The sequence below is a fragment of the Pelobates fuscus genome, chromosome 7, assembly GCF_036172605.1.
Source record: "Pelobates fuscus isolate aPelFus1 chromosome 7, aPelFus1.pri, whole genome shotgun sequence".
Taxonomy (NCBI): domain Eukaryota; kingdom Metazoa; phylum Chordata; class Amphibia; order Anura; family Pelobatidae; genus Pelobates; species Pelobates fuscus.
In genome coordinates, this window is record NC_086323.1 from 88083113 (window position 1) to 88227291 (window position 144179).

Below are 144179 nucleotides of genomic sequence, written 5' to 3' on the forward strand. Positions count from 1 at the left end.
AGATATAAGCATGCACATAGCAATAATGATAATTTCTTTTTTAAATGTCACTGCTTCTCTGAACAGGACTAGACTAGAATGGAGGTGCAAATTTGCAAACACAGAGCTGGGCAGGTAGATCTGTAAATCTCCCCACCGACCTGTGCAGCTGCTGGATGTCCCAGCAGAGCCGGTGCTATAATTCTATCACTAGCTTTGCTGTCATGGACCACAAAAAGGTGACAAATTGCAAACAAAATCCGTGTACATAGCGTTAAAAATTGTGTATACAAGATTCTGGAGTCTGGGTGCAAACCTGGGGATTGTGTATACATGAGTCCCATAGTGAGGATGTTTCACAAAGTTACAGCCATACTAAAAATGCTTTTATTTGTACTCCCAACGGTTTACAATTTTCATAAGAAAAGTGGCAATGCCAGCTAATTGCTGCTGTTTAGTAACAATAAAAAAGTAAATATAGCACTAGGTGGATGAGACAATAATATTTCACCACATATATATCGTGTATAAACCCACACTGGTAGGAGCAGTTGGTGAAAGGTTTAGGATGGCTGTTTGTCATATGTTTACTCTTGTTTTAACATTTCAAGGATTTTTAGCAAGTACGTGTTCTATGGTAAAACTAATTAATGGAAGCTACCAGAATGTTGTTATAGCAATTCATCCTGAAATCCCTGAGAATGATATAATTGTTGAAGAAATCAAGGTAAGCTAAATATTTGTAATTTTATGAAATATTAATATAAAGAAATAACTTTAATTGTAATTCATATATTTCTGATTTTCATCATACTGTTTTGAAAAATACGCTTGTCAATTAATTACATTTTAAAAGAAATTGTGAAATTGGGTAATTTTTAAAGGAATACAAGTGGGTAATTGTATGTAATAAAGCAGGGGAATCTTGGGCTAAAGCAATCATCCTCAAACCTTTTTTAAATAAACTGCAATTTCTTTTTAAAATAACGTTGTTATTGACCTAGAATGCACAATTTCATTCTCAAGGTTATTCACTAAAGTGTGAATTATTGGGAGTTCAAAGTGAATTTCAAATTTTAGGCCAACATAATCAAACTGAAAGCAATTTTCCAATTTAGCTATTGTGGCCTAAAAATCGGAATTCACTTTAAATTAATTACATATCACTGTAGGAATGAATAACCCTGAATGTATTAGTGAATAACATTGATAGATTATGATGGTACACAAAATGTAGTCAACACAGGATTTTATTCAGTAGGGCAGTGCTACGCAACCCTCGGCACTCTGGATCATGTAGACTACATCTCCCATAATGCTCTTACAGCCATAATGCTGGCAAAGCATCAGATGAGTTGTAGTCCACAACATGTGGAGTGAGGAACATTGCCTATTGCTGTACCAGGAAATTATAGTGCATTGAATACTGAATTGCAATATATAGATCCAAAGAGATGAGTTAGAAAATGTTTTTTTTTCTAATTAATACGTTTTTCTTGTGTACCCCACTAGCATTCACAATCCCCATATCATAATTGGCATAAGGAAGAATGGGGGTTAGCAGCATGAATATGTGACCAAATATATTTGATAACTGTGTCATGTGACAGGCTCAACATGACCCTAAGTCATTAATGATCTACTTGTACAAAAATGTATTTTAGTCTGTTTCTTCGAATAAAATTTATTATAATCCATACTTGAATGAATCAATAATTTTTGATATTTAAGGAATAATATTGCACAGGTAAATCCTGCATGATAAATTAGTCCAGTTGTGGTTTGAAAGAAATTGGCTTCGGACAAACCGTCCAAAAATGTATTTGCACAAGTCAAATGAATGATATCTCTATTACACAGGGAATCCAAGTTGTGGGAATATAAGGGGTTACAAACTGGTACAAGATATACACATGCACATAGCAATGATGATAAAAAAAAATGCTAAATATCACTGCTTCTCTGAACAGGGATAGACAAAAAAAAAATAAAAAAATTCTAACAGTTGGGGACTTGCGAGTCCCAACTATGTTTTACCTGAGAGTTTAAAAAAAAAAAAAAAATACAAGAAAAGTAAATTAAGTCTATCTAGAAGCATACTACTATATACACTATAGTAGTTGCTACCAACCAAGTCCTTAAGGTACTGGACATTCCTCAGTTCTATTCAGTAGGGATACTAACCAAAACTGGACTAATGATGTGCATTGAGGACTGCTTTGGCAACTACTGCACTTTCAGCAGCAAAATGAATATGTTAGCAGTGATAGAAATCAGCCCAGGTTTATGCATGGTTCAAAACTAATATGTTATTTTTTTCATTTGTTTTCTTTTGGTGAAGCACTTAATGACGGAAGCCAGTGGTTACTTATTTAATGCCACAAATAAAAGGCTTTTCATGAAGAGTGTGAATATATTGATTCCCCGAACTTGGTCATCCAAAAGTACCTACTTGAAACGAAACAGAGAAACATATGACAAGGTAGGGTTTATAAATATTTCATAGTTGCATATAAAAGCTTCTGTCCCAACATCTCCCACACTGCACTGGTGCCTGTATGGTTCAATAATTATATTACTGTATACCAACTTATGTCATATGTGAACAATATTAAAGGGACTCTTCAGTGCCAGGAAAACATATCCGTTTTCTTGGCACTGCAGTATCCTGCAGTTCCCCTCTCCGTCCCACCCCCCATCTCATGTTGCTGAAGGGGTTAAAACCCCTTCAGTGACTTACCTGAATCCAGCGCCGATGTCTCTCGGCGCTGGGTCAGGCTCTGCCCACGCTTCTCCCCCGCCGACGTCAGCCAGCGGGAGAGACCTAATGCGCAGGCGTGGCAATGGCCGCTCATACGCCTTAGACCTCCCCGTGGGAAAGCATTATTCAATGCTTTCCTATGGGGATTCTGGCGATGCTGGAGGTCCTCAAGCATAGCGTGAGGACGTCCAGCGTTGTTTAATACACTTTTCGTGTTCCAAGAAGACGGAAGTCCCTCTAGTGGCTGTCTGATAGACAGCCACTAGAGGACTTAACCCTGCAAGCTAATTATTGCAGTTTATAGAAACTGCAATAATTACACTTGCAGGGTTAAGGGTGGTGGGACTTGGCACCCAGACCACTCCACTGGGCAGAAGTGGTCTGGGTGCCTGAAGTGTCCCTTTAATTATCTGGGCACATTTCAAGGTAAGTATTCAGGATGCAATAGCAGACTGTAATCCCACTCTATAATGCATGGCTTTACGTAGGCAGCTGTACTTACTGTTTGTAGTTATTATTTTCATTATTAAGTATTATTTAAAGCAATGCTTGAAATATCTATGCACTATATAAATCACTAGATAGAACGATAGATAGACAGGCAGAGAGTAGCTATGGTTTGCCATTACTTTATCGATCTTACCAATTAGGTTACCAATTAGAACGTGTAAAAAATAAATAAATAAAAAGCCCCCTAAATGGAGAATATACAAACGTGGGTGGTCAGTACGAGTGGTTACCATCCACTCTGGGCATGAACCCTACTACTAATGTGTGAAAAAAAAATTAGAGAAAATCTCTCTTGAGAAATCTCTCTTAGGTATAAAAGGATAATTGCTTCAAAAATTAAGCTTACAACATATAACCATAAACGTCTATGGTTATATGTTGTAAGTTTAATTTTTCAACCATTTTTTTTTACCAATTAGGAAGCCAAATGTAAAAGGCGCACATTCTAAAGTTGACGCTATAGAAAAAAAAAACAGCTGTACAGTATAAAAAGTGCACAGTGTGCTCACATTGTATATGCCTGATTGGTCTAAGTGACATGCATTTTTTTCAGCTCAAGTCTCAAGTCTAAATTACATTTACAAGATTTTTTATTTCTCTGGGATTTACAGGGAGTTTACAGTTGTTTAGCTGACTTTTATTTTCACTTATATGCTTAATGTGGAAACCTTTCACCTTGAAATATAACTCACTTATTGATATTTAAATAATATTACTAAATGATTCAGTGGTTATTCATTTTTTTTTTAAAATAGATTTCATTACAGATTTTCACTCACATTCAAGTTACTAATGAGATAATTATAGTTCCCACAGTGCAATTTTTCTTCTATTTGTTATTTTATTTTATTTATGCTCACAGTTTCAGAATCATGAAATGCAGTTTGCTATGCATGACGATTTAAATTAATTAAACTATCTTAAACTTTATGAATACATTGAAACAAAAAGCAAAATTACACTTAATTTATGTTCCCTGTTGTTTTCTCCCCATGCCTTTTTTTATTTAAAGGCATGTACTAAGTATCATAAAATACACAGCTTCTTGTAGTTAGGTAAATATGTAAATGATATAAAATGTACCAACACATCAAGTCCCTAGGGTTATATATATATAAAATTGTAGTATTTGATTTTGCAGAGAAATACGCAGCATAGTTCTGGTGACAATTTATGTATCTTCCTTAAATTTTCTGAAGCTCTGCAAAATCAAATACTACGATTATTGCCTCATTCACAATGTCCAGATTCATCTGACTTTAGACATATCCTCCACACAGCCTGTATTTCTCTGATTATTCAAGAACTAAATTCTTTGTGGGCTATAGTTATATACTATAGTATTTCAGTTTAACAAGTAATCTCCTGGCTTACATCATAGCAGGAGTGTCCTTGTGACTTATCAATTAAGAGAGGATTTTTTGTAGAAATGTTTTCAATTTTTCTAGGTCTTGAGGTCTTGTGTTTGACCTTGTCAACCATTTGTTTGTTTTTCTTTTCTATTTTTGTGGTACCTTAGCATCTTTTTTTACCAGTTATGTTGGATTATAGCAATAATGTAGCTATACATATTTGGTCATCATACCTGATCATCAATAGTTATTATTACAAATGTACGTAACGGCATTGGTAATACGTATTACGGTAAAATTCTAATATAAGTATTTCAATGCTCAGTGGCGGCTCTAGACTTGGTGAGGCCTTAGGCGAAACTCATACATGAGGCCCCCAATAACACCATTATTGGAAAAAAATTGCAGTTGACTTGTGTGTATATAAGAAGCTGTAGATATATTGAAGGGAGAGCTTGCAGCACTGGATATAGAGAACTAGTCTTTGTATACATCGTTGCATTGTCTACCAGTGTGTGTCTGGCAGTGAGTATCTTTGTACATGTATGTATGTTTCTCTGAGCATGTGTATGTTTGTGTACTGCCTGTGGCCTTTGGCATTAAGTTCATGGCGAAGCTGTGTTTTATGACAGTGTGTAGAATGATTACCTTCAGGGGGTGACAGGGTGAGTAAAGGAGTAACTGTGGCAGGGTGAGTGTAAAAGAGCAGGAGGGTGCCAGAGTGCGGAGAGTGGTGCCTGTTTGTTTAGAGGTAAAGATAGAGTGTATGGAGGTAGGTGACAGTGTGTGCGGAGAGAGGTGACAGACTGTGTGGGGAAAATGACATAGTGTAGGGAGGTGGCATAGTGTGAGGGGTAACAGAGTAAGAAGGGGGTGACATTAGTGTGAGAGGGTTACATTCGTGTAAGGGGTGTGACAGAGTAAGAGGGGGTGACATTAGTGTAAGGGGGTGACATTAGTGTGCGAGGGTTACATTAGTGTAAGGGGTGTGACAGAGTAAGAGGGGGGTGACATTAGTGTGAGAGGGTTACATTCGTGTAAGGGGTGTGACAGAGTAAGAGGGAAGAGACAGAGAGGGGTGACAGAGTGAGAGGGGGTGACAGAGTGAGAGGGGGTGACAGCATGAGAGGGAGAGTGACAGCATGAGAGGGGGGATGACAGAGTAAGAGGGGGCGACAGAGTAAGAGGGGGCGACAGGGTGAGAAGGGGGAGACCTAATGTGTGAGGGGGGAAACCTAGTGTGAGGGGAAAACCTAGTGTGAAGGGTGGAGACCTAGTGTAAGGGGGGGGGGACCTAGTGTGAGGGGGGGAGACCTAGTGTAAGGGGGGGAAGACCTAGTGTAAGGGGGGGAGACCTAGTGTGAGAGGGAGGGTGACATAGTGTGAGAGAGAGGGTGACATAGTGTGAGAGGGAGGGTGACAGGGTGAGAGGGAGGGTGACAGGTTGAGAGGGGGTGACAGGGTGAGAGGGGGTGACAGGGTGAGAGGGGGTGACAGAGTGAGAGAGGGTGACAGAGTGAGGTGGGGTAACAGTGTGAGGTGGGGTGACAGTGTGAGGTGGGGTGACAGTGTGAGGTGGGGAGACAGTGTGTGGGGAGTGACAGGGTAAGGTGACAGAGTAAAAGGGGTGACATAGTGTGGGGGGGTCACAGGGTGGGTGACAGAGTAAGAGGTGGGGTGACAGGGTGAGAGGGGGTGACAGGTGAGGTGGCAGGGTGAGAGGGGGTGACAGGTGAGGTGGCAGGGTGAGAGGGGGTGACAGGTTGGGTGGCAGGGTGACAGGGTCAGATGTGGTGTGAGAGGAGAGGCAGGGTGAGGGGGGTGACAGGTGGGGTGGCAGGGTGAGAGGGGGTGACAGTATTAGGGGGTGACAGGTGGGGTGGCAGGGTGACAGGTGGGGTGGCAGGGTGACAGGTGGGGTGGCAAGGTGAGAGGGGGTGACAGGTGGGGTGGCAGGGTGAGATGGGGGTGACAGGTGGGGTGGCAGTGTGAGAGAGGGGTGACAGGGTGAAGTGGCAGGGTGAGGGGGGTGACGGTGAAGTGGCAGGGTGAGGGGGTGACAGGTGGGGTGGCAGGGTGAGGGGGCGACAGGTGGGGTGGCAGGGTGAGATGGTGGTGACAAGTGGGGTGGCAGGGTGAGGGGGGGGTGACAGATGGGGTGTCAGGGTGAGAGGGGGTGACAGGTGGGGTGGCAGGGTGAGAGGGGGTGACAGGTGGGGTGGCAGCTTGAGAGGGGGTGACAGGTGGGGTGGCAGGGTGAGGGGGGTTGACAGGGTGAGATAGAGTGAGGAGGGGGTGACAGGGTGAAGTGGCAGGGAGAGGGGGAGTAACCGGGTGAAGGGGGGTGACAGGGTGAGGAGGGGGTGACAGGGTGAAGTGGCAGGGTGAGGGGGTGACAGGGTGAAGGGGGTGACAGGGTGAGATAGGGTGAGGGGGTGACAGGGTGAAGTGGCATGGTGAGGGGGGTGACAGGGTAAAGTGGCAGTGTGAGGGGGAGTGACAGGGTGAAGTGGCAGGGTGAGGGGGGGTGACAGGGTGAAGGGGGGACAGGGTGAGGTAGGGTGAGGAGGGGGTGACAGGGTGAAGTAGGGTGAGGAGGGGGTGACAGGGTGAAGTGGCAGGGTGAGGGGGGTGACAGGGTGAAGAGGCATGGTGAGGGGGTGACAGGGTGAGATAGGGTGAGGAGGGGGTGACAGGGTGAAGTGGCATGGTGAGGGGGTGACAGGGTGGAGTGGCAGTGTGAGGGGGGTGACAGGGTGAAGTGGCAGTGTGAGGGGGGGTGACAGGGTGAAGTGGCAGGGTGAGGGGGGGTGACAAGGTGAGGGGGGGTGACAGGGTGAGGGGGGTGACAGGGTGAAGGGGGTGACAGGGTGAAGAGGGTGACAGGGTGAAGGGGTGACAGGGTGAGGGGGTGACAGGGTGAGGGGGTGACAGGGTGAGGGGGTGACAGGGTGAGATAGGGTGATATAGGGTGAGGGGGTGACAGGGTGAGGGGGTGACAGGGTGAGATAGGGTGAAGGGGTGACAGGGTGAAGGGGTGACAGGGTGAGATAGGGTGAGGGGGTGACAGGCTGAGATGGGGTGAGGGGGTGACAGGGTGAAGTGGCAGGGGGTGACAGGGTGAGATGGGGTGACTGGGTGAGATAGGGTGAGAAGGTGAGGGGGTGACAGGGTGAGATTGGGTGAAGGGGGTGACAGGCTGAGATGGGGTGAGGGGGTGACAGGGTGAAGTGGCAGGGGGTGACAGGGTGAGATGGGGTGACTGGGTGAGATAGGGTGAGAAGGTGAGGGGTTGACAGGGTGAGATAGAGTGAGGAGGGGTGACAGGGTGAAGTGGCAGGGAGAGGGGGAGTAACTGGGTGAAGGAGGGTGACAGGGTGAGGAGGGGGTGACAGGGTGAAGTGGCAGGGTGAGGGGGGTGACAGGGTGAAGGGGGTGACAGGATGAGATAGGGTGAGGGGGTGACAGGGTGAAGTGGCATGGTGAGGGGGGTGACAGGGTGAAGTGGCAGTGTGAGGGGGAGTGACAGGGTGAAGTGGCAGGGTGAGGGGGGGTGACAGGGTGAAGGGGGGGACAGGGTGAGGTAGGGTGAGGAGGGGGTGACAGGGTGAAGTAGGGTGAGGAGGGGGTGACAGGGTGAAGTGGCAGTGTGAGGGGGGGTGACAGGGTGAAGTGGCAGGGTGAGGGGGGTGACAAGGTGAGGGGGGGTGACAGGGTGAGGGGGGTGACAGGGTGAAGGGGGTGACAGGGTGAAGAGGGTGACAGGGTGAAGGGGTGACAGGGTGAAGGGGTGACAGGGTGAGGGGGTGACAGGGTGAGGGGGTGACAGGGTGAGATAGGGTGATATAGGGTGAGGGGGTGACAGGGTGAGGGGGTGACAGGGTGAGATAGGGTGAAGGGGTGACAGGGTGAAGGGGTGACAGGGTGAGATAGGGTGAGGGGGTGACAGGCTGAGATGGGGTGAGGGGGTGACAGGGTGAAGTGGCAGGGGGTGACAGGGTGAGATGGGGTGACTGGGTGAGATAGGGTGAGAAGGTGAGGGGGTGACAGGGTGAGATAGGGTGAAGGGGGTGACAGGCTGAGATGGGGTGAGGGGGTGACAGGGTGAAGTGGCAGGGGGTGACAGGGTGAGATGGGGTGACTGGGTGAGATAGGGTGAGAAGGTGAGGGGTTGACAGGGTGAGATAGAGTGAGGAGGGGTGACAGGGTGAAGTGGCAGGGAGAGGGGGAGTAACCGGGTGAAGGAGGGTGACAGGGTGAGGAGGGGGTGACAGGGTGAAGTGGCAGGGTGAGGGGGGTGACAGGGTGAAGGGGGTGACAGGATGAGATAGGGTGAGGGGGTGACAGGGTGAAGTGGCATGGTGAGGGGGGTGACAGGGTGAAGTGGCAGTGTGAGGGGGAGTGACAGGGTGAAGTGGCAGGGTGAGGGGGGGTGACAGGGTGAAGGGGGGACAGGGTGAGGTAGGGTGAGGAGGGGGTGACAGGGTGAAGTAGGGTGAGGAGGGGGTGACAGGGTGGAGTGGCAGGGTGAGGGGGGTGACAGGGTGAAGAGGCATGGTGAGGGGGTGACAGGGTGAGATAGGGTGAGGAGGGGGTGACAGGGTGAAGTGGCATGGTGAGGGGGTGACAGGGTGGAGTGGCAGTGTGAGGGGGGGTGACAGGGTGAAGTGGCAGTGTGAGGGGGGGTGACAGGGTGAAGTGGCAGGGTGAGGGGGGGTGACAGGGTGAGGGGGGTGACAGGGTGAGGGGGGTGACAGGGTGAAGGGGGTGACAGGGTGAAGAGGGTGACAGGGTGAAGGGGTGACAGGGTGAAGGGGTGACAGGGTGAGGGGGTGACAGGGTGAGGGGGTGACAGGGTGAGATAGGGTGATATAGGGTGAGGGGGTGACAGGGTGAGGGGGTGACAGGGTGAGATAGGGTGAAGGGGTGACAGGGTGAAGGGGTGACAGGGTGAGATAGGGTGAGGGTGTGACAGGCTGAGATGGGGTGAGGGGGTGACAGGGTGAAGTGGCAGGGGGTGACAGGGTGAGATGGGGTGACTGGGTGAGATAGGGTGAGAAGGTGAGGGGGTGACAGGGTGAGATAGGGTGAAGGGGGTGACGGTGAGATAGGGTGAAGGGGTGACAGGGTGGGATAGGGTGAAGGGGGTGACTGGGTGAGATAGGGTGATATAGGGTGAGGGGATAACAGGGTGAGGGGGTGACAGGGTGAGATAGGGTGAAGGAGTGACAGGGTGAGATGGTGACAGGGTGAGATAGGGTGAGGGGGTGACAGGGTGAGATGGGGTGAGGGGGTGACAGGGTGAAGTGTCAGGGGGTGACAGGGTGAGATGGGGTGACTGGGTGAGATAGGGTAAAGGGGGTGACAGGATGAGATAGGGTGAAGGGGGTGACAGGGTGAGATTGGGTGAAGGGGTGACAGGGTGAAGGGGGTGACTGGGTGAGATAGGGTGAAGGGGTGATAGGGTGAGAGGGTGAGGGGGTGACAGGGTGAGATAGGGTGAGGGGGTGACAGGGTGAGGGGGTGACTGGGTGAGATAGGGTGAAGGGGGTGACTGGGTGAGGGGGTGACAGGGTGAGATAGGGTGAGGGGGTGACAGGGTGAAGTGGCAGGGGGTGACAGGGTGAGATAGGGTGAAGGGGGTGACTGGGTGAGATAGGGTGAGGGGGTGACAGGGTGAGATAGGGTGAGGGGGTGACAGGGTGAGATAGGGTGAAGTGACAGGGGGTGACAGGGTGAAGTGGCAGGGGTGAGGGGGTGACAGGGTGAGATAGGGTGAGGAGGTGACAGGGTGAGATAGGGTGAAGTGACAGGGGGTGACAGGGTGAAGTGACAGGGGGTGACAGGTGGGGTGGCAGGGTGAGGGGGGGGTCAAAATGTACCTTTCTCCCTGGTAGTCCAGTGGGGTCAATCTGTCCCTGGTGGTCCAGTGTCCTGGATGGCTCCCTGGTGGTCCAGTGGACTTTCCGGTCTGCAGCTCCGCCGGATGCAGAGCTGCAGACCACAGGGGGAATGTCTCGCGATCTCCATTCAGAGCGTTGCCGTGGTAACCCGCGGCAACGCTCTGATTGGCTGGAGATCGCGAGACCTGAGTCTGCAGCTCATACCCGGCGGAGCTGCAGACTGAGGCAGACTCTCTCCACGGGCGGACTGACAGGAGGGGCCTCGCACCCGGCGGCACAAAGGGCAAGCCGCCGGCCCCCTCCTGTGTCGGGTCCTCGGTCATAGACCGAGAACCCGACATGTCAGTCTGCCCTCAGGCGATTTAGGCGGCCGCGAGGCCCCTGACTGCGCAGGGCCTTAGGCGGTCGCCTAAATCGCCTAATTAGAGAGCCGCCTCTATCAATGCTGTAACCCTCAATTTCTTCATTAAATTTTACCAGGACAATGACATTATCAGTGAAAGTGCAGGTTTTGTGGGGAAATGCAAAAAACAAATATATATGCTAACTTTGGCCAGTGTTTGTGACTAAGTGGCAACTAAAAATACTGTACATACCCCATTTTTAATACCTTTGGTTGTCTACTTTTGCAAATGGTATGCTTCAGATGTTGTTAACTTACATTCCTGGGCTGCCATATGGTCTCAAAGGAAAGAGAGGCCTGCAATCAAATCTGGTAAAAATGGGGAAACCATATATTGACCATATTATTTTCCAAAAACCATAAAACCTCTACATGGGGGGTACTGTTGTATTCGGAAGAAATCAGAGAACACAAATATGAGTGTTTCAAAAAAGTAAAACCTATCATGTTGATGATATCACCAGTAAATATATACAGTTAATATATACTGCGGAATTAGTTGTCGCTATATAAATAACAATAATAATAATAATAATAATAATAATAATGTTTAAAGTGCAGTAACTTTGGCAAGCATTTGTGACTAAGTGGCTATTACAAAAGACTGGACATACCCCATTTTTCAGTACCCTGGGTTACCTACTTTTTCAAATGGTGTGCCATGATGGGGTTCATTTTCATTTCTGGGTTGCCATACCATCTCAAAGGCAACATAGTCAACCTGACAAATTTCAATTTGCAAAAACAGATTTTGAATGTCTATTTTTACAAATGGTATGCCATGATTGGGGTAATTCTCGTCCCTGGGCTGCCATACGATCTCAAAGGCAACATAACCAATCTGGCAAATTTCAATGTGTAAAAACTGAAATAGGCAAGCCTTATATTTGATCCTGTTATTTTCCAAAACACCATAAAACCTGGACATGGGGTTAATGTTGCACTTGTAAAACATTGCTGAACACAAATGTGTGTGTTTTAGAACAGTAAAACATATAATGTTGATGATATCATTGGTGAAAGGGCAGTTTTATTGTGAAAAAATATATGAGAGTTAACTTTGGCCAGGGGTTGTGACTAAGTGGCTACTAAAAAAGACTGGGCATACCCCATTTTGAATACCCTGAATTGTCTATTTTCCAAATTGTGTGCCATGATGGGGTTAGTTTTCATTCCTGGGCTGTCATATTGTCTCAAAGGCAACATAGACCCTGCAAACCAATCTGGCAAACTGAAATGGACAAGCCCTATATTGACCCTGTAACTTTCCAAAACACTACAAAAACTGAACATGGGAGATACTGTTGTACTTGTTAGACATTGTTGAACACAAATATGAGTATATAGAGCAGTAAAATGTATAATGCTAATGAAGTCATCTGTGAAAGAGCGGTTTTATTTTTAAAAATGCAAAAAACAAATATGAACGATAACTTTAGCCAGGAATTGTGACTAAGTGGCTTCTAAAAAAAAGACTAGACATACCCCATTTTGAATACCTTGGGTTATCTACTTTTATAAATTGTATGTCATGATGGGGGTAATGTTCACTCCTGGGCTGCCATACGGTCTCAAATGCAATACAACCAATTTGTCAAATTTCAATGTGTAAAAGTAGTAAGAGAAAAGTCCTATAATTGAGCTTGTAAGTTTTCAAAACCCCGTAACACCTGTACATGCATTTCTTACCTCCTGCTCTGTTCACAGCTTGCTAGAACCCGCAGGAGCCTCCTGAATGTATTTAAAGTTCAATTTACAGAGCAACAGATAAAAACATTTAAAGTAAAATACATCTGATTTAAAATTAAGCCATTTTTATGCAGTCCGTGTCAGTCACAGCCGGGGGAGGTGTGGCCAGGAAACAAAAGTGATTTTACGCCTAAATAGCAGATAATTGAGCAGTGAGATTGCAGAGGCATGATCTATACACCAAAATGACTTCATTAAGCTGAAGTTTTTCTGATGACTATAGTGTCCTTTTAATTCAACTACAATCAATTTTACACTAATACATATATAATCAATTTTACACTAATATATATATTTTAGCCCACACTGTGTATATATATATATATATATATATATATATATATATATATACACATTTTATTAATGAACCAATTCCAATGATATTACATACAATGAATGCTTAATGGAGATTTGTTTGACTAGTTACGAATGATGATATTTTTTTAAATGAGCTCTATTTGCCATCTCACAAAGTTGGGCTCTTTTGATTGCAAATTCTACTCTGAATTATTGCCCAGCCTGCTTCATATATACTGCATGAATAATAGAATGGGCAGTTAAGACTCTCCATCTGTCTCAATAGCTGAAAAAACTAAACCATCTTCCAACCAGTTAATCGGCATTATCTCCACATTATCGTAAATCGGCATTATCTCCACAATGGCATATAAGGATTGGATTGGAAACAGAGCTGGCAGCTAGTGGCGGTTCTGATTCAATTTAGATATATGACAGAAACATTGAGCCACATTAAACTAGTTTAGGCCAGGTTATCCCCTTGTTCTCCGACCTCTTAAAAAAAATGGAAATAATTTATAACTGCTGTTGCTCCCTCTTTTTTAAATGCCTTTCATTGTAGTGGTTTTGCCCTGCCTAACTGAGTCTTGCGGTGCCTGCTAAACTAATAGTGTGTTACACTGAAGCTACAAGCTAGATGTATAGTAAAGCTTTGTTCTTATCAGGGTGGGGGACAGGGGGGTGTCAGTGGATGGTCAATTGCCCACTGAAATGACTTCTGCTCAGATTTTTAGAAAATAAAATTGATAGCAAAAGAAAAAATATAACAATCAATCATTATCTTACTTATTTTTATAATTTGGGAAATAGGAATCTAATTTTGGCAAGTGAAAATTGGCATTGCATAAATGGCTGTTATTAACTAGTCATTAGGCCAGGAAATCCTGTAGTAATTTTAGCATAATTTTTACTTCTGTTTTGGCTACCCTAATTGCACTCACAATTTTTTTTACTGCCGAATTTGACCAAGCAAAACTGCAGCATGTATGAAATTATGTCAACCCCCTCTCCCCCCCCAAAAAAAATCAAAAAATCTGCTGACGGGATTCAGGAGAACAGGTATTTTCCCCTTGCACAAGTCTATATAATAGACACATTAAATAGTTTCAGTAATTGGTAAAAGGTGGAAATATTGTGGTAATGGATGACTCCTCTAAAAGAGATGATTTTGCTGAGATTAGTACCGTCTTTCCCCGAAAATAAGACCGGGTCTTATATTAATTTTTCCCCTGAAAAACGCACTAAGGCTTAATTTCAGGGGATGTCTTATTTTGGGGAAAACGGTAGCAAGCATATGCTAGAAATAAAACAAACAAAAAAACACACTAAGTCATCAGTGAATACTATTCTACCAATCTACTTCCCTAATACATCCCTTAATTTTTTCCCTAAAAAATGCACCAGTGCTTATTTTCAGGGGATATCTTATTTTGGTAGAAAATGGTAGCAAGCATATGCTAGAAAACGAGTCTACATTTGGGGGAATTCCCCCGAACATAGACCAGTTCAGTAGGGCATAAAATCCTGCAAATCTATATTTGAGGAAGCTTCTCTGAAACATAGATTAGTTTATTTGTTAATGGAATCCAGCGAATCTATATTCAGGGAAAATTCCACAAACATAGATTAACAAACTAGTTACTAGGGCTTATTTTTGGGGTAAGGCTTATTTTACGAACATCCCCCCAAATGAGCTAGGGCTCATTTTCGGAGGATGTCTTATTTTTGGGGAAACAGGGTATATATATTTAGACCAACACCTTACTCATTCTTGAAAGCTGTTTTCACAGGTGTTAGAAGAGATTAAATCATCTTACTAAAAGGTGGAAAAACCTGGAGTGGCAATTTCTAATATGAATTTTCCTAGTGACAAAAGTGGCTTGTGGGTCCAAAATTAGAAATACCACACATGAGTTAAAATATATTTTTAGATAACATCGTATCACATCTTGTTTGTTTTAGTAAAATATTAACAATATAAAAGTGGAAATTCCCAAAAATCCCCACAGTAAGAGAGGCCTTTTTAGAATTGGAGGAGATATGATTTTGAAAGTAAGTAGAACCTTTGATGTGAGGTATCATGAATATGTTTGGTATGTGATCTTGCTGGATATGAAGGAAAATAGACTACAAACAGATTCTCCTGAGACATAGCACTTGCTGGTGCTATATAAATAATAAAATAATAAATAATAATAAATCTAAACAAATGTTATAAATATACAATGGCAAAGCAAGCACTTCTATTACACACCTTCCCTCCTTTCTTTAAACTTAGAAGAGTTTGCCATCAAACAAAACAGCAATAAATAAAATGACTTAAAGGTTAGTCATCATTTTTGATCTGATGAAAGATCAAAAATGAAGACTAACCTTTAGGTCATTTTATTTATTGCTGTTTTGTTTGATGGCAAACTCTTCTAAATTTAAAGAAATGAGGGAAGGTGTGTAACATGTTTTTTATCTGTCCTTGTAGAAATAACACAGTAAAGGAGTTTAAGCATGCGTGGGATAGGCATAAGGCCATCCTAACTATAAGATAAGGCCAGAGACTAATGAAAGTATTTAGAAAATTGGGCAGACTAGATGGGCCGAATGGTTCTTATCTGCCGTCACATTCTATGTTTCTATGTTTCTATGTTTCTGATAGAAGTGCTTTCTTTACACTTGTATATTTATAGCATTTGTTTAGAATTATTATTATTTATTATGTTATTATTTATATAGCACCAGCAAGTTCCGCAGCACTGTACAATGGGTGGACTAATAGACACGTAATTGTAATCAGACAAGTTGGATGCACAAGAACAGAGGGGTTGAGGGCCCTGCTCAATGAACTTACATGCCAGAGAGAGTGGGGTCCAGTGACACAAAGGGTGAGAGTAGGGGTATCAAAATAAATTGGTAGAAAAGTATTCACTGAGGGCTTAGTAGGTTATTTTTGACAGTTGCAGGAGAGGAGTTGGGTTTTGGGTGTGAAAATCTGCTAACAGTTTAATTGATAGCAAAAAATGGTTCGCAAGAGTATTCTGAGAACGGACAGCAGCTGAAATAGCCTGCCCTTCAGTGGGTCCCCGCTCAGAACTCAAGCTGGTTTTAACTCAGCTTGTGCCATTACAGAGAGAACATCTCTGAAGCATATCAGACTGGTCCCACCCATACGGGCAGTCCAGATACGAAATGCCAGCAAGTTCTCTCTGCACGAGAGATACAGCAACCCCAGACGATTGTTTCAGCCTTGTTAGGCATCATCAGTGAGGCATAGCTGATATCTCTCTAGGCACCGTGAGCAAGGGGTCCACGTCTGAATTACCCTTTAAACTTATGGAGAGCAAAAAATATTCTGAGAACGGACAGCAGCTGAAATAGCCTGCCCTTTGGTGGGGCCCCGCTCAGAACTCAAGCTGGTTTTAGCTCATCTTGTGCCATTACATTTCGGATCTGGACTGCCTGTATGGGTGGGACCAGTCTGATATGCTTCAGAGATGTTCTCTCTGTAATGGCACAAGATGAGCTAAAACCAGCTTGAGTTCTAAGCGGGGACCCACCGAAGGGCAGGCTATTTCAGCTGCTGTCCATCCTCAGTGTACTCTTACGACTTGTTTTTTGCTCTCCACAATTTGAAAGGGTAATCCAGACGTGGACCCCTTGCTCACGGTGCCTAGAGAGATATCAGCTATGCCTCACTGATGATGCCTAACAAGGTTGAAACAATCGTCCGGGGTTGCTGTATCTCTCGTGCAGAGGGAACTTGCTGGCATTTCGGATCTGGACTGCCTGTATGGGTGGGACCAGTCTGATATGCTTCAGAGATGTTCTCTCTGTAATGGCACAAGATGAGCTAAAACCAGCTTGAGTTCTGAGCGGGGACCCACCGAAGGGCAGGCTATTTCAGCTGCTGTCCGTCCTCAGTGTACTCTTGCGACTTGTTTTTTGCTCTACAGTTTAATTGATACGCTTTTCTGAAATAGTGTGTTTTCAATGATTTTTGAAGGAATAGAGACTGGATGAAAGTCTAACAGAGAAGGAAAGGGAGTTCCACAGAATAGGTGCAACCCTGGAGTAGTCTTGAAGGCGAGCATCAGAGGTGGGAGTATGGACAGAGGATAGACATCGGTCTTTGGTAGAGCACAGGGGCCTAGACGGTGGTCATACTTGTGCTTGTGTATTAGGGAGGTTAGAGCAGCATTATATAGAGACTTGTAAACAAGCACCAGAATCTTAAATGTAGCCCTATATCTTACTGGAAGCTGACAGAGAGGTGAGGCGTGCGAGGTGCAGGCGGACAGGAAGATGAGCCTCACTGCCGGATTTATATTAGATTGCAACGGTGCAAGCTGGAAACATGTAAGACCTCTGAGAAGGGGATTGCAGTAGTCAAGGTGAGAGAAAACAATGGCATGGACCAGCATCTTAGCCGCTTCCGGCGTTAAAAAGGGGAGGATGCGCGCATGTTTTTTGAGGTGGCAGGATTTGGCGATCGACTGGACATGAAGGGTGAAGGAGAAGTCGGAGTCAAAGAGAACACCTAAGCAGCGAATCTGTGAAGTAGAGGTGATGGTAGTGCCATTGATTTAGAGACAGACAGACACAGGAGTAGCAATACTTGAGGGAGGAAAGACAAGAAGTTCTGTTTTGGACAGGTTGAGTTTTAGGAAGTGAGCATCCATCCAGTTGGAAATCGCAGAGAGGCAGTCAGAGACATGTGTCAAGATGGGCGGCAAGAGATCAAGAGAGGATAAGTAGATTTGCGTGTCATCTGCTTATAAATGATAGTTGAAGCCACAGGAGTTAATGAGTTTACCAAGGGAGGTAGTATAATAGAGAACAGTAGGGGAACAAGGACAGAACCTTGGGAAATGCCAAGAGAGGGGCGTTGGGGAGAAGAGGATGAGCCAGAGAATGAAATACACTGAAAGAGCGCTAAGAGGTAGGAGGAGCACCAGGCGAGAGCAGTATCCCATAGACCTAGATTACGGAGAAGAAGCTGTTGATGATCAACAGTGTCAAAGGCAGCAGAAAATTAAATTATTGGACACTTTGGTTACATCCGTTTCGACAGAGTGATGAGCATGGAATCCAGACTGAAGCGGATCAAGAAAAGAGTTAGATTCAGAGGAAATCTGTCAATCTCGCATATACAATTCTCTCAAAGATCTTAGAGGCAAATGGCAGTAGCGAGATAGGGTGGTAGTTGGTTGAGGAGTTATGGCAAAGGTTTTTTTTTCAGAATCGGGGTTACAGTTGCATGTTTGAAGCCTGAAGGAAATATGCCAGAGGAGAGGGAGAGATTGAAAATTTTAGTGAGAGGGAGAGCAAGAGAAGGAGACAGAGTGTGGATGAGATATGAGGGAATAGGATCGAGGGAACAGGTGGTGGGGTGGGAGGACCGGAGCACAGCAGAAACCTCTTCTGCTGTGGTGGGTGCAAAGAGCAAAACAGTGGAGGGAGTGGGGTTGGGGGAAACATTGGTGGGAGAGAGTGAGAGATTAGAGATCTCTTCCCTGATTGTAGAAATCGTCTTAGTGAGTTGCAACATTTGTGGAGGACAAGGTCGTAGGAGGAGGGGGAGCAACAGGTAAAAGAAGAGCATTAAAAATTTGAAAAAGGCATGTGGTCAAGGCAGTCAGTAGAGGTTTTCGTTGAGATTATCGAGTTGACGATGCTTAAATTTGGGTATGCAGTATGCCAATGTCAAAGGTCAGCAGATGGTGGTCAGACAAAGGAATTGGAACATTGGAGAGATTAAAGGTGGTATTGGTGAAGAGGAGATCAAGAGTGTTTCCTGCTGTTTGATTTGATGAAATAGATCACTGTGTGAGGCCAAAGGAGGGGTTACAGAGAGCAGACAGGAGGCATCAGTGAAGTTTGGGATGTTAAAGTCCCCAAGTATAAGGGAAAGAGTTATTAGGAGAGGAAGTGGGTAACCATGAAAAAAAGTGTTTGATGAATAGTGTAGGATAACCGGGGGTGGCGATAAATGATGGCAATTCTTAAGGAGTGGGCTTAAATAAGCAGACAGTGTAAACTTCAAAGGAAGTGAATGATAGGGCAGGGAGGAAAGGTTGAAAGGTTCATTGAGGGGATAGGAGGATACCTACACTGCCTCATTTACAGTTTAGTCTGGGAGTGTGGAAGAATTGTAGTCCACTGAAACATAAAGAAGCAGAAGTAGGAAGTAGTGGTATCAGGGGGGGGGGGGGTGGGGGACGACAGCCCGGTCGCAGTGAGTGCTAGAAGCGTGAGTGAATTAGAGATTTAAAGAAAAATATTTAAAAACTTAGTAAGATCTAAAGTGAACTACAGCAAAATAAAAAAATCAGAGCATGGGTCACTTTCAAAATTAGGAGGGGGACCTAAATAGCATTTCAGATTGAAAGATTAATAAATGTAAAACCATTTATATAGTGCCAACAGAGTCTGTAGCATTTTACAATATATACAGTTTTTACATTATAAGAAATACCTATTTGATTCTTGTAAAAAGGAATAATATTGCATCTCTGCTTGCCAATAGGTCATCTAGACCTGACTGAAATATGGTAGGTTAATAAAGGTGGAAACTGACTGTATAGAGTCAACATGCGAACACTCTTTAGGAGTGAATATTTGCAAGGGTCTTTAAACTCATTGTCATAATTATAATCTAATTAGCATAATAATAATAATAATAATAATAATAATCTTGATTCATTTTAATGCTTTAATTTTCAAATTTCTGTTTGTTCTAAATTTTTGAAAAATGCTGTTCATGTTCAACATTTGAATGGTGGTGGTTACAAAGTTACAAAGTACCAATTTATGGATTTATCTGCTAAGCTGCTGATATATCAAAATTAAGAAAAGCCCTTCTCAGAATTTTGCTTTTTCAGCTACTTAGTAGATAGTTCCATAATTTCCTATCGTAATGGGATTGCAACAAGTAAGGGTATGCCTCCCTTGGTAAACTCATTAGCTCCTTTGGCTTCCAATATCATTTCTATGCAGATGACACACAAATCTACCTGTCCTCTCCTGATCTCTCCCCGTCTCTCTTGACTAGTGTCTCTGACTGCCTCTCTGCTGTTTCTAACTGGATGGCTGCCCACTTCCTTAAACTAAACTTGACCAAAACTGAAATTCTGGTCTTTCCTCCCTCAAGTGTTGTAACTCCTGTGTCTGTCTCCCTCCAAGTCAATGGTGCTACCATCAGCTCCACCATGCAGGCTCGCTGCCTAGGTGTTCTCTTTGACTCCGACCTCTCCTTCAAGCCTCATGTTCAATATATCGCCAAATCCTGTCATTTCCATCTCAAAAACATTGCGCGCATCCGCCCCTACTTAACGCCAGATGCGGCTAAGGTGTTGGTCCATTCCACTGTCCTTTCTCGCCTTGACTACTGTAATCCGCTTCTCAGTGCTCTTACGTGCTCCCAACTTGCGCCATTACAGTCCATAATGAATGCGGCAGCGAGGCTCATCTTCCTGTCCGCCCGCACCTCCCATGCCTCACCCTTCTGTCAGTCCCTACATTGGCTTCCTATAAAATATAGAGCTCAATTTAAAATTCTGGTTCTTGCTTTTAAATCTCTACATAATGCTGCTCCCACCTATCTATCCTCCCTTATACACAAGTATGTCCCGTCTAGGCCCTTACGATCTGCTAAAGACTTACGTCTATCTTCTGTCCGTACTCCCACCTCTGATGCTCGACTTCAAGATTTCTCGAGGGCTGCACCATTCCTGTGGAACTCGCTTCCCTCCTCCGTTAGATGCTCACCCAGTCTCCACTCCTTCAAAATATTGTTAAAAACGCACTTCTTCATAAAAGCGTATCAATTAAACTGTTAATAGCTCCCAACTGATTCCTCTTCTGCAACTGTCACTAGTCTAATACTATCCTTATCTTTTTGTGTCATTTTACACCACTCCTTCTAGCATGTAAGCTCATTGAGCAGGGCCCTCAACCCCTCTGTTCCTGTGTGTCCAACTTGTCTGGTTACAACTACATGTCTGTTCGTCCACCCATTGTAAAGCGCTGCAGAATTTGAAGGCGCTCTATAAATATCATAATAATAATTTGCTAAACAACTGAAAGAGCAAAATTCATAAAAGGGTCTTTCTTAACTTTACTATGTCAGTTGTTTAGTGTGTAACTTCCTAATTTGCTATCCTTAACAAAACAAATGGATCCAAACTTATTTGTTTGATTTGTTAAGGATCCATAATGTTTATTTTTTTTGTCTATTCAAAAATGTGGACACTTCTGAATTACTGAATTTGTCTGAATTTGTTCAAAATGTAATTCAGAAGCAAACTAATTGTACATGTGTATTATGTTTCAATGCAGTTGGTGAAGTAATTCGTCTCAATTCTAACTTGTGCTCTACCTTTCTAATTTTGGGTTCAACAGGCTGATGTTATTATTGCAAAGCCTTTACCAAAATTTGGAGATGATCCCTATACTTTACAGTACAGAGGCTGTGGACAACAAGGAGAATATATCCACTTAACACCAAACTTCTTGCTGGAGGACAAACTGGTTTCCATTTATGGACCTCGTGGTAAAGACATATCTTTTCATTTACATTTTGATTGTATTTCCTCATTCCAATTGAATTTACAAAATGATTCATATGAAATTATTAGCACAAATGTTCTTGATGCTCTAAAATTATAAGGGTACTTCAGGCAACCACACGACTTAAAAAGAGAACACTTAATCTTATGTATCTTAATTTAGATGGTTTGGTGTAAATCTGGCAAATTTAAAAATGTCTGCTTCTGAGAAATAGTAGCATTTATTTTTGTAAGATAACATTCCTCTAGTGACTGCCCAGGTGACAGCCACCAGAGATATTTCTTTCTAAATCAGCTATACCTACAGCTCGGCTATTTTAGTCGTATTTTTGCAATCCAGTCTTCAGTTTAACACCACAGATTTTCTTTTTCCAATTGATGCCATTTTATATTACTTGTCCAAACACTAATAGCATCACATTGATTCCAGGAAATTATTCCATGTGTACATTATGTCTCACGTGTTCCCAAATTCACTAAATCTCTCTTTAACCCCTTAAGGACCAAACTTCTGGAGTAAAAGGGAATTATGACATGTCACACGTCATGTGTCCTTAAAGGGTTAAAAAAAAGGAAGAGAAACCAGTAATTGACTGGGAGACAGTAGGGTAAATATACATTAAAGTCCCTCTAATTATGTATCTACTAAAAAGCACATGTAACAGTTTAGGTATATGCTTTTCAGGGGATACTTTATAGCTCACAAGTTTTTAATTTAGAGTAAATAAATACCCTCACGCTTACCTACCTTTATATCTGGATTATATCAGGTGACCAATTTGAGGATCTCTGGCTCCCTTTCATTCACTTATACGTAACATAATTTCTGTCTAGTGAAATTTAACACAAAACGATCTAATGGATTTTAATGGGAGACATTCAACCTCTTTGGTTTATAAAGCATGAGACTAAAGTAAAATTATATTTTTGCCCCTAATATTTCTTAACCACTACACCCTATCTTAGAAAGTTTTTCAGTTTAAAAACGTAACTACAATTTAAAAAAAACCAAACATGCTATTAGATATTAGAACATAACAGCTCTAGAGTGTAAGCTTATTTGAGGAGGGTCCTCGTCAACCTATTGCTCATGTAACATTATGTAAATGTCTAATTTATTGTTAAATGTCTCCCTTTTAAGATATAATAAAGAACTGCAGAATAGGTTAGCCTTATATAAAGGACAACAATAATAATAATGATAATAATATTAATTGCATCAAGTTTTTTTTATGTATTTTGTAAATATTAAGCAAAACATTATGCAAGCTGTTTTTTCCAGATTATCTATTTTGTTCTGGGTCATTCACTAAAATGAGATTTCAAAGTGAATTTACACGGAATTTCAAATTTAAGGTCAAAATAGCTGAACTGGAAATCTTTTCTAAGTCATACGTGCTTTTATTCCAGCTATTCTGGCCTTAAATTTGAAATTCACTCTGAATTTATTTTGAATTCTAACTTTAGTAAATAACCCTATATGAGTCGAAATCATGTCATGCTTTGTTTTTATCAAGTAAAATATTCTTTATATGTGGACATCAATCTATACTAGTGTTCTACATAGATACATAGTTATTCACTAAGGTAAGAAGTGAATTTCAAATTTAGGACGAAATACTCAAATTACACAAATTGTCCATGTCCTTTCTGATTTCAGTTTGGCTATTTTGGCCTTAAATTTTATATTCATTTTGAAATCATTTCGAATTTACAAGCACTTGTCATTTTAGTGAATAACTTTGATATTTGTAAAGATCATGCATTATTGTAGACATGGATTTATAGAAAGCTGACAATAAGTGCACAAGTATTGCCATCTGATTTTTATTACCATTATATATGACACCCAATATGTATGATTCACTGGTAATTCTTTATTTCTTTAAAATAGGGAAAGTATTTATCCATGAATGGGCCCACCTTCGTTGGGGAGTCTTTGATGAGTACAATATTGATATCCCTTACTATATTTCTAGAGAGCTTAAAGTGGAAGCAACAAGGTAATTATATTGATTATAGCCTTTACTTATTCAGCAACAATGAATATGAATTGTATTATATTATAAAAGAGTATCTCAAATACCAGCCATTTCTGCACAATGTGGTCCGTGACCACAAACCCAGAATATAGAGGTAGGTCTGAATGGGGATACATTGAGGATAAGGGAGACATCTGGAAGCATGGGAATACATTGTGTAGCTGTGTGTAAATGTGTATGGGTATATGTATATGTGTAGATGTATATGGGATTGTGTAGTTGTGTGTGTATCGGTGTATATATGTATTAGAGTGTATAGCTCTGTGTGTATTGGAGTGTTTAGTTTTATGTGCATATGTATGTGCGTGGCCAGAGGTCTCCAGGTATGTTTAACTTTGAGAACCCCTGTCAGAAAGGCATATTTGCCTAACTATTTTAATGTTATTTAAATACAGTTAAAATGTTTAATGGCTCTGGTATTGTATGGCCGAAATGACATTTTGGTGTAAGTTATCACGTGCGCGTTTATAATAGCATATGTTGATTGAACAGAAAAGTATTTGTTTATTCCAGGAAGTCATGGCAAATTCCAGAGGCTGTCAGAATTCCAGACATTTGAACATGCCAGTAGTTGTGTATAATGTAACTGTTTAGTTCCCTTCACATCTGACATGCAGATTGTATTAGAGAAGTTTGGACCTTAATTAGCTTTATCCTGAAGTAACAATAGATTTTAAAGGAGTAATAATAGTTTAATTTGGTATAATCTTACTGCAATAAATTATTAATTCCATGTTAACCACTCTTAAGTTTTTCCCCTTTTCTACATTTAATAACACAGCTTTTACACCTCACAGTCATAGAAAGAGGACGAGAAACAAAAACAATGAGGAAACAAATATCAAGGCACAATCTATTCTGATGCAAAGTGCTAAATAAGGTCCAGTCACCATGGAAACCAAATGAATGTATTTGTATGTTAGCACTTTGCACCCAAAATAGCATCTGTTTTGGCTTGATAAATCACTTTTAATATTCACTGTTTAACTATCCCTGCAAAGTTAGCCCTAAAACTTTTCACTACCAAAATTGTGTATACATGTTTTTATTTTCATATATTTTGCAGTATAATATCTAGTGCATAAGGCCTCACTCACCCTCACGTATTCTCTAGGAGTGATACCCAGCCTGTACAAAATTGAATGTGTCTACCAGAGGTCACTAGTCACTGATACAATTAATGTAAAGTTATGAATATATTTACTGTATGTTGGCATGATGCTCAATTGCAAAAATAATCTTACATGCTGTTGCAATTTTTAGTTAGCTGTACTGCTAGTAATGTCTTTAGGATCCTTACAAATACATATGTGCAAGTGTTTTGAACATTTTATCACACCTACTGTGAGAAAAATACAATTTTTGTTTTTATAACTAACATTTCAGACCCTGAGTAAAATATATTGCAAGATAAAAGGACACTACATACTGTCTGAAGCAGGCCTGTCCAACCTGCGGCCCCCCAGATGTTGCTGAACTACAACTCCCATGATTCTTTCAATTAAACAGACAGCCAGGGAATCATGGGAGTTGTAGTTCAGCAACATCTGGGTGGCCGCAGGTTGGACAGCCCTGGTCTAAAGCTTTTCATTCCCCAAATATTTTTATTAAGCATATACGAATAAATGAAAAATGTGTAACTTTGTCTGCAAAGCAATCGATACGCAAACTTTCTGTTGTGGTATATTTATATGCTAGCTATGCATCTTTTGCTTCAAATAAATACTATGCTAATATTTTTTCAATCAAAATAAGTGCTTGGAATTGAAGGAGTGAACCACTCTAGTGGTAACAGATCAGTCGTAGACTCATTTACGTAGGCCCTCTTCAGTTATTTCTTTTAAAACTAATTTATCTGTGGCAGTACTAATTATATGTAATTTATTAGCTCTTGTGTACTTGTATTCTAAATTTGTAACTTGTTGAAAATGTTGTTGCTATTTAATTGAAAAATTAATGAATTTGTTAATTAATTTTCTATTGGAGTAAACAGAAAGCTTGCCATTAATAAATGCACACTTTATTATTGCTTTTTTAACAACCATAGCATCTATTTATTACAATAGCTGATTGTTAAATTTGGTGAAGTCAATAAAGAAAATACGTCTTAATGACATCAATGGGAGAGACCAAATATAAAGTAAAGTAGTGGAAACAAATTCAGGTGAAGTAGTAATATGACACGCACTATTGTTATTACAGGTGTTCTCTTGCTCTGAATGGTACCAGCAGAGTTAAGCAGTGTACAAATGAATCTTGCACAACAAGAGCTTGTAAAATTGATGGCAGAACTGGTCTTTACGAAGAGGAATGCTTGTTTTTCCCAGAGTATAAACAACTTGTTAAAGAATCCATCATGTATATTCAGGCCATACCCTCTGTAAGTATCGCATCTTTTCATATGCAAAGCAGCAGGTTGAATCTCTAAGGTCATCAACAAATATGGAACACTTGTAGGAATTCATGATATAATGAATAATTTTGGCATGCTGGCTGTACATGCATTACGTAGTTACATAGTTACATAGTTGAAAGACCACTTTTAAAGAATCACCTAATAAAAAGTACTCTTCAGAATACATTTATCCCCTGTGTGGAAGTAAGCAACTACAATAATGAAAAGTCACAATAATAACTGCATCAGGATGACAATAATGTGTGGAAAATAGCCCTTAAAAATCAAAAAGGTTCCTTGGGGACTACTGTTTTACATTATTCTATAATTAGGGCACAGTAAGTGCAATGAAATGTTAAAGTGAGATTTATATTAGTGAATATAATCTCTATAGCTATACTTTATGTGTGCTGGAGTGTGGATTAATGTTATAGTGCGAGTAGGCTTGTAGGCGCACTCTGACACTAAGTAAAAAACAGGAATCTGCTAGTCTCACTGAGACCATTAGTTTATGTAATGCCCCAATATTTGCTAAAAATGTTCTTGTTAGTTGCTATCTGATAAAACAGAAGTTCACTGACATGGTACACAATAGGTACTAGGGCTAGAAAGACTGAAAACCTGCATTGTACTCTATTTGCTAGGAGTTGGTGCATTTTCCTAGTTGGAAAAATGCATAGGTTCAAATGGTCATATAGAATTCTTTATTAATTAAATCCCTTTACTCTTCTTCAAGTATTGTGTTTGTGTAGCATCCCTCTGTTCATATTGTTTTTTATTTTTCTTAACTTAATGCCTACTGTCTGCTTATTCATCTGGTGGTAATTTAGCCAATCTAGGTCAAAATATACAGGTAGTTTTGTCTTCTCCAATTGAGTGAGAGTAAATATCATCCAGCTTAAAGTCACAAATCTGCTGAAATTATTCTGAATTTATTTTTTTTAGATAACCTTCTACAGGAAAAAAAAAAGTAAATAAAGTGAGTTCATTTATATTTTTTAATGGATTATAGTTATGTATCTCATGGATTTGTTTATCCTTATTTTCAGGTTTCTGAATTTTGTAATGACAGCAATCATAACATAGAAGCGCCAACACTACAAAACCGAATGTGTAATTTACGTAGCACTTGGGACGTCATTATGAGTTCCCCTGATATGATTTTCAACCCTCCAAATGATTTCATGATTACACCTCCTGACCCTACATTTTCACTACTGCAATACAGAGACAGAGTTATTAACCTGTTACTCGATGTGTCTGGAAGTATGAAAAACGTAAGTTTAAGTGGCTAACCTATTGATATTGATGAAGTTTGATATGCAAACACTTGATAGCTTCATTAGTGATTTCTTTATAATTAAGGTTTTAATTTGTTGTAACTGGAATCAGGAAAAGTACAGCATAATCTAAACGTTCTCACTGAACAAAGAGAGAAAGAATAAAATGAGGATTAATGTATTTAAAACTTTTATCATACAAATGTATAAGAGAAAATTTACTAATCCATTGGAGCTGAAATTAGTTGCTATTGGTGCAATACACCAAAGTGGTGCCTAGGGGTCTCCTTCCTATAAGCATTTCAATGGATAACTAATTAGTTCAACAAAGAATCCCATTTTTGCCTCATTCCATTTTAAACATGGATTCCTTTGAGCCTGTGTTTGCTGTATACAACAGCTTTGAAACACAACTTAGGACAAGATGCAAAGCCAGTGAACCACTCATGGACAGCTGTTTCATTGTTAATTAACTAATTAGCATATGCCCACCGAGAACCCTTTGCGGTAGTAACATCACTGCAAATTTGTGATTTCTGTGGGAAAAGCAAGTCTTATGGCTTGACTGGTGTGCAGATTTTTGTTTAACATTGTATTAACTATCCACAGACTTCAGGTGGAAGGGGTTTTCAATCACAATTTTTCCCCACCATAACTTTTTTGGTTTTATATATATATATATATAATTTACTTAGACCCAGATACTTGTCAGGCAGTCCCCCAAATACTGAAATATTTTAGTAATTAAAACAAATTAGTTAGAAAAAAAATGTATATATATATATATATATATATATATATATATATATACATTTTTTTTCTAACTAATTTGTTTTAATTACTAAAATATTTCAGTATTTGGGGGACTGCCTGACAAGCCAGACATTCCCTGTGCAGGCAGTACTATAGCCTGCAAAAGATGCCAAGTGTTCTCACTATTACATTGCCCTGAAGGGCCAGGCTGGTTGCAGGGGGACTGCATTAGTTGTCAGGCAGTCGCCCCAATCTGTACCACCACTGAAGGTGATTATATTTGGCCAGGAAGACGTATCATGGCGATCTAATGGCGTTAAATCCCACATTGTGCAGAATGGCACAGTGTGCCCTAACAGCATTAAGGGGTTATTCATGATGATAACAAAGTCTCCATTACTGACATTTCAGTAAAGAACAGTTCAAACACTATGTAAAACAAAGGTTGTAATGGCTGTTAACAATAAAGACCTTGTGATATTATGGGAAAAGTCTAGAAAACCCTGCTTATTTGCCAGCCATATAGCGCAAAGTAACTGGTGATCCAATGGTACAAAAAGGGTAAATAATGCCACATTATGTAAAATACATTAGCTTCTAACCAAACTTCTGCATTCTGATTGGTGAAACATTTCCAAGTCAACTTTTTTTTTATATGTATATTACCATTATAGCCAAATTCTCATATCATGTGTGTAACGGATCGACGGGCACCCCGACGTTGAAGGATGCTCCTAGCAATTCCTAAGGGCTCCAAGCACTCTAGCAGACACCACAACCACTGAACCGGAGAAGCATACGAATGCTCTCAAACATATGAATGCTGTAAACCACTGAACAGGAAAAGCATACAATCAGCTTACACTCCTGGCAATCAGCATACAATCCAATTCCCCCAATGACGAGACGACACTTCGTTTTGAGGGTCAAGCAGAACAGACAGAGCTGTGGGTTTATTGTCCTTATATACACATTCTTACACATTAGTACCACCCACAGGGTTTTGGAAAACAACCGATGAACACGTACAATACACTCAGATGCTCCCACACAAAAGCATCCCCTCTGCCTGTGATACAATTACCTTACACAATGGGTAATGTAATTATCACAGGCAGAGAAATACAGTTTTTCCACATTATTCATAACTTTACAAGTATGCATCACATTTACATACATTTACATTTTCAGAATCAGCATACTCCAAATACGAACATATGTCAAAATCATCCAAATTGGTCCATTGGTTCAAAAGATAGATTGAAGTCCTTTGTGACCAAATGAAGCATGTATTTTTTGCCCAAAACCAGTTCCACAGAGTATTCTATCCTAGAGATAATTGAGAAGTAATCCAATTATCTCCATGGACAGAGGCAAAACTCCATTAAGCACATGGCAGTAAATAGACAGTAAAATACAATAACATACACAAGGTGACATTTATTACATAAAATACAGACATGCAACATATCCCCAGATAGCTTAGGTCTGAGCGCACATTATTACTGAATGGCGCTGAGACAACACACACATACAGTTTAATTTCCATGGAGCCAAAGTCTTTTATTACACGAATAGGCTCCATGGCATAGCTATCTGGGTTAAATGAGTTAATTCAGTAAATCCGAGAATCTACCGAACGCCAGGGCAGAAATACATGAATAGACCTTTCTGCATAGGAAAATAAAGTATTTAAATGCCGGTCCATAGTCAAAAGGCAGCAGACAGGCAACCAGGCTCCTCCAGTGCACAGTGGCGAGGTTGGTTCCGCCACAATGTGATCTACAGCAGAGTCACATACATTTAATGTGTCATAAAGGTGAGTATAACTAGTCTATCCTAATTCTCCTTGACCTGTCAGGGGCTTTTGACACTGTTGATCATCAACAGCTTCTTCTCATCCTTAGCAATATCGGTCTACAAGATATTGCTCTCTCCTGGTGCTCCTCCTACCTCTCCCAGCACTCTATCAGTGTTTCTTTCTCTGGCTCTTCTTCTTCTCCCCAACTCCTCTCTGTTGGTGTCCCTCAAGGTTCAGTCCTTGGTCCCCTACTGTTCTCCATCTATACTGCCTCCCTTGGTAAACTCATTAGCTACTTTGGCTTCCAATATCATTTCTATGCAGATGACACGCAAATCTACCTGTCCTCTCCTGATCTCTCCCCGTCCCTCTTGACTAGTGTCTAACTGCCTCTCTGCTGTTTCTAACTGGATGGCTGCCCACTTCCTTAAACTAAACTTGACCAAAACTGAAATTCTGGTCTTTCCTCCCTCAAGTGTTGTTACTCCTGTGTCTGTCTCCCTCCAAGTCAATGGTGCTACCATCAGCTCCACCACGCAGGCTCGTTGCCTAGGTGTTCTCTTTGACTCTGACCTCTCCTTCAAGCCTCATGTTCACTCTATCGTCAAATCCTGTCATTTCCATCTCAAAAACATTGCGCGCATCCGCCCCTACTTAACGCCAGATGCAACTAAGGTGTTGGTCCATTCCACTGTACTTTCTTGCCTTGACTACTGTAATCCGCTTCTTAGTGGTCTTACGTGCTCCCAACTTGCGCCGTTACAGTCCATAATGAATGCGGCGGCGAGGCTCATCTTCCTGTCCGCCCGCATCTCCCATGCCTCACCCTTCTGTCAGTCCCTACATTGGCTTCCTATAAAATATAGAGCTCAATTTAAAATTCTGGTTCTTGCTTTCAAATGTCTACATAATACTGCTCCCACCTATCTATCCTCCCTTATACACAAGTATGTCCCGTCTAGGCCCTTACGATCTGCTGAAGACTTACGTCTATCTTCTGTCCGTACTCCCACATCTGATGCTCGCCTTCAAGACTTCTCGAGGGCTGCACCGTTCCTGTGGAACTCGCTTCCCTCCTCCGTTAGATGCTCACCCAGTCTCCACTCCTTAAAAAAATCATTAAAAACCCACTTCTTCATAAAAGCGTATCAATTAAACTCTTAATAGCTCCCAACTGATTCCTCTTCTGCAACTGTCACTAGTCTACTACTATTCTTACCTTTTGTGTCATTTTACCCCACTCCCTCTAGCATGTACGATCATTGAGCAGGGCCCTCAACCCCTCTGTTCCTGTGAGTCCAACTTGTCTGGTTACAACTACATGTCTGTTGTCCACCCATTGTAAAGCGCTGCAGAATTTGATGGCGCTCTATAAATAATATAATAATAATAATATAATAATAATAATATAAAAGAATGAGAATGTCAATAATCACAAATATGCTGTACATAATTGAGTCGGTCAACCCTATGAATAGAACTATTATGGGTAAGTAGCTAGGCAGTGTCTGGTAAATTTTGAAGACTGGCTACACAGTAGTGAAGATCAAAAATGCTATTTGATGTGTGGATAATTGGTGGGCGGATTAATATTTGATAGCCCTAAGCTACCAATCTACATATAAAGACAACAAACAAAGGAAAGAGAAATATTGTAAAAAAAATATTTACAATATATACAAAAGTAACAAAATATATAAAGATACCCAACAGGATCATTTAAATTAATCACTGAATTAAAGCTGTGTAGTTAAATTCCACCTTGAGGTCAAATGGGGCCAATGTTTTAAACGCATAGATGTATCTGGCTCCTCTTTGGAGAAGCTTTCTGTTATGGTCCCCTTTTTGTGGTGAGAAATATTTGCCCTTGAGAGCCTGAAAAGTCAGATAAGAATGATCCCCATTGTGTAATGTGTGTACATGGCGTGAAATGGAGGTATCTAGAGAGGTTCTTGTTTAGCTAATATGTTGCCGGATACTACGAAATTGCTGACATATTTTGCCGATATACTGTATGCCACAATAACAAGTGACAATATAAACAATAAAAGTGGTGGAGGAGTTTATAAATCAATTTATATAATGAATCTTATCACTTGTCACACTTTTCACTTGTTTTGTTGGAGTAATGAATAGGCATGATATACATCTACTGCATTTCTACACTCCAATTTAGGTTTAAGACAGTTTTATTTTGGAGTGATTGTTTGCAAATAACTATGAACTAAGGCATTAACCCCTTAAGGACAGAGCTTCAGAAGCTTGACTTACGCTTAATGACACAAGCAATTTTTGCATTTTCTTGCTGTTTGCGTTCAACTGCAATTTGCATCTCTCTCATTTATTGCACCGACACATATTATATACTGTTTTTTAAAGGACAGAAAGGGCTTTAATTTGATATAACATATAAATATATAAATGCTTACTTATTATAAAAAAAATACAGAAAAATGCAAAAAAAATGAAAAATATTGTTTTTTTTTACAGTTTTTGCAATCATAATGTGTGCATAATTAGTGCAGGTTAAGGAAAGTAATTAAAAATAAATTCATTTATTTGTTCTGATTTACAGAATATATAATGTGTCTGGGATTTTCAGTTTTTTTTGGTAGTTACAGGTCACAAAGCACAAGGAGTAAAATAAAATTTTAATATGGAGCGATTTTAGAATTTGGTATGTTTGTCTTGTAAGCCTAATAGCCATAAAATAAAACAAAATTGCCACACAAAAGTATATATTTATATAAAGTAGACATCACAGGCTATTTACCTAAGGTTGTTTTGACACTTTCTACGTAGCCATTTTACCGACAACCTCTGCTAAATATTGGAGTAAAATTGTGTTTTTGGGGGGTTTTCGCACACAAACGTATAACAAAGAACTTCTCATGTGTATTTTGTAAAGTTGTTGTGTGCTATTCCTGTACAAAGTTTTATTATGTGTTCAGTTACTTCTGCTGAGTACAACGGTACCCCCATTGTATGTCTTTGGCACTATTTTGTGAAGCTACAGTGCCATATAGGAGACCTGTCCTTTTCAGTATTCACAGTAGAATTTTGAGAGACGGATATAATGAGCCTATGCTTCCATTTGGGGTATTATAACAGTTTGACTGTTCAAAAACCCCCACAAAGGCCTACCATTTGTAAAAGTAGACACTCCAGGGTATCTCATAAGGTGCATATTGTGCCTTAACATGCCCCCATTTTTTTACCATTACATGCCAAAGTATGTGGTAAAAAAATAATTGTGTGCATTTTTTACATACGGATTGCATTTTTGCTGGGCATTTTGTATATTTCATATGTGCCACTAAGTTCAAACCCCCCAAATTATGCTCAGCTAAGTCTTCTGAGTAAAAGGACACCCCCATTGTATGTCTATGGCACTATTTCGTGAAGCTACAGTGCCATACAGGAGACCTGTCCTTTTCAGTATTCACAGTAGAATTTTGAGAGACGGATTTAATGAGCCTATGCTTCCATTTGGGGTATTATAACAGTTTGACTGTTCAAAAACCCCCACAAAGGCCTACCATTTGTAAAAGTAGACACTCCAGGGTATCTCATAAGGTGCATATTGTGCCTTAACATGCCCCCATTTTTTTACCATTACATGCCAAAGTATGTGGTAAAAAATAATTTTGTGCATTTTTTACATACGGATTGCATTTTTGCTGGGCATTTTGTATATTTCATATGTGCCACTAAGTTCAAACCCCCCAAATTATGCTCAGCTAAGTCTTCTGAGTAAAAGGACACCCCCATTGTATGTCTATGGCACTATTTCGTGAAGCTACAGTGCCATACAGGAGACCTGTCCTTTTCAGTATTCACAGTTGAATTTTGAGAGACGGATTTAATGAGCCTATGCTTCCATTTGGGGTATTATAACAGTTTGACTGTTCAAAAAAAAAACCACAAAGGCCTACCATTTGTAAAAGTAGACACTCCAGGGTATATCATAAGGTGCATATTGTGCCTTAGCATGCCCCCATTTATTCACCAATATATGCCAAAGTATGTGGTAAAAAATAATTTTGTGCATTTTTTGACATACGGATTGCATTTTTGCTGGGCATTTTGTATATTTCATATGTGCCACTAAGTTCAAAACCTTCAAATTATGCTCAGCTAAGTCTTCTGAGTAAAAAGACATCCCCAATGAATGTCTTTGGCACTATTTTGTGAAGCTACAGTGGCATATTGGAGACCAAGCCATATCAGTTTTTACAGAACTTTGAATTTTGACGCTGGACCTATGTGCAATTTCCAAGCATCTTCGTAAGTTTTAAATTCAAACTACCCCACAAAGGCCTACCATTTCTTAAAGTAGACACCCCAGGGTATTTCAAAAGGCATATTTTGAACCTTAGCGTGGGATATTTTTTCCGCTAGCTTGTACCAGGTGTAGTGGTAATAAGCGTTTTTTCTGCCTTTTTGACACACAAAGTGAGTTTGCACAGTATATTTTGCAAACCTTATGTGTACCACCACTCTATAATACTTTATATGTTGCTCAGCTATGTCGGCTGAGTACAAAAATACCCCCGTATGTACCTTTGCCAGGTATATGTGGACATCGGAGGGGCACATTTGGGACACAGCCATTCAATTTTTTTTCAAACTTTGCATTTTTACGCTGTGCCCATGTCCCATTTTAGAGTATTTTACCAGGCTATATAATCCAAATACTCCATAAAGCCATACCATTTCTTAAAGAAGACATCCCAGGGTATTTCAAAAGGCATATTTTGAAAATTAGTGTGGGATAATTTTTCCGCTAGCTTGTACCAGGTGTAGTGGTAATAAGCGTTTTTTCTGCCTTTTTGACACACAAAGTGAGTTTGCACAGTATATTTTGCAAACCTTATGTGTACCACCACTCTATAATACTTTATATGTTGCTCAGCTATGTCGGCTGAGTACAAAAATACCCCCGTATGTACCTTTGCCAGGTATATGTGGACATCGGAGGGGCACATTTGGGACACAGCCATTCCATTTTTTTCAAACTTTAAATTTTTACGCTGTGCCCATGTCCCATTTTAGAGTATTTTACCAGGCTATATAATCCAAATACCCCATAAAGCCATACCATTTCTTAAAGAAGACATCCCAGGGTATTTCAAAAGGCATATTTTGAACCTTAGCGTGGGATCATTTTTCCGCTAGCTTGTACCAGGTGTAGTGGTAATGAGCGTTATTAAATGTATTTTTTTACTTTTTAAAACTTTTTTTACTTTTTAAAACTATTTTTTAAACTTTTGTTTTGCTTATTCATTTTTTTAAAGTTTCCTAAACTTTCGTAAAACTTTTTTTTACAGATTTAACATTTTTCTAAGCTTTTTCTTTTACCGTTAACCCCTAACTAGCAGTAAGCAGCACTAACAGTAAATTCCCCATTTTCCCATAACTCCCACCCACCCCAGCTAGCAAAATATTTAATTATACAATATTTAAATTAGTTAATTAAATTAATTTAACCCCTGAGGGTTAAAAAATAAATAAAAGTTAATCGTCAGGGGTTAAAAAAAAATTAGATCACAGTATAATACTGTGATCTGTATTTTTATCACTGTAGGCAGTGATAGACTGGCAGGCAAGGGGTTAATTTTTATTTGGACTGGGTAAAGGGTTTATTTTTTTTTTATTTTTTACTTAAACGTTATTAAAACTTTTTTTTTACTTAATTTTTTTAACTTTTTAAAGCTTATTTTAAAACTTTTTTTAACGTTAACCCCTAGTTAGCCTAACACTAAATCCCCCAATTCCCCACTAACTTCCACCCTCCCCAGCTAGCTAAATTTATAATTTTAAAATATTTAAATTAATTAATAAAATAAATTTAACCCCTGAGGGTTAAAAAAAAAAAGAATTAACCCTCAGGGGTTAAAAAAAAAATCAGATCATATTAAAATGTAATCCCTGCCAATTGATCACTGTAGTCAGTGATCAATTGGCAGGGAAGGGGTTAATTTTTTATTAATATGGGTAAAGGGGGGGTGGGATTTTAATTTAACTTTTTTTTTTAACACCAGGGGGCAGGATCACTGCAGATCCGTCTCCCTGCACTTCACACTGAACCCGGAAGTGCAGGGAGGCGGAGGTGAGTATAGAGAGCACATGTGCCCGCTCTGGCATGCTGTCAGAGCGGGCACATGTACTCTGACAGCCCGATCCGGTGCTCCCGGTCTGCCTCTAATGCAGAGGCAGACCGGAGCACCATTAACCCCACGATCGCCGCGATTGCGGCGATCTGGGGTTAATTTTACCGCGTGACGGACGAGGTCCGTCACCCGTCGTTAAGGGCATCCCCAGGATGACGGACCTCGTCCGTCACCCGTCGTGAAGGGGTTAAGGGGAATCTGAGCCTTTCACATCTTTAATTTCATTACATCTCTGGCTTTGTTAGGCTCCATTGCTGTGGAATGATTACATGTTCTAGGATCTATCTACCAGCAAAAGGGGCGGGTATTTAAAAGCCTAATTGAGTCGTTGATTTTTGACACTTCTGAGGAACCTAGCGTGAATGAACAGCTATTGCAACATTTTGTTTTACATGATGTTCAAACTTATGTTTTCTCAAATGTTGATAATGGAGACTTTGTTACCATCATGATTATATCTTGGAAGGTTTTTTGTCTCTGTTTTTTTTTTTCAATTGCCTCAGAGGTCTCTACTAAAAGTTTAACAACTAAGTCATTACAGAAAATACTAAATGGAACTGTGACCCATGGGGACTAATTTTAGGAAATAAAAGTTAAACTGGTATCTTATTATAAGAAACACTTAATGGAGCTGTGACCCCTAGGGACCAATTTGGGATAGGACATTAAGAGTGTCCATTGAACTGCTCATAGGACAAAGACCCCTAGGGACGACTTTGTGCTATCACACTTATAGTAAGTCATTTCAGTTCCTACGATTACTTTGTGCTATCACACTTTTAGTAAACCATTTCAGTTCCTATGATTTAGTAACCCCTGCAGATAATTTACAGGAACTAGGTGATTTAAACTAGGAATATATGTGGCAATCCATTATGCTCACCTAATATTGTCCCAGAGTGATATGAGGCATATTTTTACCCCTTTTTACCTTCGTATCACCAGTGACTTTGTGCTGTACAGCTGGCAAAAATGCAGGGATATCTAGACCTTTCCAATACTATCCCAGGATCTTAATAGGGTATAGCCATTACAACACTTTGTTTTACATGGTGTTTGAACTCATCTTAACTCATCTTTACAAAGTAATGGAGACTTTGTTATCATCATGATTAAATTTTAGAAGGTGTATTGTCCCTTCTTGTTTTTGTACTTGACTCAGAAGTCTCTATCAATATTTAACTACTAACTTATTATAGAAAATACATAATGGAACTGTGACACCTAGGGACCAATTTGGGCTAATACAAGTTCAACTGGTGTCTTATTGTAGGATGCATTTAATGGAAACGTGACCCCCTAGGGACCAATTTAGGGTAATATACATATTGATATCCATTGAAATGCTCATAGGAGTGACCCCTAGGGACCAATTTGGTATTACACCTATAGCATAGTATTTAAATTCCTATAAATTATTGATCCCTGAAGATTAATTGAGGGCACTATGGAAGGGGATTTAAGCTAGGCATACATGTTAAAATCTATTTTGCTAAGCTAACATTGTGCAAGAGTGATATGAGACATGTTTTCATCCTACATGACAATGTAGGATTATGGATTAAGAATTTTTTTTTAAAAAAAGTTTCTCTTATACATTTGTATAGTAGATGGAATAAAAGTTGTGTTTTAAGGACATTAATACACATTTTTTTCTTTCTATTTTGGTTAAGTCATATTGAAGGTTGAAAACCCCTGAGTTATGTGGACTGCTCTTTTTCACTTTTAGGATTCTTTCTTGTTAAACTTTCTCACTGAAATGAAACAAATGCTCTTAATTCTTAGCAACACTATAGTATTGCTCTAATGTTAGGAAATTCACTAAACCATATATTGTAGATCATTTATACGTAATTGCATTTGTTTTGGAAAAATACCGTCATTACAAAAATTCTTCAACCCTTGGCCAAAGATTTGAAATTCTCTGGTAAGTTGAAAATGTATTTGTGCTTGATCTTTTAAGCCCACATTTAAAACGGTAATTGATGTCAAATGAATAAAGCTGGAATACACTAATTGACTACTGTGTTTGTTTTTATAATTCCAAGAACATAGTCTAATGGTGTGTGCATACAAATATTTAAGGTAAATTAACAAAACATTTTTATTATTACAAAACATTATTACATTTTGTATTTGTTTCAGAATGACAAGATACTTCGACTGTATAAAGCAGTATATTTAGTCCTTACTCAGATTAAAATAGGTTCTTTTATTGGAATTATTGAGTTCTCTGATACAGCAACTGTTATTTCACAACCAGTTCAAATAAAAAATGAATCTGACCGTGAGAACCTAAAATCACTTCTTCCAAAGACAGCAACATACAAAACATCAAGCCTTTGCCCAGGAATCTTATCAGCAATTGAGGTATGCAACTTATTTTTTTTGTTAATATGTTATATGAAGTATGTAAGCATGTATACAGTGGTGATGGCTACTTCCTCAGGTGATGGATTGCACACATATAATCAAAATAGTATGTAAAATAAATAAATAAATATATATATATATATATATATATATATTGGAAAAATAAAGTGGGCTCAATTTATGTATGTATATAATTATGTTTAACCCCTTAAGGACACATGACATGTGTGACATGTCATGATTTCCTTTTATTCCAGAAGTTTGGTCCTTAAGTGGTTAAAGATGTAAGCCTACTTTCAATGTTTACCCACATGTGATTGTCTTATCAATACCCAAGAACATTAACTTCTCAAACTATATATGGGTCTTCCATTAACTGCAAGTCAGATCAACTTTACCACCAGCAAACCAGGCCCTGGGGAGATAGCGCAGCTAAGCGGACAAGGGCACATGTAGGAGTGTGGGGATAGATGCATGGGATTGGTTAGGAAGAGTCTGTGGGTGTGATTATGTTCTGTGTAAGACAGTGTGGGGGAGGTCTTACCTCAGTGCCACTTGGGATTCGGGCCAGCAAACAGCTTCCCTCCCGCCCACCCTATACTATATTTTGTCGCAGCTAGCCGGGGGTATGTCCTTGACAATTGAGTTTGAGGTTACGTTTAAGTAGATGGAATGAGATGAACACGTTTTTTAAGGTCTCAAACCTCCCCTGCTCTAAAGGTTTAACTTTAGGTTGCCTGAGGTCTCGTGCCCATCGAGCGTGGATAAGGTCGGCTGATGGCAGGCATTGGAAGGATTTTTTATGACGAGGGGGGAGGTGAGAGGGAGTGGTGATTAGGAACCACTCCATGTTTTTATTGGCAAGGACGGTTGGGTCACTGTATAACACTATGGGTGTAGTTATATATGTATATATGTTAATTTATGCTTATTTATGTCTAATGTTTTGGTTACAGAAAAGAAGAGATTTAATAAATAAAGTTATGGATGTGTTATGCAGTAATTTAGTTGTGATAATAAATGCTGTGGCCTGTTTCATCCATACTAAGTGGTCTGTCGTTATTGGGGGGTTTAATGGGGTTAGATTTTGTTCTAGGCTGCATCGCGATTCCCCACTACGTACATACAAGGATTGAGTCCCCTACTTACAACCCACAACAGTCCCCAACTCACACTACCATGTATGATCAGACCCTGGTCATGGCGCTTGAACCCCAACCTCATACACAACATGCAGATCCGAGAATCGATTTACCAAACTATGTCCAAATATTTTCGCTTAAACATGGATTCATTAGACTCCAAATGCTCACTGTGGTGAGCTCATAAAGCCGTCCTAAGAGGATCCATGATCAAATTAGGGACAATACACAAAAAAAAAAAACAGGTAGCCCATCTAGAAAACACATTGATGACTCTCAGATCCCTCGAGGACAAACTTAAACTTGACCCCACACCGGAATTGAACACGTAAATATCAAAATGTCAAACAGACATAAAAGAATACATTGTGCAAGCCTCGATCAAGGCGTTACAATGGACGAAACAACTTTATTTTTTACTTTAAATCTAACAAGGCCGACACGTTATTAGCACGCAGACTGAAACAAAGAATGGCCCAGAAACAGACAAAATAATGACTCTGGACAGATCACTGACGGAAGACCCAGACCGAATTGCTGAAGTATTTAAAAAATACTTCACGGACCTCTATGACCATGACCCAACATGCAACAAAACCCATCCACAAACAAAACCCTCATAGACCACTGCTTAAAGGACCACTCTAGGCACCCAGACCACTTCAGCTTAATGAAGTGGTCTGGGTGCCAGGTCCTTCTAGGGTTAACCAATTTTTTCACAAACATAGCAGTTTCAGAGAAACTGCTATGTTTGTGAATGGGTTAAGCCTTCCCCCTAATCCTCTAGTGGCTGTCTCATTGAAAGCCGCTAGAGGCGCTTGCGTGATTCTCACTGTGAAAATCACAGTGAGAGCACGCAAGCGTCCATAGGAAAGAATTATGAATGCTTTCCTATGTGACCGGCTGAATGCGCGCGCAGCTCTTGCCGCGCGTGCGCATTCAGCCGACGGGGAGGAGAAGAGGAGGATCGGAGGAGGAGAGCTCTCCGCCCACCGCTGGAAAAAGGTAAGTTTTAACCCCTTACCCCTTTCCAGAGCCGGGCGGGAGGGGGTCCCTGAGGGTGGGGGCACCCTCAGGGCACTCTAGTGCCAGGAAAACGAGTATGCTTTCCTGGCACTAGAGTGGTCCTTTAAGCCAAATATCACTTCCCTCTCTGTCTAGGGAAGCAGCACAGACACTAATAGACCAAATCACACCAGAAGAAGTAGCAAGGACATTAAAGACTCTTAAGCCAAACAAAAGTCCTGGAACGGATGGATTCACAGGACTTTACTACAAAACATTCACCCCAACACTGATCCCACACCTATGCAATCTCTTTAACGCCATCCTATCACCTTCCACTCATCCAGCCCCACCTTTACAATACAGAACGGCACATGGAAGGGATGCCCTCTCTCCCCATTCAAATTGCCCTATCCTTAGAACCACGCCTACAATCCCTTAGACGCAATGCCCATATCAAAGAACTCGAGGTCCGCGGGGAGGAATATAAAACCGCAGCGAATTACTGATTACTATAACAGATCCTCAACAATGCCAGCCACCGCTACTTTCCGCGTTAAAAACATATGCTGTAGTCTCCAGCTACAAACTAAACATCGACAAACCGGAAGCCTTGCCGATACACATCGCATGACCCACCCTAGAAGCCTTCGTACACTTCGAAGACAATAACCTCACTTGCTTATACCACTTTTATACCAACCTGCTAATAATACCATTCACAGATCTTCCATAACCTACACCTTTCCGGAGGTTCAACTTTTTCTGACATATACAGATCAGCAGCTTTCTTGAACAACCCACGAACAAACAAGCAGGTACAACAGCCCTGAAACCCTTTGAAAAACTATGCATGAAAGCACAAGTCCAAAAATTACAGTTTTCTGTACTATACACACATATCCTTCAAACCTTCAAGGAGGAACCCTCACATATGTGTCGACTTGGGAGAGTGACCTAGGCCATATGTGTTAATCATAAAGAGCAAGCCTATAAAACATTAATGAGATGGTACCTCACCCCACTTAAACTAAAACAGATGGGCAGGTCAGATACGGACCTATGCTGGAAGGGATGCGGGCACAAGGGTACCTACCTCCACTTGTAGTGGGAGTGTGCCCCAATCACCCAACTATGGCAACAGGTTACATCCATGGTATCCAGGATCCTACACTCGGACGTTCCATTAAACCTATGGACATGAATCCTCTCAAAACCACATACTAACACGCCCATAGCATAAAACAAAATGATTGCCAGAATAGCACTAGCAACAAGATGGGCCATTGCAGAAAAATGGGGAAGCCCGGATACCCCTACCATAGACATGGTAGGACACAAAATTACAGACCCCATCAAAATGAATTAAATGTCCGCAATAATACATGACACAACCAAACACTTCCATAAAATATGGTTTTATAATATTCCCATCTCTAAGTTAACACACAAGACATGAACTCAATAAGTAACACTTATCTGCCACCACTTGACATCCAAACTACAGTCTAGACAACAAGAATAACACCCCTGTACACACCTCCCTACCCACTCTCCCCCGCCCCTGTAATTCCCCCTTTTGTTCTTTCTTCTTTCTCTCTTCTGTCTTACCTACCGTCCTATCTATTATACAAGGACTCACTGCCATTATTACGCTATATGACCAGCATGCAGGCCAAGGAACATGGCACTCACGCAAGACACCTGCTCAGCAATACACCAAACAAGACCAGGCCAAAACTTACTAGATAAAATTACAGATCACCACTACGGAGGCCCCTTAACAGAGCCTCTACCTATTCACACCATGGGGACCCCTCCACACCCCACCCCCTAACTGCCCCCCTCTACGCTCACAAACCACTTCCAGCACAGATCCTGAAGCCTAGAGGGCTCCCCAATTCTCTACCAGTTCCAAGTTTGCTTCTTTTCACGTCTTCCCTTTTAACCCCCTAAATTGGCAGACCAACATGATGAACACAGTGCAGCCTAGCACAGAGTCTGGTGTAATAAGCACACAAGAGTATGCTAACCCTGCAAGACAAAACTGTGATGATTGCCTCTGTAACATGCTAAATAACTCCCACTGTTAAATGTATGTTCAACCAATGTTTTGAGAAGAAGTTATATTTTGCTTGACAATCTCAATTCTGTAAACACTGAAACTTACAAATAAAGACTTATAACATTTTTAAAAAAAAATACTTCCTCTGTGTTAAAGAAACTTCCAAACACTATAGTGGTAAAATACCTGTTTAGGTATCAAGCCCCTATTGCCTTTCTGTGAAAAGGTGATTTTACTCACCCTTTTCTCCCACACCACCCCCCATCTCGTTCCGCCTCCACGGCTGAGATCATAGCATTTGAAAGCATAGGAAAGCATTGGAAGGCTATGGTGCACGCGTTGCAAAATGCTATGCTGTGCCAATCACCACCTCCTCATAGAGATGCATTAAATCAATGCATCTCTATGAGCAACATACTGCGTTCCATGCAGACTATGGAGACGCTGAATGCCAGTGCTGCACACAGTGCAGCATTGACACAGGAAGCACCTCTGAAAATGCAGTACTTATATTAAAGAGCCTGCAGAGACAGGCTATAGGCACCAGCACAACTACATTAAGCTGTAGTTGTTCTGGTGACTATAGTGTTCCTTTAACTAGGGATCTCAAACAGAGGAGCAAGCTCCTTACATGTCAGTTGCTGTCTGTCCTGACTGTTTCATGAAAAAAAGGTAAAGTGGCACTATGTAAATAGCATACACGGTATTGCCAAATTAAATAAAATGAATAAATGTTATTTTATTCTAATTTTGTATTTCTACTAATATGATATCTTATATTTATGCCACTAGGATAAAGGTCAATACCACAGGAAGCTGAACACGCAGCAACCCCATTTCAAATATCAAGAACTGGGGTGGCTGCAGGGCCGGACTGGCCCACCGGGATACCGGGAAATTTCCCGGTGGGCCGTCGGCACCTGGGGCCGGGGTGACCTGCGGCCGCAGGGAGAAGTTGAATGGCGGCCGCAGGGGAAGCTCTTCTGGCGGCCGCTGGGGGAGCACGCTGTTCTGTCTCTGCTCCCCCCCTCCCTCGCGCGCAGCTTAATGAGACCGGGGCCGGAATATGACGTCATATTCCGGCCCCGGTCTCTTTCTAGCACGTGAGGGAGGGGGGGAGCAGAGACAGAACAGCCTGCTCCCCCAGCGGCCGCTAGAAGAGCTTCCTCTGTGGCCGCCATTCAACTTCTCCCTGTGGCCGCCATTCAACTTCTCCCTGCGGATGCCAGCACACATATCTGTCTGCCCACCCACAGGAACCAAAAAGTATGTATGTCAGTGGGAGTGTTTGAGTGTGTGTCATGCTGTGTGTGTCTGTCTGTGTCATGCTGTGTGCATGTGTGTCTGTGTCATGGGGTGTGTGTGTGTGTCTGTCTGTGTCATGGTCTGTCTGTCTGTCATGCTGTATGTCTGTCTGTGTCATGGCGTGTGTGTGTGTGTGTGTCTGTCTGTGTCATGGTGTGTGTGTGTCTGTCTGTGTCATGGTGTGTGTGTGTGTCTGTGTCGTGTGTCTGTGTCACGGTGTGTCTGTATCATGGCGTGTGTGTGTGTCTGTCTGTGTCATGGTGTGTGTGTATGTCTGTCTGTGTCATGGTGTGTGTGTCTGTCTGTGTCATGGTGTGTGTGTCTGTGTCATGTGTGTGTGTCTGTGTCACGGTGTGTCTGTATCATGGTGTGTGTGTGTCTGTCTGTGTCACGGTGTGTGTGTCTGTCTGTCTGTGTCATGGTGTGTGTGTGTGTCTGTCTGTCTGTCATGGTGTGTGTGTGTATGTGTCTGTCTGTGTCATGGTGTGTGTGTGTGTATGTCTGTCTGTGTCATGGTGTGTGTGTGTGTCTGTCTGTGTCATGGTGTGTGTGTCTGTGTCATGGTGTGTCTGTCATGGTGTGTGTATGTCTGTCTGTCATGGTGTGTGTGTGTGTGTCAGTCGTGGTGTCTGTGTGTGTTTTTAAAAATAGTGTTTTACTCACTCTTTTTTTTCAATGTCGTGTTGGTCTCTGCCTCTATGACTGAGATCATCAAGCTTGATGATCTCAGCAGATCCGCACTGACACAGGAAGCGCCTCTAGTGACCATCTGAGTGTCTGTCACTAGAGGTGTCACTATTAAGCAATGTAAACACTGCCTTTTCTCTGAAAAGCCAGTGTTTACATTCAAAAGCCTGCAGGGACAGGCTATAGATACCAGAACCACTACATTAAGCTGTGTGTGTGCGCGCGCCTGCTAGTGAGTGAGCTTGCTTGCATGTGTGTGTGTGCCTGCTAGTGAGTGAGCTTGTGTTTTTATGGCAATGAGCTTATGTATATTAGTGAAATTGTTTGTCTATGAGGCTGTGTATCAATGAGCTTGTGTGTGTCAGTGAGATTGTCTGTGTCTGCATGTGAGTATGCTTACTGTATAATTAAATGTTTTACTCTGAAAGGACCAATATTTTATATTAGAAAAAGCAATATATATATATATATATATATATACAGAAAAGGAGACCCTTGAAACAAGGGGATCCTGAGAAGCAACTTTGGACACGGAAAAGGCACTTGAATGCCCGGTAACAGGAAAGAGAGAGAGAGTAATAGGAGAGTGAGCAGGTGAGAGATAATGAATCATAACCTGTACCCCCAACTTGCTTGATATATCATACTAGTACAAAATAATAGTAAAACTAGATAAATAGCCCCGCACGAGGGCTATAGAGGAGTAACAAACAAGAGAACCCCCAAAAATATCTCTCCAATAGCTGCCTAGTATAATATGTGGATACAACCACCTTTACTAAGGCAAACACACTAAATACCTGCTACCGTTGGCAAACCAAAAAGGCACCTAATAAAAAACTATAAAGTGCTACCTAAAAGTGTGAGACAAACATAGGAAAAATAAAGTAAAGGAAACGCTCGACGCGCGTTTCAGCGTGTATGCACGCCGTCGTCAGGAGCTAGTCAAACACTGTGTGCTCCCAGGCTTCTTAAATATCTGACATATCATGACCAGATGGCTTGCAGCTGATCGAGGCAAATTGAAGGTGTCATTCTGTCCCGCCTCCTATACCGCATCATAGCCGAGTAGTGCCTATGCATTGGTGGAAATGTGGGTCAATCATAAGGTGATCCCACAGCGGATCCGCCTATCCTCATTGCTGCACACACTCGGCGGCGGTCATAGGTTCAACAGCATGTCCGTCAAATGTGGGCGGACAAGGGGGAGGGGATGCAGTAACTAACAATCCAATCGCCATGAATCCTTCACTGCTGGGCTGTCCAGCTAAGTGGGAGTGTGAAGCTCCGTCAAAAAGGCGGGGCTTCATGTCAATCACTCAAATCCGGTAAAAGAGGATTATTCACTAAACTAGCACATCGCACATACACCAATTATGGTGCTTAGCGAGGGCTGATAGATAAATAAACAAACCACTATGAGTGCCCACGATGGAAGATCAGATTACGACATCTAACCCAAGCTTAAAGGTGAAATGAATGCTGCAAGACCAACTTTAAAGCTCCACTATCTTAGAAGGTTATGCTAATGCATAACATGGGTTAATACCTCAAAACCATATGCTGCAAAGAGCTACAAAGAAAGACAGAGAGAGGGGCCATTAGTTAAACTGCGTTAAATGACAGTCCCTCAATTAAAGGGATAGTACTATTAAGTCAGATAAAGAGCTAGTGATTACACACAATGTTGTTCCAAAGAACAAATGACAAAAAACAAAAAAACTTTATTATTTACATATATACACCATTGCGCAGTCAGCAATTTAAGGATTTAAAAATAGTTCTAAGAGGGTGACTAGCCTATTAACCGTGGATGTTATAGTACCCTTTAAACTATAAAAATGGAGTGAATGAGAACCCCTCATTGAGTCCTTTAGGGGAGAGTGTTTTTAATTTGTAAATCCAATAGGACTCCCTTTGTCTCAATTTGCGGTCCCAGTCACCTTTACGTTGGGGCTGGGGTATAAGTTCTATGCCCATAAAACGTAATCTGCTGGATGAATTAGCATGATATATCTTCAAATGTCTGGAGATAGGGGTTTCCAGTCTCCTTCTGACAGAGTTCACATGTTCCCTGATGCGGAATTTAAAGGGGCGGAAGGTCTTCCCCACATATTTAATTCCACATGAACACGTCAGAAGGTAGATGACCCCCTCCGTACGACAGTTGAAGAAAGATTGTACATGATGGACATCGTGATTGGAACTATCTGAAAACATCTTAGTGTCTTTGGGTATAAATTGGCAGGCACTACAGTGTCCGCAACCATACGTGCCTTTAGGAAGATATGGTTTGGCTAAATTGCCAATTGGTCCAAAATGGCTAGGTACCAATAAATCCCTAAGGTTTTTCCCCCTCCGAGCTGTAACTGACGGAAAGGGGGAGATCACTGATTTTAGTTGTTCGTCTGCCGTCAGGATTGGCCAATATCTGCCAAGGATCGACAGCATGGTATGCCAACCTGCATCAAAGGTTCCGATGCAACGGATTTGGTGACTAATAATTGGATTGTTGTCTTTAAGAAGGTCACTTCTTTCGGACTTTAAAGCCCTTGAGTAAGCCCTTTTTAATACCCTGTTGGGGTACCCTTTATCTTTGAATGATTTTCTTAAGTTGGCTGCTTTGATTTTAAAATCATCCACCGTAGAACAGTTCCTGCGTAAACGCAGGTACTGTCCAGTCGGTATGCCAGCCTTTGAAGGGTAGGGATGCTGACTCTGCCAGTTCAAAAAACTGTTTGTGGCAGTCTTTTTTCGGAACAGGGTAGTGGATATGTATTCATCCTGCAGGGACAATGTAATGTCCAAAAAATTTAAATGTTTACCCCCAATTTCACTAGTAAAATGTAGGTTTAAGTCATTATCGTTGAGCAGTTGTACGAACTTGTTAAAGTCTTCTGTAGACCCCAGCCACACTACCAGCACGTCGTCAATGTAGCGTTTCCAACAATATACCAGAGTCATATATTGGGTCAGACGAGCATCTATTGACAGACTATGCTCCCAGGTGCCCAGGTATAAATTGGCATAAGATGGAGCACAAGATGTGCCCATTGCTGTGCCAACGATTTGGTGGTAGATGGTCCCATTAAACAAAAATATGTTTTTGGTAAGTACAAAATTCAAAATAGCGCATACAAAATCGATATATTCTTGAGCAAATTTGGACTGTTGTTGTAAAATAAGTCTTAAGTTCTTAATACCCAAGTTATGTGGGATGGAGCTGTAGAGAGCCTCCACGTCCAGACTGCATAGTATTGCATCTTTGGGTACTACGAGACTCTCCACAGTTTGGAGCATCTGTTTAGTGTCCCTTACGTACGAAGGAAGTGCTAAAACAAAAGGACTCATTACTTTATCAAGATAGATACTCATATTTTGAGTTAAGTTTCCTGTACCAGAGACTATTGGTCGTCCCGTAGGGTTTGTCATGGATTTATGGATTTTTGGCAAACTATAAAAAGTTGATATCGTAGGGTGCCTAGTAAACATAAAATCAAGCTCATCTTTAGTGATAAGTTTATTGTCAAATGCCAGGGACAAAAGGCCCTTCACCTCAAGGATATATTCCCCCGTGGGGTCCGTCTGTAAAGTGCGATAAGTTTTAGTATCGCTCAATAGTCGGTTAACCATAGTTATATAATAAGGGCGGTCCATTATTACAATGTTACCGCCCTTATCCGAGGGTTTAATGATAATATGCGGATTATCACGAAGGGATTTAAGGGCATTCATTTCGGCGTATGTTAGATTACCGTTTGTTTTAAAGTCCAAATCGTTAGGGTTAATACATTCAATGTCCCTGCATACCATTTCCAGAAAAACCTCTATACTTTTATAATCCTTAAAATGGGGAGTAAAAGTGCTCCTGGGTTTCAAACCAGTCTGAGGTACGTCATGCTGTCCCCCTTCCTCATTGCATTGCAACAAATCGACCAGGGTGTCTAGGCATTCCAAGTCTTTCACCGTTAGCCCTAAATTCTGTGCCTTATACTCTTTCCTAGTGGTGTGATATTTAAATAAGGCTAATTTACGGGCAAACAAATTCAAATCTTTAGTCCAAATAAATTTGTTGAACGAAGGGGTAGGTACAAACGTGAGGCCTTTCTGTAAGACAAAAAGTTCTATTGCTGTTAAAGGGATAGAGGACAAATTGACTACTTTAAGATCATCGGAAGCTAGTTTCGATACTTCCGTTGGCCCCTGCCCCTTTGAGATTGTCTGATGTTTGGACCTTTGAATTCCTCGGCCTGTCTTAGGCCTAAAAAATCCACACCTTTGCGTAATATACTTTTTGGGAACTGGGTTTGTGATGTCTGGCTAGAGGAAGTGGACGGGTCTGACTCATTATCAGTTGATTCATATTCTGAGGTACTAAATCTGTCAGAATCCGTTCTTATTCTTTTATTGAAATGACGGTATATTCTACCGGTATCGAAATCATTAGTATCTCTTAAAAATTTCTGATGTTTCTTGGTCTTAATTTGATATGAGAACTTATCAAGATTATTTTTTAATTTGACTTCCAGGCCTTGGAACAGAGGATCCGTATTAAAATTCTGGATTGCCTCTATCTCAGTGTCTAGTTCCTTTTGTATTTTATCAAGTTGTAAGTTCTCATATTTACAAATGATAGTCATAAATGTAGTCGAGCATTTAGACGCTGCCTCCTCCCATTCTTTGTTAAAACCATCGATCTCTATATTCCTAGAGGGTGGCACAAGAACTCTTAGGCCCCTCGGAATAATATTTTTAGAAATATATGTGTTTAGTGTCGAAATTTCCCAGCTGGTCTTAATTTGTTTCTTAAAGGTCCTAGTTAATTTGTTGAAACTAGTATGAATATTAGGAGCAAAGGGGGATGACAGGGAAGTGCTATTAGAAAAGACCACGTCTGCATCAGTGCACCATTGATGTGCATCAGGTTTGTTGGACAGAAAGCCTGCCATATAAAGAGATTGTAAATAGTGCTACTGGTAATGATAATACAATTATAGAGTAATAATGGGTACGAAAGGAATGTAGGCTAAATGGTGAAATAACACCTAAATAAAATATACGAGGAAACGGATAATGAATAGGGTAGATCCAATAATTCACATAACTAAGTGCAAACCATTGAAAAAAACCCCATGCATTGCCTACCTCAAAGCTGCAAAGTAGGGGGTAACCCAGAGAAAATACACAGAAAAGGAGACCCTTGAAACAAGGGGATCCTGAGAAGCAACTTTGGACACGGAAAAGGCACTTGAATGCCCGGTAACAGGAAAGAGAGAGAGAGTAATAGGAGAGTGAGCAGGTGAGAGATAATGAATCATAACCTGTACCCCCAACTTGCTTGATATATCATACTAGTACAAAATAATAGTAAAACTAGATAAATAGCCCCGCACGAGGGCTATAGAGGAGTAACAAACAAGAGAACCCCCAAAAATATCTCTCCAATAGCTGCCTAGTATAATATGTGGATACAACCACCTTTACTAAGGCAAACACACTAAATACCTGCTACCGTTGGCAAACCAAAAAGGCACCTAATAAAAAACTATAAAGTGCTACCTAAAAGTGTGAGACAAACATAGGAAAAATAAAGTAAAGGAAACGCTCGACGCGCGTTTCAGCGTGTATGCACGCCGTCGTCAGGAGCTAGTCAAACACTGTGTGCTCCCAGGCTTCTTAAATATCTGACATATCATGACCAGATGGCTTGCAGCTGATCGAGGCAAATTGAAGGTGTCATTCTGTCCCGCCTCCTATACCGCATCATAGCCGAGTAGTGCCTATGCATTGGTGGAAATGTGGGTCAATCATAAGGTGATCCCACAGCGGATCCGCCTATCCTCATTGCTGCACACACTCGGCGGCGGTCATAGGTTCAACAGCATGTCCGTCAAATGTGGGCGGACAAGGGGGAGGGGATGCAGTAACTAACAATCCAATCGCCATGAATCCTTCACTGCTGGGCTGTCCAGCTAAGTGGGAGTGTGAAGCTCCGTCAAAAAGGCGGGGCTTCATGTCAATCACTCAAATCCGGTAAAAGAGGATTATTCACTAAACTAGCACATCGCACATACACCAATTATGGTGCTTAGCGAGGGCTGATAGATAAATAAACAAACCACTTATGAGTGCCCACGATGGAAGATCAGATTACGACATCTAACCCAAGCTTAAAGGTGAAATGAATGCTGCAAGACCAACTTTAAAGCTCCACTATCTTAGAAGGTTATGCTAATGCATAACATGGGTTAATACCTCAAAACCATATGCTGCAAAGAGCTACAAAGAAAGACAGAGAGAGGGGCCATTAGTTAAACTGCGTTAAATGACAGTCCCTCAATTAAAGGGATAGTACTATTAAGTCAGATAAAGAGCTAGTGATTACACACAATGTTGTTCCAAAGAACAAATGACAAAAAACAAAAAAACTTTATTATTTACATATATACACCATTGCGCAGTCAGCAATTTAAGGATTTAAAAATAGTTCTAAGAGGGTGACTAGCCTATTAACCGTGGATGTTATAGTACCCTTTAAACTATAAAAATGGAGTGAATGAGAACCCCTCATTGAGTCCTTTAGGGGAGAGTGTTTTTAATTTGTAAATCCAATAGGACTCCCTTTGTCTCAATTTGCGGTCCCAGTCACCTTTACGTTGGGGCTGGGGTATAAGTTCTATGCCCATAAAACGTAATCTGCTGGATGAATTAGCATGATATATCTTCAAATGTCTGGAGATAGGGGTTTCCAGTCTCCTTCTGACAGAGTTCACATGTTCCCTGATGCGGAATTTAAAGGGGTGGAAGGTCTTCCCCACATATTTAATTCCACATGAACACGTCAGAAGGTAGATGACCCCCTCCGTACGACAGTTGAAGAAAGATTGTACATGATGGACATCGTGATTGGAACTGTCTGAAAACATCTTAGTGTCTTTGGGTATAAATTGGCAGGCACTACAGTGTCCGCAACCATACGTGCCTTTAGGAAGATATGGTTTGGCTAAATTGCCAATTGGTCCAAAATGGCTAGGTACCAATAAATCCCTAAGGTTTTTCCCCCTCCGAGCTGTAACTGACGGAAAGGGGGAGATCACTGATTTTAGTTGTTCGTCTGCCGTCAGGATTGGCCAATATCTGCCAAGGATCGACAGCATGGTATGCCAACCTGCATCAAAGGTTCCGATGCAACGGATTTGGTGACTAATAATTGGATTGTTGTCTTTAAGAAGGTCACTTCTTTCGGACTTTAAAGCCCTTGAGTAAGCCCTTTTTAATACCCTGTTGGGGTACCCTTTATCTTTGAATGATTTTCTTAAGTTGGCTGCTTTGATTTTAAAATCATCCACCGTAGAACAGTTCCTGCGTAAACGCAGGTACTGTCCAGTCGGTATGCCAGCCTTTGAAGGGTAGGGATGATGACTCTGCCAGTTCAAAAAACTGTTTGTGGCAGTCTTTTTACGGAACAGGGTAGTGGATATGTATTCATCCTGCAGGGACAATGTAATGTCCAAAAAATTTAAATGTTTACCCCCAATTTCACTAGTAAAATGTAGATTTAAGTCATTATCGTTGAGCAGTTGTACGATTAAAATTAAAAAATAATCTTGATAAGTTCTCATATCAAATTAAGACCAAGAAACATCAGAAATTTTTAAGAGATACTAATGATTTCGATACCGGTAGAATATACCGTCATTTCAATAAAAGAATAAGAACGGATTCTGACAGATTTAGTACCTCAGAATATGAATCAACTGATAATGAGTCAGACCCGTCCACTTCCTCTAGCCAGACATCACAAACCCAGTTCCCAAAAAGTATATTACGCAAAGGTGTGGATTTTTTAGGCCTAAGACAGGCCGAGGAATTCAAAGGTCCAAACACCAGACAATCTCAAAGGGGCAGGGGCCAACGGAAGTATCGAAACTAGCTTCCGATGATCTTAAAGTAGTCAATTTGTCCTCTATCCCTTTAACAGCAATAGAACTTTTTGTCTTACAGAAAGGCCTCACGTTTGTACCTACCCCTTCGTTCAACAAATTTATTTGGACTAAAGATTTGAATTTGTTTGCCCGTAAATTAGCCTTATTTAAATATCACACCACTAGGAAAGAGTATAAGGCACAGAATTTAGGGCTAACGGTGAAAGACTTGGAATGCCTAGACACCCTGGTCGATTTGTTGCAATGCAATGAGGAAGGGGGACAGCATGACGTACCTCAGACTGGTTTGAAACCCAGGAGCACTTTTACTCCCCATTTTAAGGATTATAAAAGTATAGAGGTTTTTCTGGAAATGGTATGCAGGGACATTGAATGTATTAACCCTAACGATTTGGACTTTAAAACAAACGGTAATCTAACATACGCCGAAATGAATGCCCTTAAATCCCTTCGTGATAATCCGCATATTATCATTAAACCCTCGGATAAGGGCGGTAACATTGTAATAATGGACCGCCCTTATTATATAACTATGGTTAACCGACTATTGAGCGATACTAAAACTTATCGCACTTTACAGACGGACCCCACGGGGGAATATATCCTTGAGGTGAAGGGCCTTTTGTCCCTGGCATTTGACAATAAACTTATCACTAAAGATGAGCTTGATTTTATGTTTACTAGGCACCCTACGATATCAACTTTTTATAGTTTGCCAAAAATCCATAAATCCATGACAAACCCTACGGGACGACCAATAGTCTCTGGTACAGGAAACTTAACTCAAAATATGAGTATCTATCTTGATAAAGTAATGAGTCCTTTTGTTTTAGCACTTCCTTCGTACGTAAGGGACACTAAACAGATGCTCCAAACTGTGGAGAGTCTCGTAGTACCCAAAGATGCAATACTATGCAGTCTGGACGTGGAGGCTCTCTACAGCTCCATCCCACATAACTTGGGTATTAAGAACTTAAGACTTATTTTACAACAACAGTCCAAATTTGCTCAAGAATATATCGATTTTGTATGCGCTATTTTGAATTTTGTACTTACCAAAAACATATTTTTGTTTAATGGGACCATCTACCACCAAATCGTTGGCACAGCAATGGGCACATCTTGTATAATTTATACCTGGGCACCTGGGAGCATAGTCTGTCAATAGATGCTCGTCTGACCCAATATATGACTCTGGTATATTGTTGGAAACGCTACATTGACGACGTGCTGGTAGTGTGGCTGGGGTCTACAGAAGACTTTAACAAGTTCGTACAACTGCTCAACGATAATGACTTAAATCTACATTTTACTAGTGAAATTGGGGGTAAACATTTAAATTTTTTGGACATTACATTGTCCCTGCAGGATGAATACATATCCACTACCCTGTTCCGTAAAAAGACTGCCACAAACAGTTTTTTGAACTGGCAGAGTCATCATCCCTACCCTTCAAAGGCTGGCATACCGACTGGACAGTTCCTGCGTTTACGCAGGAACTGTTCTACGGTGGATGATTTTAAAATCAAAGCAGCCAACTTAAGAAAATCATTCAAAGATAAAGGGTACCCCAACAGGGTATTAAAAAGGGCTTACTCAAGGGCTTTAAAGTCCGAAAGAAGTGACCTTCTTAAAGACAACAATCCAATTATTAGTCACCAAATCCGTTGCATCGGAACCTTTGATGCAGGTTGGCATACCATGCTGTCGATCCTTGGCAGATATTGGCCAATCCTGACGGCAGACGAACAACTAAAATCAGTGATCTCCCCCTTTCCGTCAGTTACAGCTCGGAGGGGGAAAAACCTTAGGGATTTATTGGTACCTAGCCATTTTGGACCAATTGGCAATTTAGCCAAACCATATCTTCCTAAAGGCACGTATGGTTGCGGACACTGTAGTGCCTGCCAATTTATACCCAAAGACACTAAGATGTTTTCAGATAGTTCCAATCACGATGTCCATCATGTACAATCTTTCTTCAACTGTCGTACGGAGGGGGTCATCTACCTTCTGACGTGTTCATGTGGAATTAAATATGTGGGGAAGACCTTCCGTCCCTTTAAATTCCGCATCAGGGAACATGTGAACTCTGTCAGAAGGAGACTGGAAACCCCTATCTCCAGACATTTGAAGATATATCATGCTAATTCATCCAGCAGATTACGTTTTATGGGCATAGAACTTATACCCCAGCCCCAACGTAAAGGTGACTGGGACCGCAAATTGAGACAAAGGGAGTCCTATTGGATTTACAAATTAAAAACACTCTCCCCTAAAGGACTCAATGAGGGGTTCTCATTCACTCCATTTTTATAGTTTAAAGGGTACTATAACATCCACGGTTAATAGGCTAGTCACCCTCTTAGAACTATTTTTAAATCCTTAAATTGCTGACTGCGCAATGGTGTATATATGTAAATAATAAAGTTTTTTTGTTTTTTGTCATTTGTTCTTTGGAACAACATTGTGTGTAATCACTAGCTCTTTATCTGACTTAATAGTACTATCCCTTTAATTGAGGGACTGTCATTTAACGCAGTTTAACTAATGGCCCCTCTCTCTGTCTTTCTTTGTAGCTCTTTGCAGCATATGGTTTTGAGGTATTAACCCATGTTATGCATTAGCATAACCTTCTAAGATAGTGGAGCTTTAAAGTTGGTCTTGCAGCATTCATTTCACCTTTAAGCTTGGGTTAGATGTCGTAATCTGATCTTCCATCGTGGGCACTCATAAGTGGTTTGTTTATTTATCTATCAGCCCTCGCTAAGCACCATAATTGGTGTATGTGCGATGTGCTAGTTTAGTGAATAATCCTCTTTTACCGGATTTGAGTGATTGACATGAAGCCCCGCCTTTTTGACGGAGCTTCACACTCCCACTTAGCTGGACAGCCCAGCAGTGAAGGATTCATGGCGATTGGATTGTTAGTTACTGCATCCCCTCCCCCTTGTCCGCCCACATTTGACGGACATGCTGTTGAACCTATGACCGCCGCCGAGTGTGTGCAGCAATGAGGATAGGCGGATCCGCTGTGGGATCACCTTATGATTGACCCACATTTCCACCAATGCATAGGCACTACTCGGCTATGATGCGGTATAGGAGGCGGGCAGAATGACACCTTCAATTTGCCTCGATCAGCTGCAAGCCATCTGGTCATGATATGTCAGATATTTAAGAAGCCTGGGAGCACACAGTGTTTGACTAGCTCCTGACGACGGCGTGCATACACGCTGAAACGCGCGTCGAGCGTTTCCTTTACTTTATTTTTCCTATGTTTGTCTCACACTTTTAGGTAGCACTTTATAGTTTTTTATTAGGTGCCTTTTTGGTTTGCCAACGGTAGCAGGTATTTAGTGTGTTTGCCTTAGTAAAGGTGGTTGTATCCACATATTATACTAGGCAGCTATTGGAGAGATATTTTTGGGGGTTCTCTTGTTTGTTACTCCTCTATAGCCCTCGTGCGGGGCTATTTATCTAGTTTTACTATTATTTTGTACTAGTATGATATATCAAGCAAGTTGGGGGTACAGGTTATGATTCATTATCTCTCACCTGCTCACTCTCCTATTACTCTCTCTCTCTTTCCTGTTACCGGGCATTCAAGTGCCTTTTCCGTGTCCAAAGTTGCTTCTCAGGATCCCCTTGTTTCAAGGGTCTCCTTTTCTGTGTATTTTCTCTGGGTTACCCCCTACTTTGCAGCTTTGAGGTAGGCAATGCATGGGGTTTTTTTCAATGGTTTGCACTTAGTTATGTGAATTATTGGATCTACCCTATTCATTATCCGTTTCCTCGTATATTTTATTTAGGTGTTATTTCACCATTTAGCCTACATTCCTTTCGTACCCATTATTACTCTATAATTGTATTATCATTACCAGTAGCACTATTTACAATCTCTTTATATGGCAGGCTTTCTGTCCAACAAACCTGATGCACATCAATGGTGCACTGATGCAGACGTGGTCTTTTCTAATAGCACTTCCCTGTCATCCCCCTTTGCTCCTAATATTCATACTAGTTTCAACAAATTAACTAGGACCTTTAAGAAACAAATTAAGACCAGCTGGGAAATTTCGACACTAAACACATATATTTCTAAAAATATTATTCCGAGGGGCCTAAGAGTTCTTGTGCCACCCTCTAGGAATATAGAGATCGATGGTTTTAACAAAGAATGGGAGGAGGCAGCGTCTAAATGCTCGACTACATTTATGACTATCATTTGTAAATATGAGAACTTACAACTTGATAAAATACAAAAGGAACTAGACACTGAGATAGAGGCAATCCAGAATTTTAATACGGATCCTCTGTTCCAAGGCCTGGAAGTCAAATTAAAAAATAATCTTGATAAGTTCTCATATCAAATTAAGACCAAGAAACATCAGAAATTTTTAAGAGATACTAATGATTTCGATACCGGTAGAATATACCGTCATTTCAATAAAAGAATAAGAACGGATTCTGACAGATTTAGTACCTCAGAATATGAATCAACTGATAATGAGTCAGACCCGTCCACTTCCTCTAGCCAGACATCACAAACCCAGTTCCCAAAAAGTATATTACGCAAAGGTGTGGATTTTTTAGGCCTAAGACAGGCCGAGGAATTCAAAGGTCCAAACACCAGACAATCTCAAAGGGGCAGGGGCCAACGGAAGTATCGAAACTAGCTTCCGATGATCTTAAAGTAGTCAATTTGTCCTCTATCCCTTTAACAGCAATAGAACTTTTTGTCTTACAGAAAGGCCTCACGTTTGTACCTACCCCTTCGTTCAACAAATTTATTTGGACTAAAGATTTGAATTTGTTTGCCCGTAAATTAGCCTTATTTAAATATCACACCACTAGGAAAGAGTATAAGGCACAGAATTTAGGGCTAACGGTGAAAGACTTGGAATGCCTAGACACCCTGGTCGATTTGTTGCAATGCAATGAGGAAGGGGGACAGCATGACGTACCTCAGACTGGTTTGAAACCCAGGAGCACTTTTACTCCCCATTTTAAGGATTATAAAAGTATAGAGGTTTTTCTGGAAATGGTATGCAGGGACATTGAATGTATTAACCCTAACGATTTGGACTTTAAAACAAACGGTAATCTAACATACGCCGAAATGAATGCCCTTAAATCCCTTCGTGATAATCCGCATATTATCATTAAACCCTCGGATAAGGGCGGTAACATTGTAATAATGGACCGCCCTTATTATATAACTATGGTTAACCGACTATTGAGCGATACTAAAACTTATCGCACTTTACAGACGGACCCCACGGGGGAATATTTCCTTGAGGTGAAGGGCCTTTTGTCCCTGGCATTTGACAATAAACTTATCACTAAAGATGAGCTTGATTTTATGTTTACTAGGCACCCTACGATATCAACTTTTTATAGTTTGCCAAAAATCCATAAATCCATGACAAACCCTACGGGACGACCAATAGTCTCTGGTACAGGAAACTTAACTCAAAATATGAGTATCTATCTTGATAAAGTAATGAGTCCTTTTGTTTTAGCACTTCCTTCGTACGTAAGGGACACTAAACAGATGCTCCAAACTGTGGAGAGTCTCGTAGTACCCAAAGATGCAATACTATGCAGTCTGGACGTGGAGGCTCTCTACAGCTCCATCCCACATAACTTGGGTATTAAGAACGTAAGACTTATTTTACAACAACAGTCCAAATTTGCTCAAGAATATATCGATTTTGTATGCGCTATTTTGAATTTTGTACTTACCAAAAACATATTTTTGTTTAATGGGACCATCTACCACCAAATCGTTGGCACAGCAATGGGCACATCTTGTGCTCCATCTTATGCCAATTTATACCTGGGCACCTGGGAGCATAGCCTGTCAATAGATGCTCGTCTGACCCAATATATGACTCTGGTATATTGTTGGAAACGCTACATTGACGACGTGCTGGTAGTGTGGCTGGGGTCTACAGAAGACTTTAACAAGTTCGTACAACTGCTCAACGATAATGACTTAAATCTACATTTTACTAGTGAAATTGGGGGTAAACATTTAAATTTTTTGGACATTACATTGTCCCTGCAGGATGAATACATATCCACTACCGTGTTCCGTAAAAAGACTGCCACAAACAGTTTTTTGAACTGGCAGAGTCATCATCCCTACCCTTCAAAGGCTGGCATACCGACTGGACAGTACCTGCGTTTACGCAGGAACTGTTCTACGGTGGATGATTTTAAAATCAAAGCAGCCAACTTAAGAAAATCATTCAAAGATAAAGGGTACCCCAACAGGGTATTAAAAAGGGCTTACTCAAGGGCTTTAAAGTCCGAAAGAAGTGACCTTCTTAAAGACAACAATCCAATTATTAGTCACCAAATCCGTTGCATCGGAACCTTTGATGCAGGTTGGCATACCATGCTGTCGATCCTTGGCAGATATTGGCCAATCCTGACGGCAGACGAACAACTAAAATCAGTGATCTCCCCCTTTCCGTCAGTTACAGCTCGGAGGGGGAAAAACCTTAGGGATTTATTGGTACCTAGCCATTTTGGACCAATTGGCAATTTAGCCAAACCATATCTTCCTAAAGGCACGTATGGTTGCGGACACTGTAGTGCCTGCCAATTTATACCCAAAGACACTAAGATGTTTTCAGATAGTTCCAATCACGATGTCCATCATGTACAATCTTTCTTCAACTGTCGTACGGAGGGGGTCATCTACCTTCTGACGTGTTCATGTGGAATTAAATATGTGGGGAAGACCTTCCGCCCCTTTAAATTCCGCATCAGGGAACATGTGAACTCTGTCAGAAGGAGACTGGAAACCCCTATCTCCAGACATTTGAAGATATATCATGCTAATTCATCCAGCAGATTACGTTTTATGGGCATAGAACTTATACCCCAGCCCCAACGTAAAGGTGACTGGGACCGCAAATTGAGACAAAGGGAGTCCTATTGGATTTACAAATTAAAAACACTCTCCCCTAAAGGACTCAATGAGGGGTTCTCATTCACTCCATTTTTATAGTTTAAAGGGTACTATAACATCCACGGTTAATAGGCTAGTCACCCTCTTAGAACTATTTTTAAATCCTTAAATTGCTGACTGCGCAATGGTGTATATATGTAAATAATAAAGTTTTTTTGTTTTTTGTCATTTGTTCTTTGGAACAACATTGTGTGTAATCACTAGCTCTTTATCTGACTTAATAGTACTATCCCTTTAATTGAGGGACTGTCATTTAACGCAGTTTAACTAATGGCCCCTCTCTCTGTCTTTCTTTGTAGCTCTTTGCAGCATATGGTTTTGAGGTATTAACCCATGTTATGCATTAGCATAACCTTCTAAGATAGTGGAGCTTTAAAGTTGGTCTTGCAGCATTCATTTCACCTTTAAGCTTGGGTTAGATGTCGTAATCTGATCTTCCATCGTGGGCACTCATAAGTGGTTTGTTTATTTATCTATCAGCCCTCGCTAAGCACCATAATTGGTGTATGTGCGATGTGCTAGTTTAGTGAATAATCCTCTTTTACCGGATTTGAGTGATTGACATGAAGCCCCGCCTTTTTGACGGAGCTTCACACTCCCACTTAGCTGGACAGCCCAGCAGTGAAGGATTCATGGCGATTGGATTGTTAGTTACTGCATCCCCTCCCCCTTGTCCGCCCACATTTGACGGACATGCTGTTGAACCTATGACCGCCGCCGAGTGTGTGCAGCAATGAGGATAGGCGGATCCGCTGTGGGATCACCTTATGATTGACCCACATTTCCACCAATGCATAGGCACTACTCGGCTATGATGCGGTATAGGAGGCGGGACAGAATGACACCTTCAATTTGCCTCGATCAGCTGCAAGCCATCTGGTCATGATATGTCAGATATTTAAGAAGCCTGGGAGCACACAGTGTTTGACTAGCTCCTGACGACGGCGTGCATACACGCTGAAACGCGCGTCGAGCGTTTCCTTTACTTTATTTTTCCTATGTTTGTCTCACACTTTTAGGTAGCACTTTATAGTTTTTTATTAGGTGCCTTTTTGGTTTGCCAACGGTAGCAGGTATTTAGTGTGTTTGCCTTAGTAAAGGTGGTTGTATCCACATATTATACTAGGCAGCTATTGGAGAGATATTTTTGGGGGTTCTCTTGTTTGTTACTCCTCTATAGCCCTCGTGCGGGGCTATTTATCTAGTTTTACTATTATTTTGTACTAGTATGATATATCAAGCAAGTTGGGGGTACAGGTTATGATTCATTATCTCTCACCTGCTCACTCTCCTATTACTCTCTCTCTCTTTCCTGTTACCGGGCATTCAAGTGCCTTTTCCGTGTCCAAAGTTGCTTCTCAGGATCCCCTTGTTTCAAGGGTCTCCTTTTCTGTGTATTTTCTCTGGGTTACCCCCTACTTTGCAGCTTTGAGGTAGGCAATGCATGGGGTTTTTTTCAATGGTTTGCACTTAGTTATGTGAATTATTGGATCTACCCTATTCATTATCCGTTTCCTCGTATATATATATATATATATATATATATATATATATATATAAAACGAAAGAAAGATAGCACTCCCAGGGCTTGTAAATACAGTAAAACTTAACTTTTAATTAATCAGCAAAAGGTCGACGTTTCAGTCTGTTAACCACGTTTTTTGCATTTTGCTGGACAAGCACCGGGCATTCATATTTGGATTGTGGAGTGCAGGATTATTTCTTCTCGTTATATATATATATATATATATATATATATATATATACAGGGAGTGCAGAATTATTAGGCAAGTTGTATTTTTGAGGATTAATTTTATTATTGAACAACAACCATGTTCTCAATGAACCCAAAAAACTCATTAATATCAAAGCTGAATATTTTTGGAAGTAGTTTTTAGTTTGTTTTTAGTTATAGCTATTTTAGGGGGATATCTGTGTGTGCAGGTGACTATTACTGTGCATAATTATTAGGCAACTTAACAAAAAACAAATATATACCCATTTCAATTATTTATTTTTACCAGTGAAACCAATATAACATCTCAACATTCACAAATATACATTTCTTACATTCAAAAACATAACAAAAACAAATCAGTGACCAATATAGCCACCTTTCTTTGCAAGGACACTCAAAAGCCTGCCATCCATGGATTCTGTCAGTGTTTTGATCTGTTCACCATCAACATTGCATGCAGCAGCAACCACAGCCTCCCAGACACTGTTCAGAGAGGTGTACTGTTTTCCCTCCTTGTAAATCTCACATTTGATGATGGACCACGGGTTCTCAATGGGGTTCAGATCAGGTGAACAAGGAGGCCATGTCATTAGATTTTCTTCTTTTATACCCTTTCTTGACAGCCACGCTGTGGAGTACTTGGACGCGTGTGATGGAGCATTGTCCTGCATGAAAATCATGTTTTTCTTGAAGGATGCAGACTTCTTCCTGTACCACTGCTTGAAGAAGGTGTCTTCCAGAAACTGGGAGTTGAGCTTGACTCCATCCTCAACCCGAAAAGGCCCCACAAGCTCATCTTTAATGATACCAGCCCAAACCAGTACTCCACCTCCACCTTGCTGGCGTCTGAGTCGGACTGGAGCTCTCTGCCCTTTACCAATCCATCCATCTGGCCCATCAAGACTCACTCTCATTTCATCAGTCCATAAAACCTTAGAAAAATCAGTCTTGAGATATTTCTTGGCCCAGTCTTGACGTTTCAGCTTGTGTGTCTTGTTCAGTGGTGGTCGTCTTTCAGCCTTTCTTACCTTGGCCATGTCTCTGAGTATTGCACACCTTGTGCTTTCGGGCACTCCAGTGATGTTGCAGCTCTGAAATATGGCCAAACTGGTGGCAAGTGGCATCTTGGCAGCTGCACGCTTGACTTTTCTCAGTTCATGGGCAGTTATTTTGCGCCTTGGTTTCTCCACACGCTTCTTGCGACCCTGTTGACTATTTTGAATGAAACGCTTGATTGTTCGATGATCACGCTTCAGAAGCTTTGCAATTTTAAGAGTGCTGCATCCCTCTGCAAGATATCTCACTATTTTTGACTTTCTGAGCCTGTCAAGTCCTTCTTTTGACCCATTTTGCCAAAGGAAAGGAAGTTGCCTAATAATTATGCACACCTGATATAGGGTGTTGATGTCATTAGACCACACCCCTTCTCATTACAGAGATGCACATCACCTAATATGCTTAATTGGTAGTAGGCTTTCGAGCCTATACAGCTTGGAGTAAGACAACATGCATAAAGATGATGATGTGGTCAAAATACTCATTTGCCTAATAATTCTGCACACAGTGTATATATATTACTCAATCATCTGGGGTGGCAAGACATAGCCTTGCTATATTACATGCGACAATATATGGTGCAATGACTTATGGGGCTGGCATAGATTTTTTTTTTCCAGGGCTGCTTTGTATCCCCAGTCCGGGGATACAGTCCGGGGATAGTATGCAACTGCATACTTTTAACGTTTAGATAGTCCTGAAGAGCAATATTTGCATAAACTTTCTTTTATGTTTAAGCACTAGCTATGCAACCCATGTTTCAAATTAATATCTTAATGAAAATAACTTGGTAGTGATCAGGTTAAAGGGAATCACTTTTTTTTATTAACGTGCGTGGCATGATATTTTAGTTGCTATGGTAAGTGTTAAAATATTTAATTTTACAGAAATGTATGTGTATTTAAAATGTTATGTAAAACAACCTACCAGGGGCATGGAGTATGGAAAGGTTTTATTTTATTTAAGGACTCTACTGTTGCCTGAAGTCAGCAGGAAATAATATATTAAGATTCAGAGACATATATTGTTTGGGGATAGGGATTATTGTTTTTAATACAGTGGGAATGTACTTATAATGTTATAGGATTTTAAAAGGAGATATACTTTTCCTTATGTTAAATAAAACCTACGTATTTAGACCTGGGTTTCCATTTCCAAACCCCCAAAAATTACCTTCGATAAACACTGGAAATAAAGGAAGATTCCCTTGGTCTTAACAGACCCTGATAGAACTCCTTGCTTACCCCCAAGCCAATTGTGATAGGTTCTGGACTTTGCCAGCTGCCCAGCACTAACCACAGTGTAATTAGCTGGGAATGCATGCATGATTTCAGTATTACAAGGCACTCTCCCTATAATACTGAAAATAGCCAGTAGATGGTGGTCACAGATCACTGTCTAGTGTTTTAACTAGGAAAAACATATCAGCTTTTATCAGTACTGAAATTACCAAAGGGTATCCTTAGGGGAAGCATATGGGTTAGTTGTAGGGTTAGGTAAAGGTGTAGCGGTACTTACCCTCTCCAGGGGCCGGCCGCGGTCCTCTCTTCTCGCCGCGCGCGGCTCGTGCAGGAGCAGTGGCTCATCCGACGACGAGATCAGGAAGGCGGGCAGTGACCGCGAGATGCGGTCACATGTCCCGCCTGACACTAAGTGCGCGCCACGTGTCTCGGGCGTGCTCTTAAAGGGACAGTGGGAGCCGAAATTTAAAACAGTCTCCCATTGGCCCCTGTCATGCCACATTACCCATACACTCACCTTTTGGGGGCGTGGATATGACAGGGACCAATCAAAGTGAACTCTAGGGTATTTATACTCACCTGTTTCCTTAGTACCTTGCCCTATCGTGGTTTCTGTTCAGTTCCCTTTAGTGCTTGTATCGTTCAGTTGCTTTTTTGGTGCTTGACCTTGGCTTTGTTCCTGACTCCGCTTTCTCTTTATCCTTGCTTGTATCTCCACCGGTTTGCTCTCCTGTGTACCAGTCCTTGGCTTGTTCTACTTTACACTGTCTCTCAGTTCCCTTGACCTCGGCTTGTTTTGGACTCTGTCTTTTCTTGTACTCGTCTAAGTCTGGCCATTCTAAGGTCCGGTAAGACGTTCTTGTTTTCTTGCCTCTAGACTATCTGGACTATTCCTGCGTGTTGGGGTATATTACCGTGACAAAAGGTTAATGCTGTTTTAGGGTTAGGGATAATGCAGAGTTGAGGTTAGGGGTAAGGTTAGGGTAGCTAACTAGTTACCATTAGTGTAAACATAGGGTTTGGGGTAGGGTTGGTATTGGTTGGGTAGGGTTGGTATATCTTGTGATATCAACAAAAAAATTAATTAAGATCCTAAACATATCAGGTGTTTAACAATTAGGAATGATATGTGAATCTATTTTGAGCTTTTTTTATGTAGATGCACTGAATTTTAAAAAATTATTTTAAGCAAAAATGTAAAAAATAATTGCATTTGTTTGCCATTATCTTATTATACCATTCATTTTAACATTTTCTTCACACAATGTTTTTCTAGGTAAAGCTTTAGTATATTAAAGAAAGCCCTTTCCGTCCTTTAAAACATAAATAAAATACATAACATGTATGTGGGTACTTAAAGGAACACTATAGGATCAGGAACACAAACATGTATTCCTGACCCTATAGTGTTAAACCCAACATGTAGGTGGCTTGCCCCCTTAAAAGGAATGAAAACTCACCTTGTTTTCAGCACCGCGCGGCATCCACCTCCTTGATGACATCATCAGAATTGCCAATTTTAAGCCAATCAAATGCTTTCCTCCAGGGAAAGAATTGGATTGGCCTTAAATCGGCAAGGAGTAGGGAATGGGGTGGGACCAAATGCTGTTTTGCCCAATCAGCACTTCTTCATAGAAATGCATTCCTCTATGAGGAAAATTCAGCGTCCCCATGCAGAGCGTGGAGATGCTGAACGGCAGTGCTGATTATTGTGCAGCACTGCCCCAGGAAGCATCTCCAGGAGTGGCCACTTGGAGGTGTCCCTAGGGGCAATGTAAACACTGCCTTTTCTCTGAAAAGGCGGTGTTTGCATGAAAATGACAAATGATTATAGGCAATGATTATATTCACCAGAACAACTACATTACGCTGTAGTTGTTCTGGTGACTATAGTGTCCTTTTAAATAGAAACCCTTGAATTATGGTCAAACAAGCACGCAGCACAAATTCTAAGTTCTGTTTTGTTCAGAACTTCAGTTATCACCTCTGTCCTTAAAGACTTTCTCTACCTAATAAAATCACTTTTTTTTTTACATCTTCAAGAGTATTGAATAGAAATGATAATACATTATATTCATCATAATACACATTTATAGGTCAAAGTATCTACATGTGATGTCATTATAAAATGCACTTTCTTACACATTCAGATGAACAAAAGAGATAATGACTCTTCGAATGGTACAGAAATAGTTCTGGTAACCGATGGTGAAGATCCTTTTATTAACTGCTTTGATGAAATAAATGCAAGTGGAGTCACAATTCATACCATTGCCCTGGGATCAGAGGCAGAGGAAACACTTGAAAAAATAGCAGATATGACTGGTGAGTTTTCTAAAAAAAAATGCAGTATGGAACTAAGATTTTTTTTTCTTTTGTCTCTCTTCTCTTTATGGCCTACTCCTTCCTAACGTCTACATCTTGTACCTTACCTTATTTATGTCCTACTCTCATTCCTTCTCTACATTATTCAATCTCTCTCTCTATCTTTTTCTCTAAACTCCTTGCCCACTCTTAACAACTATTTTACATTAAGCTATATATGATCCATCCGACCAAGCTTTTGACTTCTCTCTTAACATGGCTACGTTAAATGTAGTCTTTTTTAACGCATGGCTATCCTTCTCCTTTCAATAACTGTGATATTACACCTGTTTTCTTTGCTATTTTGCATATTTAGTTTCTTAAGGGCTTGAACAAATAGTTTGTGGAATACTTTCCCTTTCTTTTCCACACTAAAGTGTACAGTGAGATGTATTATATATACATATATATATATATATATATATATATATATATATATATATATATATATATATATATAAAGAGAGAGAGAGAGAGAGAGAGAGAGGGCTGCATTCACCTGAACATGCATAAATGGGGTGCTGTTGGGGCCATTTAGTACAATACACATGATTCAGTGCACTCACTCATCCACTCCAGCAACTATAAAGCTCACATATTTTATTAGTTCAATTTTTTTTTTAAATAAATCACCTAATCTAGGCAAAAATAATGGGCGTTTAGTTACCGTATATGATCATACATTGCATAAGCCTGCCACAACTTCAATGTACTCCATCTTTGGCAGGTCCTTCAATACAAACCGCTTTTATGAGATTAACCCACTTACATGGGGGAAACATTCCATCTGGGGCAGTATAAGGTTAAATATAGCCCAGGAATGAGGCATCCTTCCCTGTCACAGTGCTTGGGACATGGTCTTGGTATACTGCTGCACTGGTGTCATGCTCACACTGTTTGCATTTGTTATACTCAGTGCTGGATTAAGAGCCCATTAGGCCTGGTGCTGACAATTATGATAGGCCTAATTATTGACGGAAAACACTAAAACAGGTCTACCTTAAAAGCGTCATGTATCTGGTGGAGGTGGTGCTGGAGGGAAATTCACAGGATATTGCTGTATGAAAACACATACTCTATGCTAATCTCCTGCTTTCATCTTTCAAGTAAATCCATACCCTCTAACAGCAATGTCCGATGAAGCAGGATTTCAGTGGGCAGGGTAAAAGGGTAGGCAACTGATGTGAATCACTTAACCAGAACTGGACAAACATGCACAAAAGGGGACGTGTCTGCACAAAGAATTAGATGTTCAGCCTGGCGTGAATGCTCATCAGACTGTCTGCCAATCATGCAGGATGACCAACCAAGGGCATACTGTGCAGACAGCACCCTGAGCTTGGCATAAATGCATCTAATGATGCGCTAGCTCTACGCTTTCTATTGACTGTCCCCTACAATTCACTTGTACACTCTTTTCCTTATCTTCTTACTAGCAGGCAGAAGCTCCTCTGGAACAAAGAAAAGGTGTATGTAGTGAGTGTAGAAGAAAGGGAACATGCCACACCAAGAGCATTTACACAGTGCGCAAAGTCATCCTTACTTTAACTAATTTCATTGTCAGCCAGTCCGAACCAGTTTTGTTCACCTACATCCCTCTTAAGTAAACAAATTAAATAAATAATAATAAATTATATATATATATATATATATATATATATATATATTTATTTATTTTTTTACATCAATGGGCCTATTCCTTAGGCATGGGCCTGGAGCTGCATGTTAATCTGGCCTGGTTAAACTGTTTCCTACATATTCAGTCTGGAACCTATTTTATTCAATAAACTACCGTATATACTCGAGTATAAGCCGAGTTTTTCAGCACATTTTTTGTGCTGAAAAACCCCAACTCGGCTTATACTCGAGTCAGAGTCTGTATTATGGCAATTTGCATTGCCATAATACAGACTGGGGGGCTGTGGGGGCTGTCAGAGCGGTACTTACCTGTCCTGCAGCTCCTGTCAGCTCTCTTCTCCTCCGCGCCGTCCGTTCAGCACCTCGGTCAGCTCCCACTGCAAATCTCGCAAGAGCCACGGCTCTCGCGAGACTTACACTGTGAGCTGACAGGGGAGCTGACCGGACAGCGTGGAGGAGAAGGGAGCTGACAGGAGCTGCAGGACAGGTAAGTAAGAGCTCTGCCAGCACCCCTCTCCCCCCCACTGAACTACCAATGTCACTGGACCACCAGGGAAGGAGCCCCCCTCCCTGCCATGTATCAAGCAGGGAGGGGGAACGAAAAATACATAAATAATAATAAAATAACAATAAAAAAAATAATAATATTAAAAACAAAAATTTAAAATAATAATTAATAAAATTAATAATACAACAATAATCAAAATGCCCACCCCCACCAACACATACACAAACACACACTGCATCACACACACACACACTGCATTCATATACACACACTGCATTCATACACACACACACTGCATTCATACACACACACTGCATTCATACACACACACTGCACTCACACACACACTGAACTCACACACACACTGCACTCACACACACACTGCACTCATACACACACACACTGCATTCATACACACACTGCACTCATACACACTGCATTCATACACACACACTGCATTCATACACACACACTGCATTCATATACACACACTGCATTTATACACACACACTGCACTCACACACACTGCACTCACACACACTGCACTCACACACACTGCATTCATACACGCACTGCATTCATACACACTGCATTCATACACACACACACACTGCATTCATACACACACACACACACTGCATTCATACACACACACACACTGCATTCATACACACACACTGCATTCACACACACACACTGCATTCACACACACACTGCATTCACACACACACACTGCATTCACACACACACTGCATTCATACACACACACTGCACTCATACACACACTGCACTCATACACACACACTGCATTCATACACACTGCACTCACACACACACTGCATTCATACACACTGCACTCATACACACACTGCATTCATACACACTGCACTCATACACACACACACTGCATTCATACACACAACATGCACACTGCACTCATACACACTGCACTCATACACACACACACACTGCATTCATACACACTGCACTCATACACACACACACTGCATTCATACACACAACATGCACACACACACTGCATTCATACATACAACATGCACACACACACACACACTGCATTCATACACACAACATGCACACACACTGCACTCACACACACTGCACTCATACACACAGACACTGCACTCATTATATACACACACTGTAAATAAATATTCAATTAATGTAATTTTTTTTAGGATCTAATTTTATTTAGAAATGTACCAGTAGCTGCTGCATTTCCCACCCTAGTCTTATACTCGAGTCAATAAGTTTTCCCAGTTTTTTGGGGTAAAATTAGGGGCCTCGGCTTATATTCGGGTTGGCTTATACTCGAATATATACGGTTTATGGAGTACAAAAATATTAAAGCTATTATTAAAAATATTCAATGAAGTCTATAATGTTATACCTGAAGTACTTTACATAAATTTAATTTTAATGCATCTTAAAATGCATCTTCTGCCCACTTTTATTTTTAAGGCATATACTTTATTCATGATTTAATTTCTGGGTCAGGACTACACTGTTTCACTCCTCAATTTCAACTAGAATACTTCTCCATGCATCTTAATTTTTTTTTTCTCAAAAGGAGGAAAGATATACTGAAGCCAATAGAAAATATAATGAAATTTTTGTCAAACCTCCAGGAGGAACAGATGAGAAAGAAGCAATTACCCTTTCATATACAATATTCTGTAGACACTATAAGAGCCTGAACATTTTTAATATACATTATAAAAAAAAAAAGATCTACAGACATAAAAGCCAAACATACATAGAACAGTACTGCATACACCGCTGGTTTATTGTGTTTTATATTGCACTCACAAGAATGTAGAGGGTAGATGGTGTAGCTCCAAATATCCAAAAGGATCTTATTGTCGGCAATTTCCACATTTTACCTTTCGAAATTCTTCATGTGGAAAAATATAAAAATAAAAACAGAACATTGTGTGCTCCTTTAAAAATATTACAAATTTGTTAAATTAATGCACTTACAGGATATAAAATCAGTAAAGCATATCACCATTACTGGTATAACATGTCAATCCCATAGTTACTCCACACCATATATAATCTTCAGGGATGGAATAAGATAATATAATAACAAAAGGTGAAACCCTATGCATTTTGTTCCTTTTGCACATACTTCAACAGGGAAAAATCACTAAAAAAACTTGTACAATTAATAAAATAATAAATACAATAAATGCCCTCCTGACCAGAATCCTTTTAAAGTGCTTTTTTCACTCTGATCCAAACATCTGTTCACCATGGTCTCATTCACTGCTCAAATTGCATTCCAAGCCTCAGTTTCATGATGGCCAGTCAATCAGAAAAGGTGTCCTTAACTTCATTTTCAACCACACAGGAGCTAACATATCTCTCATTATGGATTGTGTTCTATCATATTCTCATATACCAATATAGAGATAAAGATGCATAGTAAATTCTTATAAAGTAATACGATGCCTGATAAACAGGATCTTTTATAGTGTGTCCACAGAATCTTAGGTAGGGGATAACCCTTGAATATTTAATAAATGTAGAGACTGGGGGTGGACCCGAGCCCAAAAGAGCTCAGGGGCACCAAGAAAGATTCTATGAGTCTACTCTTTGTTGTCTGAAAATAAAAAACACCTTTATTATAGGGTACAAATTCCCCAAAAGAAGTAAAGGAAACTTATTGTAGCGGAGAGCCGATCTTGCACAGCTATTCTCCACTAGAGATTCCAGTGAGGTTCAGGAACAAGGTGATGTTAAGTCCATAGGCAAGGTTTCCAGCAGGTAAAGTAATACAGCAGTATCCCCATCGCAATCCCAATAACTGGACGACACACAGTTTCAGGAGTAGACTGACAAGCTTTATTCCACAGTTCCTTATAAAGCCCTCTCCCATGCAAGGGAGGAGGTTCTATCACTTAAGACATTATCCAATCTCTAAGTAGTAACCTCCCACAGATCTCCTCCCCTCCTCTAGCATCATAATCCCCTTATTGTGTACACAGTTTCCCCCGAGTTTTGGATGTACCCTAAATACTTGGGGTACATCCACAAATCCAACATCCCCAGATAGCTCTATTCTGGGGGACCAACATACTTAAAAATTAGCCCATTCGGATGAATGGTTCGTGAGATATGGGGTTCCAAAGATTTGACCGACCGCATGGGTAAAGTATCCGAAAACAGTTCCATGCATTTTGGCCCTGCGGTCGGTCACAAACAAGGGAATGAAAACAGGCGAATTGCCTGTGTTATAGAGCCTGGAGAGGGTTTGAATGAATTCCCTTGTTTATGGGGCTCTTTCTACCGAACGGCGGGTCATTCGGTAGTTTCCATACGAATTTCTGGAAGTATGGAGGTCTCAGCGGTGTTTGCCTAGTCAAGTGTCCGATTTTAGTTCCAGACGCTCGACGGCAAAACACCGCTGTTCGGTAGTTTAAGATGGCCGCCGCCACGTGTTTGTTTCCCGAATGGCGGCCACCCAGAGGACAAAGACCACACTGCACTGATTGCCAATTACCTGTTTGCAACATTGTTGCAAACGGTAATTGGAGGCACACTCATTCCTGGGTGGTCTGGTTGTTCGGTAGTTTCATTCCCTTGTTTTATTTGAATGATTCTACCGAACAACTAGAGGAATACAATTCTTTACATACATTTAACTGTCATTATACCCGGATACCATGCTTTCTATACATGTACATACACATTAAACCAGCCATATGACCAAATACACTTATTCTCATACATGTCGTGGGACAGCCCGGTACCAATCCGCTACACTGCTCCCCCTTGCCCACAAGCCGGCATACACAGTCTGATCCAACACGGATCGGCTTGGGGATGTCCGGGGGCTCACGGATCATTTCTCTAAGTCAGTTTGTCTTGACAACCCGTCAGCATTTCCATTCTGCTTACCCGGCCGGTACTGGATATTAAAGTCAAAAGGCTGTAGCGCCAAACTCCAGCGCAGCAGCCTGGCGTTGTCTCCAGCCACCCGGTTCAGCCAGACTAACGGGTTGTGATCCGTGAGCAAGGAAAAGGGCTGTCCATATAAATAGGGTTGTAGCTTCTTTAGGGCCCACACCACAGCCAGGCATTCCTTTTCGATGGCGGCGTAGCTTACTTCTCGAGGTAACAGTTTGCGACTGATGTAAGCCACTGGATGTTCCCCGCCATCGGCCCCGACTTGACTCAGTACTGCCCCCAATCCAAACATAGAAGCGTCTGTGTGAACAAGAAAACGTTTAGTTGGATTGGGAGCTGCCAAGACAGGGGCATTTATCAGTGCATTTTTCAATTGTTGGAATGCCTGCTCACACTCCGGGGTCCAGTTTACTTGGCGGGGAAGGTTCTTACGGGTCAGGTCAGTGAGGGGTTTGGCCAGGGCGCTATAATTGGGAACAAACTTCCGGTAATACCCTGCTGTCCCTAGAAACGCTAAAACCTGGGTCTTAGTCCTAGGGGTGGGCCACTGGGCTACAGCCTCTACTTTGGCGGGTTCGGGTTTTTGTTTACCGCACCCTACTCTATGTCCCAGGTATTGTACCTCAGCCATGCCGATACTACACTTGGCCGGCTTCAAGGTCAGACCTGCTTCCCTTATCCTATCTAGTACAGCTCCGATGTGAGCTAAGTGTTCCTGCCACGTATTGCTAAAAATAGCAATATCGTCCAGGTAGGCACATGTATAGTCCTGGAATCCATCTAGGAGTCGATCCACCATCCTTTGGAAGGTGGCTGGGGCGTTTTTCATCCCAAATGGCATGACCTTAAACTGGTACAAGCCAAATGGGGTGACAAAGGCCGACTTCGGGATGGCGTCTGGGGCCAGGGGGATTTGCCAATACCCTTTACACAAGTCAATAGTGGTGAGGTATTGGCCCCTGGCCATTCTGTCCAGTAACTCGTCTATCCGGGGCATCGGATAGGCGTCAGATACAGTCTTCTCGTTCAATCTCCTATAGTCCACGCAGAAGCGGGTCGTACCGTCTCGCTTTGGTACGAGGACTACAGGAGATGCCCAAGGACTGTCTGAGGGTTCAATCACCCCCAGTTGGAGCATTTCGTCGATCTCCTTACGCATGTTTGCCCGTACCGCTTCTGGAATGCGGTATGGCGTCTGGCGCATGGGTAGTTGCCCTGGGGTCTCGACCCGGTGAATTGCCAGAGGCGTGTATCCAGGTACATTAGAGAACGTATCGCGTTTCTCTTCCAATAGTTGCTGTACCTCGATCCGCTCCTGTGGGCTCAGCCGATCTCCCAGCGTAACCTCCCCTAAATCTCCGGACAGCTGCCCATCCCCCAGCAAATCGGGGAGGGGTAAGCTGTCAAACTCTTCCGTGTTAGGGGCACAGATGGCGGTTACCTCCTCAGTACGCTCGTGGTAGGGCTTCAGCATGTTCACATGGAGCATGCGTCGCCCCCCAGTCCCTGTGCAGGGGCCGATAATATAGGTGGTATCGCATCTTTGCTCCACCACCTTATATGGGCCCTGCCAGGCGGCCTGTAACTTATCATGTCGGACAGGTTTTAAAATTAGTACCTTCTGCCCGACCTGAAAGCTACGGTCCCTGGCTCCCCGATCATACCATGTACGCTGGCGGGTCTGGGCCTCCTGAAGGTTTTCCCGTACCGTCTTGGTCAACGCTTCTAGGCGGTCCCGAAAGGCCAACACATATGGTAGGATGGGAGTGCCATCTGTGCTCCGGTCTCCCTCCCAATGCTCTCTAATAAGATCCAATGGGCCTCGGACCCTCCTTCCAAACAATAATTCAAACGGGGAGAACCCTGTGGATTCCTGCGGCACCTCCCGGTATGCAAATAGGAGGTGCGGCAGGAATCGTTCCCAGTCCTTGTGGGTCTCTGCGAAGGTTCGGAGCATCTGCTTCAAGGTACCATTGAATCGTTCGCAGAGCCCGTTCGTCTGGGGGTGGTAAGGGGCGCTGATAATAGGCTTAATGCCACAGATCCTCCAGAGGTGTTGGGTGAATTCTGCGGTAAACTGGGTACCCTGATCCGAGATAATCTCCCTGGGTAATCCCATCCGGGAGAATATCCGCATGAGGGCATCCGCGACCGTCTCAGCGTGGATGTTGGTCAGAGCCACTGCTTCTGGATACCTGGTGGCATAATCTACGACCGTTAAAATATACCGTTTTCCTGACGGGCTAACTTTATTGAGGGGGCCTATCAGATCCACCGCTATTCGGCTAAAAGGTTCCTCTATTATGGGTAAGGGGTGAAGTTTAGCCTTCCTGCGATCCCCCCTTTTTCCCACTCTCTGGCAGGTATCGCAAGTCGTGCAATATCTGCGTACTTCCTGGCTAATCCCTGGCCAGAAGAAACTCTGGGTTAGTCTGTACCTGGTGCGACTAACCCCTAGATGTCCGGATAGCGGAATATCATGCGCTATCCGGAGTAATTCAGCCCGGTACCGCTGTGGTACCACTAATTGTCTCCTCGCTATCGGGTCTAACCCCGTAATCTGTTTGGTTGTTTCCCTGTATAAAAGTTGTTTATCCCAGATAAACTTCTCTCCCTCCGCCCCGGGGGAACCCGTGCCAACCTTGTCCCTATACACCTGAAGCGTGGGGTCTGTTGCGACTTCAGCTACAAATTCATTAGGTGGAGCCCAGGGGACACATTCTAGAGGGGGGGTAGGGTTGCTTACCTGGACCTCCGGCAGTGTGTTGTGGTCCTGGGTGCGGGCCTGTTGTCGGGTGACTACAGGGTTGACCTCTCCTGTGGTGGGTGACTGGGGCTCAAAAGCAGAAGTGAGCCTCCCCAGATCGTTCCCCAATAAAACCTCCGCCGGTAAATGTGGCATCAACCCCACCTCCACTTCCCCTGCCCCCGCTCCCCAATGTAAATGTACCCTTGCTGTAGGTAGCCGGTACACTGCTCCCCCAGCTACCCGGACGGCAACAGTTTTGTTCAGTTTTGCCTGATCTGAAATCAGGTGGCTCTGTACCAAAGTGATGGTGGCTCCCGAATCTCGTAATCCCCGGACTGCTGTACCATTCAGATATACCGTCTGTCGATGGTGCCGTAGATTATCCACATTGGCCTGGACCGGATCTGCCTCGTGCAGTACCTCCCATTGTTCCACAGTAGTAATGGGGACTGCGGAACCATATGGGGTGGTGACTAGGTCCTGGTAGTGGTGGGCTGCGGCCGCCCTGGGTGGAGGTGGGCCTGGACGAATCCAGGTGGAACGGTCCCGTAGCTGTGGGCATTCCCTTTTATAATGTCCCCACTTCTGGCAGTGATGACAGGGGCCAGCGGTGGGTTGTCGGAACCGGGGCTGTGCAGCGGGTGGTGGAGGTGGTGGTAGCGGTCTCGGTGGAGCTGGGGTGTAGTTGTTTCCCCAGAATGTTTTAAAGGTTGCTTTTGGAGCTGCAGGTTTTTGTGACCTGCGTGCATCCAGGTAGTCATCCGCTTTCCTAGCCGCCTCGGTAAGGGAAGTAGGGTTTCTGTCCCTTACCCATTCCTGGACCTCATTGGTTACTCCCTCATAGAACTGCTCCATCAGCAACATTTGTATTACATCCTCCATAGAACGTGCCTTGCTAGCTTGCACCCACCCGAGCGCTGCCCCCTGTAATCGGCATGCCCACTCTGCGTGCGAGTCCTTCTCTGTTTTCTTTAGATCCCGGAACCTCCGCCGGTATGCCTCGGGTGTTATAGCATACCTGGCGAGTATAATTTCTTTCACTTTACTGTAATTCCTTATTTCGTCATTAGGTACAGTCCGATATGCCTCTGCTGCCCTCCCGGTTAACCTTCCGGCCAAAATAGGTACCCAGTCCTCTGCGTTAATTTTATGCAGTGCACACAGTCTTTCAAAGTCTTGCAGGAAAGCGTCTATATCTTCCTCTGCCTCCACATATGTTTTAAAAGCCTGGTATGGTATTTTAGGCTTACCTTCCTGTGGCACATTAATTGCAGAGCTTTGTTCTGGTGCCTGTGTCCTTAGGATGAATTCTTGTACCTCGGCCATTGTCCTGGTAACAATTTCTGTTGGGGGGTTTTCCCCATAAAAGGATAGCCTGAACTGAACCTGCCTCTGGAATTCCGATCCTTGTGGTGTTCCTCCCGGCTCCCTCTGTGCCGGAACTGAATCGCCCTCCATTCTGTACTCTGCCATGAGTTCTGTAACAAGTACTGCTTTCTTCTTATTGCTGGCTTGTATACCCCTTGCCTCTAGGAGGTCCTTTAGCGTGGAGCGTTTTAGCGCAGAAAAATCAATCTCCATCCGTACTCCATTTACGCTTGTTCCTCTGTGAGTTTGGATCCCAGCGCTGCCAACCAATGTAGCGGAGAGCCGATCTTGCACAGCTATTCTCCACTAGAGATTCCAGTGAGGTTCAGGAACAAGGTGATGTTAAGTCCATAGGCAAGGTTTCCAGCAGGTAAAGTAATACAGCAGTATCCCCATCGCAATCCCAATAACTGGACGACACACAGTTTCAGGAGTAGACTGACAAGCTTTATTCCACAGTTCCTTATAAAGCCCTCTCCCATGCAAGGGAGGAGGTTCTATCACTTAAGACATTATCCAATCTCTAAGTAGTAACCTCCCACAGATCTCCTCCCCTCCTCTAGCATCATAATCCCCTTATTGTGTACACAGTTTCCCCCGAGTTTTGGATGTACCCTAAATACTTGGGGTACATCCACAAATCCAACATCCCCAGATAGCTCTATTCTGGGGGACCAACATACTTAAAAATTAGCCCATTCGGATGAATGGTTCGTGAGATATGGGGTTCCAAAGATTTGACCGACCGCATGGGTAAAGTATCCGAAAACAGTTCCATGCATTTTGGCCCTGCGGTCGGTCACAAACAAGGGAATGAAAACAGGCGAATTGCCTGTGTTATAGAGCCTGGAGAGGGTTTGAATGAATTCCCTTGTTTATGGGGCTCTTTCTACCGAACGGCGGGTCATTCGGTAGTTTCCATACGAATTTCTGGAAGTATGGAGGTCTCAGCGGTGTTTGCCTAGTCAAGTGTCCGATTTTAGTTCCAGACGCTCGACGGCAAAACACCGCTGTTCGGTAGTTTAAGATGGCCGCCGCCACGTGTTTGTTTCCCGAATGGCGGCCACCCAGAGGACAAAGACCACACTGCACTGATTGCCAATTACCTGTTTGCAACATTGTTGCAAACGGTAATTGGAGGCACACTCATTCCTGGGTGGTCTGGTTGTTCGGTAGTTTCATTCCCTTGTTTTATTTGAATGATTCTACCGAACAACTAGAGGAATACAATTCTTTACATACATTTAACTGTCATTATACCCGGATACCATGCTTTCTATACATGTACATACACATTAAACCAGCCATATGACCAAATACACTTATTCTCATACATGTCGTGGGACAGCCCGGTACCAATCCGCTACACTTATAAATAATGCTAACACATCTAATAAATTAGTGGGAGGTGGTAATATGTACATCAGAGAAAGGAGTGAGCAATTGAATCTTACACTGTCCACTGCTTGAAACCGTATAGTCAGGGGTTTCTTTTAAGTGTAAATGTGGTTAGTGTAGAAGATAGGTAATAATCACGGCTTTAGCGGTCTATAAGGCCTTTGGAAGAGATAAGAACAAAATAGTATCCCTTATGAGTAGACCTGTTAACTTAGTCGCTAGTAGGATTGATACAGATAGACATTGAAGCCTTAGACAGAGTATCAATTATATCCAAAACTAGCAAGTCTTGTGTTATAGATTGCTATTGCTTTTAAATACTGAGCTTCACCACAGTGCCTGAGATGAGCTTGTCTATGTAAGGGGTTAAATGCCCAAAATGGCTTAGTATATTGTTTTCCAGAAAAATATTGGAGATGCTATTGCTTCTATTGAGGAGCCACTAAGTTTCACTCTAGTATCTAAAAAAAGCTATCCATATAAGGAGCTAAATGCCCCCAAGTGGTTAGTATATCGCTTATATAGATCCTTTATATAGATAAGCGATATATATATATAAGCGATATACTAACCACTTGGGGGCATTTAGCTCCTTATATGGATAGCTTTTTTTAGATACTAGAGTGGAACTTAGTGGCTTTTCAATAGAAGCAATAGCATGAATATCAGTTTTCTTAAGCTTTGCTACAGAATCACTTGGAGAGATCACAAGTTCTAAAGCTCTGCAGAATAAAAGATCATTATTTCTGAATGAGCTCTCTAAGATCTATATAAGCGATATATTAACCACTTGGGGGCATTTAGCTCCTTATATGGATAGCTTTTTTTAGATACTAGAGTGAAACTTAGTGGCTCCTCAATAGAAGCAATAGCATCTCCATTATTTTTCTGGAAAACAATATACTAAGCCATTTTGGGCATTTAACCCCTTACATAGACAAGCTCATCTCAGGCACTGTGGTGAAGCTCAGTATTTAAAAGCAATAGCAATCTATAACACAAGACTTGCTAGTTTTGGATATAATTGATACTCTGTCTAAGGCTTCAATGTCTATCTGTATCAATCCTACTAGCGACTAAGTTAACAGGTCTACTCATAAGGGATACTATTTTGTTCTTATCTCTTCCAAAGGCCTTATAGACCGCTAAAGCCGTGATTATTACCTATCTTCTACACTAACCACATTTACACTTAAAAGAAACCCCTGACTATACGGTTTCAAGCAGTGGACAGTGTAAGATTCAATTGCTCACTCCTTTCTCTGATGTACATATTACCACCTCCCACTAATTTATTAGATGTGTTAGCATTATTTATAAGTTTCCTTTACTTCTTTTGGGGAATTTGTACCCTATAATAAAGGTGTTTTTTATTTTCAGTCCACAAAGAGTAGACTCATAGAATCTTTCTTGGTGCCCCTGAGCTCTTTTGGGCTCGGGTCCACCCCCAGTCTCTGCATAGTAAATTCCACAACAAAACCAAAGCAAAGAAGTACACCTAACTGATTTAGCTAGAATCATAGAATCTTAAGTCTAAGATAGCCTTATGCCTATCCCACCCATGTTTAAACTCTCTCACTGTGTTAACCTCTACCACTTCAGCTGGAAGGCTATTCCATGCATCCACTACCCTCTCAGTAAAGTAATACTTCCTGATATTTTTAAACATTTGCCCCTCTAATTTAAGATTATGTCCTCTTGTAGTGGTAGTTTTTCTTCTTTTAGCTAGTTATATAAGGTAGATATAGGTGATCTGCTATATATCAGGGTCATTTGGGTCTATTTCTTAACTTGGGATATCTTTATTTCTGTCTTTTTATATAAGAATATGATGGAACTTAATCTACAATGATAAAGTTGTCACTTCTTGCAGGGCCGCCATCAGGGCATGACAACCATAACAGTTGTCATGGGCCCGGCGGCCCTGGGGGGCCCGGCGGCCCGGGCCCCACATGTGGGGCCCATCGGGTGGCTCACACACGTAGGGCCACCCGATGAGCCCCCTCCTTGAGGGGCCCGGTCAGCGCTATGGCCGTTGTATAGCGCGACCGGGCCCCTTTAAAAAAAAAAAAAAAGCAGCCGCAAGTGCTGCTGGGAGGAAGTGCTCACTTCCTCCCAGCTCACTCCGCGCGGGAGGAGCGCGCCCGCCCGCCCAGCCGTAAAGAGGGAGAGCCCGGCAATGAAGAGGGAGCAGCGCCGACTCCCATCATCCCCAGCCGCCCTCCTGCAAAGAAAAGGTAAGAGGAGGGTGGCTGGAAAATGAGCTGTGTGTGTGCATGTATGTATGTATGTATGTATGTATGTCTGTCTGTATGCATGTATGTGTATGTCTGTCTGTATGTATGCATGTATGTGTATGTATGTGTGTGTGTCTGTATGTATGTATGTCTGTGTGTCTGTATGCATGTATGTGTGTGTATGTCTGTCTATCTGTGTGTCTGTATGCATGTTTGTGTATGTCTGTCTGTCTGTATGCATGTCTGTGTCTGTATGCATGTATGTGTGTGTCTGTATGCATGTCTGTGTGTCTGTATGCATGTCTGTGTGTCTGTATGCATGTATGTGTATGTATGTATGTGTGTCTGTATGCATGTCTGTGTATGTATGTCTGTCTGAATGTATGTCTGTCTGTCTGTATGTGTATGTCTCTATGCATGTATGTCTATGTATGTATGTATGTCTGTCTGGATGCATGCATGTCTGTCTGTATGTCTATGTCTGTGTGTCTGGATGCATGTATGTGTATGTATGTATGTCTGCATGTCTGTATGCATGTATGTCTATGTATGTATGTCTGTCTGTATGCATGTATGTCTGTGTGTCTGGATGCATGTATGTGTATGTATGTCTGTCTGTGTATGTATGTCTGTCTGTCTGCATGCATGTATGTCTGTCCGTATGTCTATGTGTGTATGTATGTATGTCTGTGTGTATGTCTATGTATGTATGTCTGTCTGTATGTATGTATGTCTGGATGCATGTCTGTGTGTATGTCTATGTCTGTCTGACTGCATGCATGCATGTCTACGTATGTATGTCTGTCTATGTATGTTTGTGTATGTCTGTATGCATACATGTATGTCTGTATGCATGTATGTCTGTATGTATGTCTATGTATGTGTATATGTATGTCTGTATGTCATTATATATGTATATATGTATGTCTGTATGTCAGTATGAATGTATGTCTGCATATTATTATGAACGTAGGTCTGTGTGTATGTGTGTATGGATGTCTGTATGCATGTATGTCTGTCAGTATGTCTGTATATATGCATGTATGTCAGTCTGTATGTCTGTATGCCATTATGAATGTATGTGTGTATGGATGTCAGTGTCTGTATGTATGAATGTGTGTGTGTGTGTGTGTATGTATGTATGTATGTCGGTGTCTGTATGTATGTGTGTCTGTCTGTCACTATGTATGCCTGTGTGTATGTGTTAGTATGTATGCCTGTATGCGTGTATGTCTGTTTCAGTATGTGTGTCTGTTAGTATGTATCAGTGTGTGCGTTTGTGTCTGTGTGTGGACCCAGTGAGCGGTATTTGGAGGCGGGCCCCATGGGACCCAGACCCTGAGCTGAGTTAGGGGCCCCAAAATTTCTGGTGGCGGCCCTGACTTCTTGTGTGGGATAATGCACAAAGCTGATGATGCCTTTCAAGTTTGTGTGGCCGGCATGAAACTGAGCTTGTAATGCGAATGGAGCTGTGAACAGGGATCAGGGACATTTTGATTGGATAATAGGCCAACTTAAGAGCAAAAAAGAATGCTGGTCCAAAGGAGGGTTATTGTATTAATTTGTATTTTGTTGTAGGTGTTTTATTGGTGATTCCCCCCCCCCCCCCCCCCCTCCAGACAAGGTCTGAGCATAATGGATTAAATGAATACGGTTTTACCCATTTAAAAAAAATATATATATATTATTTTATTGCACTCCGTCCTTGAAAATTTGGCAGGATGTAGAGAACCATGGATATAACCTGTAAATGTTTTCATTTTTTAATGTTGCAATATTTTTTTAAATGTGCACACTATGTCCTATTTTACTTTTTATATTTATGCACATGAGGAATTTTCAAAAGGAAAATGTGGAAATTGCTGAGATAATATGCTTGTTTGGGAGATACACCCTCTACTGTGTACATTTTTGTGAGTGCAATATAAAACATAATAAACGAGCGGCGTCTGCAATACTGCTAGTTCTATGTTTGTTTTACTTTATGTCTGCAGATAATTTGCTTTTTGGCATTCTGCACATTTGTGTGTAAAAAAAAAAAATGTAAATTTTCCTTCCAATGTCTTCTTGTTATAATTTCCCTCTGTCTACAGAAAAAAAAACCACTATCATTTGTAAAATCTCTTGAGAAAGATGTTTGTTTGCATGATGGCACATTTTCCCTTTCTTTGCATTAAGAAGGACTGTTTTTCTCAAAATGTATTAGTATTTAGCTGTCACAGTAACCATTCTGGCAATTCTCTGTAAGTGCAAGATTATGGGCCAATCATTTATTTATTCATATTTAAAAACAGACACATTAGGCATTATGACCACTTTATTTCACTGAAGTGCCAACAGTACCTACTGTCCCCTGGCGAGGCCCCTTCATTCAGTGGTAAGTAATTTTGAATGGTTTCACATTGAATGAGGATCCATGGCACCTGCAGTCATACTGAACTGGAGGTATGGCAAAAACTTAGCCATATAATTTCATACCAACAATGAGTGCTTGTGATTGGTCAATTTGGTAAGCTGGTACTCCAGAACTCCTATCAAAGCTCAGGCTAACATGTAAGTTTAAGACTTAACTAACGGATGCTAGGAGACTCCAAGCACTAAAACTACTTCAATGACATGAAGTGGTTATAGTGCCTAGAGTGTCTCTTTTTTCACTTGCTTACTAATTATTGTTCATTAAATCAAAACCATATTTTATTTCATAAACAATTTTTTTTTTTTTGCAGGCGGAAGTCGTTATTTTGCATCAGATAAATTAGAATCTAATGATTTAATAGATGCTTATTATGAAATATGCAATAGAAATGAAGATGGTCTACAACATACAGTTCAGGTAAAGTATGACACATTACATTTGTCGTAAAAAGGGAATTATTTTCTTTTTTAATTACAAGTTGTATCACACCTGATCAAAATAGTAAACCATCTCTAGGAACTTTAGTTCTGTTTTTATTTTTAGAAATATTCAATATTGTATCCTTTTAGCCACTATATTAAAAGCACTAACAGGTGAAGTAAATAGCATCCAACTTATGAAATTTAAAAACTGCCTGTATACTCGCTGCCTAATATATCTTACCCCTTGACAGGTACCATTGTTACAATGGTACCTGTCAAGGGGTGGGATATATTAGGCTCAAGTATACAGGCAGTTTTTGAATTTAATAAGTTGGAATCAGCAAAAATTGGGAAGTAAAAAAAATCTGAGTGACTTTGACAAGAAAAATGGTGATGGCTAAACAGCTGGGTCAGAGCATCTTCAAAATAGCAAGTCTTATGGGGTGGTTTGTGGTATGCAGTGGTTAGAATCTAACAAAAGTGGTGCAAGGAACGACAACCAGTGAACAGACATTAGGGTCATGGTCACCCACAGCTCATTGATGCATGTGGGGAGCAAAAGCTAATCTGTCATTCCAGTCACACAGAAGAGTTACTATAGCTCGAATTGCAGAAAAACACAATGCTGTCCATGATAGAAAGGTATCAGAACACACAATGCATTGCTGTTTGCTGTGTATTTGGCTGTGTAGGTGCAGAACAGTCAGAGTGCCCATAATGACCACCGTCCCCCTCCAAAAGCAACTTCAATGGAGACGTGAGCATTAGAAGTGAACCATGGAGCAATGGAAGAAGGTTGCTTGGTCTGATAAATTATGTTTTTCACCGTCTTGGGGAGTCTATGCCTCGATACATCAGTGCTGTTTTGGCAGCATGGGGGGAACCTACACAATATTAGGCAGGTGGTTTTAACGTTGTGATTAAACAGTGTAGCTGCTTACAGAATAATGTCATACCATGTGTGGATGCCTTAAACAAATACCTATCTGATCACAAATCTGTCTTTATTTAAATTCTTTATTCAACAGCTTGAAAGTGCCAGTGCAATTATTCAGCCTCAAGAGTGTTTGAGTGGCACTGTATTCATCGATAACACAATTGGAAATTCTACTCTCTTTTTTGTTATTTGGCAAATTTCAGTTCCAACTATCAGTTTGAAAGATCCATACAAAAAAATATACACTGAGACAGAATTCATCAATGATGCATCATCAAATTCATCCAGGCTTGAAATTCCTGGAACAGCAGAGGTAATATATACTGTAATCCTTTAAAAGAAAAAAAACTATTTATTTTGTAAGAATAAGTAAAAAAACGTTCAAGAATATGTAGAAGTCGTAATGTTACACAAAGGGTATTGTTGCTAGAAGCATAGTACAATAAAAAAACACAAAACACAGCTGTTTGCTCTAACATTCCTTATTCAGTGACTGGTGCTAGAGAGTAGATGCGATTGCAAATTAAAACACTCCCAATCCCAATGACTACTAAATTCAAGAATATATCACACGCATGCATTTACCTGTGCTGATGTAAAAGAAGCTTGTTTAACAGGACAGTGCACCCTTATCATGAAAGTGGACGAAAGAAGGAACCATACCGCATTTATAAAAAAACAAACAAACAACCTTTAATTTAGTAATTGTCTCCAAATTTTTATTATTTTTAAATAAGGACAGTTTATCTTGATTAATTGCATATATATTTTAGTTTATATTTTACTTTGATGCTCTTTTATTTCATATTAAGATGATGCAAGAACAAAGTTTGCATAATTATTTATTAGAGAATCAGAAAAGGTTCTTATATTTCCTGGTTTTGAATATAATACACAAGATCCAGCACACTCACTCATCCACCAAACAGCAACTTCAAAGCTCACAGATTTTATTAGTTTAAAAAAAAAAAAAAAAAAAACCACTTAATTTAGGCAAAAATAATGGGGGATTATTTGATGATCATACATTGCATAAGCCTGCCACAACGTCAATGTACCCCATTTTTGGCAGGACCTACTCCAACAACCTAATGTCGGCTCTTATGAGATTAACCCACTTTCTTGGGGAACAAAAATTCCATCTGGGGCTCTCTGCAGTACAAGGCTAAATAGGGCCCTCCGATGAGGCACCTGTGACGGAAGGGTGGAAAACCAAGGAGTTGACCTAGCCTTCCAAATATATATATATGAAAACAGGGGTCTGCACTCACCTGAACATACATAAATGGGGTGCAGCTGGGGCCAATACATACAATACACAAGATCCAGTGCACTCAGCAACTTCAAAGCTCACAGATTGTGAGCTGCAGAGAGCCCCGGATGGAATTTTTTCCCCCAGTAAGAGGGTTAATTTCATAAGGGCAGACATTAGGTGGTTAGAGTAGGACCTCCCAAAAATGGGGTATATTGACATTGTGGCAGGCTTATGCAATGTTTGCCTAGATTAGGTGTTTTTAAAAATAATAATAAAATCTGTGAGCTTTGAAGTTGCTGTTTAGTGGGTGAGAGAATGGGCTGGATCTTGTGTATTGTTTGAATTGGCCTCAGCAGCACCCCATTTATGCATGTTCAGGTGAGTGCAGCCCCCTGTTTTCACAGGTTTTAAATATGAAATAATATTCTATTTTTTTTTTCTCAAGAGAGGATTATGGCAGTACGACATTTGCAATAATAACAGTTCAAGTCAAGCATTTGGTGTAATTGTGACATCCACGGCAACAGATGAAAATGTCCCCCCGTTGGCTGTAAATGTCCACATGAGTAAGGATATATATGTGTATCCTGAACCAATAATTGCCTATGCAACAGTGAAGCTGGGGCTTTTACCTCTAACAGGATTAAATGTTACAGTGATTATGGAGGGAGAATATGGAACTTCGGAGAGCCTACAACTTTTGGATAATGGAGCAGGTAATGGAAGCAATATTTTGGAATTGGTTAATAAGACATTGAGACAAATAGCCTACAGATTCTTCCTTTGCTGAACTATTTCCTTGAATTTATTTATTTTTATCAATGTATTAACTATAACAAAATAAGAATATTAACTTTTAGTCTGTACACTAACACTATTTTATATAATAAGCGTTAAAACATATAAAAGGCATTTTAGATGATCATGTAACATATATTCTTGATTTGGAGTGAAGGTACACACAGTGGTTTAAATAAATTATGACAAATCTTAATTAACAATTACACATTAAATAATGACAAAAAATAAGACTAATGTTGCATATAATCAAGACAGAATATCATTCAGATATTTAACACAAAATGATATAATAGAGATAACAAACAGTTACCAGTGCATAATCATTTTTACTTAGCTTTGTTGTTTCAACAGCCCAGTCTGAGATATCAGGCACAATAATAGGCATTTGGACTCTACATAGTCAATGACACCTCCAGATGAGCAGCACAGTGCCTGCACAGCCCAGAGAACAGCCTCATCTTCATCTTAAATAAGGAGAGGGTTGGGCTCTGTACATTCAGGGGAAGGTCTCTGGTAACCAATCAAAAGTCTTAGTAGAAAATGACCTTTCCTGGAGGTGGTTGCAACTTCCTTATTATTATGTGACATGCTACAGAAGCACATGGCAATACCGTCCTAGATGTTGCCATTTTTAATTTCTTGGCAGAAAAATAAAAGCGCCTGGTGGTAAACCAAAATATTGCATGAATTGATTCCAAAATATGTTAAGGTCTTTTGCAGGTAAAGGGTGTGTCTCAGCCCTCACCAGTTTTGCATTATGACTAGCAATAAAACATATAGCATCCAAAGTTACTTGAATACAATCACTTTACATCGTACTCCTGCAGTATTATTGCCACTAATGAATTAGGGCCAAATAAATCTGCAGAAAAATAAAATGTTAAAGGTTATAGTTACATATATAATAAAACATTTCAGAAAGAGAAAAAAATCCTGTAGATTGGCATTCCTTGAGCTTTATATGAAGTGCTTAGCTATATTACCTTACAAGCTTGGATGCATTTTTGCATAAACAAAATGCTCAAGGATATAATTAATATACAGTGGGACCTCGGTTTACGAATTTAATGCGTTCTCCGGGATGTTTCTTATTGCAAAACATTTGTTAACCGAAACGCGGTTTCCCATAGGAATGCATTGAAAACCAATTAATCCATTCTGGAGGTCAGAAAAAAGTCAAAATGAGCTGGCATGGAAACCAACCCACAATGCAGAAGACACAATAAAAGGCAAGCAAATGACGAAGCTCAGCTCCCTCCCTACCTTTCCACAGCTTGACAAATGCACCAAAAAGTCCCAAAACAACTGAAAACAATATCCAGAATGGCTCCAAAACTCGATGCAAAAGCCGCTCCAACACCTCCACACTCGACGCCACGTGTTACCCACAGGCTCCAGCATGCAGGGGGCTGTGCTATAAACCTCCCACGTGCAATGCATCCTGGGGAAACTTGCTTAGTATTGCGAAAAAAAATTGTAAACCGAGGCATTATTTTCAATCGATTTTCATTTGTAAACCGAAAATTATGTTAACTGAGGCGTTTGTAAACCGAGGTCCCACTGTATATGTAAGCAGGTTGTTGATCCAAGGAGAAATCTGAGTGCCCTTTTTGTGGCATAGTTGGAAATGGCTACAATTTATTGTTTTTTTTTGCCTTCTTTTGGATCAACAGCATAAAATAATGGGCTTCACAGTTCAACTTTTTAGTATTTGATTTTAGTTTTAGTATTTGTTTTAACCTAGACAACTATGTAACTATGTAATCAACTTAATATAGAAGAGTTGAGGAAAATATAGTATTTCAATATTATGATTTTAAATGTTCAGAAAAAGAACATCTTACAGAGACATCTATGAAAATGTTATGCAGTAAAGTGCATCTACAGATCCTAATGGTCTTGGTGAATTAAGTTTTCAGATGCCAAACAGTTCTTAAAAACATAACTTGGAGAGTTGTTTACATTTTAAAACTTTAGTTTTTTTACAATTATTCTTTCTGTTAAATTTTTCAGATCATTTATACAGGCGATAGATTACATGATGATAAACCTAGGGTCAATCTGTGAGATGGTCTTTATGCCACTAGTATTGGAACTGTATGTAATTCACTAATAGAGTCAGGGCCGGCGCCACCTGTAAGGCGACCTAGGCAGCCGCCTAGGGCGCAACTTACTAGGGGGCGCCGGATCCCTGTCCCCGCTGCGCCTCCTCATGCTGCGCCGCCTGAGCGCTTTAGCAAGCCCCAGGCGGCGCAGCACTGCTGCATGGAGGGCGGCCGGGTTTATGACCGGCAGGAGGGAAGCGCAGAGCGCTCCCTCCTGCCGGTCTCTCCATGTAGCTCCCTCCTGCCGGTCTCTCAGTGAGCATTTCCTGTCATTCCGCCGGCGGCCGGGTACAGGAAACAAAGGTTCCTGTCCCGCGTTCCGCGCCGCCCGGCCACGCTACATGGGCAGGAGGGGAGGGTAAGGACCACTAAAGGGGGGGGGGGGGAGGGGGTTTAAGGACCACTAAGGGAGGAGGGGGGGTATAAGGACCACTAAGGGAGGAGGGGGGGGGTTGAAGGACCACTAAGGGAGGAGGGGGGGGGGTATAAGGACCACTAAAGGAGGAGGGGGGTATAAGGACCACTAAGGTGGGGGGGAGGGGGTTAAGGACCACTAAAGGAGGAGGGGGGGTATAAGGACCACTAAGGGAGGAGGAGGGGAGGGTATAAGGACCACTAAGGGAGGAGGAGGGGGGGTATAAGGACCACTAAGGGAGGGGGGGTATAAGGACCACTAGGGGAGGGGGGGTATAAGGACCACTAGGGGAGGGGGGGTATAAGGACCACTAGGGGAGGGATGGGGGGTATAAGGACCACTAGGGGAGGGAGGGGGGGATAAGGACCACTAGGGGAGGGATGGGGGGGATAAGGACCACTATGGGAGGGGGGGGATAAGGAGCACTATGGGAGGGGGGGATAAGGAGCACTATGGGAGGGAGGGGGGATAAGGACCACTAGGGGAGGGGGGATAAGGACCACTAGGGGAGGGGGGATAAGGACCACTAGGGGAGGGGGGATAAGGACCACTAGGGGAGGGGGGATAAGGACCACTAGGGGAGGGAGGGAGGGGGGATAAGGACCACTATGGGAGGTTGGGGGGGATAAGGACCACTAGGGGAGGGGGGGATAAGGACCACTAAGGGGTGGAAGGACCACCAAAGGGGGGTAAGGAGGGAGGACTACTAAGGAGAGGGGAGGAGGGTGATTACCACTAAGGGGGTGGGGGGAGTAGGGGAAGGTTTACTAAGGGGTTTGGGAGAGGGAGGACCACTAAGGGGTTTGGGAGAGGGAGGACCACTAAGGGGGAGGGGGGAGTGAGAAGACCACCAAGGGGGACTGCAGAGGGACAGGGGGCCAAGGGAGAGCACTAAGTGACAGAAGGGGAGAACACGGAGGGACAGAAGGGAAGGGGAAATCAATAATTGAGGGGAGAGCACTATGATTTTTTTTAAAAAAGAAAGCTGTTCCCATCTCAGTCCCTATCCTACCCCACAAACCCTCTCTTTTACACTACACACATACACAATGCACCCCCCCCACATACACACACAGAAACATACAATGCATTCCTACTCACACACAGACACACCCGAAACACACAATTCATCCCTTACGTTCTCTTACATAATTAATGCACCCCTTACAGACACACACTGCATTCAATTACATACACAGAAACAAACCTTGCACCCCTTACACACACACACACACACACACAGAAACATACAATGCATTCCTTACACGCAAACACACACTACATCCCCTATAAACACACTACATCCCTTACACAAATTGCATACATAAAACATCCCCAACTCATGGATGGGCCATGTAGGTGGATTTATGGGTGGGCATTGTAGGCGTATGCCCCCTGGGGGCCCAGACCTTGAGCTGTGTAAGGGGCCCTAAAAAATGGAGCTGCTTCCTGTTCGTTAATTGTTGTGAGCACTGTTAAAAACAGTCTCCAGAGAGCCTCTTCTACACCAGACCTGTGGAGCCAGACTGAGCCCATCATCAGCCTCTTGTCCTCATCTGGTGGTAAGTAGGCAATCCAATACATTATTAGTGGCACTAATCTCTAATTTACCTCACATTAAATGGATACTATAGTCACCAGAAGCACTACAGCATAATGTAGTGGTTCTGGTGTATATAGCCTGTGCCTGTAGGCTTTTTAATGTAAACACACTGTCTTTTCAGATAAGACACTTTGTGAAGACTGGCGTTGGCCCATATGGCAGAGCATATGGGCGGGGCATTGTGATGTCACATGGTGGGCTGGACATATGGGGGGGCGGCAAATTTTTTTTTGCCTAAGGCGGCAAAAATCCTTGCAGAGTCAATCTTTAAATTGCATTAGATACAAATTCTTATTCAAAAATTAACACTCCCAATGTAGATGCATCTGTGGATAGATTAGGCAAAACATCAACTGTACCTATAGACAGCATTACTACGGTCAGAAACCCCATGAATAAAACATTAATAGCCTTGGATGCAGGCTTGCTTCCTCATTCACTCATACTATTGTTTCTAGAGCAATAAAGGTCTAGGCGAAGTATTTGGAAGAAGTCATCCTGAATGGAGTGCATAGAGAATCATTATTCAAGCAGCTAAATACTTTGCCACAGACTTTGTTTCCAAAGGTTTGCTAGTCTTTCTCCATAGGAATTGTGCTCACTGTCTCATCCAGGTGTGCCCTATGCGTACACTCTTGGGGTGCAGACTATGCCACCAAGTAATGTCTATGTTCTCTTACCTTTCAAGGGGACTTATTGTTTGGCAAACCTCTCGATGAGGCAATTCAGAAGGGTGGAGAAGACTAAAAAAGCCTTCCTCCCACTCTAGAGGAAGTTCAGGAGTACATGGGCTTCATGGAGAGACAGAAGACCTAGAAATATTCACCTCTTTTGAGAAATCAGATCTTGTAGACCTGAAACACAATACAAGAGGTCAACAAACTGAAAATATGGACAGTTGTCGAATAGCAAGGTGAATAAGAATGAAAGAACTGAAACTAGTTAAAAGAAATTCTAAAGCAACACAGGCCCGGTGAAAAAAGTAGTAGCAAAACTATACACTTATATTTATATCAGGGCCAAGAACATCCAAGACCAGTGGGCATTAGACATTATTAAACAAGAATTGAATTTGCACTCAATCCTCCTAAAGTCCTCTTTTTAGAATCCAGAATTTAAAAAACATGACAGGGACACTATAGTCACCAAAACAACTTTAGCTTAATAAAGCAGTTTTGGTGCACAGATCATCCCCCTGCAATCTTACTGCTCAATTGTTGGTCATATAGGGCTAAATCACTTTGATTTTGCAGTCCTAGGCACAGCTCCCTGCATGTGACTTACCCAGCTTTCCTAAACACTTCCTATCAATTGTCATCTAATTCTTACACTTCCTTTATTTTATATAATGTTTAATTTAAATTTTATCTTATGCTCATGCCTCCTCTATGTAATTAAAGTTCACTTTACAGAGCCGGAGATAAAAACTTTTAAAGTAAGTTACCATATATACTCGAGTATAAGCCGACCCGAATATAAGCCGAGGCCCCTAATTTTACCCCAAAAAACTGGGAAAACTCATTGACTCGAGTATAAGACTAGGGTGGGAAATGCAGCAGCTACTGGTAAATTTCTAAATGAAATTAGATCCTAAAAAAAATATATTAATTGAATATTTATTTTGCAGTGTGTGTGTATGAGTGCAGCGTGTGTGTATGAGTGCAGCGTGTGTGTATGAGTGCAGCGTGTGCGTGTGAATGCAGTGTGTGTATGAGTGCAGTGTGTGCGTATGAGTGCAGTGTGTGTGTATGAGTGCAGTGTGTGTATATGAGTGCAGTGTGTGTATATGAGTGCAGTGTGTGTATGAGTGCAGTGTGTGTATGAGTGCAGTGTGTGTATGAGTGCAGTGTGCGTGTATGAGTGCAGTATGTGTGTATGAGTGCATTATGTGTGTGTGTGTGTGTGTGTGTTGCAGAGCCTTGGTCGGGGATGGGCAATTTTCTTTTATTTTTAATTATTTTAATATTTTTTATATTTTTTTTATTATTATTATATATTTTTTTTCGTCCCCCCTCCCTGCTTGATACATGGCAGGGAGGGGGGCTCTCCTTTCCTGGTGGTCCAGCATTGGCAGTTCAGTGGGGGGGAGAGGGGGGCTTTCAGAGATGTTACTTACCTCTCCTGCAGCTCCTGTCAGCTCTCTCCTCCTCCGCGCCGTCCGGTCAGCTCTTCTGTCAGCTCACACTGTAAATCTCGCGAGAGCCGCGGCTCTCGCGAGACTTACACTGGGAGCTGACCGAGGTGCTGAACGGACGGCGCGGAGGAGGAGAGAGCTGACAGGAGCCGCAGGAGAGGTAAGTAACATCTCTGCAGCCCCAGTCTGTATTATGGCAATGCAAATTGCCATAATACAGACTATTGACTCGAGTATAAGCCGAGTTGGGGTTTTTCAGCACAAAAAATGTGCTGAAAAACTCGGCTTATACTCGAGTATATACGGTACATTCGATTGAAAATTAAGCAATTTTTGTTCATGCAGGCTGTGTCAGTCACAGTCAAGGGAGGTGGCTAGGACTACAAAAACAGAATAAAAAATAATGTAACCCTTAAAGGGCAGAGAATTGAGCAGTGAAATGGAAGAGGTGTGATCTATACACAAAAACTGCTTTATTAAACTATAGTGTCCTTTTTGGTGACTATAGTGTTCTTTAAGGGATCCGCCATGATATAATGCATGGAGAAGTTGTGGAAGAAACATCTGGGTGTCGACTCAAGTGCAGGCTAAATTTAGATATAGAATTGATTGCAGACTTCAAGGCTCTGATTCACTTTGGGAAATGGATACAACCTTAATGTATTAGCATTCATATAGACAAAAGTACAGTACATAAAATCATCAGGGAGCAACAAAAATACTCCTTCTTCATAAGTTTAACGCTTTGATGAATTGGGCAAAGAATAACATAAAAGTCTAGAAAGTCTAGAAGCAGTATACTTACCCAGCAAACAAAATATTGTGGCAATAGTTATCTCAGCCAGTCTCAGGAGTACCCAGGGGAATTGAAGATGAATCACAAGTAGAGTCATCCTGAAATTTACCGTATGGCCACCAACAAACATACTCAAGCAATCCAGTTCTTTTCTTGCCTGTTTAAGCCAAAAGTGTGTAGGCAAGAGATGCCCTGACACAAATATGGAATCTCAATGTAGGATATGTTTTTCCTTACATCAATATGTTTCCTTGTGTCTTGAAGGAAATCTGAAAGAACTACCCTCAAATAATTGCAATCATTCCATTTTGACCAAGGAGCCATTGTTTCCCCTTCTAAAGCACTTTTTGCTAGATCAACCTTGGGAACTTCTATTGGTCCAAAACTTAATATCTCAGGGAGTAATTTTCAATCTAAGCATCACGGCACTGAGATTGACTGCATGGAAACTAAACAGCAAACATTGAGAAAGGAATTGAGTGTCAGTAGTAGCAGACACTCTTTTCACATATTGAAAAGCATCCATTTCGTCTGCTTATCATGGAATCTGGTTGTCCTTCAAAGTATAGTTTAGAAACAGAGGATCTTCCTTTATGAAGTCAAATCATCTCCAGATATTAAAATGAGAGAAATATCAATGTATCCTTCCTGGTAAAATATTTGAGAAATAAATAAATAAAATATTTGAATTTCAGCAATGTGTTTGGATAAAGGACTCCCTTTAAAGGGACTCTCCAGTGCCAGGAAAACAATCTGTTTTCCTGGCACTGCAGGTCCTCTCTCCCTCCCACCTCCCAATCCCCGGTTGCTGAAGGGGTGAAAACCCATTCAGTCACTTACCTGAGACCCCTGCCGATGTCCCTCGGTGGTGATTGTGGGTCGCCGCCACTCCTCCTCTTCATTATGTCAGCCGGTGGGCGAGACTGATCCCACCCGCCATGCCGCGCATGCGTATTAGAGCTCTCCATAGGAAAGCATTGAAAATGCTTTTCAATGCTTTCCTATGGGAAATTGAGCGACGCTGGAGGTCCTCACACAGCGTGAAGATGTCCAGCGACTCTCTAGCACAGAAAATCTGTGCTATAATCCAGGAAGTGCCCTCTAGTGGCTGTCTAGTAGACAGTAGTAAACAGCCACTAGAGGTGGAGTTAACCCTGCAAGGTAATTATTGCAGTTTATAAAAAACTGCAATAATTACACTTGCAGGGTTAAGGGTAGTGGCAGTTGGCACCCAGACCACTCCAATGGGCAGAAGTGGTTTGGTTGCCTGGAGTGTCCCTTCAAGTTCTTTATAAGTACAAGCATCAGACATTTCAGCTCTAACTCACACTAGATGATTAATTGATCCAGCAAAAGATTTTTTTTTTTAATGTTTCTCACTTCTTTTAAAGATGTTTTAGTCATACCTATTCATCTTCCTTTCCTGGAAGACAGAAAAAAGTGCTAGCATACAAAGCTCATATGAACCCATTTTAACCCATTGAATATCTCCTCCTTTCTGAACATATTTTATAAAAATGTGAAAGAATACTAAATGCTTTGAATGAGCAGCCAACTAGAGGGACACATAGCATATATGTACATTTTGTAGAATAACGATTGTAAAGGAGGGTGATTGAGAGCAGGTACATTGCAATATACACTTTAGATAGCATTTAAATATTTAATCTAGTTCCAGAAGCAGATGTTAATTACTTCTAGCTTTCAAATCCAGATGTACCTTTCACCTGTTTTTCAATTTTTTTTGTCTGGTTCTACTGCACTACGTGAGGAATATGCTCAATTCTTCTGCTTCCACCCTCGACGTTCTCCATCACACTTCCACTTAACAATGAATTTTCATTAAAAATGTTATGATATTGAATGTGTGGGGTTATACTTGTTATTTATTTCTGTTTTTAATACAATTTTTAACTTAGTTGCTTTCATTTTTTACACGGGTGGGGCGTGCATTTATGTTTTACAGCATTTACAGAATCCTTTATTGGCAATATTTCTCAATCCACATTTGCCACAAAGATGCATATTATAGTTCAGTAAATCCAATAATTTTATAACATGACAAGAGGCTTCATATTTGCTTAAGTCTCTCTTTACTAGAACTCCACAGCAGTAAAAAACACAGAGAGTTAAACAACCAATCAGAAAATAGTAAGGAGACCATATAACTCCCTTCCCAGCATTCCATTTCCTCTTTCTTTACTGCTCCGCATCAGTAACAGGTCAGAGTACCACTGCCTCCTGCTTTTTAGTTGGTGGCTTTGAGTTTATTATTGGATATTATACTTACTTCATGTACTTTTATTGTGGGTTTATGTACTTGATGTGGTTTATGTATTTTATGTATTTTACTGTTCTGTCCATTTAAGATCTGGGGACTCCCTTTCATTCTGGTGTTATATCCCTCTGGGGATCTCTATCCCCGTTTCTCTCACTGTCCCCTTTCTTCCCCCCTTTGGTGTCACACTTTTTTCCCTGCTCGGGGGTTTCTGGAGGCTGGCCCGTTCTGCCTCCTCCGATCCCCCCGAGCACCGGGACCGCGGAGTACGTCTCCAGCGGTCCGTGAGGTTTTTTCCCCTCAGCTCCTGTCGCGGGGCGCTCGTTTCTGAGCGCTCTCCCGCCGACCGGAACTTTCACCACGTGGCCGCACCTCGCGGCCGCCCCGATCCGCGGACCGCGTGTGTCCGCCGGGCGGAGAAGGGAGCTCTTGCTGGGCAGTTCGAAAGAGGCTGAGGGCTGAATGCCCGAGACCTACCTTGCCATACAAGGTCGCTGTAACACCCGAATTTGATCCGATGGTCTCCACCTACTTGACCCGGACTGGTCGCGACCCCAAGAAAGGGGTCGAGCGCAACCTCCGCCTCGCACAGGATAAAGTGCTGGACGTGCTCGGACCGCTGTCGCGGATCCTGGCCATGGCGGATGAGGCCGTCACTCAGGGCTCACCCCTGGACGCTACTGCCATCAGGGATTGGGCATTGCGCTCTGTTTGCCTGCTGGGCAACTCCAACTCGGCCCTGTGCACGGAACGGAGAAGAGCAGTCCTCATGCGCATGGACGGCAAATTGTCGGAGCTGGGTTCCAAGGAGTTGGGCCCGTTGGCCAAGGGCCTTTTATTTGGCGAACCCTTCATCAAGGAGCTCCAGAGGCATGTTAACCTCTACACCACCCTGAATAAGGCGCAGACTTCGATAAAGAGGGTGTTTCGTTCCCACTCTACACGTGTTTTTGGCAGGGCTGGTAGGCAGCGGGGTCGTGCCTCCAGCCGCTTCTGGCCTTCGGGCCAACGAGGATCCCGCTCTCCATCCTTCTTCCCCAGCTACCGCCCGGGGTCCTTCGCCTCCTGGAGGTCGGACCGCGGCAGAGGTAACCGCGCCCGTGGTCGGGGCAGAATGCCATCAGGTGAGACACATGACACCACATGTTTACCACAGGTATTTGCATGCCGGCCGTTTAAGTTTTTGTCTCGACAGGTGGAAAGACATCTCCTCGGACGCATGGATCCTCCAAACGGTCCGGGGTTACGTCATAGACTTCCATTCCCCTCCTGTTCAGGAATCCCTCCCCCGGATGCCGGTATCGTCGAGGGAATCAAAGGCCTTGGTGGACGCCGAGATACGAACCCTCTTCGACAAAGGGGCGGTTCAGTGGGCTCCGGACGACGGCGGTTTCTTCAGCTCGATTTTTCTGGTCAAGAAGAAGTCTGGAGAATTCCGACCGGTTATAAACCTGAGGAGTCTCAACGCCTTCGTTTCTTACCACCACTTCAAGATGGAAGGCATCCATCTACTACGGGACCTCTTGCATCAAGGAGATTGGTTCACTCGCCTGGATCTGAAGGACGCATACCTGTCCGTTCCGGTGGCGACGGAGCATCGTCGTTTTCTACGTTTCGTTTGGGAAGGAAGGCCTTGCCAGTTCACCTGCCTTCCCTTCGGCCTCAGCTCGGCTCCGTGGTGTTTCACCAAGCTGCTGAAACCGGTGACCGCATGCCTACGTTCCAGGGGCATTCGTTGCCTGATATACCTGGACGACTTGCTTCTCTTCTGCGAGGACGCCTCCAGGCTGAAATCTCAGACGGCCTTCACGGTCTCCTTGTTCGAATCCCTGGGATTTGTGGTCAACCGGGAGAAGTCAGCCCTGTCACCAACGCAGGTGGTTCAGTTTCTGGGTTTCGAGATCGATGCGGTTCAGTGCATCCTACGACTTCCCCAGACGAAGATCACGGCCATTCGGAAAGAGATTCGAAGGATTCTACGCCAGGTCACGATTCCTCTCAGGGTTCTGGCGCGAATAGTGGGTCTCCTGTCCGCCTCTATCCAAGCCATCTACCCGGGCCCCCTTCACTACAGGGCCATGCAGCGCCTGAAGGCGCGCTTCCTACGCCGGACGCCCTCTTACGACCAGCGAATATCCCTCACTCAGGAAGTCAAGACCGAGCTCCGGTGGTGGCTGTTACACATGTCGGCCTGGAACGGCAAGGCGATTTTCGGGCTGACCCCAGACTTTGTCCTAGAATCGGACGCGAGCTTGTGGGGCTGGGGTGCGACCTGTGCGACTGCCTCCACAGGAGGCCCCTGGTCGAACACGGAGGCAGGATACCACATCAACTGCCTGGAGATGATAGCGGGGTCGTTTGCTATACGCAGCCTTGCGGGCCACCTGTCGGATTGCTGCATCCTCCTGAGGATGGACAATATCTCGGCGGTGCAGTATATCAACCGCCTGGGGGGGGCACGTTCTCAAGCCCTGACGGAAGTCACGAAGGAGATATACAACTTTTGCCTTCAGCGCAATATCACCCTCCAGGCGGAGTATCTTCCAGGAGTATCGAACCTGACGGCAGACTGGTTCTCCAGACACTGGAGAGATGCCAGCGACTGGCGACTGCATCGGCAAGTCTTCCTCGAGGTGGCGCGACGGAGGGGCCCTTTCACGGTGGACCTGTTCGCATCCAGAACGAACTTCCAGGTCCCGAGGTACTTCAGCTGGCTCCCGGACCCGACGTGCACGGCGGTGGACGCCTTCCTTCAAGACTGGCCGTCACTGGGAGCCTATGCTTTTCCGCCCTTCACTATGATACCCAGGGTACTACTTCAGCTACGACGTCAACGAGTGTCGTTAGTATTGCTGGCACCTCTGTGGCAGGGCCAGGCCTGGTTCCCGGAACTGTTGGAGCTGTCTTGTCAACATCCGCTCCTTCTCCCGGCACTGCCGACACTCCTGTCAGACACTCAAGGCAATCATCACCCCCTCGTTCTGGAGGGCCATCTCCGTTTGGTGGCTTGGACTCTTTCCGGGGCTCCTGGAGGGTCGAGGACCTATCGGAATCGGCTAGGGACCTCCTATGGGACTCGTGGGCCCCGGGCACGAGAAGATGTTATTTATCCGCCTGGAACGTTTGGTGTCGCTGGTGCGTGGAACGGAGTGTCGATCCCTTTACAGCACCTGTCCCCAGCGTTCTGAATTTCCTTTCACACCTGTTTGTCCAGGGTAAATCTTATCGCTCAGTGAACGTGGCCAGGTCGGCCATCTCGGCGGCTCATGTCCCTCTCCTAGGGACGCCGATTGGACAGGATCCTTTGGTATGTAGGCTGTTGAGAGGGATCAGACTGTCGCGCCCCCCGGCTCCTAAATATACATCGCTCTGGGACGTTCATCGGGTCTTGGATTTCATTCAGTCTTGGCCGGAAAATCAGGATCTTCCTCTACGACAACTGTCGGCCAAATTTGCGCTTCTGTTATGTTTGGTGTCTTTTCGTCGGGTCTCCGACGTTAGGGCTTTCGATGTTAACGCCTTCTCCTTTTCCCCGGACGGGGTGACCTTTTCAATTACAAGGCGTACCAAATCTGACTCTTCTACAGTCTTCTACCCATTTTTTCGAGAAGCCCCTAGGCTCTGTGTAGTTTCTACCCTGTCTCGTTATGTGGCTGTTACCAAGCCGCTTCGACCCTCTCAATCAGGACAGCTGTTGATCTCCTACGTTCGCCCCCATAAACCGGTTTCGACCGTTACCCTGGCTCGCTGGATCAGATGGCTCCTGTCCTTGGCCGGTGTGGATTCGTCGTTCGGTGCTCACTCAGTCAGAGGTGCGGCAGCATCTGGAGCACTGATGGCAGGTGCTTCTCTCTCCGAGATTCTACGTTCAGCAGACTGGTCTCGAGAGGACACCTTCCGGAGATTCTACTTCAGACCGGCGGAACATGCATCGTTGATTCTTCTGAATGAGCGTTAAAACAGCAAATATGAAGCCTCCTGTCATGTTATAAAATTGTAGATTATGCTAGCTTTAGTGTACCTATAATCTTAATTTTATTAATGACAGGAGGCGAATATTTCCCACCCTTTTTCCTTTCCCGACCCTTGGTTTTTTCTTGGTTATTGTATGTTTGTTGAATAAAGAATTACTATACCGTTCAGTTTCTATAGTGGTTATTTCGGTTTTATCTAATCCGGGGGCGGGCCCGATAGACTTGGTGGTTGGCTCTTACATATTGTGTTGGGTGGCTACATGATTTTAGAAGTACACTTCATTGGCTAATCACCCCTTTCGACTGTCTTTTTCTCGTTTCAGTGTAAAGTTATCAAGATGAGGTCAAGTTCAAGTCTTCGTTTCGGTTGAACAGTTTCTGCATGGATCGTTATCTATGTCAAGATGGACCTTCTGTTATATTGTGTTATGCTTTTCCTTACTTTATTTGTTGTCGCAGTTAGAAAGAGGAAATGGAATGCTGGGAAGGGAGTTATATGGTCTCCTTACTATTTTCTGATTGGTTGTTTAACTCTCTGTGTTTTTTTACTGCTGTGGAGTTCTAGTAAAGAGAGACTTAAGCAAATATTCGCCTCCTGTCATTAATAAAATTAAGATTATAGGTACACTAAAGCTAGCATAATCTACAATTAATGTTAAAGCTTTCATTTAACAGTGCCACCCAGTGGTCACATTATTTTCTACAATGCACAAAAATATTACATGTTTTACTTGGTTTTGTTTCTGACCTATTAACAATTTCCTTTGTATTCATTCTTTGTGAAGCATCCTGTATAAGAGCACTACCTGTTATGTTAAAAAAAACTCACAGTAATATAAACTAAACTAAATCATATTTGAATGGACAATAGGATGTTTTCTATACACTCAACAGCCACAACTTTAAAACCACCTGCCTAATATTGCATAAGTCCTCCTCATGCAGCCAAAACAGCTCTAATGTATCAAGGCATGTAATCTACAAGACTGCTAAATGTATCCTGTGGTTTCTTGCACCAAGACATTAGCACAACCTTTATGTCCTGCAAGTTGCGATATGGGGCCTCCAGGGATCAGATTTGTTGTTTCTGCCCATCCCACAGAGGCTCAATTTGATTGAGTTCTAGGGCATTTAGAGGCCAAGGCAACAATTTGAACTCTTTGTCATGTTTATCAAACCATTGCTGAAGAATGTTCGTAGTGTGACAGGGTGCATTATCCTGCTGCAAGAGACCACTACTGTGGTAATTGCCCAGAGCAAAACACTGCCTCCGCTGGCTTGCCTTTTTTAGTAGTGCATTCTGCTTTCATCTCTTTCCTAGGTAAATTACACAAATGCACCCGGCCATCCACCTGATCTAAAAGAAAACAAGATTTATTAGACCAGGCTACCAGGCTATCTTCTTTTGCTCCATGGTCCAGTTCTGATGCTCATGTCCCCATTGAAAGTACTTATGGCAGCCAACAGAGGTCATCATGGGCACTCTGATTGGTCTGTGGAGCACCGTGTGTTCTGACACCATTCTGTCATGGCCAGCATCAATTTTTTCCAGACGTTTTCTGTGTGATCAGACAGGACGGGCTAGCCCTCGCTCCCCATGTGCATCAATGGGTCTTGACGCCAGTTCACTGGTTGTCCTTCCTTGCACCACTTTTGGTAGATGCGAACCACTGCATACCAGTGAAACCCCACAAGACTTGCTGTTTTGTAGATGCTCTGATCCAGTCATTTAGCCATCACTATCTACACTTGTCAAAATATTTTTGCTTATTTTTCCTGTTTCTAACACATGAAATTCAATAATTGGCTGGTCACTTGCTTCCTAATATATTCCACCCCTTGACAGGTAACATGATATAATTAATGTTATGTGCTTTACCTGTCAGCGATTTTAATGTTCTGGCTGATCAGTGTAAGTAAAACACTTGTTACAGTACTCAATCCCTATGGATCCTCCTATGGTAACTCCTAAGCAGCTGATGATGAATGAGAAATGTGACTTTTTGGTAACTGTAGAATAAAAGAATTCACAAACTGGTGGATGCAGTAAAAATTCTTAATGTAGAATAAAGTGGAAACTAGAACATAGTGAGTAGAAATGAAGTTGCCTGAATTTGTGTTGATTGATTAATTGACTCTTTGCATTAAGTCTTGATTAAGTGCTAATTAAACAATATATCTGTATGTTTTGTTTAAATTAGCACTTTGCCTCCATCATATTTTTCCTTTCAGGCAGGAGATTTCATTCATCCGTATATCTGACCAAAATAAAATCCTGAACACACACGGTGTTATCTTATTATCTCCAAAGTACAAAACTTTAAAAGCCTTTCATAGATCCATCCAGTCATTTGCATAATGTATGCTTCATATTTATTATATGTAATTTATTTATTTTCAGGTGCTGATGTTGCAGTAAATGATGGGATCTATTCAAGATATTTCACTGCGATTAAAATGAATGGAAAATATAGCTTAAAGGCTTTTGTGGAAGGTAAAGAGAATAAAAGCAGGGGGGCATTACCCAGAAATCCTGCTCTTTACGTGCCTGGCTTCGTTATAAATGGTAAGAAACACTTTATTATTTCCAAAAAATACAAAACTGTTTTGAAACTAACAGAGTTAGTCAAAGTAAGAGTTCTGTGTTAATTTATACCATAAAAGAGGGACTGGACGCTTAGCCGACTTTTTCTACTTCAGCTATTTGGTGTTAAATTTGAAGTTTACTTTGAATTCCCAACAATTCTCACTTCAGTAAATATTATCCCAAGCACGTTCTAGAAGTCAGAGTTTCTGTAGCTTGTCTCTTTCTTTTCTCCAGTTTGTTTTAATAAATATCTTCCTGGTAGTAGAGGTGGAGGGGGGGGGAGGAACGTCAAAATGTTCTTCATAGTGTCACAGGTACACTATAAAGTACAATTGATAAGGAAAGAACTATTGATAAGGAAATCCCTTGTTATGTGTGATAACATCACTGATGTATATCTAGACCCAGGAATATAAATATTAAAAGAAACAAGCTTTAAGTTGGAGCACCACTCACCACCACTGTCACATAATAGATCTATAGCATATAGTTTGCATCACTCCCCAGAAGAGTTAATCCTCAATACTCAGTACATTTCTCCCAAATAATCATTCTTCCATGTGTCTCTTCTTTCTCTCAACCATCACATCAATGCTCCTATTACCCATTACATTCCTTCTTATACTTTGTGTCTGTTACAAATCGCTATTTGTAACTGGCCCTTTAAATGAGAAATTGCCCTGCTTCCCTGGATGTGGAGAAGCATGTTTGCCAGCCTCCTGCCTCATGACTATGGCCCCTGGAAGATTGTGCCCCTGAAAACGTATTAACATTTATTGGGTGTGTATGGCCCTTTAAGAACCGTCTGGGGACATATTGTGACTTTGCTGAACAATGTCCCTTTAAGACTATGTCCCCAGACCTGTAAAATAACTTGCCCCTGGCTTTCTCCCACTTGGTTCAGTAAATAGGGCTTACTGAACCAAGTACCACACAGGCGGACCACCCAGAAGCTAAAGTGTGCAGGCAATTTACCTCCCAGGCTGTGAGGTTACTGCAGGTTAATTGCCGAGCGCTGGGTGGCCGCCATTCGACAGCCGAACACGTGGCGGCGGCCATTTTAGTCATTCGAATGCGGTCAGCGGTGTATGCTAAAGATTCTGTGGAACTGAAATCGGCTACACATTTTGCCGAACACCGCTGACCCTTACCTTCTCCCATACTGAACTTGCAGCTCCAGAGACTAAGTCCCGTTCGAAATGGGACTTAGTCGTTTTTTCGCATGAATTTGACCGACCGCACAGCCCAAATCTATGGAACTGTTTTGGGCAGGAAATTGTGCTTGCGGTCGGTCATAAAGGGACTTCCAGCTAACTTTTGATCCACTGGAGGGATTTGGCTGATTTTTGGAAGTGTTTATGTTTGATGTATGCTGAGTCTGAATATTGAAATTGGATGTATGGTTTTAAAGTTACAGTGTGTGTGTAAAAACTGTATTTTTATTGTATGTAATAATTGGTTTAACTGTTTATCTGAGGGGAGGGAACCTGTGGGCTGTACTATGCTGTTATTGGTTAATTTCATCCTCCCCCTGGGAGTGTCCTGTGTGTACCTTATCCTAATAAAAAGCAGGCTGGGTGTTCCAGTCCTCAGACCTCTTCTGACCCTCAATACGTAGCCTTGTCTCGTTATTGGAGGGAACTGCTATATCACACTGGGGATTGCTATGCTCTGCATATTCCCCTGAGCTCTTAATCACTTAGCTCTTTTAAGAGCTTGTTCCTGTTACGCTCTCCTGGAGGAGAGGTCTTCCCCACACGGTCCTGGAGGACAGAAGCCGATCCAGGGTGGAAGGAAGACGGCGCGGCTCCAGTTAAGCTACGGCGGTTGTGGAGCCTGCGGTGGTTGTGGTGTCATCTGCAGTGCTTGGAGTCCTCTGAGAGCGCTAGGAGCATCCATCAACGGAGTGTACTCGGTCGGAGTACACGGAGCTCCGTTACAGTGTCTTTCTCCATGTCTCTTCCAATGGCCCTCTCTCTTTTAATGCGTCTTCCACTTTCTAAATCATATCTCCACTTCTTTATCACCTCAAGTTACCAATGTACCAGAAAAGCTCTAAAGCTTTAAGATATCAAATATCTTGACATAATAAAGCCATGGTATTGCCATTGTTTAAGAGTTGCACTTAGAGAGTGATCATTTAACATACATACCTATGTTCAGAGCATAGTATTTCCTTTACAAGGTATTCTCTTCACTTGAGACAAATGCATAGAAATGTGCACATATATAAAGTCTATAGATTACATTTTCTATTTCTAAGAAAACCAGCAAAGTAAGTAATATATACATATATATATAATGACTTTAAGTAAATTAATCATTCCTTAATAACTAATTATTGCCGATTCATTACAGGTGACATTATCGTAAACCCTCCTCGACCTGTATTTAATGATGATGACCTTCAGCTTAATGTTGGTGCCATTAAAAGGGTGGCTTCTGGAGGATATTTTGTGATAACTGGTGTTCCACTTAATTATCAAATCAGCTATAAGCCAGACAAAATAAATGATCTGATGGCAAAGATTGAGGAACACACAATAGTGCTGTCTTGGACAGCCACTGGTGATGATCTGGACCAAGGAAAAGGTACGTGATTTTCTTCTAAGTCACAGAAAAAAATACCTACCCTACCCTACTGGTGGCATTACTTAAATTCATATATGTCTGCTTGTTTTCTGCAATCTTGAACCTACCAATGCTACCAATTAACATTTTACTCAGTTGTGCACGAGTGTAAGCTTGGGTATGAGATCTGGCTAGTAACAGTCCCAGCTCTCCTATCCAGAGAGCTTGGAGGCATGGCTTGAAAGTGTGTTTCCAAGCCTTCTAACTATTAAAATATTTCTATTTTGAAACTAGGACACATGAACACTTAAAGTTGTAGTACAGTGTTCCTTTAACTTTCGCAATAAAATGTATACAATAATTAACTCAGGATCAGATGTCTAGGTTAATAAATGGCAAATGTTTTCTAAATTTAATTTAAACTATGCTGAATTGTAATTAATTTATATTCTCACTAGAAACAGCATGCAATCGCGGTTTATGACCGATTCGACTGAAATTTGTTATCAACCAGGGGACTCAAGTTTGAATGGATTAGGTGACATTTAGATTCTGTACTGAATATTGTCACCAATAAATGCACTCGACTCAATGAACACAAAGCTGGTTTTCTTTCCTTAGTGGATTGGTTTAATTAAAACCATGACCTCAGGAAGACACCTGAAAACATTAACCAATAGGCATTTCTTAAATGAGAAATGAACATATAGCTAAATTAATATGGTAATTATCTTTATTTTCCATGCTGATGTTCAGTGGAAGCTAATTGAGTGTATTGTCCTTTAATCAGCATGAATGCAGTCTGCTAATATAGAGAATAGAATGATGCAGATAACAATGAGCTCTTGTACAATATCAGGTTTGGCTAAAACTCTAATGTTTTTGCATAGAACATGGATTAGATTGGTGTCATTTCCCCATTGTGCACAGAGATGTCATATGACAGGCAGACAGTTAGTTACACACTTTCAAATGTATTACACCAAACAAGTATTTGCAAACTTTTTAATTCAAGGCTAATTTAATATTTAAATTATTTATTATTTTAAATATTTCAACGTATTGTTTATATTTCAGTATCCATGTATGATTTAAGAATGAGCAACGATCTAAAAGAATTGAAAGATCATTTTATGAATGCACTTCCAATAAACATCTCCAGTATGATTCCGCAGGAAGCAGGATCCAGAGAAACCTTTGTATATGTGCCTGGTGCTGATATTCTTAAACAAGACATCGTCCTGTATCTTGCTTTGATTGCCATTGATAAGGACAATGAGATGTCAGATGTATCCAATATAGCACAGGTTGCCATTTTTACTGCCGGTTCGTATCCTACCAGTGTTCCACCACCTTACTCTTCTGAAAGCATGTCTCCAATAAGTGATTTGACTAATCCAACAAGTGCCATCAACTGCTCACAAAATTACATGTCTACTCTAACCACAGACAAAAGTGATGCACCAGATGACAAGTTCACATCAACTACTGTCAGCAACACCCCACCGACAGTCAATACTTTGCACACTGAGAGATCCACTCTTTCAACAGAAATGTTTGCAAATACATCATCAATAACCACTTATTCTAATGCAAGTGAAAATACTTCAATTGATGGAACCTCTTCAAGAACAGAAGCTGTTTCGGTGATGGAAACATCGAATATGTCTGATTCTGTAACAAGTTTGTACACTGAATCTCACACACTATCTAACAACACTTTTACACCAAAGAACATCACATCATCTGTGAACATTTCTGGACCAGATAATAAAACTGTTATAATTATTGTAGTAGTTTGTGCTACAGTAGTTGCAACAAGTATAATCATCGGCATCATTATCTACGTAGTAAAATACAATACAAGAGTAATCTATGCAGCAACATCAGCATAACATTTCTTTTTTTATGCCTACAAATTGTTGGGACAATTCTACCTCCTGTCTGTATTGTTGTCTTTTGAATTCCAAATTTAAAAATATAGACTATGTGATTAAGTGGCAGAACATGCTTACACCTGTGATGTGATGGATATTATTTCACAAATATATATGAAAATGTATTCCACAGTGCCTCAATACCCCCACACAAGAAAATACCTTAATTAAAGGTATTAATTAACCTTATTAACCTTATGCCTGAATATATCTTAAAATGTATATTTCAAACCTTAATATAAATAAGGTTTTGTGGTTTTAGGATATACATATATTATTATTGCAATATTTAAATAAAATGGAAATTATCTTATAATAAATATAAAAGCTGAGTTTTTTTTTTTTTTTTTTTTTTTAATTACCACTTGCTTCCTATTACAGGATAGACTACAAGAGTACATAGGCAATACATAGCCTCATAATAAATTAATCTGCACTGCCCTACACAATGTCTTGTACAACTAACTTGTAATAGTGCATTCATGTCCTGTGTTTTGTGTGTAGAAAGTCAGCCCCATATTGTTATAAAACAGAGTAAGCAGCTATATTACTACGCATTATATCTGTTATCGAAGTCAAGAACGTGCACGCAAACAATTTTCAATTAATTTATTAAAATAAGCAATACATTATAAACCTTTAGAGCTTATTAATGGATTAAAATATGCTAGTCTGAAAAACAAGTACATTTAACTACGTAGCTAATTACAAAAGGTTAAATACATAATTAGGTGTGATGCATGTAATTTACAAAGACAGGTAAATGTGAAATAATAATATACACACACTAAGTGCAAACAATAAATGCAAAGTACAATGCAAAAAGTTCACTGTGCAATGTCTAAATATTCACTATATGAAATGCAAAATTTAGTGCAAAAAAGTGTAATATATATATATATATATATATATATATATATATATATATATATATATATATATATATATATATATATATACAGTGCAAATTTATAAAGTGCACCAAGTAAGTGGCATACAAAGACAAACTTACTCTGAAAACCTTTATCAAACTTAAGAGTACTGGAACTTTGTAGTATTTTCTCCATACACGTTATGCCATAGTAAGATAAAAAAATATATAAAGTGTAACTCTGTTAAACACTTTACTGTGAAATAAATATATATATATATATATATATAAAACCTTCACATAGACAAAGCAGTATGCTCTAACTGTAATAGCTCTATGGCATCTATAATTCTTAAAGGTATAGCGCACTTTTTTGATCATATGTTTTACAAGTGTATTTCTATGGGCTATCACACTATATAGGTGCAGCTTTTGCATTTTATATTATGATATTATTTCTCTTGCACAATATTTTAGTGCATTTTTACTTGTTTGTGTTTTTTAGAGAAAGATAAATTACAGAAAAACTGCTGAGAATTAATATTGAGTACATGGCATTAAACCAGTTAATTCTAAAAGGAATCAGTTCATAAATGAAAATACAGTAATAAATTAAAACACAAGGGGTTATCAACTAAATAAAATAAATACATGAAATATATTAAAAGGGAGAATCTAAAAAACATATTAAAAAAAAGCTTTTAACCTCTCAAGGCATGGTGCCTCACGTAGAAAAAAACTATAGATATAGAAGAAAAAAATAAAAAACCACACTTCATTAATACGGTATAAGTATAAAAAAACATATTCAATATTGTGTTAAACCCTCAGTACATTCAGCCAAGAATCTCTAAATCCATGTACTTAGTAATAAAAACTACATGCATATCTGATGAATAATTATGCAATAATACAATACATACTATCAAATAAAGTTCCTGAGTAGAGTGCCCCAGCCACAAAACCAAATCCTAAATAGCAGGAACAAACAGAGATCCATGGACTGGAATGGAGCTAGGTAAGTCTCTCAAAATTACCCCTGGACATCCAAATTTCCAAAAGTGCAATAAAGTGTAAGATGAGTAAAAATAATCCATATTATATTCCAAGTTAACTGGAATGATCCAAACCCATCTAGGGTAAGGCAAGCTCTTAGTTAATGCAATATTTGAAAAATAGCCAGCTCATCACTTCTATAGTACCCCAAAATCATATCCAACATGCTTAAAAAGGGGTTGCGCTCAGGAAGTTGCAGTAATGCTTGTGCTTTCTTTGACAAATGCTCCTTTCCACGAACATTTGCCACACACTCCTAAAAGAGTGTGGAAACTGGCCTCCGGCCCACCGATTATGGTCTGAGTCTGGAGTTAACCTGCCCGGCCTCCATAAGAGAGTTATCCTCAGTGCCCCTGGTTCGGTACCTTCCCTCTCCTGAATTAAACCGAACGCTCGCTCTCTGGTGGTCGTTCGCACAAATGAACCCATGAACGGTCCTCAGCGGTATCGTTATCGTTATCGTTATGGAACCATTTTTGGCTAGAGGACTTTGGGGTTTACTGTCGTCTTGTTTCGGTGTTTTGACCCACTTTCCAACCCGCCAGGAGAGCGCTTTTTGGAGGGATGGTGCCCTAGACTATGAGGAACAATTGCTTCTTGAGAGCCAGTTGGAGCACCCTATATTTCATCTGTAGGAGCTCCTGAAAGTTTACAGTCCAAAGCACTAATCGCTCAGGAACTATTTCATAGGACCACGTGGGCAGCTGATCAGAACTTTTCCCTGGTGGCAATTCCTCTACACTGCATGGATCTCAGCGCTATTTGGACAACTTAATGGAGTGTTACTGTTTGGGGATGTAGGACATGTGGGGTTCCTGCATGTTTTTATTATGTTTTGGGGTACTTTTATGCTTTTCTGTTTGGCTCTCTGTATCTGGGAGACAATTAACTTACCAGTTTTTAACAAAATTATGTCCCAGGCACAGAAACGCCTGGGCGAGGCTTGTATTGTATTGTATGGAGACCAGATGCTGGGCTTCTGAGCTCCGCTACACTTTCCTTTTGTGTCGGGTTCGCTTATCACTCTGAAGAGTGAATACTCAATCTTTACAGAAAAGAGCATCTGCAATGCTAACAGGAAACGTCTGCAGAGCTGAATTTAAAGGCTTTGCTGAAGCTAAACATTTGTGCAAGTAGTTTTGCCATTTTCGTCTACCTGTTTCATCCTACACAGACTTTACCAAGAAGAACATGCATAAAGTCTGTGCAGAAAGCTCTATTTATACGAGTTAAGCAGAGTTAAGCAAGAACATTACAAAAAAGAAGAGTCATCTATGTAACGCAACAAAATTAACCATTGGCCTTAAAAAATCATGTATTCATATAGCCATACTGGAAAATAGAAACACATATTTAAAGGTATAGATGTGCTCGAAATGTGCACACACAAAAGAGCATTATGTACCAATATTAACCCCTTAATGCTCTTTTGGCGTTCCATTCCGTCCCGCTGCCTGACAGCACAGGCAGTCCCCGGCCCCAGCAACTTAGACCCCCTCGGGACATGTGAGTGCTCTGAAAGGTCTATGCAGCTAATAGTCAAAAAGTATAAAAAAATATTATAGAAGCAATCAATGGAAAAAATAAATAAATAATTATATATATCATACATACATACATACATACAAGAGAAAGTCAGGATGCACACTCGGGTCTTTAAATCAGTCCAATGTGATTTAATCAATAATCAGGCATACATCAAATAGAATCAACGTTTCGACCCCAGCGGGTCTTTTTCAAGATTACTGCCTATGCATAAATAATGTGTATATATAGCAAAAGTAATGCATTAATCAATTAGCTTACCAATTAATGGAGTGTAATCCCTCTCCCCAATACAACCCGGAAGTGTACTGAGACCGCCAATGACGTCATCATGTCTAGACGTACGGCGGATTAAAGCGTGGTTACTATGGAAACCGAAATCACCACTGTGCAGGACGTAATCCTGTAATTATGTGACAGGTGAAAAACAAACCATGCTGTGTACTACCAAGTGGCTACTACAAAAGACTGCATATACCTCATTTTGAATACTCTGGGTTGTCTACTTTTTCAAATGGAATGCCACGGTGGGCTTAATTTTCATTTCCTGGCTGCCATATCATCTCAAAGGCAACATAGCCAATCTGGCAAATTTCAATGTGAAAAAATGAAAATGGGCAAGTCTTATATTTGACCCTGTAACTTTCCAAAACACCATAAAGTCCTGGACTCATGAGACATTACTGAGCCCAAATAGGAGTGTTTTAGAGCAATAAAATATATAATGCTGATGATACCATCGGTGAAAGGGTAGTTTATCTGTGAAAAATGCAAAAAACAAATACGAATGCTAACTTTGCCCACTGTTTGTGACTAAGTTGCTATTAACCCCATTTTGAATACCCTGGATAGTCTATTTTTTCAAATGGTTTGCCATGATGTGGGTAATTTTTATTCCTGGACAGCCATACAGTCTCAAAGGCAACATCCAGCAAATTTCAATGTGTAGTAACTGGAAAGGGAAAGATCCCTATATTTTACCCTGTAACTTTCCAAAACACCATAAAGAGGAATACTAAGGGCTACTGTTGTACTTGTGAGACATCACTAAACACAAATATGTGTATTTTATTGCAGTAAAAGCTAACAGTATTATGACTTTCACAGTTAAAATGCCGCACAGAACTAAGAAAATAACAAAATGTATTCATTTCTCACACTTTTTTAGATTTTGTTCATATTATGTTTCATATTTCAATACTTGATGTAAAATGAAAGCCCTGTTTCTCGTGAAAAAAATTATATATAATAAGTGTGGGTGCTCTTAATATGAAAGGTGAATTATAGTTAAACAGACATACAGCGCAAGTTAACCCCTTAACGACGAGTGACGGACGAGGTCCGTCACTCAGGGGAAAACGTTAATGACGAGTGACGGACCTCGTCCGTCACCCGTTAAAATTAACCCCAGATCGCCGCAATCGCGGCGATCGTGGGGTTAATGGTGCTCCGGTCTGCCTCTGCATTAGAGGCAGACCGGGAGCACCGGATCGGGCTGCCCCAGTACATGTGCCCGCTCTGACAGCATGTCTGAGCGGGCACATGTGCTCTCTATACTCACCTCCGCCTCCCTGCACTTCCTGGTTCTGTGTGAAGTGCAGGGAGACGGATCTTCAGTTATCCTGCCCCCTGGTGGAAAAAAAAATAGTAAAATTAAAATCCCACCCCCCTTTACCCATTTTAATAAAAAATTAACCCCTTCCCTGCCAATTGATCACTGACTACAGTGATCAATTGGCAGGGATTACATTTTACTAAGATCTGATTTTTTTTTTTAACCCCTGAGGGTTAATTCTTTTTTTTTTAACCCTCAGGGGTTCAATTTATTTTATTAATTAATTTAAATATTTTAAAATTATAAATTTAGCTAGCTGGGGAGGGTGGAAGTTAGTGGGGAATTGGGGGATTTAGTATTACGCTAACTAGGGGTTAACGTTAAAAAAAGTTTAAAAATAAGCTTTAAAAAGTTAAAAGTTGGGGCGTGGCTAACCACGGAGCAAGATGGCCGCATAGAATCTTGCTCCGGTATATGGGCTTTTAATCCATAGAAATCAAGCAGGGAGAAGCCGCATCCAACACCCAGAACGCACTATGGCACAAACCAAAAGCAAGAGGAGCACAGCAAAACCAGAAAAAGCAAACTTTTTCGGCTCCAAACAAACCTTTAGCACCGCGACAGTGCAGGCCGCAAAAGCCTCAGGCGATCCTGACTCCGATGACGGACTGCCACGCAGCGACCCAGGAGCACCAGCGGTGGCACAACCGATCACAAAATCGGACCTCACAGAAGCCATGGATAAGCTCTCAAGTAAGCTCATCTCCACCTGGCAACATACTGCTGATTCATTGCGGAAAGATATCCAAGAACTGGGCAAAAGAACGTCACATGTGGAGGATAAGTGCGACGAATTCGCCACAGCCCATAACGATTTAGCCACACATGTGGAGACATTGGCGAGCAAGATCCAGCGGATGGAGGAAAAAATGGCGGACCTGGAGGACCGATCCCGCCGAAACAATTTACGAATTCGGGGGATCCCGGAGGATGTAACACACAAAGATCTACAAGCCTACGTTAGAGGCCTCCTGCACGCATTTGTCCCTGATGTACCAACAGACATGCTGCTAGTGGACCGTCTTCACCGAGTCCCGAAACCGCGCCACCTCACTCAAGCTGTGCCAAGGGACATACTCCTGCGCGCACACTACCACCATGTTAAAGAACATATACTGAGGAGCAGTAGACTGAGAGCAAACCCGCCGGAGGCATATCCCGACATCAAAATATATGCTGACCTCTCTGCTGCGACCCTCCAAAGAAGAAAAGAATTCCAACGGGTAACAGGAGCACTGAGGGCCCATGGTGTGCGCTACCGATGGGGTTTCCCCACGAAGCTCATCGTAACCAAAGACGGAGACACTGCTATACTGCACTCCCTTGAGGAAGGCCTAAAAAAGCTGCATGCCTGGGGGATCACCGAGGACGCACAAGCTGAGGTAGAATTGCAGGCCGGCAGACCTCAGAAGGACTGGGAAAAAGTGAAAAAAAGACATTAAGCCGGTTGACCCACCGGCAAAAAGGTAACCGGGACAAGTAGGCTTGGGTCAGGGGTTTGGGCACCTGCCGCCCCAAATGTGCGGACATTGTGGACTCTAGCACAACATGACTTTTCTACCGACCCATGGCCGCGTGGCGCAGGGCTGGGCCTAGCTAACCCCCTGTAATGAAGCGCGAGCAGAGCAGTGGTGGGCGGCGGGGGCCTGGCCCTGGGCAAGCGCGGCAGGCCGAGGAGGCAAGGAAGAGGATGGAGGGTTGCCTCTTGGCGGAGCGGTGAGATGGCTCCCCATGCTCTCAAAATGTTGTACCGTGAGTTTATTTTTATGTGCCTATATATAACTCAAACTAGGTTAAATGGTTCCTGGGAAATAGAGCTCCGTTGGGAATGTTATGGCCCGAAGATAGGCAGGAAATGTATGCTTGATTGTGTATGCTAGACAGCCCAATACTAATATGACTTGAAATCAAGTCGGGGACAAGGGAGCGGGACTGCCATTGTAAGGTACAGTTTTAGATTAACAACGCAGACATGATATGTCGACCTCCCTGGCTGGGCTGTGGGGGGCCGGGCCTAGCTATCCCCTGTAACGAAGCGTGAGCAGAGCAGTGGGAATGGGCGGGGGCCTGGTCCCGCGCGGCAGCGGTCGGGGAGGGGGTTAACATGGATACAAGAGGGTAGCCTGTGGGCCACAAATACTGCGGAAACGCCACCCTCCCGGCGGGGTGAAATATGAAGTCCGAACCCAAAGATCACTTGCCTGGGCTCAAAGCCATTAGACAATGGCGGTATAACGGTGGACTTAGTGTCACCACAAGAACAGAAATCGAGATATTGAATAAGCTGTTTAATAGCCTAACACTAGGCCTGATTAGACATTAAGCCCAAGACAGGGGAACCAGATTCCTAAGGTAAAATACAACTCCGGTTTAACAAGACAGGAAACAGGCTGAGTAAAGGAGGGAGTGGGGAGGGATACGCCCCGCTGGATGGCGGGCACACGGGTCAAAATAAATAAAAAAAAAAAAAAAAAAAAAAAAAAAAAAAAGCTGGACCACACTGAGAGAGTTAAGACAGGGAAAGCAGTGTGACCCGAGGGATAGGAATTATAGGATGGAGCGGGGGAAGTAGGGGGCAGCACTCCGAGCAGTGGGACCCTTCCAACCCTGATTCATGATATGGCCCACACAGACCCTACACTGCCCAGGCTTGACTGCCCAACCCGGTTACCTTACCACACATAAGTTCTATATGAAACGCAGATACCAAGGATTGCGGCTCAAACAAGCAATCGTTAGCCCGATAGCCACGAAATGGAGGAGACACATTTCTCCAGCCCTCAAAATGTGGTTACCCCACATTTCGTCTCTGGAAGAGACGCCATGTATATAAATCCCTCAACCTATCCCAGTTACCCCCCTCCAACCTCCCAAGTTACCAGGTCAGACACAAAATCTAGCACCAGTGATACCATGCAATCACGACACCTTCACTCACAAGGACACCACTTCTGCCACTCACTTAATTCAACCCGAGTGCATAATTTCAATGATCAAAGTCAAGCGATATCAAGCAGACCTTTAGACACCGCGTATAGGATATGAAAATACTGACTATAAATGCCAAGGGGCTCAACACACCCCATAAGAGGCGCCTTCTTGCAGAAGAAGCGAAGCACACTAAGGCGGATATTCTATGCGTCCAGGAGACACATTTCAAGCACACCAAGATACCTGCCCTAGCTCTACAAGACTATCCAACACAATATCACTCCACTTACTCCTCCAAAGCGAGAGGAGTTTCCATCTTATTTCACAAATCATTGTCCTTTGAGCTCTTACAAATGAAGAAAGATGTACAAGGTAGATACTTGATCCTACACTGCATCATCAATGATGTCATCTATATTATAACAGGGATATACGGCCCTAATAGTAACCAGAGAAATTTCTTACATAAAGTATTAACCAAACTCCCTACTGAACAACATGCACGCAAAATCATATGTGGGGATCTGAATCACATAACACAATTAAAACTAGACACCACGATAGCAACAAACTCCACGAGAACTAAAATTTTAAGTAAACAATCCAAGGAAATCACGAAACTATTGATGGAATATAACTTTTATGACGCATGGAGGACACAACATCCCGACGATAGGGAATTCACCTTTTATTCCCCGGTACATGGCACTTACACTAGAATAGATTATATTTTTGTATCGGGAGACCTATTGCCTACAGTAAAACAGAGTAAAATAGGAAATATTGTCTGGTCGGACCATGCCCCAGTACAAATTACACTGAGAGATGACTTTTACTTTAGGGGGAGACCACCATGGCGATTCCCGGACGCTATTCTACACGACCGAACATTTCAAACTAAGTTGGCGGAGGACATAACCACATATTTTGGGGAAAATGACACCCCTATGATTCCACCGACTACCCTATGGGAGGCGCACAAAGCTGTTATACGCGGCACACTAATCAGCAGACAGGCATATCTCAACAAACGAGCAAAGCAGGAATACACAGACCTTCTGAAATCCCTCAGAGACGAGACAAACAAACAGATTGTACACCCATCACCCACAACACAAAACACAATAAACACACTAAGGGGAAAACTAAAAGACATACAATTGCAAATTACAGCAAACATAACACACAAGCTAAACCTACGCACATATACCCAAGGAAATAGGGCAGGGAAGGCCCTAGCTTCTCAACTGAGACAGAAAAGGCAAAATGCGAAAATACCATACCTTATAAACACACTGGGAAACAAAATTTACAACCCTCAAGATATAAACGATTTGATGGCGGACTACTACGACTCCCTATACAATCTAAAAAAAGACACTCACACCCACCAACCAAGAGCAACAGATATAAAAGACTTCCTTCAAGAAATTAATTTACCCACACTCACCCCACTAGATAGGCAAATACTGGAAGGGAACATAACCCAGGAGGAAATAGCCAACACAATACGAAGCCTGCCAAAAGGGAAATCACCAGGTCCTGACGGATATACGAATATATACTACAAAACGTTCTCACACATATTAACACCCAGGCTAGAACAATTATACAACTACATAGCTCGCACAGGAGACATCCCACAAGAGATGATGTCTGCACACATAACGACATTGCCGAAACCTGGCAAGCCACCCAACAAGTGCCAAAATTTGCGACCCATATCGCTCCTAAACACAGATCTGAAAATATTGGCAAAAATTTATGCGAACAGATTGGGGACTATAATACCCAATAATAACGATCAAGTGGGCTTCGTGAGGGGGCGACAGGGCTCGGACGGGACCAGAAAGGTAATTAATGTTTTTCATAACATCCAAATACGTGGGGCGCCCAGTGTGGCTCTGTCACTGGATGCTGAAAAAGCGTTTGACAGGCTACACTGGGGGTACCTCAAAGCAGTGCTGCAGAAATTCGCATTCCCTGACTGTTTCGTCTCCCTGGTTTCAACCCTATATAAAAACCCGACTGCAAAAATTGCAAACGGCGGATTTGTCTCCAAAGCATTCAATATATCCAATGGTTCCAGACAGGGCTGCCCACTGTCACCATTGCTCTATATTTTAGCACTGGAACCACTAGCCCAACAGATTAGGGAAAACCGGGACATACATGGGATAGAGATAGGAGGACACTCCCATAAAATAACCATGTTCGCTGACGATGTGATGCTCACACTGTCAAAACCAGAGATATCCATACCTACACTACAAACCCTAATCAAAAGATTCAGTGACAGCTCATACTACAAATTGAACGTTACTAAGACGCAAGCTATGGGCTTCAATCTGACTAAAACACAACAGGCCAGCCTACGGAAAGAATATTCCTATGACTGGAGACGTGACCACCTCACGTTCCTAGGGGTCGACCTTACGTGTAAGGTACACAAGCTCTACAAAGCTAACTACGTCAAACTGCTCAAGACAATTCAACACCAGATGCACACCTGGAAAGGCAAATATATAACATGGGCAGGCAGGATAGCTGCAGTAAAAATGATGATTCTACCTAAACTGCAGTATCTCTTTCGAACTCTCAATATTATCATACCCCAACGATATATTAGGGATGCTCAAAGCTTAATAAATAGTTTCATATGGGACGGGAAAAAACCCAGGATAGCAGCAGCGACTCTGTACAAACCCTTCAGAGAGGGAGGCATGGGAGCCCCGGAGCTAGCGGCATATCACGCAGCGGCTATGATACACCCAATTCTAGCTTCATTCCACCACACAACTCCACCCCCATGGAGCAGTATAGAGACAGATAAGACAGAAGGAATTCCCCTTGCGACTCTGGCTTGGCTACCAAAAACAAACAGACCAAAATTCAAGGACATATGCCCGACAACGGTAGCGTCCCTACAAATATGGGACAAAATACTAAAGAAACACAGCCCTGCAACATATATATCCCCAGCACTGCAAATCCAGGCCTTGGCGTTGTTAATCCCTGATTTCAATTGGGGCATGTGGCACGCACGGGGAGCCACATCGCTACATACTGTGATGAAGGCCGGAGCTATTGATACATTTGAGGCGTTAAAAAAGAAATTTCACCTCCCAGACCAATCGTACTTCTCATATCTCCAGATGAGGTCATGGGTAGTAAAGTTTGCCAAACCAGGAAATAACATCTCAAAAGATAATACCATAACAGAAATAGAAAAAGCATGCCTAATACAAAAACCACTACAAAAAGGCATATCCTTCCTATACCACATACTCATAAACAGAGACGAAGGTAGGAAACCAAACTTCATGACAGCATGGGAAAGGGAACTGGAATACACTATACCAAATGAGTCATGGGCACATATCTTGAAAGCGCACAAACATCTTACAATAAATACGACTCATGTCGAGGTTAGTAGGAAAATATTGTATCGCTGGTACATGGTTCCCTCTAGACTCCACAAAATGGATCGAACCAAACCAGACATGTGTTGGAGATGCCTACAAGCCAAGGGCACGATGCTCCATATTTGGTGGGCTTGCCCGCTAATAGAAAAATTTTGGAGGGAGGTTTCGACTATGATTTCGACAACCCTGGGGAAAACACCTCCGCATAACCCTGAAACGTACCTGCTGCTAAACATGCCGCATACACTAGATAAAGCGGAACAGTACCTGACGTATCATATTATTATGGCTGCTTTGGTAGCTATCAGCAAAAGGTGGCTAAACACAAATCCCCCAGACATAACACAGTGTATAAACACGATACACATAACTAGAAAATACGAAACCGAAGCTCGAAAACTCAGAACCCCCAAACAATTTTGGTTAATTGCATGGAAAAAATGGGAAGAGTGGACCGTACGGCTCAATACTCCTAAATAACCCTCACGAGGAGGGGCATAAATAAAATCAGAGAGGTGGCTGACCTCACTCCCCATTCCCCCCCCCCTGTTTTTTCTTTTCCCCCCCCCACTCCAAGTTTCCTCCCCCTCATATATACGGACAATGTTGTTTGCAGAGATGCATAGAAGCTAAATAAATATGGAAATGTGTCAAATAAGATATACCACAGAATGTATTGAAATTCATATTGAAATTAATATTGCACCATGTATCATTTACTGCATATCGATTCCTTTGTTCTTCTACAATATTGTATTGTATTTATACCTCTGTAACTATATTATTGCGGTAACAATGAAAATCAAATAAAATGTTTTTCAAAAAAAAAAAAAAAAAAAGTTAAAAGTTAAAAAATAAGTTTTAATAACATTTAAGTAAAAAATAAAAAATAAATAAACACTTTACCCAGTCCAAATAAAAATTAACCCCTTCCCTGCCAGTCGATCACTGCCTACAGTGATCAAAATACAGATCACAGTATTATACTGTTCTAATTATTTTTTTAACCCCTGACGATTAACTTTTATTTATTTTTTAACCCTCAGGGGTTAAATTAATTTAATTAACTAATTTAAATATTGTATAATTAAATATTTTGCTAGCTGGGGTGGGTGGGAGTTATGGGAAAATGGGGAATTTACTGTTAGTGCTGCTTACTGCTAGTTAGGGGTTAACGTAAAAAAAATCTTAGAAAAATGTTAAATCTGTAAAAAAGTTTTACGAAAGTTTAGGAAACTTTAAAAAAATGAATAATCAAAACAAAAGTTTAAAAAATAGTTTTAAAAAGTAAAAAAAGTTTTAAAAAGTAAAAAAATACATTTAATAACGCTCATTACCACTACACCTGGTACAAGCTAGCGGAAAAATGATCCCACGCTAAGGTTCAAAATATGCCTTTTGAAATACCCTGGGATGTATTCTTTAAGAAATGGTATGGCTTTATGGGGTATTTGGATTATATAGCCTGGTAAAATACTCTAAAATGGGACATGGGCACAGCGTAAAAATTCAGAATTTGAAATAAAATGGAATGGCTGTGTCCCAAATGTGCCCCTCCGATGTCCACATATACCTGGCAAAGGTACATACGGGGGTATTTTTGTACTCAGCAGACATAGCTGAGCAAAATATGAAGTATTATACAGTGGTAGTACACATATGGTTTGCAAAATATACTGTGCAAACTCACTTTGTGTGTCAAAAAGGCAGAAAAAAACGCTTATTATTATTATTATTATTGCCATTTATATAGCGCCAACAGATTCCGTAGCGCTTTACAATATTTTGAGAGGGGGGGGGGATGTAACAATAAATAAGACAATTACAAGAAAACTGACAGGAATAATAGGTTGAAGAGGACCCTGCTCAAATGAGCTTACAGTCTATAGGAGGTGGGGTATTAGAAACATTAGGATAGGAAATATCAAGTAGGAGTGAAGCAGAGCTGGAGGAGAGAGCAAAGCACTATTCCATAGGGACAGGTATGTAAGGGAGAGATTACTCTGGGAGGCCATACGCTTTCCTGAAGAGATGGGATTTAAGGCCCTTCTTAAATGATTGAAGACTAGGGGAGAGTCTGATGGCAGTAGGCAAGTTATTCCATAGGAGAGGAGCCGCCCGTGAGAAGTCCTGCAAGCATGAGTTGGCCGTACGGGTGCGAGCAGCGGTCAGGAGGTGGTCGCGGGCAGAGCGGAGGGTACGAGGAGGGGCATACCTCTGGATCAGTGAAGAGATATAAGAGGGGCTGGAATTGTTCAGTGCTTTAAATGTATGGGTTAGCACTTTGAATTGACTCCTATAGGATACAGGGAGCCAATGTAAGGACTGGCAGATAACCACTTATAACCACTACACCTGGTACACGCTAGCGGAAAAATGATCCCACGCTAAGGTTCAAAATATGCCTTTTGAAATACCCTGGGGTGTCTACTTTAAGAAATGGTAGGCCTTTGTGGGGTAGTTTGAATTTAAAACCTGCAAAGACGCTTGGAAATTGCACATAGGCCCGGCGTCAAAATTCAAAGTTCGGTCAAAACTGATATGGCTTGGTCTCCTATATGGCACTGTAGCTTCACAAAATAGTGCCATAGACATACAATGGGGGTGTCCTTTTACTCAGAAGACTTAGCTGAGCATAATTTGGGGGGTTTGAACTTAGTGGCACACATGAAATATACAAAATGCCCAGCAAAAATGCAATCCGTATGTAAAATATGCACAACATTTTTTTTTACCACATACTTTGCCATGTAATGGTAAAAAAATGGGGGCATGTTAAGGCACAATATGCACCTTATGAGATACCCTGGAGTGTCTACTTTTACAAATGGTAGGCCTTTGTGGGGTTTTTTTGAACAGTCAAACTACTATAATACCCCAAATGGAAGCATAGGCTCATTAAATCCGTCTCTCAAAATTCTACTGTGAATACTGAAAAGGACAGGTCTCCTATATGGCACTGTAATTTCACGAAATAGTGCCAAAGACATACAATGGGGGTACCGTTGTACTCAGCAGAAGTAACTGAACACATAATAAAACTTTGTACAGGAATAGCACACACCAACTTTACAAAATACACATGAGAAGTTCTTTGTTATAAGTTTGTGTGCGAAAACCCCCAAAAAACACAATTTTACTCCAATATTTAGCAGAGGTTGGCGGTAAAATGGCTACGTAGAAAGTGTCAAAACAACCTTAGGTAAATAGCCTGTGGTGTCTACTTTATATAAATATATACTTTTGTGTGGTAATTTTGTTTTCTTTTATGGCTATTAGGCTTACAAGACAAACATACCAAATTCTAAAATCGCTCCACATTAAAAAAGTTTATTTTACTCCTTGTGCTTTGTGAACTACCAAAAAAAACTGAAAATCCCAGACACATTATATATTCTGTAATTCAGAACAACTAAATGAATTTATTTTTAATTACTTTCCTTAACCTGCACTAATTATGTACACATTATTATTGCAAAAACTGTAAAAAAAAACACACAAAAATTCATTTTTTTGCATATTTCTGTATTTTTTTTATAATAAATAAGCATTTATATATATATGTGTTACATCAAATTAAAGCCCTTTCTGTCCTTTAAAAACGGTATATAATATGTGTCGGTGCAATAAATTAGTAAAATGCAAATTGCAGTTGAACGCAAATAGCAAAAAATGCAAAAAATGCCGTTGTCATTAAGTGAAAGACAAGCTTCTGAAGCTCTGTCCTTAAGGGGTTAAAGGTTTTGTTCACATTTTGTTTTGATCTTAGTGTGTACAATTGCCTCCATCCTTAAGGGGTTCTTACATGAATGATAATGGTTTACCAACCCATCGTTAAGTAAAATAGAGAAAGAGGAAAGTGAAGGAAGTTTATGAATAATATTTTTTATTTATTTATTTTTTAAGTAAACAAACAACAAACATTATATCTATGTTATAGTAGTATTTTCTCATTTTAATAACAAACAGGAAATGTAAGTAAAATTAAACATATATATGTTCCTAAAGCATGGTGCTGGATACTATTACAAGAGATAATCTTTACTCTCAAGTTTGTATAGTAGTTCTTTTGTCTGGTGCATGCTGACAAAAAAAAAAAAAAAAAGATAAATAAAAAACTTTTCAACTTGGTTGAAGCAAATATGTGCAATTGCAATATGTCGTAATAGTTATGTAACAGTTACCCAGTTTTATTACAGATAATTACGCAAATGAAGATGTGATGATGAGAATCGGCATGTTATATCTGTTTCTGGCTTCAAATTACTATTACTTTATTATTGATTGGGGACATTTGTTCATTTCAAATTATCCTTAAATGATCCTTGGAAACAAATAACTTAAGTTGAAAACATTTAAAAGCTCTTTTAACCCCTTCAGGACGGAGTCAATAGTGCACGTTCTGATCAAAACAAAACGTAAACAAAAACTGGTATTTGCGCTATATGTCTGTTCACCCGTAGTTCCCATCTTTAATATTAAATGCACCCACACGTATTATATATCATTTTGTTCAGGAGAAACAGGGCTTTTATTCCATATCAAATATTTATATATGAAACCTAATTTATTATGAATAAAATAAAAAAACTGTGAGAAATGTTAAATTTTTTTAAAAATTTGTAGTTCCGCCTCACATTTTAGCTGTAAATGTCATAATACATATTTGTAATCAGCGATGTCTCACCAGTACAACAGTACCCCCCATTAACAGGTTTTATGGTGTTTTGGAAAGTTACAGGGTCAAATATAGAACGTTCCATTTTTAAATTGAAATTTGCCAGATTAGTAATGTTACCTTTGAGACGGTGTGGTAGCCCAGGAATGAGAATTACCCCCATAATGGCATACCATGTGAAAAAGTAGACAACCCAAGGTATTGAACGTGGGGTATGTTTAGTCTTTGTTAGTAGCCACTTAGTCACAAACACTGTCCAAAGTTAGCGTTCATATTTGTTTTTGTGTGAAAAAAGCAAAAAACTAATATTTGGCCATTGTTTGTGACTAAGTGGCTACTAAAAATGACTGGACATACCCCATTTGCAATACCTTGGGTTGTCTACTTTTGCAAATGGTATGCCATCATGGGGGTAATTCTTATTCCTGGGCTACCATACGGTCTCAAAGGCAACATAACTAATCTGGCAAATTTCAATGTGAAAAAAATGAAATGCAAGCCTTATATGTGACTCTCTAACTTTCCAAAACACCATAAAACCTGTACATGGGGGGTACTGTTATTCTCGGGAGATTTCACTAAACACAAATATTAGTGTTTTAAAACAGTAAAACATATTACAACAATAATATAGTCCATAAAAGTGCCGTTTGTTTGTAAAAAATGCAAAAAACTTCACTTTTACTTAAAATATCATCGTTGTAATATAATTTACCAGTTTTAAACAGTAATATTTGAGTTCAGCTTAGTCTCCTGAGTAAAACAGTACACCCTATGTACAGGTTTTATGATGTCTTGGAGAGTTACAGGGTCAAATATAGTGCTTGCGAATTAAATTCTCTGCACTTTCTCCCTGTGTTGTCAGGCATGTCAATCATATTTTAATTAATCAAATGACATAATTATGTTAAAAGATTACTTAAATATACACATAGAATTTTAATATATATGCATTTATAGGTATTTAAATTCTACGTGTATACTAATGTAATCTATTATGTAATTATATGTATTTATCTCTCTATATATATTTGCGGTTATTTGTATTTTATATATAGATAGATATATATAGAATGTCATTCTAAGTGTATTTTGTTACCAATATATATTTTTTAATGACAAAATACAGTTAGAATAAAATTACATATGAATATATAATTTATTTTAAATTTAGTTTCAATATTTTATTTATTTATTTAATAATTTTATTTATTTATTATTGTAATTATATGTATATAATATATGTGTATATATCTATTATATATATAATATATATACGTAACGTCACTCTAAGTGTATTTTAATACTAATATATATACTAATATTACTATTAAAATACATTACGCATGACGTTACATATATATTATATATATATATATATATATACATATATATATATATAATATATATACATATATTATATATATAAAAATGCATTTATTTTAATTTTACACATGTCTAATTATTTTTTTTAATTCTTCCCACCAGCAGGGGGACTGTCTGATATTTCAGACAGCCCCTCTGCTGGCAGATCCACAGCCACCTATAGGGGGCCATGTGATCGCTCTTTGAGAGCGATCACATGGCCCCCGGGGGCCTGATTTGCCGTGGGGGGGCTGCCTGGGCTCTGAGGCAGCCCCCCAGAAGAGGATCGCGGCGGAGGTGAGTACCGCCGGACCTCCTGGGCTGCAAGCCGTTACGGCGTTCTATGCCGCCGCAACGGCTTTAAAGCCCTTTAAAGCCGCAACGGCATAGAACGCCGTAACGGCGTTAAGGGGTTAAATCCATCTACAGTGCTCATTTTAATGTCTTACCCAGTCTGGAGTAAATTTGGTTAAAGCACATATATATGTAATATAGACTGGATAGCTACTAATTTCCTCAGCTCAGTTTGCACAACTTGTTCCATTGTCCTTTCAAGCCTTACTATGACATTTTAAACACGTATTTCTGAATGTGTCATACATTTTATTTAATTAATCTATATAGTAAAGTATAGAGGAAAATGTATTCATACTTACCGTAATTTTCTTTTCCTGGTCATAGGCCATGGCAGCACAACAATGGGTAGCTCTTCCCTATCCCTAATTAGACAGGAACTAATTCAAAATAAGGGTACAAATACCCCCTCTCACCATCTCCTCCCTCAATCTTGTTACCAGCAATATCCCAGGGAGGGTTCTTTGTGCTGCCATGGCCTAAGACCAACAAAAGAAAATTACAGTAAGTTTGAATAAATGTTCCTCTTTCCTGGCCATATCCATGGCAGCACAACAATGGGTAATACCCCAGCAATAACCAAGGGAGGGAATAAAAAAAAAAAAAAAAACCTTAGACTCAATATTTCAGTAATGCCAGTGTATTAGAAAAAAACACACATGAAATCACAGACATAATCAAACTATGAGTTGGAAGCAGAAAGAAGTTTTACCAAAGTGGTCCAGCTGGTTGGCTTTTACGTCAATTTGGTAATGCCTTATAAAAGTGTTTGTGGAGGACCAAGTGGCTGCTTTGCAAATAAGTTCTGGTAATACATTTGCCGCTGTTGCCCAAGATGAAGAAAGGGACCTAGTAGAGTGAGCCTTAAGTCCTTCTGGGATCTTCATTTTTGACGCTTTGTAGGCTTGTATAATGGCAGCTTCGATCCATCTGCTGATGGCCACCTTGGATGCTTGAAGCCCTCTTCTGGGACCATTGGGAATAATGAACAGCCCTTGAGAGATGCGCCATGCAGATGATCTTTGCAGATAAATAGGCAGACATCTCACCAGATCTAAGGCAGAAAGCTTGGGTTCTGCTTCCTTTTCTAGTTCTTCCGACTGAAGTGCTGGAAGCACTATCTCTTTGTTCATGTGGAAGGCTGAGATAACTTTAGGTCGAAATTCAGGAACAGTTCTCAAGATTTTCTCTATCCTTGTGGAAGACTGTAAAAGGTTCTTTGGCTGATAGAGCGTTGAGTTCAGACACCCTTCTACCCGAAGCTAGGGCCACTAATAGAACTGTCTTTATGGTGAGAAAATGAGGAGAGACGGATTCTAGGAGTTCAAAAGGATGACAGCTCAGAGCTTTTAATACCAATGGTAAGTCCCATGGCAGAGCAAATGGCTTGATAGGAAGCTTTATCTTTAGGACTACTGACATGAATCTGGTCATATCTGAATTCAAGGCCCATTTGTGGTCCATAAGGACTGAAATATGTACCTTTAGGGTGTTATAGCTAAAACCTTTGTCGAGACCTAGTTGCAGGAATTCCAGGATATCTTTAGTGGAGGTCGTCTGAATATCTATTTGTTTAGACTTTGCCCAAGTGGAGAAGACATCCCAGATTCTGTAATATGTGGTGGATGTAGAGCGCTTTCTTGCTTGTAACAGAGTGTTTTTTACTGCTTGCGAAAATCCTTTTTCTTTTAACCCTTCCCTTTCAATTTCCATGCCATCAGATTGAGGGAGGCTGGGTCTGGGTGGAGAACAGGGCCTTGATGTAGAAGCAAAAGGAATCTTTGGAAGCAAGGTGCTGTTCTGCAGAGCAGGGCCGGACTGGCCTACCGGGATACCGGGAAATTTCCCGGTAGGCCGCCAGCCCTGGGGCCGCTTTGACATGTGGCTGCACTTTTTTTCTGTTTGCTTATGCGGCCACAGCCACACCCGCACGGCCGCAGCCACACCTGCGCCGGCTGCTGCTGCTTGCTGTGCTGTCAGCCGCCGGATGTGAGCGGCAAATGGCGACATGACGTCGCATCCGGCGGCTGCGCGGCGGCGGCTCTACAGAGACTGCATCGCGGCCTCTCTTCCCTGAACTGTTGTTGAAGGTAAGAATAAGGGGGCTTGGGGGACCTATTGTATTGTGTATTGGGGAGGGGGGGCAGTAGTGTATTAGGGAGGGGAGGGGGGGCAGTAGTGTATTAGGGAGGGGAGGGGGGGGCAGTAGTGTATTGGGGAGGGGAGGGGGGGGCAGTAGTGTATTGGGGGCAGTAGTGTATAGGGGAGGGGAGGGGGGGCAGTAGTGTATTGGGGAGGGGAGGGGGGGCAGTAATGTGTATTGAGGAGGGGGTGGCAGTAATGTATTTGGGGAGGGGGGGTCAGTAATGTATTTGGGGAGGGGGGGTCAGTAATGTATTTGGGGAGGGGGGTCAGTAATGTATTGGGGAGGGGAGGTCAGTAATGTATTGGGGAGGGGGGTCAGTAATGTATTGGGGAGGGGGGTCAGTAATGTATTGGGGAGGGGGGTCAGTAATGTATTGGGGAGGGTGGTCAGTAATGTATTGGGGAGGGTGGTCAGTAATGTATTGGGGAGGGTGGTCAGTAATGTATTGGGGAGGGGGGTCAGTAATGTATTGGGGAGGGGAGGTCAGTAATGTATTGGGGAGGGGAGGTCAGTAATGTATTGGGGAGGGGGGAAAGGGGGCAGTAATGTATTGGGGCAGTAATGTGTTAGGGAGGGAGGAAGGGTGGGCAGTAATGTATTGGGGAGGGGGGGCAGTAATGTATTGGGGAGGGGGGTTCAGTAATGTATTGGGGAGGGGGGGCAGTAATGTATTGGGGGGAGTAATGTATTAGGGAGGGGGGATAGTAATGTATTGGGGAGGGGAGTAGTAATGTATTGGGGAGGGGGGGCAGTAATGTATTGGGGAAGGGGAGGGCAGTAATGTATTGGGGAGGGGACGAAGGGGGGGCAGTAATGTATTGGGAGGGGAAGAAGGGGTGCAGTAATGTATTGGGGAAGGGAAGAAGGGGGGCAGTAATGTATTGGGGAAGGGAAGAAGGGGGGCAGTAATGTATTGGGGAGGGGAAGAAAGGGGGGGCAGTAATGTATTGGGGAGGGGAAGAAAGGGGGGCAGTAATGTATTGGGGAGGGGAAGAAGGGGGGCAGTAATGTATTGGGGTGGGGAAGAAGGGGGGCATTAATGTATTGGGGAGGGGAAGAAGGGGGGCAGTAATGTATTGGGGAGGGGGGTCAACTGTGTATTAGGGGAGGGAGGGGTCAGCAGTATATTAGAGGAGGGGGGAGGGGGGACGGGAAAGATCTGACTTGGGAATTTGAGATGAGGCAATGATTATATTTTTACATTTATATTTGTGGCCCAATGAATATTTTATTTTATGTATGTGTGTATGTGTGTAGAAGGAAATGTAAATAGAGGGGGCTACAGGGGTGAATTATATTTGTAATATATTTATTAGGAACTGTGGAGGGAAGGGGGTTGGATGAGAGCATTAAATATTATAGCATTAAATATTATATTTATGGGGTAGGAACTGTATTATATATTTTTGGTTTAGTGCAGGGGTAGGTAACCTTCGACACTCCCTTTGTTTTTTGACTACATCTCCATTAAGGCTTGCAAAGCATCATGGGAGGTGTAGTCCACAACATCTGGAGTGGCAAAGGATGTCTACTCCTGGTTTAGAGCATAAGTGTATAACCATTCGGCTTCCCCAGGCCAAAATAACCCCTTAAACTCTTAAAGGATCACTATAGTGTCAGGAAAACAAAGCGGTTTTCCTGACACTTTAGTGCCCTGAGGGTGCCTACACCCTCAGGGTCCCCCTCCCGTGGCGCTGAAGGGGTTAAAATCCCTTCAGTTACTTACCTTAATCCAGCGCCAGGCTCCCTCGGCGCTGGTGACCTCTCCTCCCTGTCTGACGTCAGCTCTCCCGTCCGACATCACTGGAGCTGAATGCGCATGGCCGCGCGCGCGCATTCAAAGTGTCCATAGGAAAGCATTTCTCAATGCTTTCCTATGGACACTCTGCGCGATGGAGGCGAAATGTGCCTCCAACGTCGCAGATGCGCCTCTAGTGTCTGTCCGGAAGACAGCCACTAGAGGCTGGATTAACCGCAAATGTAAACGTAGCAGTTTCTCTGAAACTGCTATGTTTACATGTGAAGGGTTAAAACTGAGGGACATTGCACCCAGGCCACTTTATTGAGCTGAAGTGGTCTGGGTGACTATAGTGTCCCTTTAACGCTGTTACGGCGTTATATGCCGTCCGCATTTTAATGGGCTGTTAAGCTGAATTCTGATGACTCCGGAATGCTATGGGGCTGGTATGTAATTTTTTCCAGGGCTGGTTTTCATACCCAGTCCGGCTCTGCTGCAGAGGCTCAACAGTACAGGAAACCATGGTCTGCGTGGCCAAAAGGGAGCTATGAGAATGATGGATACTTTCTCTAGTCTCAATTGTCTCAGAAGGGGACAGATGAGTGGAGTAGGAGGGAATGCGTAACCTAGGTTGAATAGCCATTTGCTTGATAGATCATCTCTTCCTATTGCCTGTGGATCAATATTTTTTGGAGAAGAAGTCTCTTACCTTTCTGTTTTTGTTTGTTGCCATCAGGTCTATTTGAGGCATTACCTATTTCTCTGTTATCCTCTTGAATATTTTGTTTGACAAGCTCCATTCTCCTGGCTCTATTTCCACTCTGCTTAGAAAGTCTGCTATTGAATTTTGGATTCCGTGAAGATGTACTGCAGATATGCCTGCTAGATGTACTTGTGTAAAGGCCATCAGGGGATTCATTATCGACATCATCCTTTGACTCCTGGTTCCTCCTTGATGGTTTATGTAGGCAACTACAGTGGCATTGTCTGTTGTGATTTTGACCCATTTGTGGTGGAGAAGAGGAAGGAAATATTCCAGAGCATTCAGTACTGCCATCAGTTCTAAGAGGTTGGAGGGAGCGTCTGTTGCTGGGAGATGCCATTTCCCTTGTATGAAGTTGCTTTGCAGGTGAGCTCCCCATCCCCATTAACTCGCTTCCTGTAGCGGCTTACCTTGGTTGGGTGTCTGTAGCGCAGATATATGCTCACCCTTGCAATTAAACACAGACCAAGGTGGTCAGGTAAGAACTCACCTGGCCTGTGAGTCTGTGCACGGGGGCTGTGCAGGTTAATGCTCCAAGTCGCAGTACAGAAACGGATAAACCAGGAGAATAGTCGTGGGTAAGCCAGAGGTCAGTGGGTGCCAGAAATCAGGATAAGCGAGTAGAGAGCCGAGGTCAGAGGATGCCAGAAGTCAGGGTACAACGAAATAACAATCCAAGGTCAGGAGCACACTGGAACACGACACAGCAATACTTGAACCAGAGTCAATGAACTGACACTGCCCTCAGGGAGAGGCAGTGTCTTATACCTGGCTAATTGGTGATCAGCCACAGGTGTGCTGAGAATGTTGGAGCAGCCACAGAATAACGTCCAGCCCCCAGTGCTGGATACAAGACAAGATTATACTTCAGGCAATTTCTAGAGCTGTATAGTGGCTCAGAGGCAAGAGAGCAGGTTCAGGATTGCAAAGTACCCAGGTTCAAGTCCCTCATCGGGCACTTCTGGGGCGACCTCGTCTGGATGTCGTGGTGAGAACCGTGACACTTCTGTAGTTATAACGGTCCAAGGGATGTTCCCTAAGGGGAATCCTCAGAACAGGAATTTTCTGTGTAACCAACACATCAGGGATTGATGAACCTGAGGAGGAATATTGATAGGCTGTTGTAGGTTCCCTGTTCTGAATTGGAGAATTAAATTCTTCTGGAATTTCCTCATCCTCCACTGTGCCCATCTTGTGAGACCTATGGTAGAGGACATTGAACCTAGAAGACTCATGCATTTCTCTGCTGAGATTAAATTGAATGCCAACATTTCTTTGACTTTCTTTATTAGGTATGAACCTCTTTCTGGAGATAGTAGCACTGTGCCTTCTAGTGTGTTGAACATGGCTCCCAAATATTTCATCTTCTGAGATGGTTGAAGCTGGCTCTTTTGCTCATTGATCTTCCATGGAGGAAAAGCATACAGATTTGTCCCTGGATCCGAAGGGTGTCTCTGTCTTCTGCCAATATAAGGATGTCGTCTAGGTAATGGTAAATAGCTATGCCCTTCTTCCGGAGTTCTGCCATTAAGACAACCAGAACTTTGGAGAATGTTCTTGGAGCTGTGCTGAGACCGAATGGAAGTGCCCAGAATTGAAAATGCTCTTTTTCCACCGCAATTCGAAGGAACTTTTGATGTTCTACTGCAATAGGGATGTGGAAATAGGCGTCTGCCAAGTCTATAGAAATCATTCACTGGCCTGGGAAAACTGCCTTTATGATGGATTGGATAGATTCCATCTTGAACCTTTGGATGTTTAGGTACTGATTTAACTTGCTTAAGTCTATGTCAGGATCGGGACAGGGATCCAACACGCAGAGTACAAACAGTAGCCAGATACGTATACCGGACCTTAGAATGGCCGGACTAACGTAAGTAGTACAGTATAGAATGGTCAAAGACAAGCCGAGGTCGAGGGTAACAGAAGACAGGTAAGCGAGAGACAAGCCGAATCAAGGGTAACAGAGATAAGCAGAGTAAGGTAAACAAGCCGGGTCAAAACCAAAAGGGATAATAGAATACACAAGCACTGAGTGACTAGAACAAGCTAGAACCACGACAGGGCAATGAGCTAATGAAAGAAGCTCTGTTAAATACCCTGTTCAGAGCAGTAACCACGCCTCCGAGGCGTCTTGATTGGTCCTGCAGCAATTGACTGACAGGTCGTTCCGGGGGAGTGTCCTGATGACTACTTCCTGCCTAGATGCTGTAAAAGGCAGTCACTCCCTCGCGGCCGGCCTAGCATGACCGGATAGACCGCGGGGAAGAGAGCCATCAGACCGTCTGGATGGAGGAACAGCTAAGTCTCTACCTCTTTCGGAGGTAGAGACCACAGGTACCCTGACAGTACCCCCCCTCTCAGATACGCCCACCGGGCGGAATGAACCGGGACGAGATGGGAAGCGAGAGTGATACGCCCTGCGGAGACGGGGAGCATGAACATCCTCCTGAGGTACCCAACTCCTCTCCTCAGGACCATATCCCTTCCAATCAACCAGATATTGTACTTTCCCCCGGGAGATTCGAGAATCAATAATAGAGTTAACCTCATACTCCTCCTGACCCTCCACCTGAACGGAGCGAGGAGGGGCTATTGTGGAGGAAAATCTGTTACATATGAGTGGTTTCAGCAATGAAACATGAAACGAGTTCGGGATGCGTAAGGTATTAGGAAGAGCTAAACGATACGCAACTGGATTGATACGGGTCAGCACCCTGTAGGGTCCAATATAACGAGGAGCGAACTTCATGGATGGCACTTTTAAACGGATGTTCCTCGTGCTCAGCCATACCCTATCACCTGGAACAAAGACCGGAGCCGCCCTTCTACGTTTATCAGCGTGTTTCTTAACCAACATAGAGTTGTGCACAAGGATTTGTCGAGTTTGATCCCACAACTTCCTCAAATTGGCAACATGAACATCAACCGACGGCACCCCCTGGGAAGGAGAATCCGAAGGAAGAATAGACGGATGAAAACCATAATTCATGAAGAAGGGGCTTGAATGAGTAGAATCGCAAACGAGATTGTTGTGTGCAAACTCCGCCCAAGGAATCAAACCGACCCAATCGGCCTGGTGTTCTGAAACGAAACAACGTAAATATTGTTCAACTTTTTGGTTAGTGCGTTCAGCAGCTCCATTGGACTGAGGATGATAGGCAGAGGAGAAATTCAATTTGATGCCTAGTTGGGAGCAGAATGATCTCCAAAAACGGGAAACAAATTGGGAGCCTCTGTCAGAGACAATTTGGGAAGGTATCCCATGCAACCGGAAAATCTCCCTGGCAAATATCTCCGCTAATTCGGGCGAAGATGGGAGTTTAGGTAAGGGAATGAAGTGAGCCATTTTAGTAAATCTGTCTACCACAGTGAGGATGACAGTCTGCTTTTTAGAGATAGGCAAATCAACAATGAAGTCCATTGCCAGACAGGACCAAGGCTTTTCAGGAACCTCTAAAGGGTGCAGAAATCCGCATGGAAGCGAATGGGGTAGCTTGGTCTTGGTACAAACTTCACATGCCCCGATGAATTCTTTAATATCCTTGCGTAAGTCAGGCCACCAAAAATCTTTAGAGACCAGCGCATAAGTCTTGCGGATACCAGGATGCCCAGCCACCTTGCTGTTATGGAGACAGCGTAGCACCTCCAGTTGGAGAGCGGCAGGAACGAAGTGTCGATCCCCAGGAGTCTGTTTGGGTGCCAAATGCTGAAACTTCATGATCTCAGAAAGCAATGGAGAGTGAATCCTGAGATTCGTGTTCGCGATGATATTCCCCTTAGGAACTATGGAGGACAGAAGTGGTTCAGTTATAGTGGATGGTTCATATTGACGAGACAAAGCATCGGCTTTAGAGTTCTTAGAACCAGGTCTATACGTAAGTACATAATTAAAGTGAGTGAGGAACAAAGCCCAGCGAGCCTGCCTGGCGGACAAGCGCTTAGCCTCCCCAATATAAGACAAGTTCTTATGATCCGTTAGGATAGTAACAGGGTGTAGTGTCCCTTCCAGTAAATGTCTCCACTCCTTTAAAGCCTTAATGACCGCTAACAGTTCCCTCTCCCCGATGTCATATCTGCTCTCAGGCCCAGAAATTTTTTTAGAGAAGAAACCACAAGGGTGTAACGGTTTATCCACCCCTAACCTTTGAGACAGAACAGCCCCAACTCCTGTCTCAGAAGCATCGACCTCGAGCAGGAAAGGCAGAGTCGTATCAGGATGAACTAGAATGGGAGCTGAGGCAAAAAGTTCCTTGAGAGTCTTAAAAGCACCAAGAGCTTCCTCAGACCAGAACTTAGTATCAGCCCCTTGTTTCGTCATATTGGTAATAGGCGCAATGATAGAGGAGTAACCCTTAATGAAGCGCCTATAGTAGTTGGAAAAAACAATAAACCTTTGGATAGCCTTGAGTCCTTTGGGCAAAGGCCAGTCTAAAATAGATTGGAGTTTACCAGGATCCATTTTAAAACCTTCCCCAGAAATCACGTACCCAAGAAAGTCTACCTGAGACTGATCAAAACTGCACTTCTCCAATTTGCAGTATAGACCATGTTGCAGAAGTTTGTGTAACACCTTTCTGACCTGTCTATGGTGAGTCTCAATCTCCTTAGAGTGTATTAGTATGTCGTCCAGGTAAACAATAACACAATCATGCTGAAACTCCCTAAGTACCTCATTAATCAACTCTTGAAATACTGCAGGAGCATTGCATAGTCCAAATGGCATAACAGTGTACTCGTAATGGCCATACCGGGTATTGAATGCCGTCATCCACTCGTGACCTTGCTGGATTCTCACCAAATTGTAAGCCCCTCTGAGATCTAACTTGGTGAAGATTTTGGAGCCCTTAAGATGATCAAATAACTCGGTAATCAGTGGGATGGGATAGGCATTTCTGACAGTTATTTTATTTAAGCCTCGGTAATCGATACAAGGTCTCAGCGTGCCATCTTTCTTTTTAATGAAAAAGAACCCCACCCCGGCCGGAGAAGAAGACCTCCTGATGAATCCCTTTTCTAAATTCTCCTGAATATACTCCTCTAGAACCGAGTTCTCCTGAACAGACAAAGGATATACATGGACCCTCGGAGGCATAGTCCCGGGTAGAAGCTTAATTTTACAGTCAAATGACCTGTGTGGCGGCAAAGAATCGGCATTCTTCTTGTCAAACACTGCCCTTAAGTCTAGGTAAAGGTCTGGTATTTGTCTTTCTGTGGACTGAGTAGGATTCTCCTGTATGTTAATATTAGCTAATGGGGAAACCTTGCACAAACACCGATCCTGGCAGCCCTGGCCCCACGAGAGTATCTCCCCTAACTCCCAATCAATAATAGGGTTATGTTCTTTCAACCATGGGTACCCCAGAACTATGGGAACGGAAGGAGACGAAATGAGCAGAAGAGATAAATTCTCCACGTGTAGGATGCCAACATTTAACTCAATGGGTATGGTTTCACGAAAGATAACAGGGTCTAGTAGTGGTCTACCATCTATGGCCTCAACGGCCAAGGGTGTCTCCCTTAGCTGGGATGGGAAATTGTTTTTACTGGCAAAGGCTTGGTCGATAAAATTCTCAGCAGCACCGGAATCTATCAAAGCCATAGCCCTTACTACTTCCCTCCCGCAAGTTAAGGAAACTGGTAGCAGAAGCCTGTGATCTTTATAATTAGGAGTAGAGGACAAAATAGAAACACCCAAGGCCTGTCCTCTAGAGAGACTTAGGTGCGAGCGTTTCCCGGGCGGTTAGAACAGTTTGAGAGTAAATGACCCTTAGCTCCACAATACATACACAAACCCTCTCTTCTCCTGTACTGTCTTTCCTCCTCAGAGAGGCGGGTATACCCTATCTGCATAGGTTCAGGAAGCAAAGATACCGTGGAGTCAGGACTTGGAAAAGCGGGGGCTAACCTAAAAGAAGGTCTCCGGTTCTTCTCTCGAGTGTTCTGTCTCTCTCTTAAACGTTCATCTATACGAGAGATGAACGAAATTAAATCCTCTAAATTCTCAGGGAGTTCTCTGGTAGCAACCTCATCAAGGATTACTTCAGATAAGCCATTAAAAAATACATCCATATACGCCTGCTCATTCCACTTGACCTCTGACGCCAGAGACCTGAACTCTAGTGCATAATCCACCAGTGTTCGGTTCTCCTGTTTCAGACGCAACAGTAATCTGGCTGCATTAACCTTTCTACCTGGAGGGTCAAATGTTCTTCTAAAAGCAACTACAAAGGCGTTATAGTTATAAACTAATGGGTTATCGTTCTCCCATAATGGGTTGGCCCATCTCAGAGCTTTCTCAATAAGTAGGGTGATAATAAATCCTACCTTTGCCCTATCTGTAGGGTAAGAGCGAGGTTGCAATTCAAAATGGATACTAATTTGGTTTAAGAAACCACGACACTTCTCAGGAGCCCCACCATAGCGTACTGGGGGGGGTAATGCGAGAAGAAGCACCCACTGTGGCTACCTCTAGACCTGATCCGACAGGAGAAACAGGGGTATTATGTATCTCCTCAGGTGGGTTATTGGCACGAGATAATAGAGCCTGTAGCGCAAGCGCCATCTGATCCATTCTGTGATCCATGGCTTCAAACCTAGGATCAGGAGAGGCAAGCTGACTGTTTGTACTCGCAGGATCCATTGGCCCTGTCGTAATGTCAGGATCGGGACAGGGATCCAACATGAAGAGTACAAACAGTAGCCAGATACATATACCGGACCTTAGAATGGCCGGACTAACGTAAGTAGTACAGTATAGAATGGTCAAAGACAAGCCGAGGTCGAGGGTAACAGAAGACAGGTAAGCGAGAGACAAGCCGAATCAAGGGTAACAGAGATAAGCAGAGTAAGGTAAACAAGCCGGGTCAAAACCAAAAGGGATAATAGAATACACAAGCACTGAGTGACTAGAACAAGCTAGAACCACGACAGGGCAATGAGCTAATGAAAGAAGCTCTGTTAAATACCCTGTTCAGAGCAGTAACCACGCCTCCGAGGCGTCTTGATTGGTCCTGCAGCAATTGACTGACAGGTCGTTCCGGGGGAGTGTCCTGATGACTACTTCCTGCCTAGATGCTGTAAAAGGCAGTCACTCCCTCGCGGCCGGCCTAGCATGACCGGATAGACCGCGGGGAAGAGAGCCATCAGACCGTCTGGATGGAGGAACAGCTAAGTCTCTACCTCTTTCGGAGGTAGAGACCACAGGTACCCTGACAGTCTAGGATTGGTCTCCATCCTCCTGAAGTCTTTCTGGTGAGGAATAAATGGAAATAAAAACTTTGACCCTGTAGGCTCCGAGGAACTTGTATGATGACACCTTCTTCCTGGAGTGTAGAAATTAATTCCTTTAAGTCTATTCTTTTTTCTTTTTCTCCTTGCCATTTTGTCATCTGAAAAGAGTGACTTGGAGGAGGTCTGGAGAATTTTAGATGATATCCTCTTTTTATGATATCCAACACCCATCTGTCTGTGGTGGATTGTTCCCATGTTTTTGGAAATAGTAGCAGACATGCCCCCTCTCCTCTGGGGGGGGGGGGGGGGGGAACCCATCATAAGGATCTGGGATTCTTATGGAATCCACCTCTTGTGGATGACTGACCTCCTCTCCATGGCTGGGGTCTTCCAAATTCTCTTCCTGGCTTGTAAGATCTTGTATCTCGGAAGGAAGAATAGTCTGGGTATCTTTTGGAATGAAATGATCCTCTAGGTTTGCGATCTTGTGGGTGAAATGCTCTTCTGCCTTCGGCAGCTCTCTTTATACATTTAACCAAATTTTTTCCAAATAACATATCTCTGTGGAAGGGTAAGGCACACAAACTAGGTTTAGAAGATGCATCTGCCACCCAGGATTTTAGCCATAGAGCTCTTGTGGCTGAGAAGGAAAGAGACATATTTCTGGCTAAGGCTTGACAAGGTCTACTGAGGCATCGGAAGTAAAGTCTACTGCTAACTTTATATCTCTGAGGTTTTCTAGTAGACTGGATCTGCTTCTGCCTTTTTGAATGTCTTCCTCCAGATTTTCCATCCAAATTGTTAAAGCTCTGGAAACTGAAGTGAGAGACACAGCTGGATGGAGGCCTGTGCCTGCTGCAACATAAGCCTTAGCGAGGTGTAGATCCATCTTTTTATCCATGGGATCTCTGAATGACCCTGCATTGTCGAATGGTAGGATAGTGCGTTTGGCCAGTCTTACCACAGCAGAGTCTACCTTAGGAGCAGAATCCCAGTAGCTGGAGTCATTCTTCCTGAAAGGATAAAGGCGTGCGATTCTGCCCTGAGCTGATAATTTCCTGTATGTATTAGACCATTCGTCTCCAATCAGCTCCTTGATAGTCTCGTGTACTGGGAATGTAGCTCTTTTCTTCCTTAAATTGGCAAAGTATTTGCTGGAAGTAGAAGGTTGCTCAGAAGAAATCTCTTTTAGGCTCAAGGACTTACGCACTCTGGCAATTAAGTGATCTACTTGTGCAGGTTCCATGAAATCTGGGGCTAGGGATTCTTCCTCTGAAGAGGAAACTCCTTCACTGTAGGAGTCCATGTCCATGGATTCATCTGAGGATTCTTCTTGAGAATACTCAGAAGGGTCGGTAAACCTAGGCCTTTTGTGAGATTTCCCTGCTTCTTTAATACCCTGGGAAACAGCCTGTTTGATAAACTGCATTATGTCCGGTGTAGGTGCAGAGGCAGGGGTTCAAGCGGCTGCAGTTAGACATTCTGCGCATAGACGTTTCCCTTCTAGTGGTCTATTGTTACAGGCCTCGCATCTCTTCTTCATAGGCGACTTGCCCTTGGAAATTCCAGATGCTTAGAACTATCATGATAGGGAATTCAATTAATCCAGCACTCTTTTGTTTGTAATTAAATCATTAGAAAGAGAGGGAAAAAAATAAATGGCTTACCTATAACTCTTGGATTGTGACCTTTGTTTATGCATTGATACATCCGAGTCTGATGAGAAAGATCTATTTTTTTCCATTTTATCGACTGTAATAATATAGAAAATAATTGAAATAATTATACCAACCAGTAAAAAAAATTCAATTTGAAAAAAAGAAGGGGATTATACCTTTAAGAAGGTAAAAACATACCTGAAGTTCAACAGAAAAATGGATTTGAAGTTAAAACAGAAATCTGAATCATCCGTCACTGAAATGCATCCTTAGGACTGGATGAACCTGTGAAAGGTAAGTATTTTCAGTTTTGGCGCCTTTTAGAAGGCATGTGACGTCACTGATGACGTCCTAGCACACAAACCTGGTCGGCCGCAATGTGCATGCGCAAAACAAACCCTCCGCGCGGAAGCTAGCATGACGCAATCGCTTGTTCGCACATGCTCAGAATGGCTGGAGAACGCCGAGGCGTCAATTTTCTGCCGAGGAGGCTAATATAAATCTCCTGCTTAAATCCTCTGCTGTACCCATCTTGGTAAACAGCAGGGAAAAACTGGAAAGCTACTATTACATACACCTAGACCCCCCAGGGAAAACAAGATGATATATAAGTTAAGCAAAAACCTTACCTATATTTGTCTGTTGTGCCTGCTGTAGACTAAGAAAGCCACTAATATATGCAATATACATACCCTTTTGGTATATATATTTTTAAATATATGTTGTGGTTGCCAGATAAATATAAAGAAATAGTCCACAAGGGAACCTTCAACAGTTGTTGAAGGCTGTTGAAGGTTTCCCTTGATAAAGGCATTTTTGACGAAACGTTGGGGGTGCTTTGGTGATTGACGCTGTCCCTGCCTCTCACTAGCATACCTTGTCATTTTTTCTTTATATGTATTGATATTTGTGGGGTTGGAGTATATTGGTATCTCATTTTACCATTTCATATACTGACATTTTGCTACTCATAGTTTACGCATTTGACGTTTATACATACATATCCAGAGTTGTTCTGGTTGTTCCTTTATAGTATGATATGACCCTATATTTTGTATTTTTATGTAATGAGATATTCCAATTGTGTGTGCCCATTTAATAAAGATATCTTTTTGTATATTTACATTTTTGATCGTGCTCCTTACTTATGATACATTTACATTAAAAAGCACGTCTTTAAAAATCAATGTCTCATATTTTTTATTTAAAACAAAGTTGTGTTATTCACGAAAGCCAATTAATATGTCAAATATGTTGTCAAAACAACCATCCTTAGGCACACATTTCTTTTTTAGATTAACCCCTTCAGGACCGCTGATGGTTCAGGACCGTCAGCGGTAAAACGTGCGTTTGGACCGCTGACGGTCCTGAACCGTCATAACGGTCTGGGGCTACTTACCTGATCGCCGTCGGTCCCACGGCAGCGATCAGCGCTCCTCCCGGTCCAGGGGGGCTGCCTGTCTGCCCTCGGCAGATCAAGACCCCACGGCCACGTGATCACTCGATCACATGACCGCAATAGGGGTCCATGTGTCTGCCTGCAGGGGGACTGTCTGTGCTGACAGGCAGTCTCCCTGCATCTGTAAAATCATAAAATATTATAGATTATATCTATATATAATATATGTATATGTATCATATATATAATGTCATACTAAGTGTATTTTTATATTTATATATACGTATATTAATATAAAAATACACTGCATACACTGCATACACTGCAAATGCATACCATTTGCAAAAGAAGACAACCCAAGGTATTGCAAATGGGGTATGTTCAGCCTTTTTTAATAGCCACTTAGTCACAAACACCGGCCGAAGTTAGCGTTTTTTGCATTTTTAACACACAAACAAATATAAATGCTAACTTTGGCCAGTGTTTGTGACTAGGTGGCTACTAAAAAAGACTGGACATACCCCATTTTGAATACCCTGGGTTGTCTACTTTAAAAAAAATATGTACATGTGAGGTGTGATTGGGGATTTATGACAGATAACGGTGTTACAATGTCACTATTGATACATTTAAAATATATATATATTGAAACAGCAATTTCCTACTTGTATTTATAGGCCTATAACTTGCAAAAAAAACGCAATAAAGCATGTTTTTAAACTCGGGACAAAATTTTGAATCTATTTAGCAGTTTTTTTCATTCGCTTTTGTAGATAAGTAAAAGATTTTTCAAGTAAAAGTCCCAAAACATGTTTTTTTATACAATATATGACATAATACAAATAATGGTATGTAAAGAAAGCCCTTCTTGTCTTGAAAAAAACAATATATAACTTGTATGGGAACCGTAAATGAGAGAGCAGAAAATTACAGCTAAACACAAACACCACAAAAGTGTTAAAACTGCTCTGGTCCTTAACGTACAAACATCGCAAAAACAGGCTGGTCCTTAAGGGGTTAAAGTTATGCCATTTCAATTTTAAATTCACCACAATTCCAAGTTTATGAATAAGCCTGAAACTTTATAATTAACATTATTATTTGATGCCAAAAATGTGTTACCAGAGGACACATTTTGCTTGTTTATTTCCTGCACATTTGCGTAAATCTGGGATTTGGTACGAAATTTTATAGCTTAGATCAAAGTCTATCCATGAAATAAATACATCATAAATTTAGGTTAGTAAATTAAATATGGCCATAAAAATAATAAAAAACAGATAGATAAAATTGCTATTCAAACAAATATCAAATCTCAGATTCCCTTTGGAAGTGCAGGTAGTTACAGTATAATAACCTTTGTATTGCTATGATGAAAATATTACAGGACATGTAAAAAAAAAGTGAGTGCAATTTAATTAAAGGCTGAGGAGCAATATAAGTGTTTTGATTAAAGAATTACCATCACTTATTTTTAAATTTACACCCACCATTAATTTAAACATTGAAAATCACCCATAGCATGTATTAACCTTTGGTAATACACGTTATTCATATCTCCTCAATATATTTTGTTAAAAGGACTGAGCATGTAAAAATGACTGACCGGGAGCTAAGATGGATGTTCACAGTTGCAGGATAAAGAGGTGTGAAGTGCTATGTTTAAATCTATTTTTTCATACCTGACAAATACAAATGTACAAGCAATGGTGTAATAATGGGGCAAAACAGGTGGAGTGCATGTCTATAAAAAAAAAGCACAAAAAAAGCAAAAAATTAGCACTTTACAATACTAGCACTATACTACTTGTTTAGCGATTATGTAGGTGAAAACTGATTTTAACAAACTGTCTGTCTTTCTTGGTGTAAAGTGAGTGACAATGAATTACTAAAAGGAGCCATGGCAGTCAGATACAGCATTGGGTATTATCTTAGGCCCAGTGGTGTGGATGAGGGCTGTAAGCCTACTTTTTGATATGTAAGAAAAAGTGACCCAGTCACTCACAATCAAAGGTAAACTTTTTTTTTTTTTAATTCTTTATTTTGACGTGCATAGTGATGACAAACACGCCGGCACTGCCACAACAGCAGGTACCTTAATCGACATAGGTTACATCTGCACATTTTTTGTTATAAGTGTCATGCTTAGTTCAGGGTTAAACTACAGCTTGTGTCAGTATAACAGGCAACATAAAACATTGAAGATCTGGACATATACTGACATTAAGATTAGGTAATAAAACAATACTAGTACTGGAATGGTCAGGCTAGCATGAAGTGTTACGGTTAACCGGAGTGAGTTAAATGTGTACATATTTTAAAAAAAATAAGAATTTAACATGAGGTTAACAGGTCAGTAAACATTAATAATTATTAGTTTAGCATGCTAGGGTAAACTAGTAAATAATATAACACTGGAGCTTAGACATGTATTGCGTTGCATTAATTAATAAGACAGCTTTTACGTTAAAGTATTGGTTGGCCGTTGTTAACTGCAGGAATAGATTAGCGGGTCCACCGCTGTTTTTTACAGGTTTAAGTTTAACTTCAAAATATCTCTCTGTCTATGACTGACCCGTCATAGAATATGAGAGAATATGATAAACCAGTATGAGCGTCGCTAACTGGGCAGCATTTAAAAAAAAAAAAAAAAGGACAATATTAACGTCGCTTGGTAGTGCTAGAAATGAGTGATATGTCAATGGGAGCTTTCTCTGAGTCTGACACGGTGTGAGATGTCTTAACATATACGATAACATAGAATCACATAGCAAAGGGTTAGTGATCGTTTGAGAGATAGCAACAAAAAGGAAAATCATACTGTAAATTATAAAGATAAAAGTCAATGCGTGGTACATATCGATTGTGCATCTGGTCGTCGGAGAGGGTGGTTAGTCAGATGGCAGTCCCTAGGGAAAGTTCAGCCAACCCCTGTCAGCGGCAAAGCCGTTACCCCGCCGGGTATAACCTTGATGGCGTCTCCGCCTTGGAAACTGGCTTTGTCCGTAGGCTGTGTAGTGTGGTCTTGTTTTGTGGCCTGGCTGGAGGCTGTAATCCCACGGGGCATATGTGTGCCATGCTGGTGCCTGAGGCCTTGGTCCTGTGGGTTGCTTGCGCGTGTGGCTTGCTCTAGGCTCCAGCGTGTGTGAGTGTTCATATCTGAGCCTCCTGGTGCCTTTTCCCAGTTTATCAGTCTCTTGTCTCTGAGAGGCCTGGAGATCGTTCTGAGGGCTTGCGGCCGGGGGTCGTAGTGACGGCGCCGGGTGTCCGGGCGGATCAGCCTTGCTACCGCTCTCACCGCTTGGCTGTATGTCATTCCCTTGGAGCAGAGTGTCGTCCAGAAGCTTTTGCAGGTTTTGTCAAACTGCTCCAAGCTCTGCTTTGGCGGATGGGCGTTTGAGTCGATTGGTCTGGGCCTTTGCTGAGTTGCCATCTGGGCCATGTCTCGCTTGGATGGTCTCCCTGCTGACTGCCCGGCCGGTAAGTCCAGCATTGGGCAGTCCGACTTGGTAGGCCTCTGTCTGGCTAGCGTGGCCGAGTTATGTGCTTCCGCCATTTTGGATGCCCCTTCCCCCGTGGTGCTTGGAGGTGTCGCTGGCTCTTGCGGGAGATGCCGGGCTCGGGGTGCACCGGTTGGCGGGGACCGGGATATCCCCCACCGGTCCATAGGGGGGAGGCAGCTCACCAGGCTCGCTGTTAGCTGCGTGCGTCCGGCGGGAAAGCGGCCGCCTTTCTCCGCCGCCTCCCACGGTAGCCCCGATCTGCCGATGCGGTGCCCGGTTACCCTGGACATCGAATTTGGTGTCTCCGGGTTCGGGCCGGTCTCCCCAGTCCAGTGGGTCCCCTTGTGGGAGGGTGAGCACTTAGTATCCCGTTTCATGCTCATTTTAGTGCCTGGTGTTTGGGAGCTCATCCAGAGCACGTCTGCCCTGTTCGTTGGTCAGGCTCCACCCCCAAAGGTAAACTTTTTAACATATACATCAGGTGTTTGCCTTTTTGGCTTCCACATGTCTATATTTATACTAAGAAGTTAAGGGGTGACCCATTACGCACTGGAGGCTCTGCTTTGATACAAGGAGAGACCACATGTAACTGTATTGCTTTAATGTCCCATATTTTGTGGACCAAATCCTAAATGTGTGATTGACAGTGACTTGGTCCTTGGGCATGTTAGAGTATAGAATTGTGTGTATTAGATAGGGTAAAGGACTGTATATCAGTTTATTGACTAGCAATTATTTGGGAATGTTAAAAGAACTGACCATAAAGAAGGACATAGAAAATCGAAGGCCATCAAGCAAATCAGTATGACTACCACAATTCCCTAAACTTGACACTAAAAAAGAGGCAGATTAATTAGAACATTCACCCTCTGTCAAAAAAGAGTTCCAACCATCTTTTGAAGTTAATACATTTCCTATAAGTGGACAGACCTGCTTAGTTTTAAACACTTTGTTAGTGCTATTTGCCTGGCCCTTGCATTTGTCCCTAAGTCACTTGCTTGGTATTATGTCTGACCTTGTACCTTCCAACAACCAGAGCCTGCTGGTTATTAATACATTGCTCATATGGACTGCAGCAAAGAAGTACTTCAGTGACAGATGTCTCTTATCGCACAACACAGCATCCTTAGATGAGCATAATAAAGAGAAAAATAAAATAGACAGATACGTGGATACATGGTGAGGCAGAGGAATTATTGTCACCCTCTCAGTATGCTTTTTTATATTCAATTTGAAATTTTTTAAATTCAGTCTTGTCAATACAGAGGAAAAGAGTACATACATTGGTAACTGTGAAGCTTAAAGTTGTGTAAGATTGCATGTTTAGCAATATTCAATATAACATCATCTCCATGTCAGCTTCACACAATGGTTTATGTACAATCTTTGAAGCACATAATCAAGGACATATATGAAGTCTTATATGCCATTTATGAATTATGATGTAATTATGAGCCAACATACAGAATAGTGTTTAAAACATTTTTTATTTATTTTTTGTAACATGGCGTGTTTAATTCAGTATAAGGTAATAACAGATAGTATAAGAACTAAGTAATAGCATATGGATAGCAAAATAACATAGGAAGAGGACATATGGTAAGTGATACAGTTTCTCCAGGTTCTGTGTGTATATCTGTGGGTCAGAAAACTAAACCTCTAGTGTTTTTCAACACTGCATATCATTAAAAGCATTCCATAATACCTAAGCCTGTGTTATGTGTTATTGTGATTCAGCTGGGTGAAAACCATGGATTCGTAAGGCCAGTTTGGAGAAATCTGATTCAGTAACTCCTGTTAAGAAGGGATGGAAGTAGATTTAAATAGCTTTGCAACTAAACTACAGGTTGCGATTAAAACTTGGTCTCCATCCTAGATAAATTGGGCAGTAACATAAACAGAAAAGGTATCTTAGGTTTAAGATTGCAGGGACTACCCAGCAACAATGTCAAAAGTTATGCTACCATGGTCCAG

The 144179-nt window shown here is 41.9% G+C and overlaps 1 protein-coding gene across 1 annotated transcript; it reads left to right on the top strand.

The window, feature by feature from the left end:
• The first annotated feature begins 547 nt into the window (after positions 1-547).
• On the top strand, positions 548-104017 carry LOC134568709 (calcium-activated chloride channel regulator 1-like). Its single transcript, XM_063427361.1, has 13 exons — positions 548-706; positions 2321-2461; positions 21346-21496; positions 23407-23515; positions 25757-25934; positions 26999-27226; positions 38102-38326; positions 65650-65824; positions 82421-82527; positions 83561-83782; positions 85170-85440; positions 101232-101396; positions 103776-104017. Exons 1-13 carry the CDS (start codon positions 548-550, stop codon positions 104015-104017), a joined length of 2373 nt encoding a protein of 790 aa, XP_063283431.1.
• The last annotated feature ends 40162 nt before the right edge of the window (positions 104018-144179 follow it).

Bases quoted from the DNA above. Each gene is read 5' to 3' on its own strand.
- LOC134568709 (XM_063427361.1), top strand. From the start codon at position 548: ATGGCTGTTTGTCATATGTTTACTCTTGTTTTAACATTTCAAGGATTT. The intron at 38,327-65,649 runs GTATGCAACTTA...TTACACATTCAG, and splicing joins GAATCTTATCAGCAATTGAG to ATGAACAAAAGAGATAATGA. The intron at 82,528-83,560 runs GTAAAGTATGAC...TTTATTCAACAG, and splicing joins GTCTACAACATACAGTTCAG to CTTGAAAGTGCCAGTGCAAT.